The sequence below is a fragment of the Palaemon carinicauda genome, chromosome 20, assembly GCF_036898095.1.
Source record: "Palaemon carinicauda isolate YSFRI2023 chromosome 20, ASM3689809v2, whole genome shotgun sequence".
NCBI lineage: Eukaryota > Metazoa > Arthropoda > Malacostraca > Decapoda > Palaemonidae > Palaemon > Palaemon carinicauda.
In genome coordinates this window covers 18,228,697-18,353,696 of record NC_090744.1, presented here as the reverse complement: position 1 = coordinate 18,353,696, position 125,000 = coordinate 18,228,697, and the positions used below count along the sequence as shown (strand labels likewise).

Below are 125,000 nucleotides of genomic sequence, written 5' to 3'. Positions count from 1 at the left end.
TTGAAAAAACTACTGAACTTGACACTTGAAAATAACTACTCGACATGACACTTTTAAAATAACTACTCGGCTCATCACTTCTAAATTAACTACCCGACACATCCTATTCAAAATAACTTCGACATGACACGTATCATTCAAAATAGCTACCTGTCATGACACTTGAAAATAACTAATCGACACAACACTTAAAATAACTATTCAACATGACGCTTGAAAATAACTACTTGACATGACGCTTGAAAAAAACTACTCTATGCACCCCTTTTTAAAATAACTACTTGACACGACGCTTGAAAATAACTACTTGACACGACACTTGAAAATAACTAACTGACAAGACACATCTCACATGAAAACCTGACATATTAACAGTAAATTCAGAACTGTAAATCTCCGATCAACACCGAGAATGAGTCGTCAATGTTTCCATAAAGACTACGCATGCGTCACTTCTGTTGTTATTGTTCTGCAACATTAGAATCAACAAAGGAAAACTTAGCGGTACGTGCTATATAAGGTTCAAATCGGATGAAAATAATAACAAGACTTATTATAGATGAGAAAATAAACATGTTATCAGCCATGACTTTCACATTGAAGCCAATTTTCAACATCCTATTGAGAATTTATATTTCAATTTCATCATTCAAGGCTGAACTCTATGCTGTTGTCCTTGAAGGTTTAAAGGCTACTCATGAATGGCAGAAGCAAGGGTTAATTCCCCATAGACTGGCCATATATACATATGATAGTAGCCAAAGCTCCCTCTCCACCCAGGCTAGGACCAGGGAGGACCAGGCGATGGCTGCCGATGACCCACAATCCTTAGTTCACAAGAATGTTGAGGTTGCAGACACTAAAGAAATTAACGAGTTTAAGCGTGACTCGAACCCCAGTCCGGCGATCCCCAGGCAAGCTACTCACGAATACTACCCTAGTTGGAAAAAGCAGGCTGATATAAGCCAATGGGTCCCAAACGGGAAAAAAGAGCCCAGTGAGGAAAAGGAATTAAGGAAATTGATAAGCAACAAGGGAAGTAATGAACAATTAAAATAACGTATTTTAACACCAACAACGTTAAAATACAGCTTACACGAAGCTCAGTTCTCTTAAGGATAATTAGCAAACAAAGAAATATCAGAAGTTCAAAAGAAATAGCTTAAGGGAAAGTTACCCAGTGAGGAAAGGAAATAAGGAAATTGATAAGCAACAAGGGAAGTACTGAACAATTAAAATAACAAATTTTAACACCAGCAACAACGTTAAAATACAGCTTACACGAAGAGGTAAGTTCTCTTAAGGATATTTAGCAAACAAAGAAATATCGGAAGTTCAAAAGAAATAGCTTAAGGGAAAGTTATCCAGTGAGGAAAGGAAATAAGGAAACTGATAAGCAACAAGGGAAGTAATTAACAATTAAAATAACATATTTTAACAATAGCAACAAAGTTAAAATACAGCTTACACGCTCAGTTCTCTTAAAGATATTTAGCAAACAGAAATATCAGAAGTTCAAAAGAAATAGCTTAAGGGAAAATTGCCCAGTGAGGAAAGGAAATAAGGAAACTGATAAGCAACAAGGGAAGTAATTAATAATTAAAATAACAAATTTTAACACCAGCAACAACGTTAAAATACAGCTTACACGAAGAGGTAAGTTCTCTTAAGGATATTTAGCAAACAAAGAAATATCGGAAGTTCAAAAGAAATAGCTTAAGGGAAAGTTACTCTGCGCCAATAGCTTCCAGTCCAGTGACCTTTGAGGTCACGGGGGGGAGGGGTTATAGGTGGCATAGCTAGGGGTGGAAGGTTAAGGGGAACTCTTTAAGTGAAAGAGGAGTGGGGAAATAGCTTCAACCAGGTCACAGTTGTTAGATTTGGTCAAGGTTTGTTTTTCCAAAAGTTATGATTCATAAAAAAAGTTCACAGAACATAAACAAAAATTCCGAAAAAGCTTTTTCACTGCGGAAATTACTTATAAAAGACTGAGAGAGAGAGAGAGAGAGAGAGAGAGAGAGAGAGAGAGAGAGAGAGAGAGAGAGAGAGAGAGAGAGAGAGAGAGAGAGAGAGAGAGAGAGAGAGAGAGAGAGAGAGAGAGAGAGAGAGAGAGAGAGAGAGGGAGAGAGAGATATTCTTGCTGCTTTCTAATTACCTTCACATTAAATATATATATATATATATATATATATATATATATATATATATATATATATATATATATACACACACACACACACACACACATATATATATATATATATATATACACATATATGTGTTTGTATGTTAATTAGCTTAACAATGTTTATCAGTCATTACCTAGTCTCCATTTACCATCATAATCATAACTACATATATATGAATACATAATCATATGAAGAGCAAAAGAAGCAGACGATGATGTTGAAATTTCTGTCCATGACTTTCATCCACGATTAAGGTATAAACATGGTCTTGAATATTAAGCAGGTTTTTACTACAACCACAATAGAGACTGGTCATATATACATAGCACCCAGTACCCCTCACTGCCCAAGCTAAGACCAGGGAGGGCCAGGCAATGGCTGCTGATGACTCAGCAGATAGACCTGTAGGCTTCCCTAAAACCCCCATATCTTTAGCTCACAAGGATGGTGAGGTTGCAGACACTGCAAGAAACTATCAAGCTAGGTCGGGACTCGAACCCCAGTACGGTAAATCGACAAGCAAGGACGTTTCTAATTTGTGACAAATAAAAAAATGAAACAAAGAATCTTCTTATACACACAAGTATATATATATATATATATATATATATATATATATATATATATATATATATATATATATAAATTATATATATATATATATATATATATAAATTATATATATATATATATATATATATATATACACACATATGTATATGAATATAAGTATGTATATATATTTATACCTATATACAGTATATATATATATATATATATATATATATATATATATATATACACTGTATATATATATATATACTGTATATATACACATATATATATATATATATATATATATATATATACTGTATATATTAAATATATATATACTATATATGTGTGTATATATATGCATATATATATATATATATATATATATATATATATATATATATATATATATATATATATATATATATATATATATATATATATATATATTTTAAATATAAATATATCTACACCCATTACTCATATATAACTATTTATACCATTCATCCTTCAGCCGGGATCATACCAGAAGGACATATGACTTTCTTAAAAATACCCTTAGAGACATCGTTACTATAAAAAGCCCTTTGGCTTTAGGACTCCTACAAGGACACTTAATAACAAAATCCCATAATTCGTCCCCCAACCAAAACGTGCACAAGGTTCTGTTCGTGTCATTTGCCTACGCGAGATAGATTAAGGTATGCACAAAGTTTAACTAAATATAAAAGAAACTAGAGGGCTGCTCAGTTGAGCGCAGACCTCCGCCGTGGCAGCTTATTTCTCGACCTTTTGATCGACCTTGACCTTTGACCTTAACATGTATTATTTGGCGTGGATTTTCATATAATCAAATATGAACCAAGTTTGAAGTCTCTGTGACAACGATGTCCAAACTTGTGGATTTTCATATAATCAAATACGAACCAAGTTTGAAGTCTCTGTGACAACGATGTCCAAACTTATGGCTGATTACGTGATATTTTGCTTGACCGTGACCTTGACCTTTGATCTTGACCTTCAAAATTTTTATAATTTCCAGCTTTTTACATAACCGTTAATCCCTGCAAGTTTCATTACTCTACGATCAAAATTGTGGCCAGAAAGCTGTTCACAAACAAACACACACACACACAAAAACACAAAGAGGGGCGAAAACATAACCTTTTTCCAACTTCGTTGGCGGAGGTAATAAATAAATTACTCATAAGATACTATAAATGTTTAAATGCCACTCGTGAATGACAGGGACAAAGGACAGTGACATTGCCCTATCAAGCAGGACAATGCTCTAGAGACTGACCATATATACATATGATCAGCACCATAGCCCCCTCTCCACCCAAGCTAGGACCAAGGAGGGCCAGGCAATGCTTACTAATGACTTCAGCAGGTAGACTATAGGCTCCCCCAAACACCCCTATCCTTAGCTCACAAGGATGGTGAGGTTGCAGCGACAAAAGGAACTATCGAGTTTGAGAGGCACTCGAACCCTAGCCTGACGATTCTACAACAGTGTGATAATTCTGTGATTTAGTGAAATTTTAACTGAATTCATACGCGAAGCAATGATAATTTGAAATTATTTTTATTTTTATTTACTGACTTTTTAAGTGAATACGTAGGCGAAGAAATTATGATAATCTTACATGAAAAATCTCTCTCTCTCTCTCTCTCTCTCTCTCTCTCTCTCTCTCTCTCGTTTTTTTATTTACAGTACTGACATTTTAACTGAATACATAGTCATAAGCGAAGCAATAATGATAACTCTACCGGAAATTCTCTCTCTCTCTCTCTCTCTCTCTCTCTCTCTCTCTCGTTTTTTTATTTACAGTACTGACATTTTAACTGAATACATAGTCGTAGGCGAAGCAGTAATGATAACTACCGGAAATTCTCTCTCTCTCTCTCTCTCTCTCTCTCTCTCTCTCTCTCTCTCTCTCTCTCAATCAACATAAAAGCAGGGGACAGTAGCATAATATCAAAGTACTGCATAATTCATAGCAAGAAATGATAGCTTGGGAGCAGTTCTCGTGCCTGAAACGTAAAAAAACAAAACTGGGGCAAAACGATTTTCACAAAAAAAAAAAAAATAAATAAATAAATAAATAAATAAAACTTTAAGGGGTTTGGGCGCCTTACTCCACTCTTTTTGTATTCTCTATATTTGCAGAAATATGAATAAATAAAGAAATAAATAAATAAACATTGTACATTGTATATATGGACACGGACATCAAAGAGTTTAAAGAATTTACATTTCAGGCGACATAGCATTTTGGACATACGACAAGGAAGAATGGGAAAGAGATTTACTATGTTTAAATGATAGTTCGAAATAAGAATTAATGTAGCCAAAGTGAATAAATAAACATTGTACATAGTATATATGGACATTGTCATCAAAGAGTTTAAAGAATTTACATTTCGCGTGGCATAGCATTTTGGATATACGACAAGGAAGAATGGGGAAAGAGGCTTACTATGTTGGAATTATTGTTCAACAGGAAGAGAACTAAGAATGAATGCAGCTAAAGCAGATATATTAACAATCTCTAAAAGAATCAACAGCACAAACAAATATAATGATAATAACAAATCATAACAAATGTTATGATAATGGACACTGCAATAAACGACGCAAACTCGTTCCAGGATGTGTGTTTACAGAAAAGAGTGATAAGAATAAGGTAAAAATAAGTAAAAGAATAATATAATATTATATATACACAAGAACTCTCTATCTAATCATGAGAGATGTATATGTACCTATGGAAGTAAAGGAAGCTATATTAGAGGGATTGTTGACACCATTATTATTATTATTATCATTATTATTATTATCATTACTAGTAGTAGTAGTAGTAGCTAAGCTACAACCCTAGATGGAAAAACAGGATGCTATAAGCCCAAAGGCTCCAACAGGGAAAAAAACCGCACAGTGAGAAAGGGAAATAATGACATAAATAAACTACAAAAGTACTGAACAATTAAAATAAAATATTCTAAGAACAGCAACAACATTAAAACAGATATTTCATATACTATTATTATTATTTGCTAAGCTACAACCCTAGTTGGAAAAGCAAGATGCTATAAGCCCAGGGGCTCCAACAGGGAAAATAGCTCCGCGAGGAAAGGAAAAAAGGAAAAATAAAATATTTTAAGAAGAGCAACAACATTAAAATAAATATCACTTTATAAACTATAAAAAACGTTAACAAAACAAGAGGAAGAGAAAAAGATATAAGATAGAACGGTGTGCCATAGTGTATATAAACTATCAAAGACTTATGTCAGCCTGGTCAACATAATGACACAGGTACAGAGGGCTGGACAATGACAGGAATAGACAGAAGTAGGATCAAATCCTCATAGATGAAAATCCTTAGAATAACATTGCATAAAAAAAGAAAGGATAAATTAAGAAATGAAGAGGTCATAATATGCCTCTTGCTTGAGGGTACACTTAGGCACACTGGTCTATTTCCTATTTCTCTTCCTCTTGTTTTTTTCAAGTTGTTATAGTTTATACATGAAAAATTAGTATTAATATTGTTACTGATCTTAAAATATTTCATTCAAATAGTTCATTGCTCCTCTTGTAGTTTACTGGTTTCCTTAATTTCCTTTCCTCACTGGGTTATTTTCCCTGTTAGAACCCTTGTGCTTAGAGCATTCTACTTTTCCAACTAGGGTTGTAGCTTAGCTAGTAATAATAATAATAATAATAATAATAATAATAATAATAATAACTAATAATAATAATAATAATAATAATAATAACAATAAAATTAATAATAATAATGATATTAATAATAATAATAATAATAATAATAACTATAACAATAACAGTAATAACAATAACTATAACTATAACAATAATAATAATAATAATAACAAAAGCAGTTGGAGTAACCCCTATAATGAGCAAGATTGGGACGGAACACATAAGATGGCTTGGCCTTGTGATGAGAATGGATGAAAAACAGAATAGCAAAGGAAAAGACGGAACTTCGTCTATAGCAGACTGAAAAGCAATACGAGAAACCTTTCCCTAATATATTTTGAGGTTATATGACGAAATGACAATACAATATACATTATTCAAACGTAATACATTAGTCATACATTATACATCATAAGCATAAGCATAAGCATATTCTCTGGAGGTTTTATGAATACCGAGGAAGGATATATAATTTGGTATTGGTACTTGAATACCTTTGTGGTATTCAATATGTATTTACAAGTATTCCCTTGACCTCAGTGCCAATGCACTCTTCAAAGACTTATGAAAGAAAGCAAAATCAGACTTGTTGGGAGACGAGAAGGTTATTATTATTATTATTATTATTATTATTATTATTATTATTATTATTATTATTGTTGTTGTTGTTGTTGTTGTTGTTGTTGTTGTTATTATTATTATAATCATCATTATTATTATTACTATCATTATCATTATTATCAATATTATTATTATTAATATAATTATTATCATTATTATTATTATTATTATTATCACTATTATTATTATTATTGTTGTTGTTATTATTATTATTTGTAGGGTTGTGATGGCCCGTTGTTAGCACCTTTGCCTGGTGATCACCAAACTGTTGTTGTTGTTGTTATTATTATTTGTTGGGTTGTAATGACCTGTTGTTAGCACCCTTGCCTCGTGATCACCAAACAGGGGTTGAGTCTCGCTCAAACTCATTAGTTTCTTTGGTCGCTGCAATCTCACCATCCCTGTGAGCTAAGGATGGGGGGTTTGGGGGGAGCCTATAGTTCTATCTGCTGAGTCATCAGCAACCATTGCCTGGCCCTCCTTGGTTCTGATCATAGTAATATAGTCAGTCTCTAGGGAATTTTCCTGCCTGCTAGGGAAATTTCACTGTTCCTAGCCTCTGCCATTCATGAGCGGCCTTTAAACCTTTAAAGCTAAGATATAACCCTAGTTGGAAAAGCAGGATGCTGTAAGCCCAATGGCTCCAACAGGGAAAATAGCCCAGCGAGGAAAGGATATAAGGAAATAAACTACATACGAATTAATCATTCTATAATTAGGAACACTAAAAAGGAAGAAATATCCTGGGAGGGCCAGACAATGGCTGCTGGTGTCCCATTAGGTAGGTCTAGAGACTTCCCAGGGAAAATAGCCCAGTGAGGAGAGGATATAAGGAAATGAATAAACTAATAAGAAGTAATGAATAATAATATAAAATATTTTAAGATTAATAACATCGTTTACCAACGTATGAGACTACCATCTTATTAAGCCTTAAAATATATATCATAATATAAAATTTAGACTTATCCTAATTCTCAAACTTGGTTCCTTAACTTGGATGCCAAGAAAAGGCCTAATCTGGATTAGGCTTTTATTTAACGAACTTTCATAACTAGAATCTCATGACATCCACATTCATAGCAGGACTTGTAGGAAGCAGGGTACTCGATGCTAATATACCTCACTTTTTTTATAGGTGGCATTTTACCTTTCATAATCTTATTTTGTTTACCAAAATCTCTCCATGCCATGCTTATCCTTCTCTTAATTTCGGTCTCATGTCCTGGAGAAATAATAACTGTCTCTCCTAAGTAAATACTGTATATTAATTACCAACTTCTAGAGGTTCGTCCATAGCCATTATTTGTTGTCTCTCGGCATTTCCATTGAACATTATCTTGGTTTTACTCATATTTATTTTTAGTCCTGATAGATAAATAGATAGACAGATATCAGTGAACATTACAATAGCTTTACTCATATTCAGTTTCAGTCCAGATAGATAGATTGATGAAATCCGGGACAATAGAGATAGATAGATAAACAGCTATCAGTGGACATTACAATAGCTTTACTCATATTCAGTTTCAGTCCAGATAGATAGATTGATGAAATCCGGGACAATAGAGATAGATAGATAAACAGCTATCAGTGGACATTACAATAGCTTTACTCATATTCAGTTTCAGTCAAGATAGATAGATTGATGAAATCAGGGACAATAGATAGATAGATAGACAGATATCATTGGACATTACAATAGCTTTACTCATATTCAGTTTTAGTCCAGATAGATAGATTGATGAAATCTGGGACAATAGAGATAGATAGATAGATAGATAGATGAAATTTGTTGTCTCTCTACATGTTCATTGTACATTATCTTGGCTTTACTCATATTCATTTTCAGTCCAGATCAGTCTAGATAGATAGATAGATAGATAGATGTAAAGATGAAATCTGTGACATAGCCCAAAAACTTATTAATCTGCCTTTTCACTGAACATTATCTTAATTTTACTCATATTCATTTTCAGTCTACATAGAGATAGATAGATATATAGATAGATAGATAGATAAATAGATATAAAGACGAAATCTGGGACATAGCCCAATAATTACTTAATCTTCCTTTTCACTGAACATTATCTTAATTTTACTCATATTCATTTTCAGTCCAGATAAAGAGATAGATAGATATATATATAGATAGATAGATAGATAGACGAAATCTGGGACATAGCCCAAGAACTTATTAATCTGCATTTCACTGAACATTATCTTAATTTTACTCATATTCATTTTCAGTCCAGATCAGTTATAGATAGATAGATAGATAGATAGATAGACGAAATCTGGGATCTAGTCCAAGCGCTGCTTAATAGAAAGAAATACTTGGCATTCTTACTCAACGTCAGACAGCACTGAATGTTGCATCAAGTCGCTTATCAAATTAAATTGATACTGTCTCGCTACTACATTTGGCTCTCTCTCTCTCTCTCGGGAAGGCAGGAGAGGGAGTAGTCATACCCTGGTGAGAGGGGGGGGGGGTCCGTGTATGCATATCAACTTTGACGGGTAGCGTACACTGTATATTTATGTGTGTTAAGCTTTAATGTTACAAAATGTCATAAAAACAACAAAATCAAAATATCAAAACCGAGTTTTTCAAAAAGACCAAAAACCCACAACTGCTAACCACAAAAAAAAAAGTAATAGAAAAAAACAAAGGAACAAAAACAAACAAAAAACCAGGTGATTAAAGTTCCCTAAAGATCATTCCTTCTCTTAAGAGTTATGACAAATCTCATCTCTTTAGCCTTGACGATCCCAATGCAAAAGGGTAAAATGTCAAACACATATAGCTCTACCTTCTCTGTAGACCGATATTATGTAACTCCTACCAAAGTTATTGAAAATATAGATTCTACTGGGATAAATGAGGATATAGATGTTGTTAAATACTCACTAATTGTTGAAATCCTCCCTGATATTAATATTACTAGCCAAGCTACAACCCTAGTTGGAAAAGCAGGATGCTTTAGGGTTAAACACATAGCTCTAGCTTCTCTGTAGACCGATATTATGTAACTCCTACCAAAGTTATTGAAAATATAGATTCTACTGGGATAAATGAGGATATAGATGTTGTTAAATACTCACTAATTGTTGAAATCCTCCCTGATATTAATATTACTAGCCAAGCTACAACCCTAGTTGGAAAAGCAGGATTGGACCCATAGATCTAGCTTCTCTGTAGACCGATATTATGTAACTCCTACCAAAGTTATTGAAAATATAGATTCTACTGGGATAAATGAGGATATAGATGTTGTTAAATACTCACTAATTGTTGAAATCCTCCCTGATATTAATATTACTAGCCAAGCTACAACCCTAGTTGGAAAAGCAGGATGCTTTAGGGTTAAACACATAGCTCTAGCTTCTCTGTAGACCGATATTATGTAACTCCTACCAAAGTTATTGAAAATATAGATTCTACTGGGATAAATGAGGATATAGATGTTGTTAAATACTCACTAATTGTTGAAATCCTCCCTGATATTAATATTACTAGCCAAGCTACAACCCTAGTTGGAAAAGCAGGATTGGACCCATAGATCTAGCTTCTCTGTAGACCGATATTATGTAACTCCTACCAAAGTTATTGAAAATATAGATTCTACTGGGATAAATGAGGATATAGATGTTGTTAAATACTCACTAATTGTTGAAATCCTCCCTGATATTAATATTACTAGCCAAGCTACAACCCTAGTTGGAAAAGCAGGATTGGACCCATAGACCTAGCTTCTCTGAAGACCGATATTGTGTAACTCCTACAATATACTGTAGATTCTAATGGGGTAAATGAGGATATAGATGTTGTTAAATACTCCCTAATTAATAAAATCATCCCTGATATTAATATTACTAGCCAAGCTACAACCCTAGTTGGAAAAGCAGGATTGGACCCATAGATCTAGCTTCTCTGAAGACCGATATTGTGTAACTCCTACAATATACTGTAGATTCTAATGGGGTAAATGAGGATATAGATGTTGTTAAATACTCACTAATTGTTGAAATCCTCCCTGATATTAATATTACTAGCCAAGCTACAACCCTAGTTGGAAAAGCAGGATTGGACCCATAGATCTAGCTTCTCTGTAGACCGATATTGTGCAACTCATACAATATAGATTCTAATGGGGTAAATGAGGATATAGATGTTGTTAAATACCCCCTAGTTATTAAAATCTCCCCTATTAATATTACTAGCCAGGCTACAACCCTAGTTGGAAAAGAAGGATGCTTTAGGGTTAAACCCATAGATCTAGCTTCTCTGTAGACCGATATTATGTAACTCCTACCAAAGTTATTCCAAATATAGACTCTATTGGGGTAAATGAGGAAACAGATGTTGTTAAATACTCCCTAATTATCAAAATCCTCCCTGATATTAATATTACTAGCCAGGCTACAACCCTAGTTGGAAAAGCAGGATTGGACCCATAGATCTAGCTTCTCTGTAGACCGATATTGTGTAACTCCTACAATATACTGTAGATTCTAATGGGGTAAATGAGGATATAGATGTTGTTAAATACTCACTAATTGTTAAAATCATCCCTGATATTAATATTACTAGCCAGGCTACAACCCTAGTTGGAAAAGAAGGATGCTTTAGGGTTAAACCCATAGATCTAGCTTCTCTGTAGACAGATATTATGTAGCTACTATAACGTTACTCAAAATATAGATTCGAATAGATCATGTTAATTGTTTACTGGGGAAAATGAGGAAATAAATGTTGTTAAATATTCCCTGATTGTTAAAATCCCCCCTGTTATTAATATCACAAGCTAAGCTACAACCCTAAACGGAAAAGCAAGATGTTATAAGGTAAATGAAAACGAAATCACTACCCCTGTTAATAATATTACAAGACAAGTTAGAAAAGCAAGATGCTATAAGCCAAGGGGCTCTAACAGGGGAAAACAGTCCAGTGAGGAAAGGAAATAAATAAATGTATCAAACCCATAGATCTAGCTTCTCTATAGACCGATATTGCGTAACTTCTACCAAGTTACTAAATACAATACGTTAGGCTATACTAGATCATATTAATTGTTTACTGGCTAAATGAGAAAATAAATCTTAAATATTCCCTGATTGTTAAAATCACCAAGCTACAACCCTAGTTGGAAAAGACGGATGCTATAAGCCCAAAGGCTCCAACGGGGAAAAATAGCACAGTTGAGGAAAGTAAATAAGGAAATAATTAATAAAAATATTTTAAGCTCAGTAATAATATTAAAATAGATTTGTATATATAAACTATGAAGAGACTCATGTCAGCCTATTCAACATTAAACTATTTGCAGAAACTAAGATTTTGGTTACTTATTGGAGTACAGAAAATTTAAGCTATATTTACATAAGCCGCCAGCAATCTCTATATCTTAAACTCCTGAAATTAGCTACATTAAATCTTCATATGTTTAAAGGTCGCTCATGATTGGCACAGACAAGGAACAGTGACATTGCCCTTAGCAATCAGGACAATGTCCTAAAGACTGACCATATTATATGATCAGCGCCCACCTCTCCACCCAAGCTAGGACCAGGGAGGGCCAGGCAGTGGCTGCTGATGACTCAGCAGATAGGCCTATAGGCTACCCCAAACCCACCAACCTTAGCTCACAAGGATGGTAAGGTTGCAAACACTAATGGCACTAACGAGTCTGAGCGGGACTCGAACCCCCAACTGGCAAACACCAGCCATAGACGTTACCAATCAGGCCACAGCAACCTTAAACATTTATAAGTTCACGAATCACCCAATAAGCGATTTATCATAATCTATGCTTGAACTATCAGACAAAATCAATATATAAACTGCACTAAAAAAGTACATAGGCCTACGTGGTTTATAGTTAATGTGATAATAGGCCTAATATTATTATTACTTACTAAGCTACAACCCTAGTTGGAAAACCAGCTTGCTATAAGCAGAAGGGCTCCAACAGGGAAAATAGCCCAGTAAGGAAAGTAAATAAGGAAATAAATAAACTAAAAGATAAGTAACTAACAATTAAACTAAAATATTTTAAGAACGGTAAAAACATTGCAATAAATCTTTCAATTAAAATCTATAAAAATTACAAAAGAAGAGAAATAAGATAGAATAGCGTGACCGAGTGTACCCTCAAGCAAGAGAACTCTACCCCACGACAGTGGAGGACCATGGTACAGAGGCTATGGCACTACAAAATACGAATTGGTAACACTGCACACTATAGTAAACAAAAAAATTAGCAAAACAGTTACTTGTTTCTATAATATCTGGTCTATGCTGAGTATTTTTCATATAATACATTATATAAAGTTTAAAATAACTACCAAAGCCACATTTCTCATTTCAAACAATCAAACATTACAGTTTGTTCATTAAACACTTCACTTAAATCCCTTAACGGATGCTGAGAGAGAGAGAGAGAGAGAGAGAGAGAGAGAGAGAGAGAGAGAGAGAGAGAGAGAGAGAGAGAGAGGAGGTTTTACTGATGAGTAATGCAAAACTTAACAATGCGTCAGTTGCTTTGGGGTGTAAATATCATGTGTACATATCAACGCCTCTGTACTTCGAGTATTTGAAATATGATATTAATAGTATACATTTATTTGACCCTTTTTTCATTTATTAAGGATACCATAGCCAATTACATACAGTAATTAATTCACAATTGCTTGATAATCAGAATTACCTTATAAATACGTAAAATAATCAGGGATGTTATATCAAATACCATAGCGTAGTCGATAGAATAATTACCTTTCCATAGATTTTTGTATAAATACATAAATGAAAACCTCAAATATGTGTTTAATGTAATTCCTTAAAATATAATAAGCTGAATTAAATAGTTAGTTACTTAATACGATCAGTTTTTTTTATATAAATACACAAATGAAAACCTTAATTATGTGTTTAATATAATTTCCTAAAAATTAAATGAAACAAATAGTTACTTAATACTCAAATGTAACACTTAAAGCTTTAAAGGCCACTCATGAATGGCAGAGACAAGGGACAGTGACAATTCCCTTGAGACTGACTATATATACATATGATCAGCGCCCAAGCTCCCCTCTCCACCCAAGCTAGGACCAAGGAGAGCCAGGCAATGGCTGCTGATGACTCAGCAGATAGGCCATAGGCTCCCCCACACCCCTAAACCTTAGCTCACAAGAATGGTAAGGTTGCAGACGAGGCACTAACGAGACTGAGCGGGACTCGAACCCCCAATACTTCTCTATTCATCATCTACTTCGAGCTTTATAGTCCTCAGCCATGTAGGCCTGTGTCTTCCAATTCTTATAATGCCTTGTGGAGCCCAGTTAAACGTTTTTGGTAATTTTAAAGTAATTTTAAAGTAATTTTCTAGAAATTAAATAAATTAAACAGTTACTTATTCATCATCTACTTCGCGCTTTATAGTCCTCAACCATGTAGGCCTGGGTCTTCCAATTCCAATGCCTTGTGGAGCCCAGTTAAACGTTTGGTCATTTCAAAGTAATTTAAAGTAATTTTCTAATAGGTTAAATAAATAAAAGAGTTACTCACCACTATGTTTGGCAGCTATAGCCCCGGTGTGTCGAAATGTGTAGTCCAGCCCCACATCTAGCTCCTCTCCGTAGAACAGCCTCACCACCACAATCCATCGAGATGTCCTCTTTACAACGGCACTCTTTTCCATCACCGAGCTTCCAACACAATTCACCCAGGGCCTTTCTCTCTCTCTCCTTCTCCCTCTCTTTTATCGGATTATTAACACATTTTTTAATTTAAAATAGGGGTAAGAAGGGGGATATAAACACCTTATACCTTTATAACCTTGAATTATAAAGATGCGAAACGGTAGGGCGTTAATTATAAACAAACACAAGTTTTGATTTCTTCTTTCCAACCTTGATGCTGACCCTTAAACAGGTGTAGATACAAGTGTAGTGGGGACCGTGTAATTTAAAATAGGGGTAAGAAGGGGGATATAAACACCTTATACCTTTATAACCTTGAATTATAAAGATGCGAACCGGTAGGGGCGTTAATTATAAACAAACACAAGTTTTGATTTCCTCTTTTCAACTTTGATGCTGACCCTTAAACAGGTGTAGGTACAAGTGTGGTGGGGACCGTGGCACACTTTTGTAAGTGGCGCCCCCCAAGAGGCACCTGTGCTCTCACAACTCGAATTGCGGTGGGATAAATAGACTGCCAGTAATAAGAAGAGCTAGAGAGTTCGTTTTTACCTCTTCTCGTCTCCGATTCTCCTGCCACACTCTCTTTCTCTCTTGCAAGTTGGCTACTCTCAAACCAGGCACTGTTGCCATACACCACTTGCATTTACAAATATGGCCACATTCAGCTTTTAACAATACGGAATTTTCAAATTCATTCACAATTTCTTCGGGGGGGGGGATAATTTACTCCAAACAGATTTAAATTCACTAAATAGAAAATACTAGACTTTTGCTGTACGCGATTTTAAAGTTATTCCGTGGAGTACGTCCGTGCCAGACGCGCGAAAACTTTGTTTATTATTTTTTGGAAACTGTTGCCAAACACCGCTGATCTTAACAACGATGGCCAAATTCAGCTTTTAACTAAAAGGAAATTCATTCACAATTTCTTCGGGAAGAATTTACAAGTATTTACTAGCAAGACACTCAGATTTAAATTCACGAAAAAAGAAAATGCTACACTAGACGATACGACATTTAAAGCCCTTTCGTGGAGTGCGTCCTTGCCAGACGTACGATACCTTTGTTTATTAGTTTTTGCCGTTCAATCTGGCTATCATCCACCTCGTTCTGACTTCCACACTTTATCATCTTACAAAACTGGATGACGTCATTCTAGATTTCACTAATAACTTCACAGAAGGCACTTTTATTTATTATTTCCGGTATTCATTCAATAATTAATCGTTCTGTAGGCATAAATATGCAAATTAATATAGAGAAAACGTAATAATAATAATAATAATAATAATAATAATAATAATAATAATAAAGTATTTATCTTTAAGCCAATGCTCTCGACACAGGAGAAAATAAAACTGAATTAACGAGGCGTGACGTCATCACACCCAAATTATAGCAGCCGTTTACCATGCTGGGGGTGAGGAGTGGGGGTGATATGAGATAGGAGTGGGGTGATGTGGGCTAGGAGTGGGGTGATAGGGGTGAGGGGTGGGGGTGAGTAGGTACTTAACTCTGGCAGAAAAGCAGGGGACATTTCTATTTTGTTTTTACATTTGGACGGGGAACAATAACACAAGGTTTTCTTGTAAGGATAAAGGTTATTATCTAGATTCTAGAATATAATGATAATAATTTACATGTCTTAATTGGGAGAAACTACACAAAAACAAGAACTGTGTTTCTTAAAATGTCTATTCTAATGTTACTGTTCTTAGAATATTTTAATTGTTCATTACTTCTTACGTAGATAATTTATTTTCTTATTTCCTTTCCTCACTAGGCTATTTTTCCCTGAAGAAGCCTTTTGGGCTTATAGCATCCTGCTTTTACAACTAGGGTTGTAGTTTAGGTAGTAATAATAGAAATAATAATAATAATAATAATAATAATAACACCTAGGCTATTTTCCCGCTTGGAGCCCTTGGGCTTATAGCATCCTGCTTTTCCAACTAGGGTTGAGGCTTAGTTAATAATAATAATAATAATAACACCTAGGCTATTTTCCCGCTTGGAGCCCTTGGGCTTATAGCATCCTGCTTTTCCAACTAGGGTTGAGGCTTAGTTAATAATAATAATAATAATAATAATAATAATAATAATAACACCTAGGCTATTTTCCCGCTTGGAGCCCTTGGGCTTATAGCATCCTGCTTTTCCAACTAGGGCTGCGGCTAAGTTAATAATAATAATAATAATAATAATAATAATAATAACACTTAGGCTATTTTCCCGCTTGGAGCCCTTGGGCTTATAGCATCCAGCTTTTCCGACTAGGGTTATAGCTTAGTTAATAATAATAATAATAATAATAATAATAATAATAATAATAACACTTAGGCTATTTTCCCGCTTGGAGCCCTTGGGCTTATAGCATCCTGCTTTTCCAACTAGGGTTGAGGCTTAGTTAATAATAATAATAATAATAATAATAATAATAATAACACCTAGGCTATTTTCCCGCTTGGAGCCCTTGGGCTTATAGCATCCTGCTTTTCCAACTAGGGCTGCGGCTAAGTTAATAATAATAATAATAATAATAATAATAATAATAATAATAATAATAATAATAATAACACTTAGGCTATTTTCCCGCTTGGAGCCCTTGGGCTTATAGCATCCAGCTTTTCCGACTAGTGTTATAGCTTAGTTAATAATAATAATAATAATAATAATAATAGAGAAATGATTTTCGTTTTCTATTCACAAATAAAACAATAAATAGTTACTCTACTGCTAAAAACAGAACATTGTATTTAAATCTTCAAGGCGTGACTAACTCTCCTCGTCTCGTTTGAAATTAAATGGAGCAGAGACAAGGCGAAAAAAACCGCTTTATACAGACACAGAGGTCTCTCTCTCTCTCTCTCTCTCTCTCTCTCTCTCTCTCTCTCTCTCTCTCTCTCTCTCTCTCTCTCTGAGGTTAAAGCCCTTCCGGTTCCTCATATATGTTACCAGGTAGTTTGGGGGAGTTAAACCGGATGTTGTTTATCTATATGCTCAAGTTAACAGCCTTGATTTGCTGGCAATTCAAAATAACAACAACAGCCATAAATGTGATATATATATATATATATATATATATATATATATATATATATATATATATATATATATATATATATACAGTATATATATATATATATATATATATATATATATATATATATATATATATATATCATACTTGGTTAAAGTAATCGTGAACTGACAAAAATAAGTACTGAAATCTACCAAATTGGATATAAAATTGAGATATAAGAATATCTTCCATATAAGCCTACTTCATCCAAAATCTGTTTCTAGGCTTATTTGTGTTTATTATTGCAACAAACATAAAAAGTATATTGATATATCATATTTGGTTAAAGGATTCGTGAAATGACATACATACGTACTGAAATCTATCAAAGTGTATCTAGGAATATCTTTCATATAGGCCTATTTCCTCCAACTTGTTTTCTAAGCTTATTGGAATATATTACAACAATCATAAGTGATATTGATACATTTTATTTGGTAAAATTAATTCGTTATTTGACAAAGAAAAATACTGAGATCTATAAAATTAGATATCAGAATATCTTTCATATAGGCCTACTTCATCCAAAATCTGTTTCTAGGCATATTTATGTTTATCATTACAAAACCATAAAATTATATTGAATATATACTGATTTGACAAAGAAAAGTACTGAAACCTACCAAATTAGATCTAAGAATACCTTTCAAATAGGCCTACTTCATCCAAACAAAAATGTTTTTAGGCCTATATTATTACAATGATTTTTAAGCACTCCCTGTACAGAATTTCTATAAAAAAATGATGTGACAGTTATCACTGCTAAATTTAAATTTAATTTTATCATATAGAAAAAAAAAAAAACAAATTATATAACACTGGACACATACCAAGAGGGACACGGTCAACATATGGTGCCATCTGTTGGACAAAAATGCTAATACATCTTTTTTTAAGTCATCTGTGTAAATATGACATCCACGTGAACATACAATGAATCTATATTTTTGATGGCGTAGTTCGATTTTTACTGTACAAATATATATAGAAAAAACTTTTCAATTCTCTTAAATTTAATTTCTACAAGTTTTTTTATTACATTCTTTATATTTTTCAGTCCTTCGTTGTTATTTTATTTCATTTTTGGCAGAGGGAGTCTTTTTTTTTTTAATATGTAGATTTATTTTCCAAATAAGTCTTATATACTTTGTTATCTCTCCTATACATTTCGGTTAACTTTTGTTTATCTCTTCTTTCTGAAGTTTCCGTATTTTAACTTTTAATTATTTTTACTTTTTCTTTCGAAATTTTCTTTATTGCTTCATTTATTCCCTTTTACTAATCAATTCCAATTCTTCCTTTACTTTTGGTTCCATCGAAATGTTAAGTTTGATCTTAATTTTGTCATAAATTAACAACAAACGACCTTTTTCTCGACCTTGACCTTGATCTTTAATCTTAACATGTATTAATTGGCGTAGATTTGCATGCACTCAAATATGAAGTCTCTGTGACAACGAGGTCAAAACTCATAGCTGGTAACGTGAATTGTACATTTGGCTTGACCGTGACTTTGACCTTTGACCTTGACCCTCCAAAATTTAATCACTTCCAGCCTTTAACACAACAGTTAATCCTTGCAAGTTTCATTACTCTACGATTAAAATTGTGCCCAGGAAGCTGTTCCCAAACAAACACACACACAAACAGGGGGTTAAACATAACCTCCTTCCAACTTCGTTGGCGGAGGTATTTAGTACCATGCTCAAATCACATGCCGGCCATCACAGTGTATATGATATCCAAGGAAATATGCTTTCGCAAGCACGTGCCATTTGACACTTACGTCAACGCACGTAAGTGTAACCAAAATAAACAAAGTTAACCTGGAGCACGTAAAGCAAGGTGACCCCCAGACCAGGTTTTGAATTGTAAACTTATAATCTCTCACTTATTGCATTTCATACATCTAATTTACCTTCTATTTATTATTCTTCATTGTCTGTTTTATTTACGTCATTAAATCGCAGGACAGATATCGTACATGACAGAGAACAGCTTCCAAACTGAGTGCATGATGTAAGAAAGGTGACCCTAGACCAAGTTTAAGGACAGCTTGAAATTTACGAATTGTAAACCTATAATCTTTCACTTATTGCATTCCATACAGTCTAATTTATCTTTATCTACTTGTTATTCTTCCTTATCTCTTTTATTTACATTATTAAATCACAGGACAGATATCGTACATGACAGAAAATAGCTTCCAATATAAGTGCATGATGCAAGCAAGGGTGACCCTAGACCAAATTTAAGGCCAGCTTGAAAATTACGAATTGTAAACCTATTATCTTTCACTTATTGCATTCCATACAATCAAATTTATCTTTATCTATCTATTATTCTTCCTTATCTGTTTTATTCACGTCATTAAATCACAGGGCAGACATCGTACATGACAGAGAACAGCTTCCAAAATGAGTGCAAGTTTAAGGCCAGCTTGAAATTTACGAATTGTAAACCTATTATCTTTCACTTATTGCATTCCATACAATCAAATTTATCTTTATCTATCTATTATTCTTCCTTATCTCTTTTATTCACGTCATTAAATCACAGGACAGACATCGAACATGACAGAGAACAGCTTCCAAACTGAGTGCATGATGTCATCACCACATTTGAATGCCAACGGACAGTCTCCGTGACTTGGCGGAAAAAAAAAATAGGTTTGACACATATATTCATTTTTATTTTTAACGATGGTCCCTACAAGATCTCTGCCAATGATAATATATAAAAATATAACTCAAAATCGCTATTTTAAGGTTTGTGCAGCCATTTTAAATAATGTAAATAGCGTGACTGGCAGATAAAGAGATGGGTAGAACCACGGTCTGAACATTATACTTCCCTGAGTACAGTTTATACTTATTAAAACGACACATAAATAAGTAATAGTTATGTAAGTACATTCTCTTGCCAAGAAAGTTAAGAGCCAACACATTCGAGCGGATGATGCTCAACATAGGACACACTAGGGTTGAACTATAAACATTGATTTAATTTGGAATGTACACAAAGCATTAAACCATTTGTTGGTTCAAATAATATAAAACAATTTGACGGCCTTGAAAATAACTCGCTTGTTGTTGTTGTTATTATTATTATTATTATTATTATCTAAGCTACAACCCAAGCTGGACTAGCAAGATGCTATAAGACCAAGGACTCCAAAAGGGAAAATAGTCCAGTGAGGAAACGAAATAAGGAAACAAAAAAAAAACTACATAAGTAATAACTTACACTTATATACTTAAGATATCCATCAGCTTCAGACCTTTTTTTACAAAATGAATCACCTTAACAGAAAATCATATGAATGTAGTTAAAAGTTAAAAGGCCGGGCAATTTTTTTTCTATTGAAATCTGTTAAGCTGGCGTTTGATCAGTTCAAGGCTGTTACGTTAATGTCTGTTCAGTTGAATTTATTACTTGCTAAGCTACAACCCTAGTTAGAAAAGCAGGATTCTATATGACCAGGGACCCCAACAGGTAAAATAGCTCAGTAAGGAAAGGAAACAAGGAAAAATTAGATATTTTAAGAACAGTAATGACATTAAAATAAATATTTCCTATACAAACTATAGAAATTTTAACAAAACAAGAAGAGAAATTAGATAGAATAGTGTGTCCGAGTGTACCCTCAAGCAAGGTTTGTTCAGTTGGGGACCTTCTCAACTGAACTGTGTTCAGTTCATATCTGTTCAGTGTAATTCTGTTAACTTAAGGTTTATCAAGTTGAGACTTTTTGAGCTGAAATATGTTAAAGTTGAGGTCTGTTCAGTTTAAGACTGTTAAATTAATGTCTGTTAAGTTGGGGCCTTCTAAATTGAAGTATGTTAAGGTGATATACGTCCAGATAAATCTGTTAACTTTAAGTTTGTTAAGTTGAGACCCTTAGAACAGAAATATGTTAAACGTTGAGGTCTGTTCAGTTTAAGACTGTTAAATTGATGTCTGTTAATTTGGGGATCTTCTAAACTGAAGTAGGCCTAGGTTAAGTTAATATCTGTTCAGTGTGATTCTGTTAACTTAAAATTTGTTAAGTTAAAACTTTAAAAACTGAAATCAGTTAAACTGATGTCTGCTAAGTTGGGGATCTTCTAAACTGAAGTAGGCCTAGGTTAAGTTAATATCTGTTCAGTGTGATTCTGTTAACTTAAAGTTCGTTAAGTTGAAACTTTAAGAACTGAATATTTACCAGAAGTCTGTTAAACTGAGTTTTGAAGACTAACAGTATATTCGAAGCTCGTTTACTATCTCAACCGCATCACACTGCTGTCACAAACTCAATCATAAAAACATCACCAATTTGATAAACTGTAGCGCAAATATATCAGTTATATTTGAGGGTTATTTTCCAATAAAGATACATCAAGGAATTGGATATGAACTTTATACATTACGATGTAGCGTTTTGTTTGTTGCAACTATTTTCAAATATTGTTTATATAAAAAGATTTAGGAGTGAGTAAATTTGCTATGGATGAATGAAATTATAAGCCCAAGGGCTCCAACAGATAAAACAAATAGCCCAGTGAGGAAAGGAGGAAATAAATAAACTACAAGAGAAGTAATGAACAATATAAAATATATTAAGAACAGTAACATTAAAATAGATCTTTTATATATAACTATAAAAACTAAAAGAAAAACAGAGAAAGATATAAATGAGTGTGCCCGAGTGTACCCTCAAGCAAGAGAACTCTACGCATGCTTTCTCCCTTTCTTTATGCCATACTAATAAAATAACAGACAAACAGACTGATAGCATTATAATACAGTTTTATAAACCTCTCTGGTATTCTCTTGGAGGAAGAACAATGAACAAAGAACAAAATTATCCTCACAATTCTGACCACAGTTTAATGTTCACTCGACGCCAATCATCATTCACTGGACTGCTATGAGCTCTCTCTCTCTCTCTCTCTCTCTCTCTCTCTCTCTCTCTCTCTCTCTCTCTCTCTCTCTCTCTCTCTCTCTCTCTCTCATTAGGAAAACTGATTCATACATCACGCTGTGGGGGTCAGGTGTCAGAGGCAAGGTCGAATTACTGTGCGAGGTAAATTGACACACCTGTGTTTAACTCTTGCGTGACTCAGGGGACGCTGGTAATAATAATAATAATAATAATAATAATAATGATAATAATAATTCTAGCAAAGCTGCAGTATATATATATATATATATATATATATATATATATATATATATATATATATATATATATATATATATATATATCCTACGCCTATTAACGCAAAGGGCCTCGGTTAGATTTCACCCGTCGTCTCTATCTTGAGGTTTTAAATCAATACTTCTTCATTCATCATCTCCCACTTCACGCTTCATAGTCCACAGCCATGTAGGTGTGTGTCTTCCAACTCTTCTACTGTATACATATATATGTATATGCACCCATCTATCTGTTATTCTATTATGTTATAGTATTAAAGGAATTAGTTATATTACATTCTCTCTCTCTCTCTCTCTCTCTCTCTCTCTCTCTCTCTCTCTCTCTCTCTCTCTCTCTCTCTCTCTCTCTCTCTTAAGAATGCAATCGCAAAGTATTTATAAAGTTATTGCCATATAATAAATATAATTTATATTTTCTATATATAAAAAGTAATTATGGCAACTCCTTACGAAAAATAACACGACTTCCTCCCCATACCAATAATAATGTCTACCAAATTACATTAAGAGTATCGACTTACATCCCCCAGCTCTCTCTCTCTCCCTCTCCCACTGAGAGAGAGAGAGACTCTCCCTCCCTCATTCATTTAAATACCACACCTTTCCCCTCTCTCTCCTCTCCCTACAGCGTAAACCCTCCCCCCTCCCCTTCAATAGAACAGCTGAATAAATCCGTCATATGAGTCACTTCTTAAATAACATTGCCAGACTGTTCTCCCGAGGTGCTTACACTTATTGTTCTTCTTGAAGAACTGTTCTTCCTCTTTGAGCCATTTATAACTTATTCATTTTTCATTTTCTGCTATTTCATTCATTCTATACAACATTCATTTGACGTTTCGATTTTAAATTCTTGAATCTTCATAAAAGTTAAATTTATCTATTTATTTATTTAAACATATTTTTATTGTTCTTTTATAACTGTTCTTTACCTTTGTGCTATTTATAAATTATTATTATTTTAATTGTTATTTGATTTCCATTAAGTTCTAAATAGAGGCTTTCGTTGTCTTTACAAAAGCACTACAAGAAACAAAGAGAATCATTAAAATAAAAAACTAATGAGATTCATTAAAAAGATGAGAATCATTACAAAAAATGAGAATCATCACAAGAAATCCAATGAGAACATGAGAATCATTACAAGAAAACCAATGAGAATCTGAGAATCATTATAAGAAACTCAATGAGAATCTGAGAATCATTACAAGAAATCAAATGAGAATTTGAGAATCGTTACAAGAAACCCAATGAGAATCTGAGAATCATTACAAGAAACCCAATTAGAATCTGAGAATCATTACAAGAAATCAAATGAGAATCTGAGAATCATTACAAGAAATCAAATGAGAATCTGAGAATCATTACAAGAAACCCAATTAGAATCTGAGAATCATTTCAAGAAAACCAGTGAGATTCTGAGAATCATTATAAGAAATTCAATGAGAATCATTACAAAAAAAAACGATGAGAATCATCTCAAGAAAACTAATAATCAACACATGAAAACCAAAGAGAATCCCTACAAGAAAACAAATAAGAATCATCACAAGAAACCCAGAGAATTCTTACAAGAAAACAAATAAGAATCCCTTACAAGAAAACAACTGAGAATCTTCACACAAAATAAAAACAATGAGAATCATTATAAGAAACAATGAGAATCATTACAAAAAAACAATGAGAACCATTACAAGAAAACCAATGAGAACCATTACAAGAAAACCAAAGAGAATCATCATAAGAAAACCAATAAGAATCATCACAAGAAACCCGATCAGAATCATTATAAGAAACAATGAGAATCATCACAAAAAAAAACCAATGAGAACCATTACAAGAAAAACAATGAGAATCAACAAAAAAAAAGAATCATTACAAGAAACCCAATGAGAACCACTACAAGAAATCCAATAAGAAACGTCACAAGAGAACCCACTTAGTTCGGAAATAGCAGTCGGAGGGGGAGCTTCCCCAAGAGAAGACGGATGGAGGCTATTTAAAGGATTCCCATGTGGCAAGAGAAGAGGGAAAGTGGTTACATAAATCCCCCAATATATCTATGGAGGTTCTTCACAGGCTTTATGTTGTGGATGTTCATGCTTAACAATAAATATATATAAACACTCTTTATCTATGGTCAGCAGCTCTTCCAAGAGAAGGACACTCCAAAATCAAACCATTGTTCTCTAGTCTTGGGTAGTGTCATAGCCTCTGTACCATGGTCTTACACTGTCTTGGGTTAGAGATCTCTTGCTTGAGGGTACACTCGGGCACACTATTCTATCTATTTTCTCTTCCTCTTATTTTGTTGAAGTATTTATAGTTTATTTAGGAAATATTTATTTTAATGTTGTTACTGCTCTTGAAATATTTTATTTTCCTTTGTGTCCTTTCCTCACTGGGCTATTTTCCCTATTGGGGCCCCTGGGCTTATAGCATCCTGCTTTTCCAACTAGGGTTGTAGCTTAGCAATTAATAATAATAATATAACTTGGATGAGATTATGAGGGGTAAATGGAGATGGTTTGGGCATGCTCTTCGCACTCCCCAAGAGAGATCAGTTCATCGAACGTTCAGCTGGGCTCCGCAAGGCACTAGAAGAGTTGGAAGACCCAGACCTACGTGACTGAGGACTATGAAGCGCGAAGCAAGAGATGAGACGGCTGGCGAAATCTAACCGAGACCCTTTGCGTCAATAGGCGTAGGAGATGATGATGAATGGGAGTAAGGGTTTATTCTAAAAACAGGTCTATCTATTCTCGTTTCATGATATCTTCATGTACTTAAAAGATAATGAGAGAACAACTATGGGTACAATGTGCTATGATGAGAGCTTGTGAAATAGCCTTGACGGGTGATAGTGAAAAGAAGTTGCAGAAACTGGTGAAATCATAGGTTATGGAGTGTTTAGAGGTCACTCATGAATGGCAGAGGCAAAGGTCAGTGACAATGCCCTAGAGACAGACCATATATACATATAATTAGCGCCCAGGACCATATCACCAAGCTAGAACCAGGGAGGGCCAGGCAATGGTTGCTGATGACTCAGCAGGTACGCCTTCAGGCTCCCAAAACCACTGGCTCACAAGGATGGTGAAGTTGCAGACGCTGCTAGAAAGTATCGAGCTTGAGTAGGTCTCGAACCCAAGTCCAGCATATTGCTAGGCAAGGACGATTCCAATAGGGAGAGGGGCGAGTCATTATTGTTATTATTGACAAAATAATTCTAATTAATGAAACAGAATGCTACAAGCCAAAATTAGCCTAATACGCAAGAAAACTACCTTGTAAAGGAGAAACTATATTAGAAAAATAACAAAAATCAAAAGTAAATAAATAAAGAATATATAAACCATGAAACAAGACTTTTACTAACAAGATAAAAAAGAAAAAAAACAAACCACATCGACGAACATGAAATCTCGCCACTACAAATGGCAACATCTATACGGACCCAAACGTTGACACGATCTTGCCATAAAGACACTCCCAACTGGCGCTCTAAGAAAGAAAATGAGTCTATAAAATTTCGATACTTCCCTTTCCTCTTTTATATTATCATTATTATTACTAGCTAAGCTGCAACCCTAGTTGGAAAAGCATTATTCTATTAAGTCGAGGGCTGCAACAGGGGAAAAATAGCCCAGTGAGGAAAGGAAATAAGGTAATAGAATAGTGTGTCTGAGAGTACCCTCAAGTAAGAGAACTCTGACCCAAGACAGTGGAAGATCATGCAAGCCGTTGTTTTATATATATATATATATATATATATATATATATATATATATATATATATATATATATTTATATACACCTTTCTGAGTGGGAACACCATAACGTGTTGAAAGGGTTTGTGTATCGCCATGATCAACAAAGCTGTACTCGTCAGGGCCACCCATACTAGGTTGGTTTGCTGTGAGCGATCAGACAAAAGTCTCCCACCATCACCAATCAACAGGAAAACTGACCCAACCTCAAATATGAATATAGACATGTCTGAGGCCTTTATCTTGCAGTGGACTAGAAACGGTAGCATTTGTTGTATATATATATATATATATATATATATATATATATATATATATATATATATATATGTGTGTGTGTGTGTGTGTGTGTGTGTGTGTGTGTGTGTGTGTTTAAAGTGAGAGGGGTTCATATATTGATAATGTACGTTATTTTCATCAGAATAAGGAAATTTATCATTTTTAAATCTTGAAGTCAGTTACGAAGTCAAATATAAAAATGATTAAGTCATCGACGCTGAGAGAGAAAATTCGGTTTCCGTTAAACAACTTTACATTCTATTTCCGGTTTCTTGGTGTGTGTGTTTCCTAAGTTTATTCATGAATTTCCTGTCTGTAAAAAGACTATAACAATCTTATCAATACAAGTATATATATCATCGTTTTTATTCTATCTTTCTAACAACTAAAACTATATTTTTTGCGAGTCATTTTGAACAGAAACATTGCGCTATTATAGTACCATGACATTACACAGTCAGTATATACAAGGCCGGACTTGAAATAATCATAGGGGACTGGTAGGTACTAGCTACCCTGAGGTACTACCTACACAGAGATACTACCTACACAGAGGTACAACCTCCCATGAGGTACGGCCCTCCTTGATTACCTCTAATGGGGTAAATAGCGCAAATCCGGTTAAGCTAGAGTGAAGGTGTCAGTTGCTCAACGTACTCCCATAGGAGCATCCAGCCACTGCACCGGAATTCTACCTTGGGGGAATATATTATTATTATTATTATTAGTAGTAGTAGTAGTAGTAGTAGTAGTAGTAGTAGCAGTAGTAGTAGTAGTAGTAGTTGTATATATTATTATTTTCATTATTATTATTATTACTATTATTACCATTATTGTTATCACTTGCTAAGCTACAGCCCTAGTTGGAAAAGCAGGATGCTATAAGCCCAGGGGGCCCCAACAGGGAAAATAGCCCAGCGAGGAAAGGAAACATGGAAAAATTAAATATTCTAAGAACAGTAACAACATTAAAATGAATATTTCCTATATAAAATATAAAAACTTTAACAAAACAAGAGGATGAGAAATAAGATAGCATAGTGTGTCCGAGTGTACCCTCAAGCAAGAAAACCCAAGACAGTGGAAGACCATGGTACAGAAGCTATGGCACTACCCAAGACTAGAGAACAATGGTTTGATTTTGTAGTGCTTACCATAGCTAAAGAGTCTCTTCTTCCCGTACCAAGAGGAAAGTAGCCACTGAACACTTACAGCGCAGTAGTTAACCTCTTGAGCGAAGAAAAACTGTTTGGTAATCTCAGTGTTGTTAGGTGTAGACGGGGGAGAATATGTAAATAGGCCAGACTATTCGGTGTCCGTGGAGGCAAAGGGAAAAAGGGCGGTAACCAGAGAAGGATACAATGCAGTACTGTCTGGCCAGTCAAAAGACCCAATGACTCTCTAGCAGTAGTATTGTAGTCTCGTTGTTTTCCTGCTGTTCAGAGCACCGGAATTCTACCTGGGGGGGGGGGGAATATATAAGCAATATGCACGCTATGGTATATCTAATCGACTCCTTTCGTGTCTGTTCGTCATTTTATCTTCTAGGGAGATGACATGGTCTGTCTGTCTACTTTGTTTGTGCGTGCGTGTGTGTATATGTGCATGTAGCCACCAACTGAACACTCCCACAGCCTTGCGTTCCACATGGTAGCAGCAGAAGACAATTATTGCATTCGTGATTTACGTAACGGAAACGAAAAGATTCACTTTCGTTTTTAACGAACTCCAAAAGAACACAACGATGCGAGTTTTTATAATATTCATTTGTAACTTATATTGAGGCCCTTTGCGTTAATAGGCGTAGGAGGAGATGATGATGATGATGATGAACGGTTATATTTAATTCACATAATTTACCTGAGAGATTTAATTGTATTTCCTATGTTAATTAAGGTTTCATATTTCATTGACACTATATATATATATACATAATATATATATATATATATATATATATATATATATATATATATATATATATATATATATATAAAGCCCCTTCCAAATTTGAGTGTGGAGACCTTAACGCAGTGAAAGGGTTTGCGTATCGCCATGATCAGCAAAGCTGTACTAGGTTGGTTTGCTGTGAGCGATCAGACTAAAGCTCCCACCATCACCAATCTGCAGTGACCAGCGTGGTCATGAAAACTGGCCAAACCGCAGACATGAATATGGACATGTCTTAGGCCTATTTGTCCTGCAGGGGACTAGAAACGGCTGCATATGATGTTATTTTCATTAATATTAATATTACCAAAACGTATAATTTATAATACTATATATATATATATATATATATATATATATATATATATATATATATATATGTGTGTGTGTGTGTGTAGGCCTATAAATAATAGCAAGTCACTCATAAGTTCACAAACTTTATTTTTTATTATTATTATATTATAAATTGCTAAGCTACAACACTATTTGGAAAAGCAGAAAGCTATAAGCCCAGGGGCTCCATCAGGAAAAATATCCCAGCGAGGAAAGGAAAAAAATAAAAATAAAATATTTTAAGAACAGTAACATTAAAATAAATATGGAAAGGAAATATAAAGTTGAATAATAAGTTAAATAATAAAATTACTCAATATATTTTCCTCTTTCACTGAAGGTAGGACCAGGAAACGCAGGCGGCTTATGTTTAAGCAAAGCCCATTTTCTCTCATTAAGAATAGTCAAGTTTTCTTTTCCTTTTCAAAAAATATCAACTAAAAAAAAACCTTTTTTTATATATTTTATTCAACTTTTCTGTTTTTCATATTATTCTAAATAATTTATTTATACTTTAGTCTTTTCATAAATAATTTCAAATAAAAAAAAATACTTTTTAAGAATAGTAAACGTTTCTTCATTTTATTTAATTTCAATTCGAAAACTCCTTTTATATTTTATATTTCTTTATATTTTTCCTTTCAAGTTATTTATTAATATTAACACTTATAGACCCAAGTCCAGTTCCACACCAAGCCCTGCTGTTTAAAGGTCGCTCATGAATGGCAGAGGCTAGGGACAGTGACCATATATCCATGTAATCAGTGCCCAAATGCCCCCTCCACCTAAGCTAGGACCAGGGAGGGCCAGATAGTGGCTGCTGATGGCTCAGCAGGTAGACCTATAGGCTCTCCACCACCCACCTCCTTAGCTCACAAGGATCGTCAGGCTGGGGTGGTTACAACAGACTACCATATTTTAATTGTAGATTATTAACAAGTTATTAACTTGAAATGCAGTTAATTTAAAGTTATATCTACACAAGAGTATAAACTTGAATGTTAATTCTTTACCATAACTAACAAAACAAATTCTGATATAGGCCTATATGCCTATTCGGCTTTTATAGTTTCCTTGACATTTCCCCTTGAATAAGACCTAGAGTAAATTAGCCTAATATTCTTAACCCTACCTGAGATGAATCACTTTCCCTGCACGACAGTCGTGGATTTCCATACACGATAAAATTCAGTTCCCCTATATGAGTCATAGATTCCCATGCACGATAAAATTGGCTTCCCCTGCACGACAGTCGTGTCTTTCCCATACACGATAATCGTGGACTCGCTTGCACGACAGTCATGGAATCACATATCAAATAAGAACTAGAGTAAATTAGCCTAATATTCTTAGCCCTATCTGAGGTAAATAACTTCCATGCACGACAGTCGTGTCTTTCCCATACACGATAATCGTGGAGTCCTTTGCACGAGTCATAGATTCCCATGCACGATAAAATTGGCTTCCCCTGCACGACAGTCGTGTTTATGCACGACAGCCGTATCTTTCACATACACGATAATCGTGGAGTCCCTTGCACTAAAGTCGTGGATTCACATGCACGATTAAAATCAGTTCCCATATATGATAGTCATAGATTCCCATGCACGATATTGGCTAATTGGCTTCCCCTGCACGACAATCATGCTTTCCCATACACGACAGCCGTGTCTTTCCCATACACGATATTCGTGCGGTCCCTTGCACGACAGTCGATATACGATCAAATTTATACGAGTCTTAATTCGCATGCACGATATAACTGGCTTCCCCTACACGGCAGTCATGCTTTCCCATACACGACAGTCATGGATTCCCACATATGACATTACAAAAGTGGGTTCTCATGCACGACAATCATAGCTTCCTATACACGACCCTGAATAACCTTAAGATCAGCTTTGGGTTATTCACCTTTCCATGAGAACCCTGTAGTTATTCATCTTTACAAGGTAGTAGGTTGGCCAGGGCACCAGCCGCCTGTTGAGATACTACCGCTAGAGAGTTCTGGGGTCCTTCGACTGGCCAGACAGTACAATATAGGACCCTTCTCTCTGGTTACGGTTCTTTCCCTTTGCCTACTCATACACCGAATAGTCTGGCCTATTCTTTACAGATTCTCCTCTGTCCTCATACACCTGACAACACAGAGATTACCAAACAATTCTTCTAGGAGAAGTACGCTCCAAAATCAAACCATTGTTCTCTAGTCTTGGGTAGTGCCATAGCCTCTGTACCGTGGTCTTCCACTGTCTTGGGTTAGAGTTCTCTTGCTCGAGGGTACACTCAGGCACATTGTTCTATCTAGTTTCTCTTCCTCTTGTTTTATTAAAGTTTTTATGGTTTATATGGGAAATATTTATTCTAATATTGTTACTATTCTTAAAATATTTTATTTTTCCTTATTTCCTTTCCTCACTGGGCTATTTTCCCTGTTGGGGCCCCTGGGCTTATAGCATTCTGCTTTTCCAACTAGGGTTGTAGCTGAGCTAATAATAATAATAATAATAATAATAATAATAATAACACGGGATCATTTAGATTTCAAGGTAGTTATTTGTGACTTTACAAAGTGTTCATAGGGATTATTTATACTTGAGAGGTAGTTATTAATTATTATAACTCGTTTTCTTTTGGTGCGAACAAACAATTGCAACTCAGTTAACTGTGATTGAAAACAATACCAGACACACGAGCGCCTAGATTTACAAGTAAATGTGAAATTAATTCTTAGCGATTTACTTAACTGGAGACCCCAAGAGTTAAGGATGTAATTAAGCCCACCAAATTGAAATAAAATACGTTATTCAAGGTTTCATTTACTATCTTTAACTTTGAATTAGTTATTGGTCACGAACCATGTTCCTCTGTTATTTTTAATTCAAATTGATTCCAGTATGTACAAAGAATTGTCTTTTTTTTATTTATGTGGAAAATAGTATAATTTTCGCAAATATAATTACATGGTTTGTCCTTATTCTGGACTTTTTCATGAAGGGTATTGCTATGTACACAAATTTATATACATACACACGCACGCATACATATATAGGCCTATAGGCCTGCCCCTCTCTCTCTCTCTCTCTCTCTCTCTCTCTCTCTCTCTCTCTCTCTCTCTCTCTCTCTAGCTCTCTCTCTCTCTATATATATATATATAATTATTATTATTATTATTACTACTAGCCAAGCTTCAACCCTAGTTGGAAAAGCAAGATGCTATAAGCCCAAGGGCTCCAATAGGGAAAAATAGCTCAGTGAAGAAAGGAAATAAATAAATGGTGAGAACAAATTGACAATAAATCGTTCTAAAAACAGTAACGACGTCAAAACAGATATGTCAAATATAAACAATTACCGTCAAAAACAGATATGTCATATATAAATTATAAAGACTTATATAAATAAATATATATATATATATATATATATATATATATATATATATATATATATATATATATATATATATATATATAAATCGGGGAAGAAACCCCATAAATAAATTGCTTCCACCACATTAATCTCCTATTCCACATAGCCTACATAGAAAGCTCACTAATAGCTCGTCATAGCACTTCAGAAAAGCTGCACTACTCATCTATATTATACTAGTTTTATGTCTGATAAAAGATAGATTGATACGATAGATATATAGATAAATAGATAGATCAGTGCATGTAAGACTGATTCGTAAACCTAATAAGAAAATGTGATATATTTCAGGAAGGGAAAAACTGAAATAAACGATAAATTAAGACAAAACGAACGAAAGGGAGAAATAACGTGACTAATGGGAAATCATGAAACAAAGATTTGGGTCTGCAGGCATCCCAACAAAGATTATCTAATATATCTTTCTTTGATTAATATTCTTCTAACACCATACCTTTTTCAGTAAATGTAACTTCGAAATATCTTGAAACCAGTATCAGTTCATATGAAACCAGCTAATATAGATTAAGGTCTCGAAAAAACGTAAAAAAAGAAATCTATCTGACGGGATGTGTTGGCACATCTGGATGCTTAAACGTTGGCTGTAGTCACGCATGGAAATCCGAACTTTTTTTTCCACAACTTCTTCGATTTTAAGATGATCGATCACTCTTCCTTCTTATCTAAACACAAATTCACGAACACTAATACACACTGTAACATCCACTTGAAATAAACACGAGCTAAAACACTATTTCACCTCGTTATTTCCCGATCAATTTTATCCGCCAACTGCTAAAAGACCGCACTGCGTATACACGCGTCTTACTACATCTCAAGTTCTCAACACATGTGGATGTGCTGAGCTCTGTCCGTTTGAAATCAGGGTTGCCAGGTTTTCTAAATGAGAAAAGGTCAATTTTTAATCAACAGCAGCTTTAAAAGGCCAACCCATTAATAGAAAAAGGTCAAAAATGTAGTATTTAAGGCTCGGCTTTTTTCATATTACTAAAGGCCAACCTATTTAAATACAAAAGGTCAAATTTGAGTTTTTTTTGGGGCCGGAAAAAAGGCCAAACTAGCAACCCTGTTTGAAATGGGGAGGGACTCGGGAGGGAAGGAGAGTTGCTACTTATCATTTATTTTTTTCATATATTTTGCTGCATAAATGTCAAACTGTTCGTTCTCACGAACTGGATATTATAATATCTGTTCTTTTTTGTTAATATTGCCTTATTATCATTCATTTTAGATGTGTAAAGTTATGCTAAACGGGAAGGCAGTCTTCAGATGATGTGGTTATTGACAAAATTGTCTTTTCCAGAAGTGCCGAAACTATGAAATTTTGACTTTTATTGATATTCTTTTATCTATGAAAGCTAAAACTCTTTCATAATCACAGAATGTATTCAAAATTCAAGTACATAGCCATTATATATTCCTTGTAATGAAATTTTTATATTAAAAACAGCTAAATTATGAAAAAAATAAATTATTTTTGGCAACTTACCATCGGCAAAAGACAGTGAGTCACGACATCGGTAATACTTCAAAATCTTTCAGCTTAGCGAGAAGAAAATGTCATTAAGTTTTTGCCTTTCTACAGTTCAACGCTTCTCTACTTTTGGTTCATTTTTAAACATATTAGAATAGAAGCAAGATTCTTTTAGAAGTAATAAGAATTTATTCTCTTATACTCACACTTATTGTACATACACATACATATGTCGGCGTGTGCGTATGTCTGTGTGTGCGCGTATGTGTGTGTGTGTGGGTGGTTGGGCGTTGCAAACAGCAGAGAAAGTAAAGCTTTTTTTAATAACAAATTATCATTACTGTTGTTGTTATTATTGTTATTACAATCCATAATACTATTATTATTATTATTATTATTATTATTATTATTATTAACCATTAATATTTTACCAATACTTAAGTAATCATTAGCTATTATGATGATGATAATAATAATAATAATAATAATAATAATAATAATAATAATAATGATAATAATATTAATAATAATAATAATAATAATTATTATTATTATTATTATTATTATTATTATTATTATTATTTTCGACCATTAATATTTTACCAATACTTAAGTAATCATTAGCTATTATGATGATAATAATAATAATAATAATAATAATAATAATAATAATAATAATTATTATTATTATTATTATTATTATTATTATTATTATTATTATTATTATTATTATTATTATTATTATTATTATTATTATTACAAATTTTCGTGCTTCGTTATTGAAATCTCTCTCTCTCTCTCTCTCTCTCTCTCTCTCTCTCTCTCTCTCTCTCTCTCTCTCTCTCTCAGTTTCCTTGAATCTTCCTTCCCCCTCGTGATTTTCTCTACTTTTTCCATTACTTATTTTTTTTTCTGCACCATCATCTTGATTTGCTGTATCCAAGGCACTGATATGTCCTACATAAATCTTCTCACGTTTCTGATATCAAAAGCTAAAATTACTTTTTAGCTCTGTCACCTTCCTTACGATATTCAATGTTTTGCTTTCCTCTTCATTAAAATCAATAATTATCAGAAAAGTTGAAGTTTATTAAATTGTGTAGTGAGGACATAAAGAATGTCTAGTTTTTCAATGTTTTCTACAATTTATTCAAAATATTTGTCTTTTTCAATTTGCTAAAAATTGAAATTTATTAATTTGTGTTCTGGGGACAGAAGGACAATCTATTTTTTCAATGTTTTCTACAATTTTTTCAAGATATTTATCTTTTTCAATTTGCTAAAAATTGAAATTTATCAAATTGTGTTATGGGGACAAAAAGAGTATCTATTTTTTCAATGTTTTCAACAATTTATTCAAGATATTTGCAGTTTTCAATTTGCTAAAAATTTAAGTTTATTAAATTGTGTTTTGGGGACAAAAAGACTATCCATTTTTTCAATGTTTTCCACAATTTATTCAAGAAATTTGCCGTTTTCAATTTGCTAAAAATTGAAATTTATTAAATTGTGTTCTGGGGACAGAAGGACAATCTATTTTTTCAATGTTTTCCACAATTTATTCAAGAAATTTGCCGTTTTCAATTTGCTAAAAATTGAAATTTATTAAATTGTGTTCTGGGGACAGAAGGACAATCTATTTTTTCAATGTTTTCCACAATTTATTCAAGAAATTTGCCGTTTTCAATTTGCTAAAAATTGAAATTTATTAAATTGTGTTCTGGGGACAGAAGGACAATCTATTTTTTCAATGTTTTCCACAATTTATTCAAGAAATTTGCCGTTTTCAATTTGCTAAAAATTGAAATTTATTAAATTGTGTTCTGGGGACAGAAGGACAATCTATTTTTTCAATGTTTTCCACAATTTATTCAAGAAATTTGCCGTTTTCAATTTGCTAAAAATTGAAATTTATTAAATTGTGTTCTGGGGACAGAAGGACAATCTATTTTTTCAATGTTTTCCACAATTTATTCAAGAAATTTGCCGTTTTCAATTTGCTAAAAATTGAAATTTATTAAATTGTGTTCTGGGGACAGAAGGACAATCTATTTTTTCAATGTTTTCCACAATTTATTCAAGAAATTTGCCGTTTTCAATTTGCTAAAAATTGAAATTTATTAAATTGTGTTCTGGGGACAGAAGGACAATCTATTTTTTCAATGTTTTCCACAATTTATTCAAGAAATTTGCCGTTTTCAATTTGCTAAAAATTGAAATTTATTAAATTGTGTTCTGGGGACAGAAGGACAATCTATTTTTTCAATGTTTTCCACAATTTATTCAAGAAATTTGCCGTTTTCAATTTGCTAAAAATTGAAATTTATTAAATTGTGTTCTGGGGACAGAAGGACAATCTATTTTTTCAATGTTTTCCACAATTTATTCAAGAAATTTGCCGTTTTCAATTTGCTAAAAATTGAAATTTATTAAATTGTGTTCTGGGGACAGAAGGACAATCTATTTTTTCAATGTTTTCCACAATTTATTCAAGAAATTTGCCGTTTTCAATTTGCTAAAAATTGAAATTTATTAAATTGTGTTCTGGGGACAGAAGGACAATCTATTTTTTCAATGTTTTCCACAATTTATTCAAGAAATTTGCCATTTTCAATTTGCTAAAAATTGAAATTTGTTAAATTGTGTTCTGGGGACATAAACCCTATTTATTCTTTATATATTTTTTTCACAATTTATTCAAGATATTCATTGAGTTTTCCATTTGCTGAAACAAGGTCTAGAAAACTTATTTGGCCACTTATTGTTATTATTATTATTATTATTATTATTATTATTAAATGCTAAGCTACAACCCTAGTTGGAAAAGCAGGATGATATAAGCCCCAGGGCCCCAACAGGAAAAATAGCCCAGTGAGGAGAGGAAACAAGGAAAAATAAAATATTTTAAGAAGAGTAAAAACATTAGAATAAATATTTTCTATATAATAGATAAAAACTTTAACAAAACAAGAGGAAGAGAAACTAGATAGAATAGTGTGCCTGAGTGTACCCTCAAGCAAGAGAACTCTAACCCAAGATAGTGGAAGACCATGGTACAGAGGCTATGGCACTACCCAAGATTAGAGAACAATAGTTTGATTTTGGAGTGTCCTTCTAGAAGAGCTGCTTACCATAGCTTCTACCCTTAACAAGAGGAATGTGGCCACTGAACAATTACAGTGCAGTAGTTAACCCCTTGGGTGAAGAAGAATTGTTTGGTAATCTCAGTGTTGTCAGGTGTATGAGGGCAGAGGAGAATCTGTAATGAATAGGCCAGATTTTTCGGTGTCTGTGTGGGCAAAGGGAAAGAACCGTAATCAGAAAGAAGGATACAATGCAGTACTATCTGGCCAGTCAAAGGACCCCATATCTCTCCAGCGGTAGTATCTCAACGAGCGGCTGGTGCCCTGGCCAACCTACTACCTACCAAATAGAATAGAATTAATTTTATCTTAAGAATGTACGACACTGTTTTACTGGAAGGACTGTTTTCCTACGCCCTACTCTACCTACAAAATGTTTGTTGCATACATTCTTTAGGTTAAGCAGTTCTGCTAGGAGAAGGGCAATCCAAAATCAAACCATTGTTCTCTAGTCTTGGGTAGTGCCATAGCCTCTGTACCATAGTCTTCCGCTGTCTTGAGGTAGAGTTCTCTTGCTTGATGGTACACTCGGGCACACTATTATATCTTATATCTCTTCCTCCTGTTTTCTTTTTATTAAGCTTTTCTTGGTTGATATATGAAAGACTTATTTTGATGCTGTTACTGTTCTTACAATGGTTTATTTATTTCCTCATTACCTTTCCTCACTGGGCTATTTTCCCTGTTGGAGCCCTTGGGCTTATAGCATCCTACTTTTCTAACTAGGGTTGTAGCTTAGAAAGTAATGATTAAAAAGATAATAATATTAATAATAATAATAACAATACTACTACTACTACTACTACTAATAATAATAATAATAATTATAATGATGATGATAATAATGATAATAATAATAATAATAATGATAATAATAATAATAATAATAATAATAATAATAATAATAATAATAATAATAATAATAATAATAATAATATAGTACCACACAGGGTATTCCGTGTTGATTGACAAATCCAGATCATAAAAGCACCTAGAAAACAAGAAAGATTTCAGTTTCTTCTTGAAAACCTTAATATATCCAGTCTTTCGGATGTCTAAGAGTATTCATCCAATCTAACCTTTTTACTTAATACCCTAGGACTAATTTTCCTGGGAAACTATTGAAATCTCATTGGAGATGAATATGGCGTTTTTAGTTAAGTTTTCATTGTACTTTTCTTATCATATTTTATAGATTAGAGAACAAAGCCCTCAGAAGAATATTGGAAGTTAAATGGCAGGACAGGATTGGAAATGAAACTATAGGAGAGATTACTCGAGTTCCATATGTGGATGAGATCATGGTGATGGGTAGATGGAGATGGTTTGGGCATACTCTTCGCACTCCCCAAAAGAGATTAGTTCACCAAACTTTCATCTGGGCTCCACAAGGCACTAGAAGAGTTGGAAGACCAAGGCTTACATGGCTGAGGACTAGGAAGCGTGAAATGGGAGATGATGAATGGAGAGGTATTGAATTAAAAGCTCAGTGTAGAGACGACTGGCGAAATCTAACCGAGGCCCTTTGCGTCAATAGGCGTAGGAGGAGATGATGATGATGATGAAGTTGGTGTTTGTTTTGTTTTCATTTTATCATTATACTTAAATTTCACATATGATTCAAGCTGTCTAATTGTTATTAGTTTGATATAAACACATATCTTATTATTATTATTATTATTATTATTATTATTATTATTATTATTATTATTATTATTATTATTATTATTATTATTATTATTAGCTGAATGTTTTTATGATGAACAGGCTGACAGAAGTCTTTTTATTGTTCATATATGACATTTCTGTTTTGACGTTTCTACTGTTTTTAGAATGAATTATTGTTAATTTTTTCTCATCATTTATTTATTTCATTATTTCCTCTCCTCCCTAGGCTATTTTTCCCTGTTGGAGCCCTTGGGCTTATAGCATCTTGCTTTTCCAACTAGGGTTGTTGCTTGGCCAATAATAATAATAATAATAATAATAATAATAATAATAATAATAATAATAATAATAATCGAACTTTTGAAGAAGCTATTATATAGAAAATTTTTGTCCTTTTTCATTCTGAATGAATTTAATATATAAAATTTCATGCTATTTCCTTTTACAGAATTTTTTCTTTCTTGTGAAGTGCCATGGTCTTCCTCTGTCTTGGGTTAGAGTTCCCTAGCTTGAGGGTACACTCGGGCACCCTATTCTATCTAATTTCTCATCCTCTTGTTTTGTTATAGTTTATATTGAAAATATTTATTTTAGTTTTGTTACTGTTAAAATATTTTATTTTTCTTTGTTTCCTTTCCTCACTGGGCTATTTTCCCTGTTGGGGCCCCTTAGACTTGTAGTATCCTGCTTTGCCAACTAGGGTTGTTGCTTAACAACAACAACAACAACAACAATAATAATAATAATAATAATAATAATAATAATAATAATAATAATAATAATAATAATAATAATAATAATAATGATATAAAAAGTATAACCAAAGAAAATCTTACGTTATCTTTTGTGTTCTGCCGGTGTGTTGCTGTTCTGGTCTTCAGAAAGCTAATTATAAACTTTAAATAACATCGTAATTATTCTGAATATAATATAAATAAGTATATAATATAATTTTTATAATTATTAAAGGAATAATCAGAAATTTTGTTGTAGATTTAATTATACAAAAAAGAAATTGTAGAATTCGATGATTCGGACGCAAGTAAACAAAGTCTTAGTTACAAGTCTGAAAAGTTACGTTGTATTTTGTGACCCAGAACCTAGAAGCTTCTCTGGAGGACGTAATATAATATAGATCAAGATTATACTTCAATGTGGTAATTAAGTAAGTTGTACGGCAATTACTGCTGAATTAATTTTGAATTTAAAAGATTTGATTCATGTTAATTTCGTGTGCGAAGAGGAGTCCACTTATACTAACGATAACAAAAGCTTATCTTGAACTGTGTATAAAGTTTTGGGGGGTGTATCTTTTATCTTTTCTTTTACAGGTTTATTTCTCGCCCTCCGTCAGTACAAGAAGGAAATGTATAGAGAAGAAAAGGAGTGATTTACGGTTATATATCGGTTCCCCAGTATGATTTCCCCACCCAAAACCCCGAGTCCCCAAAGGGGGTCCCCCATTATCGGAGGATATAGATGTATATATATTTCTGAAACTATTCATTTGCGACGGGAACGAGTGTTATTTTCGAAGGGAGTGTAATTTTTCCTATAAGAAAAAGTAGTTGGAATCCTTGGTTACATTGCCATGGAATACACTACAATGAAACCTCTCGCCCTCCGTCAGACACTGAAAGTCTGCTCAGGCGGGCATTGGTGTGTGAAAAAATAATTTCTTTCCAGTTAATATTCTGCTCTGTGTCTTATCAGTTATTTCGCTAGCATTTGTATTCAGGCTTAATAGTTTTCAGGTCACTATTATAACACTTTCTAGAAAGATAAGTCTTCAGGTTTTTCTTGAAAGCTGCCACATTTTTGCTATTCTTGACATCGAGTGGAAGGTCGTTGAAGAGTCTCGGTGCAGCATAACTGAACATTCTCCCTCCTATTACATGATTCTCACTAATGCATGTATGATAGCGGCTACCTGTGTGTATCGCTATGTCTAACTTAGAATACGGCAGTGTAAGGGGGGTCGCACGGGGTCCCCAGCCCCCACCGTTAGGCAAGTAGGTAAGGACATGACTTGTAGGTTAGGTTACGGGGGAAAGTTTAAGTAAGTAATGTCCATTTTTAATGAACGCTTGAGGAAGTGGCCGCTGATATACAAAGGCTCCCCATATATTTTTCCTTCTCGCTATCTTGTGTTTTATGCATTCTGACCATGATTATTGGGGCGAATCCCCTGTTCATGAGTTTTTGGACCCCCTTATATAAAGACAATTATGGGGGACCCCAGTGGGAAACCGGAGTTTTTTGGGATGGGGAAATGTCATAAAAGAGTGATTTGCAGCAATAATAATGGGCAGAAATGTAAAATAAGCACAAGATAACCAGTTAGAAAAATTGTATTTTTGTACTGTATTACAGGGCAATATAACCTGGGCAGGAAAAAAATATGGTTCTTGTAAATGGCTCAAAATAGGCCAAAACGTGATTATTTAACTTTTGAGATTTGTAAAAGGGTACAGAACCTAACAAACCCACCTAACCTAACCCAGTAGTTCCCAGGTAACAACCTCTAGCCAGAGGGGCAAGCCCCCCGGACCCCCCTTTCCAGGTCACAGTCCCTAGCGAGGGACCAAGCACCCTGGACCCCCTTTTCCTGGTCACAGTCCCTAGCCGGGGGCCAAGCTCCCCGGATCCCCCTTCCCAGGTTACAAACCTTCCCAGGTCACAACTGCTAGCCGGACGCCCCCTTCCCAGGTCACAATCTAAAAGTAAATCACAGATAAATCCTTAGATGATGAATAAGATCACAAATGAATCCTTACATTATGAAAAATTAAGTCACAACTAATTCCTTACCTTATGATCGACATCATCGCCTTTTTTTTCTTGGCAATCTTTACAAAAGCTTTGCAGTAGGAAATTTGAAGGCCCTCCCTGAAAATTGAGTCAGAATCGGACCCTTGAGGCCTTATTTCGCTGTTATTTTTTAATTTCACGTGAGTAACAATAACTTTACACTGAATGGAGAGCATTTCCATCATAATCAATTGCCAACATAAACAAAATCATGCTAAATTTCGAAATAGATTGATGTGCTTCCCTCAGTTCACTATAGGAAACGTCTTTAGGAGATGGTGGTTAACTTAAAACTAAAGGCGAAGGTGGGAAAAAAATGAGTGCTGTAGAACAACATCCGGGAACTTATGAAGAAGTACTTGTAAGCTATTAATTGGTTTAAAAAAACTCCTGACAAATACGTCATTGTAAATGCACGGAAAGCTCCCCAAACTATGGGAAAAAAACGCATGCGCAATAAGTCCCCTTCGGTCTCTCAGATGTAAACAATGGACTTGGAGTGAAAAACATACTTCACATTTTAATAGACTGATACGTAAGTTATTATGCCCCAGCCCCTATTAAACATATAGAGAAAAATGCCAAACTAGCCAGTATTCGTCCATTTCTTATAGAGAATTCCAGTTTCGCTAGAAATTTGAGTGTCATATATTAACCGTTTATGTTTAAGCTTCTGCGGCCAACACAGCTGAACACACATTTTGGGCGCTGATCATATGTATGGTCAGTCTCCATGGCATTGTCCTGCTTGACAGGGCAATATCACTGTCCCTTGCATCTGCCATTCATGACCGACCTTTAAACTATTCAGAGTGCTAGATTTGGGTTAAGGATACTCGTCTTCAGAATGTGCTACGGTAAACTTAAGCTTGGGCACTGAGACCGAATAGACTTTGCATTTATATAACTTATGGTAATTAGGATCACTTGCCTACAACGGAGAAACTGGACAGGTGAAAATACATCATGAGCAAGTCGTAATGGTATAAATTTACCCGTGCACCGTTCAGAATCGTCGGTGAAATTATAGTTACGGATGGAGCAACATTTTTAATAAAAAAAAAATAGCTTTTCCTTTAGGAAATAATGTGCTTTTACTGAATTTGACCTTCATTTCAACAGCAAATGAACCGAAAACCGGTCAGGCTATCTAAGAACGGGAATATTTTTTTAGAAATCAAATGATTTTTGCTATTTCGTGCGCTCGCTTCGCTTGCGGAAAAAGAAAAACGTCAAGCTCCTATGTACTGGTAAGCGGTACATGCTGAGCTGTGCACGCTAACCTTGTTGATTAGTATTTCTTAGATAATTGAATTTTTATTTTCAGTGAATATAAATGTCATTTTCAAAGTAAATGGACGTTTTTCTGTAGGAAACACCCGTTTTTTTTTTTTAGTAGTAAAGCTTTTTTCGTCCATAATTATATTAAAACCAAGATTTTATGGCCTATCATACCCAAACCCGGGACATATTTAATTCATTGATGTTCGTAATGCCTGATGGATGTGAAGATTGATTACATAATGGACATTAAAGACATTCCAGTGAAAAGTTTTTATTATTTGAATAAATAATGATTGCTATGTTGATATGAAAAAACTTTGCAAATATTATGAAGGAGGGACATATTTCACCAGTGTTGTTAGCAGCATTTGGGGGAGCCTATAGGTCTATCTGTTGAGTCATCAGCAGCCATTGCCTGGCCCTCCCTGGTCCTAGCTTGGGTGGAGAGGAGACTTGGGCGCTGATCATATAATATATGGCCAGTCTCTAGGGCATTGTCCTGATTGCTAGGGCAATGTCATGGTCCCTTGCCTCTGCTATTCATGAGCGACCTTTAAAACCTTTAAGAATAAGCAAATAGTGCAAATAAAGTATTTTTAAAAGGCCCTCTAGTTGCAAACATGTGCTAATTTGTGGCTTACAAAGATTCAGAGATCCATCCATACATATACCAAGGCACTTCCCCCAATTTTGGGGGGTAGCCGACACCAACAATGAAGCAAAACAAAAAGGGGACCTCTACTCTCTATGTTCCTTCAGCCTAATCAGGGACTCAACCGAGTTCAGCTGGTACTGCTAGGGTGCCACAGCCCAACCTCCCACATTTCCACCACAGATGAAGCTTCATAATGCTGACTCCCCTACTGCTGCTACCTCAGAGATTCAGAGATACAAACACAATTCCAACTAAAATCATAAATACCAGACATTGTATTGAAAGTTCATAAAGAAATACTTCAATAAAACAATATATAATCTAATGAAGTAAACAAGATGACATTTTAGGTATGAAATGTGACTGTTTGTTTACTTTTGCAGCTGAAAATCGTAGGCATATGATTTAGGTGAAGCCTACCCTATTAACCCTTTTACCCCCAGGCTATTTGGAAATTTCCAACCCTTAACCCCCAGGGGGTTATTTTTTTCCCAGCACATTTTGCAGTATATTTTTTTTTAATTGCTCTAGCAGCCTTAATTTTTGTCATAGAGAGGTCAGGTTGGTCTCATTCTCTTGGAAAATGCCCGAATTTTCTCAAAAAATTATCAAAAATATGAAAAAAACAATTTTTTATGTCATTTTTTTGCAAGAACGTACCGGTACGTCCATGGGGGTAAAGGGATGGCTTATGTGAAACGTACCAGTACGTCCTTTGGGGGTAAAAGGGTTAAAATTATACATAACTCGACTTACAAACAGCTTCGGGGAATCTATTAAGTTTGTAAGTTAAAGGATTGGGTAATGTCTTCCTACCATCTTTAATTGGTTTCTGCTGAATCTGCTTCAGCATGCGAAGGCAGAAAATTGACATTATTGTTTACTGGCTAAAGGGGCATCTCCTAACCCTTTTACCCCCAATGGATGTACTGGTAAGTTTCACAAAACTCATCCCTTTACCCCCATGGACGTACTGGTACGTCCTTGCTAAAAACTGCTTTGTTCCGTAACCGAAATACAAACCACGCTATTTACAGAGGGTTTACCTTTTAGCGCAGCTGAAATGACGAGCCAATAGTTTTAACAAGGGTTAATTACCCCCGCGCTAGTTAGCGGGGAGTGGGGAAGGGTAGCTTGCTACCCCTCCCCCCTCCACACACCGGTGACTTGCTTCACTTCACTTTTGGCTCGGCGGTGATCAGACGTGTCTGCTCATCGTCCTCGTGACAGCCTTTAAATTTCTGCTTTTTCTTTTCAGCGTGTGTGTTGGTTGGAAGTTGACCCTCATTATTATTTCTTTACAATACGTACATGCCCTGGAGTTGCCGGTCGTCCTTGTGGGACTTTCATGTCGGACGTAAATACGGATCCGCACACCCTCTGCCCTCAATGTCGGGGCCGACGGTGTGACCAGGAGAACATGTGCCGTGAGTGCAGGGAGTGGTCTGCCTCCCAGTGGGAGAGGTTTGGCCGTCGGCGTAAGAAGAAGTCCAAGAGAGACCGTTCTCCTCCGGGGTTAGCCTTGAAGGAGGAAGGTTCTCGGGATTCTTCTTCCGCCGCCCAAACCTCCTCCGAAGCTCCCCCTCGTCCGCCTCCTAAGGAGAGTCGGCCGAGTGGGAGCGCAGGCCCTTGTTCTGTTTCCCGACCTTCGGTGGGGGGAGAGGGCGTCGCCTCCCATAGCGAGGCGGTTCCCCCTCCTCCTCCGGGGGAGGTTATTGATAATGCCTTAACCAATGATGATCTTTTACAGATTTGGTCGTCCCTGGGGCTTAAGGGCTTGCCCTCCAGGGTCGCTCTTATTGACCTTGTCTCGTTGGGGGCCGCTGTTAAGCAGTCGCCGGCGGTAGCAGAGGTAGACCCTCTGTCTATTGTCGACGTCGTGGTGACAGAGGCCTCCGACGTGGCTGGGCAATCCGCCGCAGGTGCTGTTGCGGATGATGGTGCTAAAGGCTCTCCTCCCCCTTCCGTATATCCTTCGAAGGGGGAAGTGAGTCCTTCGGTCTCTGCTGCTGCTCAGCTTCCTACTGAGGGAAGTGCTTTGACGGAGACTCCCCTTCGGAGGACCGATGGTCCCGACGATCTCTCCCGAGGCCGCCTCCGCCGTAAGGCTCACCGTCCGCTACGCCACAAGGGCCTCCCTTCCCCTTACAGGGGGACTAAGAGGCGCCTTTTTGGGTCTTCATCCTCCGGGGGGGACTCTCCTCGTCAGCCTCAACCTACAGCTCCGCCTTCCTTGAACCTCTCTGCAGACCGCTCACCATCTCCTGCCAGATCTTCGCCTTCTGGAGAACTCGTCACCCGACGGGCAACGGTCCCTTCGGGGCTAAGGGATCCTTCCCTTCCTCGAGCAGTGCTAGCGCACAGGCGCTCTCCTGCTCGCCAGCGCTCTCCTGATCTTCAGCGCTCTCCTGCTCGTCGGCGATCTCCTGCTCGTCGGCGATCTCCTGCTCGCCGACGCTCACCTGCTCGTCGGCTCTCTCCTGATGTTCGCCCCCCTCGCCAGCGCTCTCCTGCTCGTCAGCTCTCTTCTGAGCGTCAGCGCTCATTTGAGGACCATCGCCCTGCGGTCTCTGACCACCCTATAGTTCCTGCTGAGCTCCCTGCTCACCATCTGCCTGGTCCTGTGGCTACGCAACATCGTGCTGCGCGTGTGTCAAAGACACATGTTCGCCAACGCGCCAGCGATCTTCCAGTTCCTGCTCGTGAACGCGCCGCGCCACCTGTCCTTTCTCATGACATGCGTCGACCTTCTGCTCGCCAGCGATCTCCAGCTCGCCAGCGATCGCCTACGCGCCAGCGATTATCTCCTCGCCAGTGTTCACATGGTTCGCCAGCTTCTAGCTCGCCATCACGCGATCGCCCTCCTGCGCATGCTGATCACCATCGCACCCCATCACGCGATCGCCCACCTGCGCATGCTGCTCGCCATCGCTCGCCATCACGCGATTGCCCTCCTGCGCATGCTGCTCGCCATCGCTCGCCAATGCACGATCGCCCTCCTGCGCATGCTGATCACCATCGCACCCCATCACGCGGTCATTCACCTGCGCATGCTGCTCGCCATCGCATGCCATTACGCGGTCATTCACCTGCGCATGCTGCTCACCATCGCTCGCCAACGCGTCGACATGCCACATCGCGCCATCGCCAACCTGAGCGACTGCACTCACCAGCTCATCATCGATCGCCTGGGGATCTACATCGCCAGCGGTCTTCCTCACCTACGTGGCAGCGCGTTTCCTCGCCATCGCGCCAACGCTTGCGTTCGTCGCCTCGGACACGCGTTCATTTACCTGGCCACCCTCGCGACCGCTCGCCTGCGAGCCCGCGCGATCATTCGCCTGCGCGCCCGCGCGATCGTTCGCCTGCGCGCCCGCGCGACCGCTCGCCTGTGCGCCCGCGCGATCATCCACCTGTGCGCCCGCGCGATCATCCACCTGCGCGCCCGCGTGATCATCCACCTGCGCGCCCGCGCGATCATCCACCTGCGCGCCCGCGCGATCATCCACCTGCGCGCCCGCGCGACCATTCGCCCTCGCGCGACCATCGTTCGCGGCGAATTCCGCAGCCGGTGATAGCAGCAGGAACGCGTGCTCCTAGACGGCACTCGGGATCACCTCCACCCAAACACAGGTTGGTAGTGCAGGACGAGGAGAGGTTAGTACATCATTCTTCCCCACCTTCTTTTCAGGCAGGTACCGTGGTGTCCACTCCAAAGGATCGCCCGATCCCTTTCCCTTTAGCGAGGATTTTGGACTCTGTGTCCTTGGAGCAACAGACTTGGTTTGGTTCTCTGGCACGGGCATTAGTGAGTGTTATGAAACCAGCACCCGCCGGCCAGGGTAACAAACCAACGGCTGTCTCTCCTACGCTGAAGAGAAAGAGAGGAGTGGACTTCGTGGTAACTTCCCCCAGGGCGAAGTTGGTTCCCAAGAGGTCGGTCGCGAAGGTCCCTTCTCCTGCACGAGTGCTCTCTCCTTCTCCCGTGGACGAGGCCTTTCCGTCCTCAGGTGAGTCCAGTGGGGCGGTAAGTCTTCCCCTCGGCACCAGGGGGGGAGACTTTGCTTCATGCAGGAGAATCGTCTCGTGAGGAAGGGGCCCCTCGAACCTCGTTGTTGGGATCCTGTATCCCTCCCAGGAGGGAATCCAAGGACTCCATGACCGTCCCTAAATCCTCTGCAAGGATTCGTCAGGAACCCACGACTACCCAGGGGAATGTCCACGTGTCACCCCAGGAAGAGATCCCTGGGGCAGGAGACTTAGCTGCCAGCCCGCAGGGAGGAGGACAGCAAGAATCCGAACATGCCTTCTGGCAGGTCCTAAGCCTGATAAGGCAACTTAACGGGCTTATGGATCCAGTCATCGCCCCCCGTGAAGGCAAAGACACGATTTTGGATGAAGTGTTTGACGTTCGGAAGGCCCCTAAGACCAGTGCAGCTCTGCCCTGGTCTCGGGGGCTGAAGAGTGCCAGGGCTAGGGCCAACGCTCAGCTCGCACTTCTTGCCTCCTCCAGTCGTTCCACTGCCGGGAACAAGCTCATCCCTCCTCCTCGTCTTCAGCAGAGGAGGTATTTCGAGATCCTGGGTGAGCACAACCTCGCTCTTCCTCTCCATCACTCTGTGGAGGAGCTGGCGAAGGGAGTTCCCCTTGAGAAACTCTCTGCCCGGCAGGTGTCGTTCTCAACGGCAGAGATCCTTAGCCACAAGAAGGTCGCTAAGTGTGCCATGCAGGCCACTTTGTGGCTGGACTTTTGGCTAGGATCTCTGGGCATCCTATTGCGATCGGAGGACTTGTCCAAGGAGACCAATAGGAAGGCCTTAGAGACCTTCTTGCTCTCGGGCACCCGCTCCATCGAGTTTTTGGCGCACCAGGTTACCACCCTGTGGGCCAACTCGGTGTTGAAGCGTCGCGATGCTGTGTCCGAGAGATTCCATCCGAAGGTCCCCGCCATAGATGTGTGTAGGCTCCGATATGCTTCCCTTTTGGGGGAGAGCCTGTTTGAGCCTCAAGACATGGAGCGAACGGCTGAGAGGTGGAGGAAATTCAGCACGGACTCCCTCCTCCATAGGGCCCTTGCAACTCGGCCCTATAAGCCTCCAGCCCCGCCACAACAGCAGCAACAGCCTCGTAAGGCTCCCAAACAGGCACCGGCAGCTAAGAAGGTGGTGTCTAAGCCCCAGCCCTTTCCAGCCAAGGTCAAGAGGGGCGGTAAGTCCTCCTGGGGAGGCAAGACTCCTAGGGGTGGCGGCCGCAAGCCTTAGGGGTGGCAGTCCCCCTGCATGTCCACCTTTGGGGGGATGCCTTCAGCGTTGCGTCCGCAGGTGGCAGCAACACGGGGCCGATGCTTGGACGGTCTCAATGATCGGCCAAGGCTATCGCGTCCCGTTCACAACATCTCAACCTCCCCTGACAGCGAATCCAGTGTCGTTGAGCTCCTATGCCACGGGATCGGCAAAGGGGCTGGCCCTTCAGGCCGAAGTCGAGACCATGCTCGAGAAGGGTGCTCTCCAGGAGGTCGTGGACGGCTCCCCAGGCTTCTTCAGTCGACTCTTTCTTGTAAAGAAGGCTACTGGAGGCTGGAGACCCGTCATCGATCTCTCAGCTCCGAACAGGTTTGTCAAACAAACCCGGTTCAGCATGGAGACAGCAGACACGGTCAGACTTGCGGTGAGACCACAAGACTTCATGTGCACACTGGATCTAAAGGACGCGTACTTCCAGATCCCAATCCATCCGTCTTCCAGGAAGTACAGTACCTGAGATTTTGCCTAGACAACAAGATCTACCAGTTCAAGGTGCTGTATTTCGGTCTCTCCACAGCTCCTCAGGTGTTCACCAGAGTGTTCACCCTGATTTCATCTTGGGCGCACAGGAACGGCATTCGTCTCCTTCGTTACCAGGACGATTGACTGATCCTAGCAGACTCGGAGTCGACCCTTCTTCGGCACCGAGACAGGCTTCTGGATCTTTGCCAGGATCTGGGGATCATGGTAAACCTCGAGAAGTCCTCTCTGCAGCCGTCCCAACGACTGGTTTATCTAGGCATGCTAATAGACACCAATCTCCACAAAGCCTTTCCATCAGACGACCGGATAGCAAGGCTGAGGAGGGTGGCGGAACCCTTCCTCAGGCGAAAAGAACTCCCCGCCCAATCGTGGTTGCGTCTCTTAGGCCACCTATCCTCCCTGGCCCGTCTGGTTCCAAACAGCCGCCTCAGGATGAGATCCCTTCAATGGCGGCTCAAGTCCCTGTGGAATCAAGGATCCGATTCCCCGGACATTCTGATCCCAATGGGGTCTCTGGAACAGACGGACTTGCGGTGGTGGCTGGCCGACGAGAACCTGCGGAAGGGAGTGAGTCTTCTCGTCCTCCCCCCAGAATTGACTCTGTTTTCGGACGCGTCAAAAGAAGGGTGGGGGGCGCACGTTCTGAACCAGAGGGCCTCAGGCCTTTGGTCAGAATCAGAAAAGTGCCTACACATCAACCTGCTAGAATTGAAGGCCGTCTTTCTGGCTCTTCAGCAGTTCCAACGGTCCCTGGCGGGTCACTCCATGGTGGTGATGAGCGACAACACCACGGTAGTGGCTTATATCAACAAGCAGGGAGGCACTTTTTCGAAACAGCTATCCCATCTTGCAGTAGAGACTCTGAGGTGGACCGAAACCCACTCGATAACACTATCAGCTCGCTTCATTCCTGGCAAGAGGAATGTGCTCGCCGACAGTCTGAGCAGGGCTTCGCAGATAGTGAGTACCGAGTGGTCTTTGGATCCTCAGATAGCCAACAAAGTCCTGACTTTGTGGGGTTCCCCGACTGTGGACTTGTTCGCGACAGCCTTGAACTTCAAGCTGCCCCTGTACTGCTCCCCAGTCCCGGACCCCAAGGCACTCTGGCAAGATGCTTTCCAGCAACGGTGGGACAACATCGACGTGTACGCCTTCCCACCGTTCTGTCTGATGAGAAGGGTGCTCAACAGGACCAGACTATCGGTCAACTGTTCGATGACTCTGGTAGCTCCGCTATGGCATCACGCGGAATGTTTTCCGATGCCATTATTCCAGCAATAGCGGACTTCCTCGTGTATCTGCGAGAAGAAATGCGCCTTTCTGTCTCGGCAGTGAAAGGCTATCGCTCAGCCTTAAGCCTGGCCTTCAGATTGAAGGGCGTGGATATTTCTTCATCGCTAGAACTCTCTTTACTCATGCGTAGCTATGAGCTTACCTGCCCCCAGTTGGAAGTAAGACCCCCTCCTTGGAACGTGGTTCGAGTCCTCAGGTCTCTTAAGAGACCTCCCTTCGAGCCGCTACGCCAGGCCTCCGATCGCCACCTGTCTTGGAAGACGGCCTTCCTACTCGCCTTGGCTTCGGCCAAGCGAGTTAGTGAACTTCATGGTCTCTCGTACGACATCGCCCATTCAAGGGGATGGGGGGAGGTAACGTTCAGGTTCGTCCCTGAGTTTGTTGCCAAGACTCAGAATCCTGGAGTGCCGGATCCTCGGTTCGACTCTTTCAGGAGCGCGAGTCTCCGTTCTGTAACAAGCGACCCAGACCAGCTGCTACTATGTCCAGTGAGGTGTCTGAGGCACTACTTGAAGAGAACGGCTGCAGTCCGTCCTCATGTGCGAGCTTTGTTTGTGAGCACAGGCAGGACTAAGAGGAGGGTCACCAGGAACACCATCTCAGCCTGGATTCGAAGGGTTATCCACCATGCCCTGAATCCTGACCCTCCTCCGTCACGTCGCCCTCGGGCCCACGATGTCAGGGGTATTGCTGCATCCCTGGCCTTCAAGAGAAACTTCTCTGTGACGCAGGTACTTCAAGCTGGGGTCTGGAAGCGTCAAACAACCTTCACAGCCCACTACCTGCAAGACGTGACCCACAGGAGCCTCGATACGTTTTCTATCGGCCCTGTGGTGGCTGCACAACAGCTGGTCTAACCTCAGGCTCCTTTTGGACAAGTAGCAGTAGGTTGAGGGCGTTGTTACCCGGTCTTAGTCTGCGTAAATGAAAGAGTATGTCTGACCCTTACTTCTTTCTTCATTCTCCCCTCTCTTGGGGAAGCAGCATCCTGGTCCTCGCATAGCGACCTCGACCTCTGCAGGTAACCCATGCTTCTTTGTGCTCCTAGTATTAAGCTTAATACTGTTGCGTCTCCCATACCCTGACGAGGTGGTTTGGGGAACGTCCTATCCTAGAATTCCTATCTGAAGGTCTCAAGGTCAACTTCATAGGACGAGTCACACTCTCCTCCTCACACTGCTTATGTAGGCCACTTGTGGAACTTGTGAGGTACAGGGGCTCCCTCTCTCTAGTGCTGCTCACTAAGGGATCGAGCCCCCGGGCAAGCCGAAGTCAGTAAGGCTGGGGACTTTCCACCCTTCCTAAGGGGTAAGTCACCCTCTGTAAATAGCGTGGTTTGTATTTCGGTTACGGAACAAATGACAAATTCGAAGATAATTTGTATTTTTCCTAACCATACAAACCTTAGCTATTTACATATATGTGCCCGCCATCCCTGACCCCCAAGTCAAGTCCTACCTCTAAGTGAAGTGAAGCAAGTCACCGGTGTGTGGAGGGGGGAGGGGTAGCAAGCTACCCTTCCCCACCCCCCGCTAACTAGCGCGGGGGTAATTAACCCTCGTTAAAACTATTGGCTCGTCATTTCAGCTGCGCTAAAAGGTAAACCCTCTGTAAATAGCTAAGGTTTGTATGGTTAGGAAAAATACAAATTATCTTCGAATTTGTCATATTTACATTTTTTTTGCATGTTTTTGATAGCTTTATGAGAAACTTCAGGCATTTTCCAAAAGATTGAGACCAACTTGACCTCTCTATGACGAAAATTAAGGCTGTATGAGCAATTTAAAAAATATATATTGCAAAATGTGCTTAAAAAAAAAAGACGCCTGGGGGTTAAGGGTTGGAAAGTTCCAAATAGCCTGGGGGTAAAAGGGTTAATTTGAGTTGCTTGAGATAGGACTCAAAATATTTTTCACCTTTTATTATTCATTTCTTAGCTCCCACCAGTGTACTAGCAGTGCAACTTCAGTACAGTAGAGTAAATTCTGATTTTGGCTGTCAAGCTGCACAGATTTGTCCTCGACGCTATCCAACCTGCCTGCGTATTTTTATTGTTATGGAATGTGTTATTTTGTTTGGTTTGGAATATAGAAATTTCTAAAATCTTCATTCATCATCATCATCTCCTACACTTATTGATACAAAAGTCCTCTTTTAGATTTTGCCAGTTGTCTCTATCTTGAGCTTTTAAATCAATACTTTTTCATTCATCATCTACTTAATGCTTCATAGTCCTCAGCCATGTAGGGCTGTGTCTTCCAACTCTTCTAGTTCCATGTTGAGCCCAGCTAAACGTTTGGTGAACTAATCTCTTTGGGAGTGCTAAGAGTATCCCCAAACCATCTCCATCTACCCGTCATCATGATCACATCCACATATGGCTTTCGAGTAATCTCTTATACTGTAGTTTCATTTCTAATCCTATCCTGCCATTTAACTCCCAATATTCTTCTGAGGGCTTTGTTCTCAAATGTACTAAATCTATTGGAGATTGTTTCATTGTCATACCGTGACTCGTGTCTCTATAGTAACACCGATCTCACAAAACTGATGTGTAGTCTGATTTCTATATGTAATTTCAGGCAATTTGATTTCCAAATGTTACTTAACCTAGCCATTGTCTGATTTGCTTTTTTCAATCATTCACTAAACTCTAATTCTAAAGACCCTGTATTGGAGATCATAGTTCCTAGATACTTGAAGGATTCTACCTCATTAATCCTTTCTCCTTCCGATGATATTTCATCTCCAATGGATACCAAACGGAATTACAGTATTTGTAACTGATGTTAGAGAAAATTATTTGTTCCGTAACTGACATACAAACCACGCTATTTAATAGGGAGTTATTACTTTCAGCGTAGCTGAAATGACGAGCCATTAGAATTTTAACGAGGTTTACAACCCCACCGCTAGTTAGCGGGGGTAGGGAGGGTAGTTTGCTACCCCCCCCTCACACACACCTGTGCTTGAGCTCACTTTGCTTAGAGGTAGGACTTCAAGGGGGATAGGGCTGGCGGACAAGTTTGATTAAATAGCTAAGGTTTGTATAGTTAGGAAAAATACAAATTATCTACGAATTTGTCATGTTATTACATAGACATTTTGATTGTAATGAGATAGGAGTAATTCTAACACACCATAGATTTTACTGTGAACAGCTTGCTAAACCCACTTAATTTCTTTAATATTTAGTCTTTAGTTCACTGCATTTTAGTAAAAGTGAAAATTAATTTCTTTTTCAGACCCTGTCCTGCAAGTTTGCTTATTGTATACTCCTGCTTCAATATTATAACCAAGTAGATGGTCTCATGCAAGTGGCACAATGTCCAGGACTAAGTTTTGCATCTGCCAGTGTTTCTTCACGAAAAACTTATTCGTAAATCAGTGCAAGCTTCATGTTACTTACCTGAACAAAGCTCAGTTTTTAAAAGAATATTCTAAGGTAAGTAGATTGATTGTTACACGGCATATTAAATGGGATTATTGTATGTTTATTGCTTTTTATGATTGGAACTGTGTGCAATATACTGTAGTAAGTTGTTACGGCATATTAAATGGGATTATTGTATGTTTATTGCTTTTTATGATTGGAACTGTGTGCAATATACTGTAGTAAGTTGTTACTGTACATTTATGAATTATCCATGCGGGTAATTGATGTTTGTTCGTACGCAAATACAAACCTTCGTCACTTATGGGGGTTTACTCCGTTGTTTCTTTTCCATGACCAGAATTTTAAGGGATTAGTTGGATTCCGGCTATCTCACCCGCTCTGGGCAGAAGCGTTCGGGGCTAGTAACTCTTTCTTCATTTTGCTCCAGCTCGCCATGCTAGCCACATGGGCCTGTATAAACTGCTGTTCCATGCTTTGTACTTGTATATTGTGAATATGAGTGCTTTACAAGTATAGGAGCCTGCCCCAGCCTTGAGGATCATGAAGAGTGTGAATCTGTCGCGGTGTTCGCTGATCCGCAAAACACGTCTTTTCTCTTTCACAACTACAGAAAAGCATTCAAAGCAAAATGGATAAAAGTTAGACAGACATTCGTGCACGCCACCTTGACCACACATCACCTATCAGAGTGGCGCGTCGGCAACTAGACCATGAAACTGCCATTACACTGTCATTTTGGGCACACCCAGATGTGTGAAAAGGAATTTTATCGTCCTAATCTAAACCAGTACTGTATGTAACTTCCCAGACACGTCTAGGCAAACTACTGCCACATTAATGTCGCCACTATAATATCTGTCAGAAATAATAGATGCAAGTACCTCGGAGAGCCGTAGGAATAATTTACAAACTAGTTAAGAACAATAATTTATGAAAACATGCCCGCCATTTTCTAGTTTTTTTTTCTCCACAGCATTTCAGAAAACAATCCCCTTATATAAAAAGGTCAGATTCTTGCCAGCATTATTTGGTATCACGATTTTGAGAATCCACAAGGGAAACCCCAAAAACTATTAGATACTCTCAGTTTTTTAGTTGTAAGGCACAATTGGAGGATATTTAACCTTGCATGGTGTATCGGCTCCTCCATGTTGACCAGTTTTTCCGACTTTTTACTATAGTCTATGGGTATCATCAGTCACTTTATTTATAATTCTGTACATATTGTTTTTGTTATAATTCTTGTTAATCTAGTTTTTAAGTATGATGTCTGTTTTTTATTTCTATTAATTCTTATGCTGTCTGGAGGCATTGAGTTTCCGGAACCAATACGTCCTAGATTTCATCAATGTCATCTTCTGTATTGCAATATTCGTGGTCTTCATGCAAATATCCGGGACCTTACAGTTGCGTCCAGACAGTATAATATTCTTTTGTGCTCAGAAACTTTGGTTTCTAATATGAGGCACTCGTCTGAGCTCCTTATAACTGGTTTTAAGAAGCCAATAATGTTGAAACGTGATGCCTTCCCTAGGGCCATGGGAATGGCGGTGTATATTAGGACCGAGTACCCTGCTTCTCATAAGTCCTGCTATCAATGTGGATGTCATGAGATTCGGGTAATAAAAGTTTGCGGCAGGCATAACAAGTTTTATTTGTATTCGATCTACCGGAATCCAGACATGGATGATTCTATCTTCGATTGTCTTCTTACCATTATGGCTAAGATACAAGAAGATGAAAGAAAGGCTTCTTTTGTCTTTGTTGGTGATTTTAATGCTCACCATAGGGAGTGGTCAAGTTCTATCTCTCCTACCGATTACCATGGCTTAAGAGCTTTAGACTTTGCCTCTGAATCAGGCTGTGAGCAAATCATAAATGAACTAACTCACAGGTCTGGTAATTGCTTGGACCTCGTACACATTGACTCCCCTGGCGTTATAACTAGTAAGGTTGGTACTCCAGTCGGGACATCTGATCATGCTTTGATTTCATTAGTAATGAAGAGAGCAGCCTGTCCCTGATATATCATACTCTTGTAAAATTTATATGAAATCCCAAGCAGACTGGAATGGGATTTTGCATGATCTTTTGTGCTTGAATTGGTCACAATTATATAGTAGTGTAGATCCTGTTGTCGCTTTGAATGAGAATCTTGTCAACATAATTGATAGGTGTATCCCTTCTCCTGTGCTAAGGTACCAAGTGAAGGACAAACCGTGGTTCAATGATGATTGTAGACGTGCTTATTTGGAGAAGCAGGAGGCCTATCATCTTTGGAAGGGTAGCAGATCAGATTTGACCTGGAACAACTATACTCAGCTTCGAGCTTTTGCTCAGAGAGTTTATGCCTCAACTGAAAAGGAGTACAATTTAATCATAAAAGAAACCCTTTCTGGTACAACTCAGGAACATAAATGGTGGTCTACCCTTAAATCTGCACTCTTTGGAGTAGATGCAACAGTTCCTCCTTTACTTAAACCAGATGGCTCAGTCACTCACTGTCCAAAGGAAAAGGCAACCCTTTTGGCTGATGTTTTTGACAGTAAACAGAGTAATGAAAAACTTGAACTTCCTCATTCCTGTTTTCCTGAGGCTAAACTAACTAGTTTAGCTTTTCGATCTCGTGAGATTAAAGCTCTGTTGGTGGACCTTGATGCTTATGGAGGTGTAGACCCAAATGGTATTTTTCCTTTGTTATTTATAAAGACAGCAGATTTCTTAGCTCCAAAGTTATCTGTTATTTTGCGCAAGTTAGCAAGAAGAGGAGCTTTTAGCACTAGTTGGAGAATTGGTAATGTTACTCCTCTATGTAAATGTGTTTGTGGTAGCTCAAGTCCCACTGATTACCGCCCAATTTCCATAACTCCCATATTATCTAAAGTTTTTGAACGTCTTCTGGCAAAACGTCTTGATAGGTTTGCTGAAGGTAATCATCTATTCCCTAGTTTGCAGTTTGGTTTTCGTAAAGGCCTTGGAGCATGTGATGCCCTTCTTACAATCTCCAATGCAGTACAGAAATCTCTTGATTGTGGTCAGGAAGTTCGTATGATTGACCTTAATTTTAGTATTGCCTTTGGCCGTGTTAATCATGAGGCCCTTGTTTTCAAACTCAAACAGTTGGGAGTGGGTTGGTCGTTTCTTAGCATTATTATTGATTTTTAAGTAATAGATCTCAAAGAGTTGTGGTTGATGGGCACCATAGTGAGTATAGGAATGATATCCGGTGTTCCACAGGGTAGTGTTCTTGGCCCATTACTTTTCATACTATATACACATGACATGTGGTTTGGCCTAGAAAACAAGCTTGTTGCATATGCAGATGATGCTACTCTCTTTGCATCAATTCCATTCCCTGAATGTAGATCTGGGGTTGGTGAATCCCTCAATAGAGATTTAGCTAGAATTAGTGCATGGTGCAAATTATGGGGTATGAAGTTGAATCCTAACAAAACTCAAAGTATGATTGTAAGTAGGTCAAGGACGGTGGCTCCTCAACATCCGGATCTCAGTATTGATAATGTTTCTTTAAATTTGTATGACTTAAAATTTTAGGTGTGATTCTAGACAGCAAATTTACTTTTGAGAAACACATTAGGTCTGTGTCTTCTTCAATTGCACAAAAAATTGACGTATTGAGGAAGTCTTACAAGATTTTCGGTGATCAATCTATTCTGAACAAGTGTTTTAATTCTTTCATTCTACCTTGTTTTGAGTATTGTTCTCCTGTCTGGTGTTCAGCTGCTGATTCTCATCTTAATTTGTTGGACAGAAACTTACGGTCTATTAAATTTCTCATTCCTGATCTAGATATTAATCTTTGGCACTGTCGTTCAATTAGTTCATTATGCAAGGTGCATAAAATTTTTCATAACTCTGACCATTTACATTCAGATCTCCCTGGACAATTCTTTCCTGTTTGTAATACTAGGCAGGAAGTTAATTCTAATAGCCAGGCCTTCTCCATCATGAGGCTCAATACTACACAGTATCTTAGAAGTTTTATTCCAGCTGTTACCAAGTTGTGGAATGATCTTCCTAATCGGGTAGTTGAATCAGTAGAACTTCAAAAGTTCAAAGCTGGAGCATATGTTTTTATGTTGACCAGGCTGACATGAGTCTTTTTATAGTTTATATGTGACATATCTGTTTTGACGCTGTTACTGTTTTTAGAATGATGTTGTTAATTTATTCTCATCATTTATTTATTTTCTTTCCTCACTGGGCTATTTTTCCCTATTGGAGCCCTTGGGCTTATAGCATCCTGCTTTTCCAACTAGGGTTGTAGCTTGGCTAGTAATAATAACAATCATAATAATAAAACCTTCCCTTCCTTCCCCGTCCTTTTATGAGCATGAATTATCGGCTTGTTACGTCAGGTATTAGGTATCCATCCTCTGTACTCTCATCGCATTCCTTAAAGTGATAAAGAGAGTGGAAGGATATTCCGAAGAAAATAAGAGGCTCGAGATATTTCGCAAAACAAGACCCCATTTCATCAGGGATGACACAAAATCCCACAGATCTGGCTTTACCAGTCATGATCACAAATGGGTACTCGTCAGAGCAAGCAGTAGGAATGGCGGCAGAAGCATCTATATCGTCAACAGGTCCAGGGAAAATTTCCCACTTCCTTAAAGTAATGTGCCTGACAAGGCATTTAGATGGGTTGGGTGAACTGCCAAAAGTGTAGGTTACAGGTGTGGTAAAAATGGTGTGAACATAACTATAACAAAGACTAAATCGCTATTCTTCGTAGGTCCAAATTGGACTTGCTAGCAAATAAATACCATAGTAAAAACCAATAATAAATAATGATAATAAAATTGGTCATAAAACGTAAGTGATATAACCTAGATGACAGAGTACCAGATGGGCAAAATTAACTTGAAAATCTACCGAAGCGAACAACACCCAGAATGGCTGCCGATACCGAGGCAGGCCAACCGCTTCCAAAACTAAAATCCACAATACTGGAAAAGGAACAAATGCCCGGTACTGAAATAAACTGTCAAAACAAACTATGGTACTTAACATTGGTAAAGGTGAAGTAGCAACGTCAGTCATGTTGAATTAACGACAATCACTTCCGAAAATCACTGGGCAAAAACTTATCAACTTTGCGAGCAAGTCCAAAACAGAAGGATGACCTAGAGAGCACGAGTAGTAGGTGTCGGTGGCGTAGCCCAACTGTATTCTCTAGAGCCTGTCACGGCCCTCCCCTTTGATGAAGGGATTATCTAAATGGAAGTCAGCCTGTGAATAGTGGTTTCCACACGCCCTTGATAAATACACGACACCAACAAGGTGTTCGCGCGAGGGTTGTAACCTCTGCATTCCATGCTTTATCTTTCTCTAGTATATTTGGAAGATTTATATTAGAAAAGTGTAAGAAGGACCCTTTTCACCGGCCGTCACAGGTCTCTCCCCAGAAATAGATTTTTCCTTCGTCAAAATCCCTTTATGTTTCCTATAGATGCGGGAGAGAGCATCAGCTGGTAAGTTCTCTGTTCCTGGACGGTATACTATATCATAGTGAAAACATGAGAGTTCAACTCTCCACCTTGCTATTTTGTCATTCTTTATTTTACTGTTTGATTTAGAGTCAAACATAAACTTTACACTACGCTGGTCCGGGATGAGGTTGAAATGGTGTCCAATTAAGTAGTGTCTCCACTTCCTCAATGCCTCCACTATGGCATAAGCTTCCTTTTCCACTGCAGAATGTCGCTGTTCACTGCGAGTGAGAGTGCGGGAGAAGAAAGCCACTGGGCGATTATTCTGTGTGAGAGTAGCTGCTATCGCATGACCTGAGGCGTTCGTTTCCACAGTGAAAAGAGAGGAAGGATCAATGGCCGTTACCACAGCACTAGCAATGTCTTTCTTCAAGTTCCCGAGAGCTTGCAGTGCTTCAGTAGATAAAGGAAAACCATTGGCTTGTGTGAGAGGGCGTATTTTCTCTGAAAAGTTTGGGATCCATCTTGAGTAATATGCAAGCAATCCCATGGTCATGCGAAGAGAAGCTGCATCCTTTGGAGGTGAAAGATTCCACAGTGGTTGCAAGCGTTCTGGGTCGGGTTTGATTTCCCCATGCGTTGCTGAATACCCAAGTAATTTAATGGTTCTGACTTTGAAGCCACACTTGCTGTGGTTTAGAGTCGGGTTGTACTCCTCGACCACCTTCAAAAACCTTCTTAAATTCTGGTCATGCTCCTCCTCTGTCTCGCCACACACAGTAACATTGTCTTCATAAGCAAATGTACCACCTACTTTTTCTTATTTAAGGATTCCATCAAGCACACGTTGAAAAGCTGCTGCTACTCCATTTTTCACTCCAAATGGAATGCGATTGAACTCATAAAGTTTACCCCCAGCTTCAAATGCAGTGTACGGTCTCTCTTCTTCTCTTATTGCAACCTGATGGTATGCACTTTTCAGATCTAAGGTACTGAACACCTTGTACCGTGCAATGTTGTTCACCATCTCGTCGATATTTGGCAAGGGGTAAGCATCAAGCTCAGTGAACCTGTTTATAGTACGAGAGTGATCTACAACCATCCTCCTTTTCTGATTCTCCCCTGATGTCACCAGCACTTGAACTCTTCAAGGAGAATTACTATGCCTTGTTATTCCTTCTGACATCATACGCTCAATCTCGGCTTCAATGAACTTCTTGTCACTCAAGGAGTATAGTCTTGACTTATTAGCCACTGGTCTACAATCTGGTGTCAGGTTCTTGAAAAGGAAAGGAGAAGGACACCTTAACAACACCTAGTGAACATATCTTCAAGGGAGGTTTCTCTCCTCCAAAATCCATTTCCAGACCAGAATGTTTCCTCAGGAAGTCATGCCCTAGAATCACATCACTACATAAGCTTTGTAACACCTTGAGTTCAACACCGTGATAAGTCTTTAACGCAAAGTCCACACTGCACAGACCTAAGATGTTTGAGGACAGGGATTCATCAGCCATGGAGACTTTTCCATGCTCTGGAGACATAGTTAGTTTGTTTAGGTCCACTAAATTATGACGCACAAAGCTGTCCAGACTCCCAGTATCAATAAGGGCACTGACAGGGCTACCATTAAGCTTGAGAGGTGTTATGGATTTTTTAAGACACTTAGGGGAGGCCCCCACTATAGAAGCTAGCATTGCTGCAGAATGTTTTGGGCTAGAAGAGCCACTCGCCTGTTTCACAGAGCGGCACACCTTAGCATAATGTCCTTCCTTCTTACATTTCAAACACACTGCGTCCCTAGCAGGACACTGAGTTCGGGGATGCCGGGTGTTCCCACAAAAAAACATCGAGCACCAGAAGTAGCAGCAGAAACAGACTCGCTGTTATTTTCAGCACTAAACGATTCCTCCTCTTGACTCACTGCTGATACAGCAGCATTAACAGATTCTGCTGAAGAGTAGGAGGCTGAATGCTTCTGGGCCATTTCTAGAGTGCGGGGCTGTTCATAAGCAGTATTTAAGTTCAGTGTCAAATTCTCCAACAGACGCTGGCGTATTGCACCAGAGACCAAACCATTAATGAAGGCATCCCGAACATAACTGTCACACGCTTGCTCCGCATTTACACTTTTGAATTTGTTGTTTGCAGGGTATAACTGCAGTGGAATTGTTGATTGAATGAATTGAAGTAAACCCGGTTTATCCAGAACTTAGGTTTTATTCAGTTAACAATTCCACTGCAGTTATACCCTGCAAACAACAAAACAAACACGTTGTCAGCCACAGACGTAAACATAAATAAACACTTGCGTTAACTAAGAAGGTACATACATCACACTCCTTATGAACGACAGGATAACCAAGAACATACCCTCATCTGGCGAGTACACAGCAGTACTTTTTACAGGTTCTTTCCAGAGCCACAGAACACAAGTCACAAGTTTGATGTCCTCCGTCGAACCAGGCCAGGGACACGCTAGGCTTGTTGAATGAAAAATTTCAGATACTGTACTTAGAATTCCCTAAGATCAAGTATAGGGGCGTGGCTTCCTGCTTGCGTGCACCACCATTCCCTAAGATCAAGTACAGGGGCGTGGCTTCCTGCCTGCGCGCACCACCTGTCGTTAACTACCTTGTTAGTGAACTTGAGGGACATTACATCTTGTGCTGAAATCATCTCCCTATTTAAAGGACTCTGGTTTATATAGCTAGGAAAGATAGAAATTACTTTTGAAATTGGCTGTTTTTGTACTTAAATGAATACTGTATTGTACATATTGTTTAAATTTTTTTTAACCAATTCATTTTCTTCTCAAATGGTTGATATAGATGTTTTGAATTTTAACTTAGGTCCACATAATGATTTTACAGTGAATAGGAGTAATTTCTCCAAGAAACGACTGTCCTCTATTCCATTTTGCATATATATTATGTCTACATTATATCAAAAAACCCAGCTAATATACTTTGAATTTTATTTTTGACAGACTTTGCTGTCTCAAGGATGTACAGACCCTGAAGCTGTAATTCCAGAGGTGGGTCTATGCATTTTTGTTAATCTGTACCTTGAAATGAGAGTTTAACTTTAATAGATCCTGATCAGAAATATATATATTTTCTATTGCCAAATGTTATGATTTATATTTGATGTTTTCTAACAAACCTCTCACTTTTGTTTAACATGATTTATGCATCAGTATAATTCTATATACTTCAGTCCCCGTTAAAAGGAATGGTAGTCATTCTTTGGTACTGCAATCCTGTCTTAACAACAGCCTTGTAGAAAGATTTACTTAAGGCTGGTTTACACGGGGATAGCTTACTGGCGCCTGTTTACTGACATCGACAAACTATCCCCGTGCAAAGGCAAAGTGTCCTTGTGCAAACGCTTACTATCTTAGAAAGTTTACTTGCCGCTAGTTACTGGCGCCAGTGAACTATCCTAGTGTAAAGTGACCTTTAATATCCGGAAGCAACCACTGTACTCTGTCTTTTCTATCACATTCATACCATGCCAATGTGTAGAAGATTGTCTCCTTATCCCCTACAGAACAATGCAATTGTATTATCATTATTACTACTTGCTAAGCTACAACCCTAGTTGGAAAAACAGAATGCTGTAAGCTCAGAGACTCCAACAGGGAAAATAGCCCAATGAGGAAAGGAAACATGGAAAAATAAGGTATCTTAAGAAGAGTAACCACATTAAAATAAATATCATCTTATAAACTATAAAATCTTTAACTAAACAGGAGAAAGATAAATAAGATAGAATAGTGTGCCCGAGTGTATCTGAGAGAACTAAGAACTTTAGAAATTAGTTCCAGACCTTTAGATATACAAAATTTCAAGTTCTTTTACCATTCTAACGACTAAGCATCGCATGCTGCAAGGCCTTTCCGAAAGCCAAGTTGCAAACTTTACAGCTAAAACTGTCATTTCCAGGTTTTAAAAAAGCTAAAATAATGGCCAGTTCCCAAACTGATAGGAAACTATGGTCTCGCCGTATTGGGTCAATAGTGCTGGGAAAATCTACATTTATGTCCACCCTTTGCTCATTTATTAATCCAAAGGGTTTACTTAAAATTTCATGCCCAATATACATGACAGACAGCAAAGTATGACATTTCCAGTGCGAATCCTCAAGTTAGATATCTTTTTCTTCCATTTCTTCTTTCATTCCAGGCTATCCATACACATGATGCACTTTGGTAGGTACCAAACAGTTTGTAAGATAAGGAAGGTGACAAACAGATGGAACTGTTCACTTTAACTTTACTCTAAGGGCTGTTTTTTCTTGTCTCATACATCAAGGGAACCGTACTCTCTACAGGACCTCCACAGTCATTTTATCATGTTCGTTTGAAAGCACTCGACATTTCACACCACATATTTCTCGTTTATTGTCAAATCCACACTATCGAAGCAATCACAGAACAAGAGACTCTTCATTTTCCTCTAGAATGCTTTAATGTCTTCAATCTTTCGGATGTCTAGTGGGACCTTATTGTATCGTCATAACCTAGTATTATTTATATCAATCTCCCCTGATGGTTTATATTGCTTCTTCAGATGCCCGGTTTAATTGACACTTACCCTTAAATTTTAAAGATTTTAAGATTTCCCATTCTTTCTTTACTTCAACAAATACATGCCCTTAACAAAGTAAGTGATTGGAAGTTCAGGTTGCTGCATTGGGAAGTATAGTTTTAAATTATCTCCGTCGACCAGATGCAATCACTGCATGAATTGCACTGGCGCTGAAAGTGCTCTCAGATTGTTTACATCATGCATTCTGAGATGGCTTTCCCTGGTTTAGTTAAATTATTGCCTGGAATGCATTTAGGAATTATTTCTGGGAGATCGTGATCCACATTTCCTTTGCGTATAGTGTCAGGAGTAATTCATAATCATCTCCTCCTACGCCTATTGGCGCAAAGGGCCTCTGTTAGATTTGGCCAGTCGTCTTTATCTTGAGCTTTTAATTCAATACTTCTCCATTCATCAGCTCCTACTTCACGCTTCATAGTCCTCAGCCATGTAGGCCTGGGTGTTCCAACTCTTCTAGTGCCTAGTGAAGCCCAGCTAAACGTTTAGCTGAGCAATTCAGTGATTTGAAATTGTTGTGAAGAGTACGTATCGCTCTAGGTACCCCTCGTGGAAAATACAGTATGTTTCAATGGTCGCCAATCATCTTAACAGTTCTAGCACCAAAGGAAGTTGTTGTTAGTTCAGGGGATAAGCCGGGGAGGACTAGGCTAATTGATTATAATGATATAACGACGATATTGACACGCCTTCGCCTTTAGACATCACAGTTCTGCCTTCTTTCAATAGTGAAAATATTCACAAGCTCTTTACATCACTTGCTCCTTATTGATAAACATCAGAAGTCCAGTGAATTCTCTCTTAGTCTTGGTAATTCTGGTCCTTCTTAACACGTTGCCAAACATAATCCAACTCCCCATAGTCATTCTGATTACAGTAATACTGTTTCATTCAGTAAGGGTTCTGAACATACACTGCATGCCACAGATTCGAAAGCCTCACTCACAGCCTCAAAATCTTGTTATATCTTAGTTTCATCTGTTGTTAAAGCCTTGCAATACTACAATTCCAGTCGCTCTGTAAGCCTAGGTTGTGAGGCAGAATACCAAATAGGTTATCTTGATCGTATATCCTTCCATTCGCTAAAGTAAATCGCTTATCACTAGTCTCATTTCACCAGTCTTATATTTTTTATGTGGATGGCATGGTGTATTCTATGATTCCCTTAAAATTCTGGGAAGTGAACAAAGTTTCAGCTAATTTGGATCGTTTTCATAATGCTTCAGACAACAGTGTTCGCTGTTTACTTGCAAACTTGGCCATTAGCCAGTCTTGTCTTACGTTAACCGAGTTGATATAGGTGCTAGTAGATCCAATTATAACACATATCTAAGCATTTCCAATGCTACCCCCATTTCAGAGGGTTAAAAAAAAAAAGAGAAATCTGCTGATGTTCACTTGGATTCGCCTACAGGATAGGATAATAAAGAGGAAACTCAATCCGAGTCAGATTATGAAAGTGAGGATCACCTTTTCTATCTTTGCGTAACATTGCTGGTATATACCGTAATGATGGCTACAGTAAGTTCAGAAGTATTTTATCCTACCAAAACGGAAAAAGTGGCGACAGTACTTGTAAGGTAGTTTATTAACTCTCCAACTTCGTTACGAATAGACTTAAAGAATTGTTGTCTTGGGTTCAGAAAAATACTGGAGGTTCAGGTGCATGTTTAAGGCTTAAAGACTTAAACACAGATGTGTTAATATATATTAGACTAACCAATTAACTGACCTAATTTTGGTGGGTTATTTAGTAAACAGTCTTGATCCAATCATTGTGCCTCATTAAAGAAAATCTATGAATTCAGGTTATGTTTTGAATAGTTTTCACTTTTATTTAAAATGACTATGTGGTTTAAAATTCCATCAAATGGATTGAAAAGTTTTTATTACACTCGATCGTCTGCATGTATAAGGTTAATCAATTACCTAACTTTGTTATAGAATATAATGTCTTCTTTGAAGTTCAACCCTAGTTGGAAAAGCAGGATGCAGTAAGCCCAAGTGCTCCAACAGGGAAAAATATCCCAGTGAGGAAAGGAAATTAAGAAATAAATAAACTATATATGAGAAGTGATAAATTAAGATTGTTAATGCATTGATCATGCATTAACAATCTAATTTACTCATCCCTCTTTGTGGGTAAGATTATGTGAAGTGTCATTGAAAGAATTTACCGAGCAGTTAATTCTCGTTTTTAAATATTTAACTTAGCCGGTGAATATATGATAGCTGACGTCTCCGGCGGCTCGATAGAAAAACACAAAAACTCGCGAGCGATCGCTATGAAGGTTGCGGGTGTGCCCACCAGCGCCAACTATCGGCCAGATACCGCATATACATGTAAACAGCTCCAGTTCTTCTCTGTCGGTCTGATCGACAAGTTGATTCCATTACTCGCTGTTAACCTGGAGTTTTTCAAGTCTTGGTGAAGTACTTCTTTTTGGTTTGAGCTTTCGCAGTGCAGGTGTTTTATCTTCAATAAACTCTTGAACTCTTTTTTGGATAGATTTAATTGTTGATGACTTTGGATTGTTTTTTGGACTTTCTTTGACTTTTCAAAATGGCTGACCCTTCTCCAATTCCTAAATTTCGTAAATGTAATGCTAGGGATTGTAACAAACGTCTTCCAAAGGCCTCTCTCGACCCACATACTGTGTGTTCTAATTGTCGGGGTAAAACCTGTCAATTAGGAGATCGGTGTGATGAGTGCGTGGTACTTTCGGAATTCGACTGGCTAGAGTTTGATAAGTATTCTCGTAAGCTAGAGAGAGATAGGGTGAGGAGAAGTTCCTCTAGATCGTTAGAATTTTCCTCCTCCCATGCCCCTGAACCTAATCCTTCCCCAATAGTAGTTGTGCCTGAACCCTCTACTAGCACTCATGAACCATCAATGCGGGATATGTTACGTGCCATTCAAGCTTTGGGCGAGAGAGTTGAGTCATTAGCTACGGACCGTAATCAACTCATGGCCGATGTAAAAGAGTTAAAGTGTCAGAGTGCCACATTAGAAAATCGTGGGGAGAAAGTGATTAGTGCGCAAAGTGTTATCAGTGTTGCGACCGAGGGTTCGTCTGTCCGTGCCTGTCGTTCGCCTAGTCCGAGACCTCTTGCAAGCTCCCATGCCCCAGGGAGAAGTAATGTCGTAGGACTTATGGGTTCGAGAGGCTTTAACCAACGAACAGACGTTCCCTCTATGGTTTCAGGCGTGTCTCGTCAAGACCGCCCGTACCATAAGACGAGCGAGACAATTTTCTCCTCGTCATCCGAAGGCTTCTCGCGTAAGAAACCGTGGAGCAAGGTTTCGAGACCCTTAAAGCGAAAGTCAGTCCCTTCAGGACAGGTCCAGCGTCCTGGTTGTAGCCATTGGGACAGCTCTGACCCTGTGCAGTCATCGGAAGACTGCTCGCCGCCTAAACAGAAGCGTAACACAGGCTCCGAGAGTCTTAGTGTAGGCAATGTTTTGCAGTCACAGACGTTACCCTCGTCTCGTACCGCACCCATTCCCGTTGATCCTAAATGGGTTGTACCGCAAGACATGCAGAATAAGCTTGCCTCTCTTATGGAGGACTATACTGCTGAGCAGGTTCACGATGATCCTCGCCGCTTAGCTGATCGAGATCCTGGCCGTCAGCCGCCCAAACGAGCCTTTGCTCGTCCTGTTGACGTTGACGTTACAAAGTCACGTCAGTCACGTGTCGTAGAGCCTCACTCGATGCAGTCCCGTGTTGACTTTCAGCCACTGCCGCATGCTCGTGTTGACGTTCAGGACGTTCGCCAACCAGCGAAGTTGACTTGTTTTGACGTTGAGCGTCAAGCACCGCAGTCAAGAGTTGTTTTGACTGCTCAGTCTAGGCAGTCAAGGCAGTCTCGAGTTGACATCGAGCGCCCTCCCGCTCCTGTTGTTGTTGCTAGTCAGTCTGTTAAGCAGTTACATGATGTAGCGTCCTGGACTGCTACTGATGCTCCTGTGCGTGTGGACTCTGCTTGTCAAGCATTGCCACCAAGGCAGGTCTCTCCCTTGCTTGAGACTCATCAGTTGTCGGACGAGGCTCCTTCAGATGAGGACGTTGCTGATCCTCATCCTGATGATAATCCTTCAGATGTAGATGAACCTAAGGCTGTTCCTCCTTCGATGGATTTTAAGAAGATCATGATGATTTTCAAGGATCTTTTTCCAGATCACTTTGTTGCTGTTGCTCCTCGTTCGCCTCCGTCTGAGTTTGCTCTAGGCTTAGCTGCTACCAAGCCAAGCTTTACTAAGCTAGTGCTTTCTCGCTCTTCTAAGAGAGCTTTACGTCTTCTAGGCGACTGGTTGGATACCAGGAGGAGTTTGGGGAAGACGGCCTTTGCCTTCCCACCTTCTAAGCTTGCTTCTAGATCGAGCGTCTGGTATGACACGGGAGAAGTTCTCGGCTTGGGAGTCCCTGCCTCTGCCCAGGGTGACTTCTCAAGCCTCGTAGACTCTCCCCGTCGCCTGGCCATGAGACGCTCGAAGATTTGTTGGTCCTCCTCGGACCTTGACCATCTACTTAAAGGCGTATACAGGGCCTTTGAAGTTTTTAACTTTCTTGATTGGTCATTAGGAGCATTAAGTAAGAAGATCTCGTCTGCCGACCAAGATGTATCCTTACTTATCATGTCCTGTATGGACAAAGCCATCCGCGATGGCTCCAATGAGCTCGCCTCCACCTTTACGTCGGGAGTCTTGAAGAAGAGAGAAACCCTTTGCTCTTTCCTTTCAGCAGGAGTTACTCCCTGTCAGAGATCGGAACTGCTCTTTGCTCCCTTATCAGCGGCCTTGTTTCCACAACAGCTGGTTAAGGATATAGCTGCTTCGCTTGTGCAGAAGGACACACATGACCTGATGGCGTCCTCTGCTCGCAAAGGGGCTCCTTCTTCATCCTTTGCTGTGAGACCCAGGATCGAGACTCCTGCGTCTAGATTTATCCCGCCCTTTCGTGGCAGAGCTCCCAGCAGGGGAGGCTCTCGTGCCGAGGGAAAGAGAGGTAAGAAGAGAGGAGCCAAGTCCTCCCGTGGCAGAGTCTGACTGCCCACAGCCTCAGACAGCGATAGGGGCCAGATTGAACAGCTTCTGGCAGGCCTGGGAGAAGAGGGGTGCAGACCAAGAGTCTGTTCTGTTGCTCAAAGAGGGGTACAAAATACCGTTTGTACGCAAACCTCCTCTAGTAACAACTCTCATAGACCTCTCTCCCAGGTACCGAGAGGAGTCAAAGAGACAAGCCCTAAATCAAGAAGTGTCTCTGTTGCTAGAGAAGGGAGCGGCGGTGAAAGTCTCGGACCTTCAATCACCGGGGTTTTACAACCGTCTCTTCCTAGTCCCAAAGCATACAGGAGGTTGGAGGCCGGTGCTAGACGTCAGTGCGCTCAACGTTTTTGTTACGAAAACAAAATTCACGATGGAGACCACGAAGTCCGTCTTAGCAGCGGTCAGAGAGGGAGACTGGATGGTCTCTCTCGACCTACGAGATGCGTACTTCCACATTCCTATACACCCGGATTCCCAACCGTTTCTGAGGTTTGTTTACAGGAATGTGGTGTACCAGTTTCGAGCCCTGTGCTTTGGCCTCAGTCCTGCTCCTCTCGTGTTTACGAGGCTCATGAGGAATGTGGCAAAATTCCTCCATCTATCGGGAATCCGAGCCTCCCTGTACTTGGACGACTGGCTTCTCAGAGCATCGTCCAGTCATCGCTGTCTGCAGGATCTACATTGGACGTTGGGTCTGGCCAAGGAGTTGGGACTTTTGGTCAACTTAGAAAAGTCCCAACTGATCCCATCCCAGACTATTCTATATTTGGGGATGGAGATTCGCAGTCCAGTTTTTCGGGCTTTTCCGTCTGCCACCCGAATAGAACAAGCCCTGCTCAAAGTCCAACTAATGCTGAAAAGGGAACGTTGTTCAGTCAGGAGTTGGATGAGTCTCGTAGGGACTCTCTCATCCCTGGAGCAGTTTGTCTCGCTAGGGAGACTACACCTTCGGCCTCTCCAGTTCCATCTAGCCTCTCACTGGAACAAGGGCAAGACTTTAGAGACGGTATCAATCCCAGTCTCCGAACCAGTAAAGGCATGCCTGAACTGGTGGGACAGCAATATCAGTCTGAGAGAGGGACTGTCCCTAGCAGTCAAGAACCCAAACCACGTATTGTTCTCAGACGCGTCGGATTTGGGTTGGGGTGCGACCCTGGACGGTCGGGAATGCTCGGGTCTGTGGACCTCAGTTCAGAAGAGCATGCACATCAACGGCAAGGAGCTATTAGCAGTCCACTTGGCCTTGATGAAATTCGAAAGCATTCTTCGAAACAAAGTGGTAGAGGTCAACTCAGACAACACCACAGCTTTGGCGTACATCTCCAAGCAAGGAGGCACTCGCTCCCACACGCTGTACGTGATCGCAAGGGACCTTCTCATATGGTCAAGAAATCGAGGCATCTCCCTGTTGACGAGATTCATCCAGGGGGACTTGAACGTCTTGGCAGACTGTCACAGTCGGAGGGGTCAGGTGATACCCACGGAATGGACCCTCCACAAGGACGTGTGCAAGAGTCTTTGGGCGACTTGGGGTCAACCCACCATAGACCTCTTTGCCACCTCGTTGACCAAAAGGTTACCGATCTATTGCTCACCAGTCCCAGATCCAGAGGCGATCCACATAGACGCGTTTCTACTGGACTGGTCTCACCTGGACTTATATGCATTTCCACCATTCAAGATAGTCAACAAGGTACTGCAGAAGTTCGCCTCTCACGAAGGGACAAGGTTGACGTTGGTTGCTCCCCTCTGACCCGCGAGAGAGTGGTTCACCGAGGTACTTCAATGGCTGGTAGACATTCCAAGAAGTCTTCCTCTAAGGGTAGATCTCTTACGTCAGCCCCACGTAAAGAATGTTCATCAAAGCCTCCCCGCGCTTCGTCTGACTGCCTTCAGACTATCGAAAGACTCTCAAGAGCTCGAGGCTTTTCGAAGGAGGCAGCCAGTGCGATTGCGAGAGCTAGGAGAGCTTCTACCATCAGAGTATACCAGTCGAAGTGGGAAGTCTTTCGAGACTGGTGCAAGTCAGCATCTGTGTCCTCTTCCAGTACCTCTGTAGCCCAAATCGCAGATTTTCTTTTACATCTGAGAAATGTTCGCTCCCTCTCAGCACCCACTATTAAGGGCTACAGGAGCATGTTGGCTTCGGTCTTTCGACATAGAGGCTTAGATCTTTCCAACAATAAAGATCTCCAAGATCTCCTTAAGTCTTTCGAGACTTCTAAGGAACGTCGTATGGCAACTCCTGGATGGAACTTAGACGTGGTCCTAAGGTTCCTCATGTCAGACAGGTTTGAGCCATTACATTCAGCCTCCCTGAAGGATCTCACCCTCAAGACGCTTTTCCTAGTGTGCTTGGCTTCGGCTAAAAGGGTCAGTGAAATTCATGCCTTCAGTAAGAACATCGGCTTTTCCACAGAGAAAGCCACATGTTCACTTCAACTTGGTTTCCTGGCCAAAATTGAACTGCCTTCTCGTCCTTGGCCTAAGTCTTTTGATATACCTTGCCTGTCAAAGATCGTAGGCAATGAACTTGAAAGAGTACTGTGTCCAGTTAGAGCTCTTAAGTTCTACTTAGCTCGTACTAAGTCCTTACGAGGTGGATCTGAGGCCTTATGGTGCTCAGTTAAGAAACCATCATTACCTATGTCAAAGAATGCTTTGTCATATTTTATCAGATTTTTAATCCGAGAGGCTCATTCTCACTTGAATGAAAAAGACCGATGCTTGCTTAAAGTTAAGACGCACGAAGTAAGAGCTATAGCAACTTCCGTGGCCTTTAAGCAAAATAGATCTCTGCAAAGTATTATGGACGCGACCTTTTGGAGAAGCAAGTTGGTATTCGCGTCATTTTACTTAAAAGATGTCCAGACTCTTTATGAGGACTGCTACACACTGGGTCCATTCGTTGCAGCGAGTGCAGTAGTGGGTGAGGGTTCTACCACTACATTCCCTTAATTCCAATATCCTTTTAATCTGTCTCTTGAAATGTTTTTAATCTTGTTTTTGGGTTGTACGGAAGGCTAAGAAGCCTTTCGCATCCTGGTTGATTTGGCGGGTGGTCAAATGTCATTTCTTGAGAGCGCCCAGATTAGGGGTTTGATGAGGTCCTGTTGTATGGGTTGCCACCCTTGATACTTCAGCCCCTGGGAGTCTTTCAGCATCCTAAGAGGATGGCTGGGCTTCGTGAGGAAGACAGACTAACAAGGCAGAGTAATCGTCTAAGTCAACTTCCTTACCAGGTACCTATATATATTTGGGTTTTGTTATGATATAACTGTCAAAAACTCTAAGCATATACGCTGTAAACTGTATTAATTCTGGTCTCTACCCACCACCATGGGTGTGAATCAGCTATTATATATTCACCGGCTAAGTTAAATATTTAAAAATGATATTTTGATTATAAAATAAATTTTTGAATATACTTACCCGGTGAATATATAAATTAAAGGCCCCCCCTTCCTCCCCGATAGAGACCCAGCGGGATGAGAAGAACTGGAGCTGTTTACATGTATATGCGGTATCTGGCCGATAGTTGGCGCTGGTGGGCACACCCGCAACCTTCATAGCGATCGCTCGCGAGTTTTTGTGTTTTTCTGTCGAGCCGCCGGAGACGTCAGCTATTATATATTCACCGGGTAAGTATATTCAAAAATTTATTTTATAATCAAAATATCATGTTTCAGAATTTTCTTTGAGCAGAGAAGGCTAGGCTCATTGTTTATTGAGTATAGTGATGACAGTCAATTTATTTCTCGCTTATCTATGAGTATGGAGTTGTATTTAGTACTCATTTTGAAGTCGGTCACAATTATCAACTAGATGAAAAGTACCTTTTCTTCCATCAGTCCAAAGTTTCTCCTTGCTACAAGATAACTAGTTTAGTTTTCATTGGTTTGAGATTGATACGTTAGTGATATGTGGTTTATTCCAGTTTCAGATCATTATTATTATTAGTAGCTAAGCTACAATTCCAGTTTGAAAAGCAGGATGCCATAAGCCCAAGGGCTCCAACAGGGAAACAGGCCTGTGAAGAAAATAAGGAAATGATTAAACTACAAGACAAGTAATGAACACATTAGATAAACTATTTTAAGAACAGTTACAACATTATTATATAAACTATAAAAAGAGACTTATGTCAGCCTGTTCAACATAGAGTATTCGCTGCAATTATGAACTTTTGAAGTTCCACTGATTCAGCTGCCTGATTAGGAAGACCATTCCACAACTTAGTCTCTGTTGGAATAAAACTTCTAGAATACTGTGTAGTATTGAGCTTCATGATGGAGAAGGCATTACTATTCGAATTAACTGCATACCTACTATTACGAATAGCATGGTACTGTCTTGGAAGATATGAATGGAAAGAATGGTCAGAATTATGAAAAATATGATACAACATGCATGACGAACTAATTGAACGACGGTACCAGAGATTAATATCTAGATCAGGAATAAGTAGTTTAATAGACGAAAATGACGTGCCTCCACCTTTGAACAACTCAAATTCAGTCGTCCTTTGATAGTGATGAGCTTGACAAGCTCTTGACATCACTGGATTCCTTTGTTAAACTTCAGAAGTCCAGTGAATTCCCCAAACTCAACCTAAGCCCCAAGGTCAGTCTGATATAGTGTCTCATTCAGTAAGGGTATGCTGCACTCTGTAGATTCAAATGCCTCACACACAGCCTTGAAATCTTTACATACCTTAGTTCCTTCTGCTTCTAAACCATGCAATTCTACCATTCTATTATATGTAATTTCAGGCGATTTGATTTCCAAATTTTTCTTAACCTAGCCATTGTCTGATTTGCTTTTTTCAACTTTTCATCAAACCTTAGTTCCAGATGGCTAAAATCACTACCAGATCTTTGCTCATCCATCTTCCATAACATTTACAATGCTTACAGAAGATTCAAATCACTGTCAGTCTTTCCTTACTCTATAAGACAGCTAAATTGTGAGGCAGAAGACCAAGCAGGTGGGTCTGATCTTAATATCACTTCGCTCTCTAAAGTAAGCTTTTCTTGTGAGTCTCATAATTCTGTAATTATGTGGTTGTGGGGGCATATTGTATGATTCCTTTAAACCCCGAGGTGGTTGATGAAGTTTTCACTAAAATGCTACTAGGTTTTATGGTACAGCCCTGTACTGTATTTTCATTTAATAACTACTCATTTGGATAGCTTTCTACATGAAAAATCTCTGGATATTTAGATGTGGTTGGTGAAGTTTTAACTGAAATACTACAAGGTTTTATGGTACTGTATTTTCATTTAATAACTACTCATTTTGATAACTTTCTACATGGAGAATCTCTGGATTTTTAAATATCTTTTGTGAGTACACTCTATCATGGTTCCTATTAGCAATTACTGTATGTTTCAAGTTAGTTTTTGTGGAACTGGAGAGTAAACACTGCGCAGCGGTAAAGCCTATACGTTGTTAATGCAATGGCTGTCTTTCGAGGCTTATAACAGCCAAGCAAAGTATTTTAATGAAGGGAATTACAGAGAAAGAAGGCAAGGTTAATTTTCCCATCAGAATCTCTTTTGTTAGACGCAAGTTACTATGTATCTCAGAAGCCGGGGTTCTTACTCTTATTTATTCTCTTGGTGATACCAAGCAGATAATTCTGGTCTCATTGGCTAACTTGAATCTTGTAGGAAGATAGAAAGAATGCTTCCTTAATTGTTGTTCTTGTTAAATACCATGCACAAAAGGTTTGTTGTGAAAGAAATAGGATTTTCGTAAAAAGAAAAAAAATACAGTATATTGGGAGGAGAGTAATGGAAATGGAGGTACAGGGAACGAGAAGGAGAGGGAGACCAAAGCGAAGGTGGATGGACTGTATCAAGGATGACCTTCGATCAAAGGGATTAACTGGTGATGAGGTGTGGGACAGAGGTAGAGGGAGAAAGCTGTCCAGAAACATCGACCCCACATAGAAGTGGGAAAAGATGTAGACAAAGAAGAAAAAAGAAGTTAAAAAAAAAAAAAGAAATACAAAAAATTTTCAAAGCTAATGTCTCCCTTATATGATAAGTGCTCTTTTCCATAGCTACCCTTTTCCATAGCTACATTCTCACAGCTTTGGATCACAGTAAATAATGATTTTGTTGGTTGGGTGGGACTTCAGTGTCTACACATTTTGGCATCACAACAAAATGATTACCATTTCTACATTGGGTGACTTAATATTTTATGAATCCATTTTCAATTCAAGGGAAGAACTAGATATAAGTGATGGGCTTAGAATGAAGAATAAGATTTTTTTTACGATTATACAATTCAAGAAAAAGTTCTTTTAACTACTCAAACTGTTGTTTGGTGAATTTATATGAATGAATTTGAATAATTGTTTATACAGCATTTGATTTTCAGCGACTAAATATGAATGTTTTGTAAAAAAATATTTAGTTGTTTTTATATTTATTGATATTACCACTTGCAGATAGAATCTGAGGTTACGAGGAGGAAGAACTTTCACAAAGAAAGTTGGGATCGTCGGCTTCAGATAGCCAAGGAGTACAAGCCATTGCATCCACATTTATTTACACTTCAGGTTAGAAATCTATTGGTACTGGACTTTCTGAGATATGCAGTTTTTGTAATCAATTAGTTGAGGTATTTATATTAGTAACCCAATAATAATTACTGAATGATGAAATAAGAATGGCAGGTGTAGTGAAGATTACCAAGATGATAAGAGGAATTTACCTTGAGTCTCTTTGTGATCTTCTGTGAGGGTGGGAAGCCATTTTGTTATTACCTCTGCCAACAAAGTTGGGAGGAGGTTATGTCTTACCTCCTATTTATGTGTTTGTTTGTAATTTGTATTTTTGTTTGTGTGTGTGTTTGTCTGTTTGTGAACAGCTTTCTGGCCACAATTTTAATCGTAGAGTAATGAAACTTGTAGGGATTAACTTTTATGTAAGAATATGGAAAAGATTTTATTTTGGAAGGTCAAGGTCTCAGTCAAGTAAAATGTCTACTTCAGGTAATCAGCCATAAGTTTGGACATTGTTGTCACAGAGACTTCAAACTTGGTTCATATTTGAGTGTATGAAAATCCACGCTAATTAATATATGTTGAGATCAAAGGTCAAGGTCAAGTAAAAGATCGGGAAATAAGCTGCTGCAGTGGAGGTCTGCACTCTACTGAGTGCCCCTCTAGTTACTGTCTTTTATCCACATAACTCCCTTTCTAAAATATGATAGCGCATTTGATGAAAAATATGAACCATTTTTCATATTGGCATTTCTTCAACATAAACTTGCCATGATGTTTAATTAAAGCACTATTCTCAAAATGCATTGTTTCCTGCTAGACCTGACTTAAACAACTTTGTAAGATGTTTTTAGGTGAAATTCTCTGTTTTTATATTGTCTTTGATTTTTTTTTTGGAAATTTTGCAGTATATTTTTTTTAAATTGCTCTAACAGCCTTAATTTTTGTCATAGAGAGGTCAGGTTGGTCTCATTCTCTTGGAAAATGCCTGAATTTTCTCAAAAAATTATCAAAAATATGAAATTTTTTTTTTTATAGCAGTTTTTTGCAAGGACGTACCGGTACGTCCATGGGGGTAAAGGGATGGCTTTTGTGAAACGTACCAGTACGTCCTTTGGGGGTAAAAGGGTTAACTGTGATTTACAATGAGGCATAGGCGGAGATCTTGTAAAACAACTAAATTGTCACGAGTTTTGAGAAATCTAAGGGTTTTATTTCATACTGAATAAAAGATTGAGAATGTAAGGGCCTTACTAGACTTAACGATCTTCCACGTTTAATGGTAAGGGTATCATTACTAAATACTGTGGTGGATGATGTGGTAACGTCCCTGACTGGTGAACGCCAGACTGGGGTTCGAGTCCCGCTCAAACTCATTGGTTCCTTTGGTCACTGCAACCTCACCATCCTTGTGAGCTATGGATGGGGGGTTTGTGGGAGCCTATAGGTCTATCTGCAGAGTTATCAGCAGCCATTGCTTGGCCCTCCTAGGTCCTAGCTTGGATGGAGAGGGTACTTGGATGCTGATCACATATATACAGTATACAGTATGGTTAGCCTCTAGGCCATTGTCCTTCTTGATAGGGCAGTGTCACTGTCCCTAGCCTCTGCCATTCATGAGCGGTCTTTAAACCTTTAAATATAAACTTCAAACTAGTAAGTCATGCTATGGAAGACAACTTTGTATTTATGGAAAAAAAATTGTGAAAGAAAATGTTTCACTCAAGATAGTCCTGTACAAATTCATGGATACAGTATTTTATTTCTATAGAATAATTCATGGGTCGAGTTCATGTCAGTGTATTCAATTTCTTGGAACTGTTAATGAAAGTTCTTTATATGGAAAGTTAATTGAAATGTAGATGACACACTAAGAGCATGAAATTTTAAAAGGCGAATTGTTTTAATTGATAATCTGTTAAGATAACATTACCAAACTAGAGGGCACTCAGTAGAGCGCAGGCCTCTGCCACGACAGCTTTTTTCTCAACGTTTTGATTGACCTTGACCTTTGACCTTAACATATATTAATTTACGTGGATTTCCATACTCTCAAATATGAACCAAGTTTGAAGTCTGTGACGACAATGTTCAAACTTATGGCTGATTACTGTACAGTGATGCCTCAGCATATGAAAGTAATCCGTTCAGGATACGGTTTCGTATGCTGATTTTTTCGTATACTGAGTCGCGTTTTATATGTAAATAGCCTAATCCGTTTCAAGCCTTACGAAAAGACACCTTTTCTTTCATAAACACGCTAAACTGTAGTAATAACATGCAATGCAGCCATTTCTATCATTCAATAATTAACCCAACCGTTAAAAACAGCCTAATCCATTCCAGAAACCACCATGAGATTATTCAATAGTGTAGTTATAGCCTAGTTATCCCCTCCAAGCCCTAAGAAAATGGTCTGTTTTCTTTACTTCTGTATAAAAGTTACGGTACTGTATGTAAAGCATTTGGATCAGTGAAGGTGTGTTGTTACTTGTACACCTAAATTAAGGGTTGATACCCTGAAAAAAAAGATACAGTTAATTAACAAGCGAAAGCTCACGAAGTCAATGTTAACGATACCGCAGTCGGAACGAAAAGAGAGAGAGAGATGAACGCCCGTGCGTAAGCAAGGTGTGATAGTTGCCGACAAATAGGAAAGCAGGATCTTATGGCGGCAGCTAGCATCTGAGTAGGAGATAACCAATGGGTGAGTGGGAGGCTGTAAGCGAGTTTACCCAAGTTCAAAGTCTGGCGGCACATGAATTTTTAAATTACTCTCGGCGACGAGTTGGGATCTCGTAAGCTTTTCGTATCCTGAAAATTTATTCGTATACTGGGGCATAAAAATCTTCGTATCGCTTTTCGTACCCTGAATTTTTCGTAAGCAGAAACTTTCGTATCCAGAGGTATCACTGTACATGAATTGAACATTTTGCTTTACCGGGCCCTTGACCTTCCAAAATTTAATCATTTCTAGCTTTTCACATAACGGTTAATCCCTGCAAATTTCATTACTCTACCATTAAAATTGTGGCCAGGAAGCTGTTCACAAACAAACATACAAACAGGGGCAAAAAAAAAGGTAACAAGTAGGTAATAAGTAAGGTCTTTATTTCTTTTCGACGAAGAAACAGTCCCAGTACAGTATGTTTATTTGCAGAAGTCTTTTCTGGATCCCAAATTCATCAAGTTGGTAGATCTTGCAAAGTCACCCGGCACAACTATAGACGAACTTACCAAGGCTGTCAAACACCATCAGCAACGAATGTATTCTTTCCCCGTTTTCACGCCGGAGTTTTGTCGGACATTTCTGAGCGAGTTGAAGAATTTTGAAGAGTCTCCTCTGCCAAAGGGCCGTCCGAATACGATGAATCGTTATGGGGTGAGTTGGTCTATAAAGATGTGTTTGGTTAAATTAATGAATCTTAATGTTAAAAACATCAGAATTAGGTGTAGGTAGAAAATTTTACTTTAAAAGAAAGTTTGGAGGATTAAATGTGCTAGAGTAAACAGCATTTCAATTGCTGTACTGAGAAGTCAGCTGTACTTCATTTTTCCCATTTGAGGATACAGTACTGTTACAGTACTTTACTCTTATTGGTCATTCTCAGCCTTGTTTATACAGAAGATCCTCATATTACAAACTTGATTGGTTTTATTTGTAAGTCAATTTTTGTTAAATTTTGGCATAGGTTAAGCTATATCTGAATCAAATTTTGGTCTAGGTTAAGCTAAATCTGAATCAAATTTTGGCATAGGTTAAGCCATATCTGAATAAAATTTTGGTCTAGGTTAAGCTACATCTGAATCAAATTTTGGCATAGGTTAAGCCATATCCGAATCCCATACCTATGATTTTTAGCCACAAAAGTTAATAAATAGTTGTTTCATATGAAATGAATATAGAGTTATTACAATTATTGTTTTGATTATTGATAAATTTTTTTATTACAGTATTTTTGTATCATATTTTAGTTATTTTCAGTTAATCGTAGAGTAATCAGCTATAAGTTTGGACATCGTTGTCTCAGAGACTTCAAACTGGATTCACATTTGTGTATGAAAATCCACACCAATTAATACATGTTAAGGTCAAAGGTCAAAATCAAGGTTGAGCAAAAGGTTGAGAAATAAGCTGCTGCGGCAGAGGTCTGCGCTCTACTGAGTGCCTCTCTAGTTCCTAATGTATATACAGTACTGTATGTTTTTGTTGAATAAAACCAAATGAAAGAACATAATGTTGTAATTATTGAAAAAAAAATTATTTTGCAGATTCACTTAGGAGAGCTCGGCTTTGACAAGTTCATCACTACTTTGAGGAATGACTTTATCACTCCCTTGACAAGAATTCTCTACCCTGATTGGGGCGGTGATTCCTTAGACTCCCACAAAGCCTTTATTGTGAAGTATGAGGTGGGCAAGGATGTTGATTTGAATTATCATTTTGATAATGCAGAGGTGAGATTTAATCTTTTAATGTTATGTACATGTATTTCTGTAAAGTGCCAAACATAGAATTATCATCGGAGCATTCCTTTTAACCCTTTTACCCCCAAAGGACGTACTGGTACGTTTCACAAAACTCATCCCTTTCCCCCTATGGACATACTGGTACGTCCTTGCAAAAAACTGCTACAGTATTTACATTTTTTTTTGCATATTTTTGTTAACTTTTTGAGTAACTTCAGGCATTTTCCAAAAGAATGAGACCAACCTGACCTCTCAATGACAAATATTAAGGCTGTTAGACCAATTTAAAAGATATATAGCAAAATGTGCTTGAATAAAAAAAAACCCTGGGGGTTAAGGGTTGGAAAGTTCCAAATACCCTGGGGGTAAAAGGGTTAAGATTTCATTGTTTATAGTGTTGTATACATGTATTTCTATAAAGTGCAAACCATTGCATTCTTCTTCTTTCTCTCGGTTATCCCTACATTAAGGGGTTGATTTTCTAATGCTATGGCATTAAGTATGGTTTATAATTTGGTAGAGAGTTTTTAAGATTGTATCCCCTTGCAGTCATCAATTGGTTAGTGGCAGTGATCCTTGCCTTTGACTTTATAGTTCAACTGCTAGGCAGCAGTTTCCTCATGTATTGGCAGTGGGCCTAGTCGTATGCTAAAGAGCAAGACTACATTATAATTTGGTAGAGGGTTTTTACGATCGTAGGCTCTTGCAGTCATCAACTACATTTGTTGGTGGGGGGCTTAGCCTTTGATTTAATAGTACAACTGCAAGGCAACGGTTTCCACAGTTATTGATAGTGGATCTAGCGTAAGTCTAAAATGCAAGACTGCAAGACAGCTGCTGTCCTTTTTAGTCGCTATTTATGGCACGCAGGACGTATGATGGTTATATTCTTTACACCCCTACCACAGGGCATACAAAACATATTACAATTGAAGCTTATCACTCCAGTGCAGTACATTATTGTAACCAGTTAAGAATTTAGCTAAAGATTTTGTTTTGTTTTTGTTTTAAGGCATTTTTTGAATGAGACAAATTCTACAAACTATTTTCCCTCTTTTTCTGTTTAAATTTATCAAACCCTTCTTCCCCATGTAATAGTATGAGGCTGATTACTGTCTTGTAAATCTTATCTTGAGCCATAATGGTATTTACTGGTCCATGACTACTCCAGTTACTTCTCTCCATTTTTGTCATGCTTCTTTCACTCTTGTCTCACTCCTTTCTCAGTGCCTCCCTTCTCTGTTATTTTTTTATCCCAAGTAGTTGAAATCATTGTTCTGTTTTAGCACTTTTCCCTCTTCTATTTTAATGATTACTTCATGTCCTTCTCTATTACTAATTATTAGCTCTTTCTTGGAGAAACATTTTCAGTATATTAAATTCCTTATTCCTAATCTGGATATTAATCTCTGGCCCCATTGTTTAGTTAGTTCTTTGTGCCTATTGCATAAGATTTTTCATAATGCTAGCCTTCCTTGGCATTCAGATTGTCCCAGATTGTACCCTTAAGTACATAATACTAGGTATGCAGTAGATTTTAAGTCTTGCCTTCTCCATCATAAGGCTCAATATCTTGCAATATTGTTGAAGTTTATTCCAGCTGTGACCAAATTGTGGAATAATCTTCCTAGTTTGGTGGTTGAATCAGCAGAACTTCATCTGAAAAGCATTTGCAACAAGTTTGAAATTCTGAACAGGTTGACATGAGTTTTCTTAGTTTATAAATGACATATCTATTTTAATGTTGTTGCTGATCCTTAATTACCTTTTATTTCTTATTTTTCTTCATTAGTACTTCTCTTAAGTAGTTTCTGTTTCCTTTCTACGCTGGGTTACTTTTCATGGTGGAGCCCTTGTGATTGTAGAATTCTGATTTTCCAATTAGTGTTGTAGTTTGGCTAGTAATAATAATGATATTAATAATGGGATTTCACAGGCCATATAATTCAGCTATAGTATAAGTAATGGTTCTACAGTATAGTATATATAAAAAGATAAGTTTTGAATGTATTTAAATTCTAAATGCTGTATCATGATTTACTTCTAAATTTTAAGTTTTAAGTCTTGGGAACTTTGGTTACAAGTAATTATGAACCCGTAGTTATTTACAGATTACTCTGAATGTGCCTCTCAATGATGACTACTTTGATGGCGAGATTTATTTTGGATCTATGAGGACAGAAGAGTCTTCTAAAGTTACGGGCATTGCTCATCAGATCGGCGTTGGGTTGCTACACCGTGCTCAGCAGATGCATGGGGCCTTGCCTATTTCCGAAGGCGTAAGGTAAGAGTTCTTTTTATCGCTGATTATTATGAGTTTCTTATATTTTCCAAGTCAAATGCAATATGCCAAAGTTATAGGATTCACATTAAATGTCTATACTACATTTTTCAATATTTAACTTAGCCGGTGATTATATAGCTGCAACTCTGTTGCCCGACAGACAACTCTAAGGTAAAAACTCGCCAGCGATCGCTACACAGGTTGCGGGTGTGCCCAACAGCGCCATCTGTCGTCCAGATACCCAGTACTCAATGTAAACAAAGACTCAATTTTCTCTCTGTCGTGCTATCGACAAGACGTACTTACTCGCTGTTGCTAAACTGGAGTTTTTTCACAACTAATTGGTGAAGTACTTTATTCTAGTTTTGAGCTTTCGCTGTGCAGGGTTTCTCTTCACACAAATCCTTGAACTCTTTTTGATAACGGATTCTTTGTTGATGACTTTTTGATAGTTTTTTGAATTTCCCTTTGACCAATTCAAAATGGCTGACCCTTCACAAGTCCCAAAATTTAGGAAGTGCAATGCTAGGGACTGTTCAAGGCGTCTTCCGAAGGCTTCTATCGACCCTCACACTGTTTGTTCCAATTGTCGGGATAAAACCTGTCAATTGGAAGATCGGTGTGAGGAGTGCGTTGGGCTTTCGGAATTCGATTTTATCGAATTCCAAAAGTATACACGTAGGCTAGAGAGAGATAGAGTTAGGAGAAGTTCTTCTCGTTCTATTGATATATCCTCTCCTCATGCCCCACAACCTATTCCTTCCCCTGTAGTGGTTGCTCCTAACCCCCCTCCTGGCACTCAGGAACCTTCGATGGCTGATATGATGCGTGCCATCCAGGCTCTGGGTGAGAGAGTTGAGTCCCTTGCTAGCGACCGTAATCAGCTCATGGCGGATGTGAAGGAGCTTAAGTGCAAAAGTGCAGTGGGAAGTGCTAAAGTGCCGAGTGATAGTGTTGTGGATAGTGTTGCGCTTGAGGGTTCGTCTGTTCGTGCCTGTCGTCCTCCTAGTCCGGGACCTCTTGCAAGCTCCCAAGTCCAGGGGAGAAGCAATGTCGTACAACAAATGGGTTCGAGAGGCTTTAATCAGCGAACAGACGTTCCCTCCGTGGTATCGGGCGTATCTACCCAAGATCGCCCCTGCCTAACTAAGACGAGAGAGCCCATTTATACCTCGTCTTCGGAAGGTGTTTCTCGCAAGAAACCCTGGACCAAGGTCTCACGACCGTTAAAACGCAAGTCGGTCCCTTCCGCGCAAGTCCAACGGCCCAGTTGTAGCCACTGGGTCAGTTCGGACTCGCTGCCGTCATCCGATGACTGCTCACCGCCTAAGAGAGGCAAAGCGGTACCGCTTCAGACAGTAACACCGTCTGTCGCCGCACCTGCTCCCGTAGACCCTAAGTGGTCTCTTCTGCAAGACATGCAGTCTAAACTGACGTCTCTAATGCAGGACTTTCGTGCGGAGAAGGTTGCTACCGCACCAGCTAGTGCAGTACCTAGCCCACAACCTTCCACACGATCGGTTGTGCGTCCTGTGGACGCTGAGGTAACCTTCTCACGCACACCAGTTGAGAGAGTTCCGCCACCCATGCGTTCCAGTGTGATCTGCCAGCCGCATGTTGACGTTAAGCGACGCACGGAGGTCTCCGTTGACGTTCGAGAGGTTCAACAACCGTCAGAGTTGTTTTGTTTTGACGCGGTGCGTCAACCTCCGCAACCCAGTGTGGTTGCCACTGCACACCCACATCAGTCCAGACAGTCTGGAGTAGACGCTGTGCGTCCCCGCGCTGCTATGGTTGTTGCCAGCTCACAGACTGGGCAGCAGTTCCATGACGTTGCGTCCGGCTCAGTCACGCATGCACCCGTGCGACCGGACTCAGCGAACCAGCCGTTACCCACTCCGTTGTCGTTTCCTCATCAGTTATCGGATGAGGGACTTTCTGATGATGATGTTGCTGCACACATAGATGAACCACAATCAGAATTGGACGAGCCTAAGTCTACGCAACCCTCTTTGGACTTTAGGAAAGTTTTGGCCATTTTCAAAGAGATGTTTCCGGACCAGTTTGTTTCTGTGGCTCCTCGTTCTCCTCCGTCAGAGTTTGTGTTAGGCATGCCGTCTACCACTCCTGCCTTTACCAGACTCGTCCTCGCACGCTTGTCCAAGAGAGCTTTGCGGGTGATAGGAGAATGGTTGCAGTCCAAAAAGAGTTTAGGGAAGACAGCGTTTACGTTTCCCCCTGCTAGACTCTCTTCTAGATCGAGCGTCTGGTATGCCACGGGAGAAGTTCTCGGCTTGGGAGTTCCTGCCTCTGCCCAGGGCGACTTCTCAAGCCTCGTAGACTCTCCCCGCCGCCTTGCCATGAGACGCTCAAAGATATGTTGGTCATCTTCGGACCTGGACCACCTTTTGAAAGGTATCTTTAGGGCCTTCGAAGTTTTTAACTTCTTAGACTGGTGTCTAGGAGCCCTAAGCAGAAAGATCTCTCCAACAGAGAAAGAGACTTCCTTGCTCATTATGTCCTGCATGGACAAGGCCATACGTGATGGGTCTAATGAGCTTGCTGCATCTTTTGTGTCCGGAGTCCTTAAAAAGCGTGAAAACCTATGCTCATTCCTTTCAGCTGGAGTTACACCGTGCCAGAGATCCGAGCTTCTTTTTGCTCCTCTCTCCAAGTGCCTTTTTCCAGAAGACCTGATTAAGGAAATAGCCGCTTCATTGATACAGAAGGACACTCACGATCTTGTTGCGTCCTCCGCTCGCAAAGCTACCCCTTTACCTACCTTGTCAGCTAGACCAAGGATGGACACCAGCGTCCCGTTTTATTCCGCCCTTTCGTGGCAGAACCTCCAGCAGAGGAGGTGCTCGTGCCGAAGGGAAACGAGGAAAGAAGAAAGGAACCAAGTCCTTTAAGGGCAGAGTCTGACTGCCAGCTTCTTCAGACAGCAGTGGGAGCCAGACTCAAGAACTTCTGGCAGACCTGGGAAAAGAGAGGCGCAGATGCACAATCTGTGAAGTTGCTCAGAGAGGGGTACAAGATCCCGTTTGTACGGAAACCCCCTCTAGCAACGTCTCCCATCGATCTCTCTCCCAGGTACAGAGAGGAAGACAAGAGACGAGCCTTGAAACAGGAAGTGTCTCTTTTACTAGAGAAGGGAGCGGTGGTCAAAGTCTCGGACCATCAAACCCCGGGATTCTACAACCGACTCTTCTTGGTGTCAAAGAAGACAGGAGGGTGAAGGCCGGTGCTAGACGTCAGTGCTCTGAATGTCTTTGTCACAAAGCAGACGTTCTCCATGGAGACCACAAAGTCGGTTCTAGCAGCGGTCAGAAGGGAAGACTGGATGGTCTCTTTAGACCTAAGGGACGCCTACTTCCACGTCCCCATCCACCCGGACTCCCAACCTTTTCTGAGATTCGTTTTCGAAAAGGTTGTCTACCAGTTTCAAGCCCTGTGCTTTGGCCTAAGCACAGCTCCTCTTGTGTTTACGAGGCTGATGAGGAATGTAGCCAAATTCCTTCATTTAGCGGACATCCGAGCCTCCCTCTATTTGGACGACTGGCTTCTCAGAGCTTCTTCCAGTCGTCGCTGTCTGAAGGATCTAAAGTGGACTCTAGATCTGACCAAGGAATTGGGTCTCCTTGTCAATATGGAAAAGTCACAAGTGGTCCCATCCCAAACTATTGTGTATTTAGGGATGGAGATTCACAGTCTAGCTTTTCGGGCTTTTCCGTCGGCCCCCAGAACAAGCCAAGCCCAGTTATGCATCCAGAACATGCTGAAGAAGGAACGATGTTCAGTCAGGAAGTGGATGAGCCTGATAGGGACGCTATCATCCCTGGAACAGTTTGTGTCATTAGGAAGACTACACCTCCGTCCTCTTCAATATCACCTAGCATTTCACTGGAAAAAGGACAAGACGCTAGAAGCGGTCTCGATCCCCATTTCCGAGAAGATGAAGTCTTGCCTGACTTGGTGGAAGGACAGTATCAGCCTAAGAGAGGGTCTTCCCCTGGCTGTTCAGACTCCCAACCACGTTCTCTTCTCGGACGCATCGGACGTAGGCTGGGGCGCGACATTAGACGGTCGGGAATGTTCGGGACTATGGAACTCGAGTCAAAGGATAATGCATATCAACTGCAAGGAGCTACTGGCAGTACATCTGGCCTTGAAAAGCTTCAGGTCTCTCCTTCAAGGCAAAGTGGTAGAAGTGAACTCGGACAACACCACTGCCTTGGCGTACATCTCCAAGCAAGGAGGAACCCACTCACTGACGTTGTACGAGATCGCAAGGGACCTGCTCATCTGGTCAAAAGGTCAAAACATATCACTAGTTACGAGGTTCATCCAAGGCAACTTGAATGTCATGGCAGATTGTCTCAGTCGGAAGGGACAAGTAATTCCAACAGAATGGACCCTCCACAAGGATGTATGCAAGAGACTTTGGGCCACTTGGGGCCAACCAACCATAGATCTCTTTGCAACCTCGATGACCAAGAGGCTCCCAATATATTGCTCACCAATCCCGGACCCAGCAGCAATTCATATAGATGCCTTTCTCCTAGATTGGTCGCATCTAGATCTATACGCATTCCCACTGTTCAAGATTGTCAACAAGGTACTGCAGAAGTTCGCCTCTCACGAAGGGACAAGGTTGACGCTAGTTGCTCCCCTCTGGCCCGCGAGAGAATGGTTCACCGAGGTACTTCGATGGCTAGTAGACGTTCCCAGAAGTATTCCTCTAAGGGTGGACCTTCTACGTCAGCCACACGTAAAGAAGGTACACCAAAGCCTCCACGCTCTTCGTCTGACTGCCTTCAGACTATCGAAAGACTCTCGAGAGCTAGAGGCTTTTCGAAGGAGGCAGCCAGTGCGATTGCTAGAGCAAGGAGAACATCCACCCTTAGAGTCTACCAATCGAAGTGGGAAGTCTTCCGAAACTGGTGCAAGTCAGTATCTGTATCCTCGACCAGTACCTCTGTAGCTCAAATAGCTGACTTTCTCTTATACCTGAGAAAAGAACGATCTCTTTCAGCTTCCACTATCAAGGGCTACAGAAGCATGTTGGCATCGGTCTTCCGGCATAGAGGCTTGGATCTTTCCAACAATAAAGATCTACAGGACCTCCTTAAGTCTTTTGAGACCACGAAGGAGCGTCGTTTGGTTACACCTGGTTGGAATTTAGACGTGGTACTAAGATTCCTCATGTCAGACAGGTTTGAGCCGCTACAATCAGCCTCCCTGAAAGATCTCACCTTAAAGACACTTTTCCTGGTATGCTTAGCCACAGCTAAAAGAGTCATTGAGATTCATGCCTTCAGCAAGAACATCGGATTTTTGTCAGAAAAAGCTACATGTTCACTACAACTTGGTTTTCTAGCCAAAAATGAGCTACCTTCTCGACCTTGGCTGAAATCGTTCGATATTCCCAGCTTATCGAATATGGTAGGCAATGAACTAGAAAGAGTCTTATGCCCTGTGAGAGCTCTTAAGTTCTATTTAAAACGAACTAAACCTTTACGAGGCCTATCTGAAGCTTTATGGTGTTCAGTTAAGAAACCATCTTTGCCTATGTCAAAGAATGCTTTATCCTATTTTATCAGACTGTTAATACGAGAAGCTCATTCCCATCTGAGTGAGGAAGACCAAGCATTGCTGAAGGTAAGGACACACGAAGTTAGAGCTGTCGCAACTTCCGTGGCCTTTAAGCAAAATAGATCTCTGCGAAGTATAATGGACGCAACCTATTGGAGAAGCAAGTCAGTGTTTGCGTCTTTTTATCTAAAGGATGTCCAGTCTCTTTACGAGGACTGCTACACACTGGGACCATTCGTAGCAGCGAGTGCAGTAGTGGGTGAGGGCTCAACCACTACAATTCCCTAATTCCATACCCTTTTAATCTTTCTCTTGAAATGTTTTTATGGTTGTTTTTTTGGGTTGTCCGGAAGGCTAAGAAGCCTTTCGCATCCTGGTTGATTTGGCGGGTGGTCAAAGTCATTTCTTGAGAGCGCCTAGATTAGGGGTTTTGATGAGGTCCTGTTGTATGGGTAGCAACCCTTGATACTTCAGATCCTAGGGGTCGATCAGCATCCTAAGAGGATCGCGAGGCTCCGTAAGGAAGACGTACTTAAAAGGCAGAGTAATTGTTCAAGTCGACTTCCTTACCAGGTACCTATTTATTTTGTTTTTGTTATTTTGATAACTTCTAAAATGAAATAAAAACTCTTAGCTCATAAAAATGTAAACATATATTGCTGGTCTCTACCCACCCCCCTGGGTGTGAATCAGCTATATAATCACCGGCTAAGTTAAATATTGAAAAATGTTATTTTGATAATAAAATAAATTTTTGAATATACTTACCCGGTGATTATAAATTAAAGGACCCTCCCTTCCTCCCCAATAGAGACGCAGTGGAACGAGGAGAAAATTGAGTCTTTGTTTTCATTGAGTACTGGGTATCTGGACGACAGATGGCGCTGTTGGGCACACCCGCAACCTGTGTAGCGATCGCTGGCGAGTTTTTACCTTAGAGTTGTCTGTCGGGCAACAGAGTTGCAGCTATATAATCACCGGGTAAGTATATTCAAAAATTTATTTTATTATCAAAATAACATTTTTTTTGTATGGAAATCACATAAAAAAGGATTATGTTGCAAGTTTATATGGAAATACAAACAACTGTTGTACAGATAACCAAAATTTCTAGCTTTTTAATAATTCTTCATGTGCAAATTGGCTTGTCAGCGGGGTCAACTCTTGCCTTTGGAAATTCTTTAGCCATCTTGCAATGAATTAATGTACACACAAGAAATTATAGAATCTCCAAAGTAATATAATGAGGAACCATGATGCAGCCATGTACGAGCAGCAACATGTAAGAGTAAATAATATCAAATAATAATTGACAATTACGTAGCCCACAGAAACCTCCCCGCACCCACAGGGACCTTCCCACACCCACAGGGACCTCCCCAGTCCCTCAGAGATTTCCTCATGCCAACAGGGACCTCCCCACACCCACAGGGATCTTACCACACCCATAGGGACTTCCCGAGTTCCTCAAAGACTTCCCCGTGCCCTCAGGGACCTCCCTACTTCCACAGATACCTTCCCACACCCTCAGGGACCTCCCACACCCATAGGGACCTTCCCATCTCCTCAGGGACCTCCCCAGTCCCTCAAAGACTTCTCATATCCACAGGACTTCTACTCCTACACCCTCTTAACGAGAGAATGCCTTTATGAATCATTGTGCTTCAACAGGGAATATCGTTTCCATGTTAAAGCATTATGACAGGCAAGAGGGCTCTCAAACTTGGAGGAAATTGCTCCCCTAGTTCGAAACTAAATTTCTCACTTCTCATCTATTTCTGCTTCTCAGTATTACTTCTACCTCCTAACACTATAAGTAATATTTTCCTTACTGTATCTTTATGTATACTTTTTGTTTATGTTTATTAATTTATTTTTATGTTTAATATCTGCCTGCTTAGATGAATGAGAGAACAGGTCACGGTTGGGAGGTATGTGCATTCAAAGCTATATTTTAGAGTATTGGATGACCTCAGCCATCCCAAAAATGGGTTGGAGCTTTTTTTTTTGGCGCACCTATCCTCAAGGGTTGGGTCATCGGAATTCCTGGAGAGCCGATCCTTGAGGAAGGTCTCGGATTTTGGCTGGAAGCCCATCATTGCAGATATGGGGAGGATGATTCCATATTTTCTTGGTCTCACTTCTAACAGGTTGGTTTAGCTTACACCTGTGCCTCTATATCTGTTTTGGTGTTATCCCATGGGTAGGGTATGGAGTGGAACCATCTGGGAAGTATACTCTTGCTGTGCCAAACGTGGAGAATGCAAATTTCCTTTCCAACGTATGATACCTTCTTGATATTTTCAAGCAGGTGTCCATTAACAGTGTGAAAAGTAAATAATTGTCCTTGGGACGTCAATGATTATCCTTACTTTCCAGGATACTGATGTACCTTTACACAATATTATTGAAAAGGAAAGGATAAAAGTTTGACCTTTCAAACAGAAACCACTGCAATGTTTCATTTTTTTTTAATTTTGTAAGAACAAAAGAATGTGTAGAATTTGCTCAAGGTGTTTGAACTGCAACTCAAATCATAAATCTACCAATAGGAGCTGCAAGCTATATAAGTTTGAAGAAGCTGCCCTCAAACAATCCAGTGTGGGACATGCCAAAAGACTGCTGAATAAACCAAACAGCTATGCAAGGGCATTAAAATCAAGAGGAAATTTACCCTTGAAGATATCAAACCCACCTAGTACTGCCTGTAAGTGTAGGAAAAGAAATAAATTCATCTAATGATAAAGTACTGCATGACAAGGTAAGCATATTGCCTTATGAGACTTTGCCAAGGTGTATTAATACTGGATCATTTCTCATCTCTGTACAACCTTCGTCTCCCATTACAAAGAATAGTACAAGCCTCTTTTAGGCTATGTCCTTGCCTGATTTGATGGAGGTTCCACTTGAAACCAACTTACTTGGTTTACCTGTAGTAAGGAAGTTGCAAAAACTTAGTAGCTCACCACCTATTAATAAAAAAAGAGAGACCTTCATCTCTCTCTCCCCCTTCCATAAGAAAAATTAAAGTTTGGACTTCAAATAAGTATTATGTTTGTTGATGTGTTTCTGATCAACCAGGAGACAACAGAAATTTAAGTTGAGGTCCACCATCCCCCACTATCTTCTATACAGATGAGTCCTTTTCCTCCTCCACTTTGTGGTATGTAGAGCCTGTCAATGATTGCTCTTGGGTGCAGTGCTTGGTACAAGTTCTTTACCTTTCTAATTTTCCTATCTTATGTTGCATACCCCTGACTTCTTCCAATCCACAATTCCAGCAATGTACCCTAATAACTGGCACTGCCCAGGTGTTTTATAGCCTTTATCATATTTCCAGAGCTAAACTTTGACTTCATTATACCTTTGATAAATTGCATGTATTCTCTTGATCTTTTCCTTCATCTCTTGGTATTTTATTGCCTCTCCTTCTATTACTCTAAGGTATTAGTAGCCTGCTTCCTCTATGTCTTGGATGAAATATGCAATGGCAGCTTTATCCCTTCAATCTTTGTTACTCCTCCTTTCTCTGTTAACTAGGGTACATTTTTCTATTCCAAACTCCATCTTGGTGTCTCCTGATACAATTAGATCTGGATTAGCATGTCTTTTTCCATAGTATCTTTCCCAAACAGCTTCATGTCATTCATGAACATCAGGGTTTATTCTGCTGCCTCTTTCTTCAGTTGGTACCCAACTCTGATCTTTTCCAGAACTCTTGTCTTGGGGATCATAGACACTTCTTTTTCTTCTTCTTCGTCTGCATCTTTTCCCACTTTTATGTGGGGTCGATGTTTCTGGCCAGCGTTCTCCATCTACCTCTGTCCCACACTTCATCACCGGTTAATCACTTTGATTGAAGGTCAACCTTGATACGGTATATCCACCTTCGCTTTGGTCTCCCTCTCCTTCTCGTTCCCTGTACCTCCATTTCTATCACTCTCCTCCCAATATACTGTTCATGTCTTCTCATGACATGACCATACCACCTCAGTCTACTTTCTTGGATCTTATCTGATAGTTTTCTAACTCCTGTGGTACCCCTAATTATCTCATTCTGTATCTTATCTCTTCTTGTCACCCTACACATCCATCTCAACATTCTCATCTCTACCACATCCAGCGTCTTCTCTTCTGTCTTCTTTATTGCCCACGTCTCCGCTCCATACATCATTGCCGGTCTCACAACTGTCCTGTGCACTTTACCTTTCAACTTAACCCCTATTTTCCTGTCGCATAGTACTCCACACACTTTTTTTTTTTCCAATTCTTCCATCCTGCTTGTATTTTGTGGTTTATTTCTGCCCCCAGATCACCATCCTCTGCAACTGTTGATCCTAAATACTTGAAATTTTCAACTCTTTTCAATCTCTCTCCTTGTAAACTAACTTCCCCATTCTCCCCATTTTTCAATCTCAAATACTCTGTCTTTTTCCTGCTGATCTTCAATCCTCTATTTTCCATTTCTCTTCTCCACTCCTCCAGATTCTCTTCTACTACCTCTCGCCTAGTGCTACACAGTATAACATCATCAGCAAAATACATACACCAAAGAGACTGATCTCTAATACCTTGTGTTACTACATCCATGACCAGATCAAATAGGTAAGGGCTCAATGCAGATCCCTGATGTAGTCCCACATTTACTGGGAAACTTTCGGTTATGCCTATACTGCTCTTAACATTTTCTTCTACCCTCTCATACATATCTTGGGTGATTCTTACGTATTTCTCAGGGACTCCCTTTTCTCTTGTACATTTCCACAGCTCCTGACGTGGTACTTGATTGTATGCCTTCTCCAGGTCAATAAAGACCATATGTAATCCTTTCTGTTTCTCCCGATGTTTTTCTATCATCTGCCTCAAAGCAAATATTGCATCTACAGTCCCTCTTCCAGGCATGAATCCAAATTGTTTCTCACCAATTGTTGTTTCATCTCCAAGTCTCTTCTCAATGATCTCCCATATCTTCATAGTATGGCTTATCAACTTTATGCCTCTATAGTTGCCACATACCTGGATGTCTCCCTTCCCCTTATAGATGGGAATGATTAGGCTTCCTCTCCATTCCACTGGCATCTTTTCCTGATTGAAGATCTTTTGCATCAGGTCTCACAAGATATCTATGCCTTCCTCTCCAAGACTCTTCCATAACTCTACTGGTATATTATCCGGTCTTGCAGCTTTACTATTTTTCATCTTCTTTACTGCTTGTTCTACTTCTCTTCTAGTCACTCCTAAGGTAACTGCCTTGTTTGAGAGTCCATCTTCAAATACTGTTCTTAGGTTCTCCTCATTCAATAGTCCTTCAAAATAAGTTTCCCACCTTCTTTTAATTTCATTCTCTTCTGCTAGAACTATATCACTGCTATCTTTTATTTGCCTTATCTGCATCAGGTCTTTAGATGCAGCATCTCGGACCTTAGCAATTCGTAATGTTTTCTTCTCTCCTTCGGGTGTTTCCATCTCTGCATAGACTTCATTTAATGTCTCTGCCTTCGCCTTTGTTACTGCTCTTCTTGCTTCTTTCTTTGCCTGCTTATATTTTTCTTTATCCTGCTCTTGTCCTGATAGATCTGCCTTCTTCTTGGCTTCTTTCTTGGTTTTTACCCGTTCTTGCACCTCATCATTCCACCACCACGATTCTTTATCATTTGGGGGTCTTCTTCCTGATGACTTTCCAAGTACTTCCCCACCGATCCTTAGAATCACTTTACTATTCTCGGTCCACCATTCTTGTACATCCTCATGTAGCCTTACTGCTTCCAGCACTCTTTCCGTAAACAAGACTCTCAGTTCTGCCTCTTTCAATTTCCACCACGTAATCTTTGGGTCCAGTCTCGTCTTTTTACTTCTCCTACAATTCCTTAGTCTGCAATCAATTACCACTACCTGTGTTGCGCTGCTACACTCTGCTCATTTATCACCTTGCAATTTCTAACCACCGTGAGATGGTCTCTCTTACACAGCTGCAAATCTATCTGGCTCTCCCTGCCACCGCTACTGTAAGTAATCAGTCTGTTAATCTTTTTCTCAAAGAAGGTGTTGATCATTGCTAGGTCAAAAGCCACTGCAAAATCAATTACTCTTTCTCCTCCATCATTTCTCTTGCCCACACCCCAACCTCCATGCACTCTCTCTATCCCTTCCCTACTAATTCCGAAGTGGCCATTCAGATCTCCTATAATTACCCTTTCCCTTGCAGGAATTATTCTAAGCTCCTGGTCCATCTCGTCCCAGAATGTATCCTTCTCCTCCTCTGTACATCCAGTTTGCAGGGCATAGGCACACACCACATTGACTATTGTTGCTGCCAGTCCCAGCTTTAAACTCATAATTCTGTCATTTTTCCTATTCACTCCAATCAAGCTTTCCTTCAAATCTTTCGATAATATTCCTACACCATTTCTTCCTTCCATATTTGCTCCACTGTAATAAAATTTACAACCTTTGCCTAGTTCTCTTGCCTTATTTCTCTTCCACCTGGTCTCCTGCACACACAGCACTCCAATCTTCCTTCTCTCCATGAGGTCAACCAGCTCTCGCCCTTTTCCAGTCATTGTCCCCACATTCAGAGTTGCTACTCTCATCCTCTCCTCAGATATTTTCCTCTGAGCTTGCCTCTTTAACCCAGACCGCCCATGCTGGCTAGCCCTTGCCGATTTTTCGGAGGGATCAGGCGAGGTCCCAACGCGTCGCTTAAGGGGAACGCCTTAGCATTAATTCTAATCTCACAATCTCCACTGGCCATATTGGTTTTGGCTAATTTTTCATGGCCGGATGCCTTTCCTGCCACCAATCCTCCCCATTTACCCGGGCTTGGGACCAGCACCAAGTTGAGGCTGGCTTATCCCCCCCCCCCCCCCTCAGTGGCTGGGTTGATCATAGCCACTATATTATTATTATTATTGTTGTCGTTCGTCATCTGTCGTTGTCGTTGTCGTTGTCGTCGTTATTATTATTATTATTATTATTATTATTATTATTATTATTATTATTATTATTATTATTACTGGCAAAGCAGGATGCCGTAAGCCCAAGAACTCCAACAGGGAAAAGTAGCCCAATAAGGAAAGAAATATGGAAATGAATAAACTATATGAAAATTATTGAATAAAGAACATAAAATATGTATCTTGAGATCAATAACAACGTTTAAATAAGTTTCATATATAAACTAAAGTCTTATGTCAGCCTGTCCAACATACTAAACATTTGCTGCAAGTGTGAACTTTTGAAGTTCCAAAGACTAATTTCTTTATCCTCCTGGAAACCTGGAAAGATGTTTTAATTGAAAGTAAACTGATTAGAAAATTATGATAAGGTAATTGTTACAATACACTGTTTTTGTACAAGGTGTATTTATTTTTAAGGCATTTTTCATGTGTGTTTATTGCCTGTCTTTGTAGTTTATAATGTAGGAGTTATTTGTTGGTATGGAAAGATATATAGATAAAGAGTATCTCAAATAAACACTGATTTACTTTTACAAGGTACTGTATATAAATGTATATCATATTATACAGAACATGTATTGTACTATTATGTACTTACGCTATTTAACGACTTTCAGATACAATCTCATCCTGTGGATGAGGTCATCGGCCATCAGGAACGAACTCTGCCCGATGTGTAACGAGAAACCGACGCTCATTCCTGTTGAAAACGGGTTTGGGGATGGCTTTGTAATCAATGAAGTGGATATTTGTTGTGCTAGTTAGAAATATAAGTGTAAATACTTTGTGTATATACAGGGGACCTCCCTTGCTGTTGAGAGTAATTATAAAAAGATTCTAAAAAATGACAGATGCAGTCACGGAGACTGGAAGGATCTTCCCTTTCCGTCGAGAGTAATCGTAGCAAGTACCTTGATTCTTAGAAATGAGAGATGCATTCACGGTGAGTGGAGGCGTCCTCCCTTGATGTTGTAACACTTTCCACTGTTTGGTTTACACCGTTACTTTTTCGGGGTTAAAGTGCCGTGTGGTCTCGAAAGGCTAGAACAGGGGATCCTTTATGACAATCCTTTATTATTATGATCAAAGAGTAAGAAGTCAATAGGAATTTACTATACAAGAAACAAAATGAAAAGAAATGGTAAAAAAACAATGAACTGTAGATTCAACTTGAAAAGTGAGAAAATTGTGATATCAAGTGTTTGAGATATACTGAAGCTATAAATAGAAACAGAAATCAAAATGGGAGAGAAATGAAAAGATATAAAAGTCTGGCCGTGGCCTCAGAATTTAGGAAAAGCCTGTAAGGGTATATTTACATTGGAATACGGTATTTACATTGAGCATATAATCAATGTAGGTACTGTATCCGTGTATTATAAGGTGGATATCAAAATGGATGATAATGTCTTGTCCATGTTATTGAGGGACAATTGGCTTCAGTTTCATTATTCAGTAAGTATTGATGTAACCTCCAAAGATATTTTAAAGGGTGCCAAACCCCTTAGAAAGATAAGGCCTGCTTCATAAAGATAAATACGTGGATTATTTACTCTCCTTAGATTCCTTTTTGTAATTCTGAGCAATTTTGAGGGTCATGAATAAGGGATTTTGACGTAGGAAAAATCTATTTCTGGGCGAGGGACCTGTGCCGCCCAGTGAATAAGCTCCATTTAAGCACTTATTCTTAGGTAATTTACTGCTAAATATACCAGAGAAAAAATGTAAAGGAGTGCTAGGTTAACTAGCTCGCTCACCTATTGGTGTCGGTATAAAATTGGGCGTATATTCCAGAGGTCCCGCACTATTTAGATTAATCCACGACAGAGAACCCCAATAGAGGAGAGCCGTTCAACCTCACTCGGTACTACTACAATGCATCCGCTCAGAACCCAACTCCTTAGCACCCAAAATTTGGGGACTCCAAGGGAGAGGAGCTGGGAGGGTTCACTGGGCGGCACAGGTCCCTCGCCCAGAAATAGATTTTTCCTACGTCAAAATCCCTTTTCTGGGCTCGAACCTGTGCCGCCCAGTGAATCTATACAAGAGAAAAATGTCACCAAACTTGAAAAATAAAGGAAAAAACATAAGCGTGAGAGAAATACAGGATGCTTTAATCAGAGATGAGTACCAAAAAACAATTATAAGGGTATCTTAAATATGAACATAAATCCAATAAGGTAGGTATAATAATGCCGTGAGTGATAATATATACAGATACTCAGGAGCATAAAATTTACAAATATAATAACAGTATTCAGGTGCGAGACCAACGAATACAATAGGGTATAAATGAGGCAGGTAAGAGGGAGAGATAAAGAGTCAAGGCATTAACCTGTGAGTTACTCGGGAGTAACTACGCTCCCTGCGGCTACTGTAGAAAATTTTAGGGCTTCCAAATGTTTAAGGTAGTGTTTCTTGAACACTGACGGTGATTTCCACCCTGTATACCTGGAAAGGTCTGTAAAATTCATGTGGTGAAAGAAGTTCACCGAGGTGGCAACCGCCCTGATATCATGTGCAAGAGGAAAGAGTCAGGGTTAGCTTGTTTAATAAAATACAAAATTTGTTGCCTGATCCCTTTAATAGTAATGGTACCGCCTTGTTCTCTAACGAATAGAGGCCCCGAGGAGTTAGAGGAGGTCCGGGATAGATAAGACCTAAGAGTAGTGACAGGGCACAGCGACGGATCTTGCGTGAGGGGAACAATTTTCCAGGAGGTCCATCTGTTTTGAGGGTCTTCATTCTTAGCCAAAAAGAATTTGTTAGGAGAAAGAAGGACCTCTCCTGAAGGCAGAAAGTCAATATGACCCGGGTCTCTCGACAAGGCTGCCAATTCAGAAATTCTTGCCCCGGAAGCCAAGCTCACTAGAAAAAGTGTTTTCCTGAGAAGGGGCATGTAATCACAAGAACTGTTAATGGTATCAGAAGCCAATTTGAGTACGTCATTAAGGAACCAGGTCACCGGGGTAGGACGAGTAACCGGTTTCAGTCTGGCACAAGCTTTCGGAATTGAAGCTAACAAAGAGTCGGTTAAGTCTATGTTAAAACCCACTAGGAAGATCTTTTTCAGAGCCGATTTAATAGTGGTGATAGTATTGGCTGCCAGACCTGATTCTAATAAAGATCTAAAGAAAGTGACTGTAAGGTTCAAGTTCATACAGTTCACGTCTGAGTCTATTAAAAATTTTGCCAACTTTTTAACTGCAGAGTCATACTGACGGATGGTGGAATCCCGTTTATCTGATTCTAGGAACAAGGTGTTTTGAGGATCAATATTGGCACCATGCATAGCCGCAAACTTCATAAAGTCCATAAAGTTAGGGCGCTCTGAATGTTTGAGAAAGCGTACACAACGCGTGTTTGTACTATCTGAGACAGAACCGGATTGGGTATCGGGTGAGGGTATAGTCTCAACTCCCGCAGGAGAGGATACCAGTTGCTCTTGGGCCAGTTGGGTGCGACCAAGGCTACTTGTCCCTTGAAGGATCTCAGTTTGTCTAGAACTTTCAGCAAAAGATTCACCGGGGGAAAGAGATAAATCTTTTCCCAGTTGTCCCAATTCTGTGACATGGCGTCTGTGGCGTAAGCCTGAGGGTCTAGATTGGGAGCCACATATACTCTCAATTTGTGGTTGGATTCCGTGGCGAAGAGGTCCACTTGGAGACCGGGAACCTGAGAGAGAATCCACCGAAATGACTTTAGATCGAGTGACCATTCCGATTCTAGAGGGGAGGTCCGGGACAGGGCGTCTGCCACTACATTCCGGACTCCCGCCAGGTGGACAGCTGAAAGATGCCAACGGTTCGAGGCTGCTAGGGAGAATATGGCTACTAGAACATGGTTCAGAGGCCCTGACTTTGACCCGCCTCTGTTGAGGCAGCGGACCACCACTTCGCTGTCGAGGACCAGACGAAGGTGTTGTTTCTTGGGAAGAGCGAGACGTTTCAGGGTTAGAAGAACTGCCATGGCCTCTAGCACATTGATGTGAAAATGGCGGAACAAGGGAGTCCAAAGACCTTGAACTTTCTTGAGCTGAGAATAGCCGCCCCAACCTGATAGGGATGCGTCTGTGTGAATGATTAATTCCGGGGGCGGAAATCGAAGGGGAACTGACTTTGACAGACTGTTTGCTCTTGTCCAAGGAAGAAGTCTTTCCCGTAGAATGGGAGGAAGGCGGACTTTCCTGTCCCGGAGCTTCCGGTTCGCCCTCGAACGCCAGACACGATTGATATCTTTCAATTTTGCCTTCAGAAGAAGATCCGTCACTGAGGCAAACTGAAGGGACCCCAGAATCTTCTCTTGAAGCCGTCTGGAACTTACTTTGTCTTTGAGAAAGCGTTTGGTGTTTCTTGCAATCTCTAACCTCTTGGGTCTGGGAAGACACAGAGTATGAGATATAAGATCCCATTGCAGGCCGAGCCATTGGAACTTCGATTTTGGAAGAAGACGGGACTTCTTGAAGTTGATCTGGAAGCCTAGAGATTGAAGATAATGGATGACTTTGTGAGTGGCTTTTAGGCAATTTTGGGAGGTGTCTGACCAAATGAGCCAGTCGTCCAGATAGGCTACTACTTGAATCCCTTGATTCCTGAGTTCCTGAACAGCGACTTCTGCTAGCTTTGTGAAGATCCTTGGGGCAATGTTGAGCCCGAAAGGCATCACCTTGAAGGAGTAACTTTTGTCCCCTAAGCGAAAGCCTAGGTACGGACGGAAGTGTCTCGCTATCGGGACGTGATAGTAGGCGTCTGTAAGATCGATAGAGGTGGTGACGGCCCCACGGGGAAGTAAGGTCCGCACCTGCGAGACGGTAAGCATTCGAAACTTGTCGCATTGAATGGACAAGTTGAGAAGGGATAGATCTAGAATCACTCTTCTCTTGTCTGAATCCTTCTTCGGGACACTGAACAGCCGACCTTGAAACTTCAGATGTTTCGTTTCTTGTATGGCATTCTTTTGTAAAAGTTCCTGGACAAATTCGACCAGGTCCGGAGTGGAATGTTGACGAAATTTGTTCGGAGGAGGAGGTCCTTGAATCCAACTCCACCCTAGTCCCTTGGAGATGATACTGAACGCCCAGGGACTGAACCTCCATTTGTTGCGGAAGGCATAGAGCCTCCCCCCTACCTGCTGCACCTCAGTATTGGTTTGAGGAGTTGCCTCCACGTCCGCCTTGGAAGTTCTTTCCTCTGCGAAAGGCTCTTCCCCTGCCTTTGTTCTGGTTAGAGCCACGGTGGTAGCCTCTACCTCTACCATAACTCTGGGAAGAGCTATGAGCCTCGTAGGACTGGTTAAAGGCAGGGGAAGTGGCGGAGGCACCAGAAAGCTGGCTCTTAGGTAGCAGAACGGTGACATAGTCATCCGAAGGAGCCCGAGAGGTGGAAGGAGCCATAATTCACTAGAAAATATCCAAAAATCGAGAGCACTTGAAAAATGCGGGTTACTGCACAAGTCGTGCTAAACGGAGTTTGGTTCTGAGCGGATGCATTGTAGTAGTACCGAGTGAGGTTGAACGGCTCTCCTCTATTGGGGTTCTCTGTCGTGGATTAATCTAAATAGTGCGGGACCTCTGGAATATACGCCCAATTTTATACCGACACCAATAGGTGAGCGAGCTAGTTAACCTAGCACTCCTTTACATTTTTTCTCTGGTATATTTAGCAGTAAATTACCTAAGAATAAGTGCTTAAATGGAGCTTATTCACTGGGCGGCACAGGTTCGAGCCCAGAAATTATTTTTTACAATTTTCTTTTCATTGCAGTTGACGTTACACTATGTTGACTTATTTGTCGAAGTAATTTTTATAATTGGGCATTATTAATTTTTTTACGATATTCTTTTCATTGTAGTTGACATTATACTATGTTGACTTGGTTTTCATAGTAATTTTTATAATTGGGCTTTATTAATTTTTTTGCAATTTTCTTTTCCTTGTAGTTGACATTATGTTGACTTGGTTTTCATAATAACTTCTATAATTGGGCTTAGATTCCCATAGGGCCAGTATAGAGGACTTTTTCTCAAATATAAGCTGAACATCTATGTGGTAAAATACTACATGGAACAGATAAAATGTAAAAGCTGGAAGGCATTGTATACAGTATGTCCCTGTTGGTGGAAATTTTCTATAGAATTCATGAGTTCTTATATGCTTATATGGTTGATCGGGTAAAATTCCTATGGAACTGTTTGTTTGTCCTGCGTTTCTATGATTATCTTCTTGAATGCGATTTGTTTCCTGCCTATATCTTTGAATTGTCTTTATTTTTTCTGCTATGTTACATTTTGTGACTTTCTTATGTACAAAAGTCTTGGTATGTTATTTTGACTTTGTCAGTGGTTTTGCTGAACTACATAATAATGGTATTGTAATAATTTTGGGCTGTAAAAATCCTCAGGCATATATCTTTGCATATTTAAAAAAACACAGGAGCTTTTGCTCTTATTTCAAAATGCCTTTTCAGCTGAAGAATAGAATATTTTACAGTTGTTCAAAGGTAAAGTAAAGACATACGCAGGACTTGCTATTTGTAAAACAGCCCCACACCACCAAGATGATTGGAAAGAATCTGGAATAGACAGCAAAGTATTTAGTAACTTGGCTGTAATATTAGTCTTTTGGAAGCATTGTAAACATTATAGATGCATTCTGAGCAATGATCTGACTGTAATATTAGTCTTCTGGAAGCTTTTGAAGCATATTTTCTTACCCTTCAATAAACACGTGCCCTTAGTAAAGGGAGGTACAGTACATTCTAGCGGTAAGTGGTAACTTATACATCAGTCCCTTTGTCTGCCAGATCATTGCTCTAAATGCATATTTAATGTTTAAAAACGCTTCCAGAAGACTAAAATTATCAACAGATCATTTCTCTAAATGTATCTTTAACTCTTACTTTCATTATATTACCTGCCCATGTACATTTCCTTTTCTTACGAGTTGTTAGAGTATCTCAACTTTAGTTTGCTTCTAGCTATCTTAACATCAAGACTGTTTATTGTTGGCACCAGCCATGTCATGGATAGTCTCTTGAGTCTTGAGCTGTCACTGATGGGGTAACCAAGTTCTTCAGGTCTTCAGGCAGGGTATCAGGTCAAATACAAATGTGGGATGCTCTTTTGAGGGATGTTCGATCTATCTATCATCGAAGATATGGTGGGCTATCGTTGATCAATTTGGAGGCTGATGGTCCGTGCTACCACGAAGAGTCGAGGTACACAACTGGTCAAACGCCAGGTCATCTTCCGCCTGACATGCATTAACCTTACCTTTATGTTTGGATTCCCAATGAGATTGCAGTCCTCCTGAATCCTTGCTCTGGGTGCAGAATTTGGACGAGCTGTCTCTACGTCCCCACTTATTGCAGGTTGAACGTTTGCTATATGATGAAGAGTCATCTTTTTTAATGGAGGACTTAGCTCATGTTGATGAGCATGCTGAGTATCGTTTAGCTCTAGTGTTCCTTTCATTGCTCTGACCATGACTTGCTCCACTGCATGCCCAACACTTAACAGTCAAGTAGTTTGGTTGTTTGGACCTATTTGTGAGAGAATGTGCACAGTCTCCAACAGCATTTTTTGTGGCTTACCCTGCTCCCTCTGAGCTATGAATGATACAATGTCGTCAAGGGTGCCATCAGTTTTGGGGTCCCCGAGGTCTGAAAGGATTTCTGGGTCGGCAATTCCACGGACGAGATTATCCTTGATGATCTCACCCTGAAAACCTGGTTGTGAATTGACAGCGAGAGCTGACCCCGTAAGGTTGCAAGGAAGGTTCTGATTCCTGTTCCTGGTGGTTTTACCATTTTGCTGAGTATGATCCTGAGCACCAGGATGCTTTCCTCTTTCACTGCGAGACGTTTGATGTCAGCTAGGAGATTGGTAACTGGTGGTACAGTTGTGGACTCTGGTGAGGATGGACCCAATGGAGTGTTGATTGGTGATTGGTCCCTCTCAGAGCTAGGTCATGTTATTCAACAGCCTCATGTAGAGTGCTGTAGGCATTATTTAAGGGTCTTTACAGCGTTCCTTCGACCCCTAGCAGCACTTACTTTATATCCTACTTTATCTGTGTTCGCTTTTCTTTCTTCCTTTTTAGTGTTCAACATCTATCAGCTCTTACTTTGTTGTACAATGGCAGGGTTTCCTTTCAGTTGCTCTTCCTTCTCACAGCGAAGGCATTCTTAATTAACATTCGTGGCAAAGAAGACTGGATCTCCATTGATCGCCTAGAACCTGCGTATCTTTTGAAAGATGACCTTCCTACAGTGCGCCTCTCAAATGCAGGCTGCCCTATTTCACAGGTATGTCTTCTTTAGGGTGGGTGAGTCATGTACCATATGTGTTTCATACACATTCGTAAACTGTAACGTTAATGTTTTTTTTTTTTATTTCTCGATCTCTGTTGTGAATGGCAAGGCTCCAACTCTGAGCTATACAGCGCAAATTTATAAATACAGCTATCCCTTATCCACTAGTTGTGTACAGTTAAGCTACTGTACAACTTAATTTTTTTTTAAATTCACCATAATTGTGTCAGTTTCTTAGCAGGATGACTGGAAGGGGCATTTGATAATTTGATATGTGCAGCCGAATTTTCATGGATGTTACTTGAAGGTCCATCCATCCGTATACCAAGGCACTTCCCCCAATTTTGGGGGGTAGCCGACATCAACAAATGAAACAAAAATAGAAAAATAAAAGGAGACCTCTCCTCTCTATGTTCCTCCCAGCCTGACAAGGGACTCAACCGAGTTCAGCTGGTACTGCTAGGGTGCCACACCCCACCCTCCCCCGTTATCGACCACAGATGAAGCTTCATAACGCTGAATCCCCTACTGCTGCTACCTCCGCGGTCATCTAAGGCACCGGAGGAAGCAGCAGCAGGGCCTACTCACAGGTATGTAAGGTAAACCCGTTTAATTTGAGTGAGTACTGTATGTGGCTTAGGGAATTATCTTGTAATTACTTGCTGTACCTTTTCCTGTATCCTTTTGAAGTAGTAATACTATCATTTTGTAGTACGATATTATGCTCTTATGATAGATATGTGACTGTGATATCACATTTTATTAAAAATTAATTGCATTGTTCTAAGAAGTCAGTACTGCATATGGTATGAATTATTATGGGATTACAGTACTCCAAGTAAGGCTGTGGATCTATGAATTATTAAGGGACTACACAATTAAGACAATAGATCTAGATCAAATACCAATTAGTTATCTCCTGTCTGATGATCATAACGGAGGAAGACTTTGGGATCCAGTCACTTCTGTGCTAAGTAGTATTCGACTTGAGCTAGCACACTGCCCGACCCCGGGTCGCCTCAGGGCATGTACCTCACTGCCAGAGGTTGACCCCGTAGAAAACGGGAAGAGGGGGGTAAACTATACAAAAAGCTGGTCGATTAGGTAGAGTTAACCAGTAACTCCTAAGAAGGTAGTTCTAGGTAAGTATGTTAGGAAAAATACAAATTGCTTAAAAATTTGTGATTTTGTCCTGTTGAAAAGGAAGAGGGTTTTTTATTTCAGTAGCACATCCAAAATTGAAAAATATTTTTTTTAAAGCATTTATCTGAAGTAGCTGTTAAGATTTCTGCCTCTCCACTGTGATTACCTTTTGTGGTGTAAGTAAAGTTAGAGGTTTTCTTTTGTATCTATAGTAGATAGAATGTTGTATTGTTTTGGTAATACGGTTTGATTTATGTAGTATTTTTCAGTGTTAGGGAAGTAATGAATTGTTAAGTTTGAAATTGGTAACACAATGATAAAAGGCAGAGATGCTTCTGCGTAATATATGTAAAAATGCCAATGTCACTATGATTAGAAATTAATCATATATAATGCACTGTGATTACCCCTGTGATACGTAATATAAAAAGTGTATTTTTCTTCAATAAATGTTACAAATGATGAATTTGTTTCATTTATTTTGGTGATTGTTCACTTAGTTTAGTTCTTTTTGTAGTGAATATCTTAGTAATGGAATTATTGGGCTTAGACTTAACACTGATCTTGATATTAATCATTGACACTGTCATTTAATTAGCTCAGTGTGGAAGCTGCATAAGATTTTTCATAATGTTACCTTCCTTTGTATTTATGTCTTAACAGATTATACCTTCCATCGCCTATTATTAGATATACAGTTCTATACTGTTATTTATAACAGTTTTACATTTTTGAGGATCAATACTGCATAGCATTCTGGAAGTTATATTCTGGCTGTTACCAAAGGATCAGTGCAGCACAGCATTCTAGTAGTTTTATTCCTGGTTTGACTGAAAAGGTTTTTGATTTACTTAATCATATACAGTACTCTAAAGTAGTTGAATTTGGTGGAACTTCAGAGGTTTCAACTTATCACTAAAGGCCTGTTTACACAGTAATAGTTTACTGGCGTCGGCAAACTATCCTCGGTAAACTGGCGTGAGCAAACTATCCCCGTGCAACGGCAAAGTGTCCTCGTGCAAACTCTTACTATCCTGGAAAGTTTACTTGCCGCTAATTACTGACGTCTGTGAACTATCCCTGTGTAAACCGGCCTTAATGGTTGGTTTTATTGAATAGTTGTACATGATGCTCATTTTCCTGTTTTAGCTGCTACAAGTAGCCTAAATATACAGTTGGACACAGGAATGCCCGGTGCAATTCGCTCTGAGAAAATGCATCCTGTCACACCCTCTCTGCATGGCAAGTTCTTGTGTTTAGTCCTGCCCACTATCTCTGCCATCTCTCTCTACACTAGCTGTTTGGTTACTTGCCACGAAGCAAGGATGCGACAGGGTACACTTTCTCATAGCTTGGTGTTGAAGTTCCTGTTTCTAACTGTACATATTTATTCTACTTTGTTCTTTATCTTAATTTATTCATCTTAATTAAATATAATGTTATTTTTATTTTAGATTTTTTTCTGTACATTTCTCATTATTTCTGTTCTCAACTGCTTTCTCTATTGGGCCCATAGAGCTTGTAGTATTCTGTAACTTGGCTTGTAATGATAATCATGATGATGGTAATACAGTAGTATTAAGTATAATTGAAATTTTAGGATTTGATACATACAGGAGAATTCCTGCTGGTCGCTGCTACCTCTATTCTTTTTACATCTGAATTAGAAAAAAATTTCAGTGACCTATTGTAAATTCTTTCCACGTAATGGACCCGTATGTAAAAAGTGATTCATGTTTTTGATTTAATTATCAACTTTTACCACTTTTGTGTATTTCCAAATTTTTCACCTTACCAATTCCTCGTGTAGTATACAGTACATGTATATGTACACCATCATCATAGGTAATGTGGAGGTTCTTCGGGATGTATGCTGTTGAATTTTAAATAGTTGACATCAATCTTCTTCTTCTTCTTCTTTGTCTACATCTTTTCCCACCTTTATGTGGGGTCGATGTTTCTGGCCAGCGTTCTCCATCTACCTCTGTCCCACACTTCATCACCAGTTAATCCCTTTGATCGAAGGTCATCTTTGAAACAGTCCATCCACCTTCGCTTTGGTCTCCCTTTCCTTCTCGTTCCCTGTACCTCCATTTCCCTCACTCTCCTCCCAATATACTGTTCATGTCTTCTCATGACATGACCATACCACCTCAGTCTACTTTCTTGTATCTTATCTGATAGTTTTCTAACTCCTGTGGTACCTCTAATTACCTCATGCCCTATCTTATCTCTTCTTGTCACCCCACACATCCATCTCAACATTCTCATCTCTGCCACATCGATCTTCTTCTCTTCTGTCTTCTTTATTGCCCACGTCTCCGCTCCATACATCATTGCCGGTCTCGCAACTGTCCTGTGTACTTTACCTTTCAACTTAACCCAAGCCCGGGTAAATGGGGAGAGTTGGTGGCAGGAAAGGCATCCGGCCATGAAAAATTATCCAAAACAAATATGGCCTGTGAAAACTGTGAAAATAGTTGACATTAATATATACTACAAAAACCAGTTAATTTTCCAGGTTCAATTGTCTTAATACATTTTGCATTCGACATCTATACTTAATTCTGTGAAGATTTGGCTTAACTAAGTATGTTCAACTATTATACCTTCATACATTCCCATCATTCCTTCCTTAGACAAATCAAGTCTCCTACTAATGCACTGGAAATGATTTTGTTTTCCTGTTTTACATATTCTGCCATTCACTTTTTCTCTCACCTTACCATTATCCATTTTATTTATCTCCAAATGTTTACTCAAGTTAACTACTTACATTCACCTAACATTCATCTTTGCAGGACTTGTTTATCCTCTACAATATTCCTATTTGCATTTACTCTTAACTTCCTTCTCTTACAAATACTCATTTTTTTTCAGTTTCTCTTCACTTTCCCCAAACGGTATAGAGACACCTGTAAACTTTAATTTTCCTACACTTGATTCTTGATTAATATTCTTATCCCACAACTTGGCGCCCACAGTAACTAATCTTTTTTGGACTTGCTGCATTTCTTCATTCTTAATGAGTTCGAGAAGCAGGGGAGACAACACACATTGTCTCAGTCACTTTTACACCTAATCAGTCACTTTCTTGCTTGTCTCTGAGTCACTTTTACACCTTGTCTCTTATTCATATTTGGACCTAACATTTCACTCTTTTGCTTGTCTTAGAGTTATTTTCATAGCTAACCAGTCACTCTATTGTTTGTCTCAGAGTCACTTTTGTACATAATCATTCACTCTTGCTTGTCTCAATGTCATTTTCACATTTAACTAGTCACTCCATTGCTTGTCTCTGAGTCACTTTTGTACCTAGCCTTTCACTCTTACTTGTTTCAATGTCAGTTACTCTTGCTTGTCTTAATGTCATTTTCGTACCTAACCATTCACTCTCTTGCTTGTTTCTTGAGTCACTTTTCTACCTAACCATTCACTCTTGCTTGTCTCAATGTCACTCTTACATATAACCAGTCACTCTCTTGCTTGTCTCAAAGTCACTCTTGTACCTAACCATTCACTCTCTTACCTATATTTCCTTAAATACTTTCCATCCATGCTAATAACTTTTAATCACTCGTAGCAACTTTATTTTACCATGCATGTTCAACACCTTTCACATTGCCTCCCTAGATTCTATCTTCAGCTTTTTGTAGTTTCTTTTATATGTTCATACAACTTTTTCCCTTTTCTATATCCTCACTCCTTACATTACTGATTTCTACCAAACACTTTAAAAATTACACTGTTCTTCCCCTGTCGATCTCTGTGTAATTTATTTTCTGTTTCATTCAGATTCCTATCATACGCCTTCATTGGTGTTCTAAGATATATTATCCCTTTGTGATTTTGCTATCACTTCTAATACCTTTACTAAAACTTAAACTGGAATAATTCTTTTTATCAGACCTTTCTCTCATTCATTTATACTGTGGTGGCTGTTGGTAATGTCCATGCGTGGTGATTGCCAGAATGGGATTCAAGTCCTGATCAAACTCGTTAGTTCCTTGTGAGCTAAGGGTGAGGAGTTTGGGGGAGCCAATAGGTCTACCTGCTGAGTCATCAGCAGCCATTGCTTGGCCCTCCTTGTCCTAGCTTGGGTGGAGAGGGGCTTGGGCACTGATGTTATGTATATATGGTCAGTCTCTAGGGCATTGTCTTGCTTACTAGGACAATGTCACTGTCCCTTGCCTCTGCCATTCATGAATGGCCTTTAAACCTACAAATGCTGATAATCTACTCAACCATGCTACTTTTCACTTCATCACAGTAGCCTATAGGAAACGTCCCTGCCAGACAATTCGCCGGACTGGTGTTATATAGATATATATTATATATATGTATATTTTGAAAGTTTACTGAATGTTGAGGATAATAGTGAAGCAGATATAATTGCTGTTGCAGGTGTTGAGGTGCCGGTGATGGGAGATGATAATGAGAGAGAGATTACAATAGATGAAGTGAGGAGAGCACTAGATGAAAGGAGAGTAGGAAAAACATTTGTCATGGATGGTGTGAGAGCTGAGATGTTGAAGGAAGGGGGTGTGACTGTACTTGAATGGTTGGTGAGATTGTTTAATATGTTTTTTGTGTTGTCAATGGTACCAGTAGATTGGGTTTGTGCGTGTATTGTACCACTATATAAGGGTAAGGGAGATGTGCATGAGTGTTGTAATTCAAGGGGTATTAGTTTGTTGAGTGTGGTGGGAAAAGTGTATGTAGAGTACTGATTAATAGGATTAAGGATAAAACAGAGAATGCAATCTTAGAAGTACAGGGTGGTTTTAGAAGAGGTAGGGGTTGTATGAATCAGAATTTTACAGTTAGGCAGATATGCGAGAAATATTTAGCAAAAGGTAAGGAGGTGTATGTTGCATTTATGGATCTGGAGAAAGCGTATGATAGAGTTGATAGGGAAGTAATGTGAAATGTGATGAGGTTATATGGAGTTGGTGGAAAGTTGTTGCAAGCAGTGAAAAGTTTCTATAAAGGTAGGAAATGAAGTGAACGATTGGTTTCCGGTGAGAGTGGGGCTGAGACAGGGATGTGTGATGTCGCCGTGGTTGTTTAATTTGTATGTTGATCGAGTGGTGAGAGTGGTGAATGCTCGAGTGCTTGGACGAGGATTAAAACTGGTAAACGAGAATGACCATGAATGAGAGGTAAATCAGTTGTTATTTGCGGATGATACTGTACTGGTTGCAGGCGTGGAAGAGAAGCTTGGCCGATTAGTGACAGAATTTGGAAGGGTGTGTAAGAGAAGGAAGTTGAGAGTTGATGTGGGTAAGAGTAAGGTTATGAGATGTACGAGAAGGGAGGGTGGTGCGAGGTTGAATGTCATGATGAATGGAGAGTTACCTGAGGAGGTGGATCAGTTTAAGTACTTGGGGTCTGTTGTTGCAGCAAATGGTGGAGAGGAAGCAGATGTACGTCAGAGAGTGAATGAAGGATGCAAAGTGATGGGGGCAGTTAAGGGAGTAATAGAAAATAGAGGGTTGGGCATGAATGTAAAGAGAGTTCTGTATGAGAAAGTGATTGTACCAACTGTGATGTATGGATTGGAGTTGTGGGGAATGAAAGTGACGGAGAGAGAAATTGAATGTGTTTGAGATTAAATGTCTAAGGAGTATGGGTGGTGTATCTTGAGTAGATAGGGTTAGGAACAAAGTAGTGAGGGTGAGAACGGTTGTAAGAAATGAGTGAGCAGCTAGAGTGGATATGAATGTGTTGAGGTGGTTTGGCCATGTTGAGAGAATGGAAAATGGCTGTCTGCTAAAGAAGTGATGAATGCAAGAGTTGATGGGAGAAGTACAAGAGGAAGGCCAAGGTTTGGGTGGTTGGATGGAGTGAAGGAAGCTCTGGGTGATAGGAGGATAGATGTGAGAGAGGCAAGAGAGCGTGCTAGAAATAGGAATGAATGGCGAGCGATTGTGACGCAGTTCCGGTAGGCTCTGCTGCTTCCTCCGGTGCCTTGGAAGACTGCGGAGGTAGCAGCAGTAGGGGATTCAGCGTTATGAAGCTTAATCTGTCGTGGATAACGGGGGAGGGTGGGCTGTGGCACCCTAGCAGTACCAGCCAAACTCGGTTGAGTGCATTGTCAGGCTGGGAGGAACGTAGAGAGGAGAGGTCCCCTTTTCTGTTTCATTTGTTTGATGTTGGTTACCCCCCAAAATTCGGGGAAGTTCCTTGGTATATGTATGTATATATATGTATTATATATACATATATATATTTATATTTATATATATATATATATATATATATATATATATATATATATATATATATATATATATATATATATATATATATATATATCACTACATTATATGATATCACTTTTTACTTGAAGGGAGCGGATAATTAGAATCACGGTGGATGTTGAATGTTGGTCTCTAGAGGACGATGCTTACAACTTCATCTTATTATAACTCGGATTGTTCACAAGGAGAACAACTATGGTAGGCTTGTAATAGCTGAAGCTTTAAGCATTGCCCTCTAGGGGCCTGCATTGAACATCCAGTGGGATTTTACAGTAAATATACACTCCCCTCAAGCAAAAAACTATATGGATAATCTCTCTAGTGGCGTAGGTGCGAGTGTGCACCTAAGCGTGTGCGCTTGTATGTATGTACGTATATATATGTAGAAATATATTGCAAATATATTTTTGCGGTCACGCTCTTATAGACTACCCATCTCGGGTAGGGGAGAGAGGGAGTATTCATACGCTGGTGAAAGGATGTACCACGAGAGATACACTCTGAAACCACATTCTCTCTTAACTTGCCGAAACTGCAGTATTGAAGCTATTTAGGAAAAATGGGGGGTGGGTGGGTGGGACCTACATGAATCTGTCTGTGCATATATATTGAAGTATTTAGCTATCATATTTGATGGATTGCGTAAACTATCATAGAATATTAATCTTTTTTCCATAAATGGAATTTCACTATCTAAGATTAGCATTAGACTGATAAGAACCAGGAACTATTGAACTATTGTATTCTCATTCTGTAATTATTTCAAAAATGTAAATTTTGATAAGATTCTTGAAAATCGACACTAAACACTCGACTTCCGGTTGAGGTAATCAATTATTTTCAATGGTATTTCCTAAGAAGATCCGGTTTCTGTCCAGCTCTTATCATTATTTGGGAAATAATATATATACAATATCATTCGTCTAGGGGCTAGACTTGGTACTGTATTTGATTTTCCGGTAATAATTATTGATAATATGCAAATATTGTACATTGAGAAATTTTATAAGTATTTGTAAGATTTGTAAATAAATCTTCTTGTTCTAAGTTTGGTACCTTTCGAGAGCTGATTTTACATACAAGTTCAAAGTATGAAACCAAATTTAGTTATATTTTGCATTATATCAAACTTAGAAATAATTCATCTTAAAGAAAGGAGAGCATGTACAGAGGTATATATCATCTCAAGTACTACTACTAGTTGTTGTTGTTGTTGGAGTATTATAACCAACAACAACAGCAACTAGTAGTAGTACTCGAGATGATATATACCTCTGTACATGCTCTCCTTTACTACTAGTCTCCCATCTCGCTTGTATGCACCAAGCCAGGTTGCCAGGTTTTTTAAGTGAGAAAAGGCCAACTCCTAATCAACAGAAGCTCTAAAAGGCCAACCCTTTAGTAGAAGAAGGCCAAATATACAATATTAAAGGCCATCCTTTTTTTCATATTACTGAAGGCCAACCTGTTCTAAAAAGGCCAAATTTCAGTTTTTTTTTTTTCAAATTTTTGGATTTTTGGCCTGAAAAAGGCCAAACTGGCAACTCTTGCACCAAGGCGTTAAAAAAAGTGACCGAATTCTGTAAATATCAGAGAATCGTAAAAAGGGACGAACATTTTTCATTTCTTTTTTAAATAATAAAAAATAGTGCTGTAATTGTTCATGATTTTTTTTTTGGAAAATATTTGAAATACGAGAGAGAGTTTTTCCAATTGTCACTAATTCTGGTGGAAGTTTATTCTTCCATTACCGTCGAGGACTTTTTATTTCTATATAGGCCTTTTGAGAAGATGGTTGGTAAAGTATGTATGTATATATATATATATATATATATATATATATATATATATATATATATATATATATATATATATATATATATATATATATATATATATATATATATATATATATATATATATATAGTGTATGCATATATATATATATATATATATATATATATATATATATATATATATATATATATATATATATATATATATATAGTGTGTGTGTGTGTGTGTGTGTATTTATACAGTATATAGATTCGTACAACAGGACATCACCAAAGACCTTAATTTCAATATATATTTTTTTTCGTATCGGGGAAAACCATTGACCACTTACCGGTCATGGATTTAACTTAATAATATATTTTTTCGTATTAGGGAAGACCATTGACCACTTAACTGTCATGGATTTAACTTAATAATGTTAGTATAGTCTCGTGCTTAGATTATTAAAAAAAAAAAAACGGTTAGGAAGTTTAAATTTGCTAAAGAAGGCTCCTGTGTGAGGCTAGTACGAGTCTCCCACAAGATCTGAAGAGATCGAAGTTGAAATACATTAATATATTCTTGTTAGCATTTCTAATCGAGTTATTACGCCTAAGAAAACTTTTAAAAGATTGGAAACTTTGTACGTATATAGAAGTTTTCTCATTCTAAGGGAAGTCTTTGTGTAGGTGTATAGAAAGTGTGGAACTAAGTCATATTCTTGATAAGCTTATCAGTCTGTTATCAGCCATTTTGATCTGATAAAGTTTAATTACGTATATTTCAGAATCTCTGATATCATATGTATATCTTAAACAATGAGTAAACTAAGTTTTTTCTCTTTTTCTTTTTTTTTTTTGTCTTGGGTGATCTTAATTTTTTTTTAAGGTTCAGGAGAGATGATAAAATTGTATGATTAATTTATTTGTAAAAAGTTCTCCACGAACAAAATGATAAGATAAGCCAGTTTTGTGAGAGGTTTCATATATCTTCGTCACTTGCTACAAGAATTTATATCTGGTCAGTTTATATCATATTTTTATCTTGATAGAGCAAATGCTATTAATACTATTAAGAATCTGCCTGACTAAGTTGAGTTAGTACTATCATATTTATGAATGTCAATAGCCTAAAATGATGTGTCACTGGCATTCTATTTTTCCAATAGCTAGTTTCATAAAGAACAATAATTCAGGAGGAAAGATTACCATAATGCAGATAAGAGATAACATGATTAGTACAACGCACTGTTCCACTGGCTAACTACAGCACTAAGTTGGAGTAAACGACAGTGGCACGACGGTCTGCAATATCTGCTTTTAAGACTTTTATATAATTTCTAGGTGTATTTATCGTGACTAAAGGACGTTCAGACTTATCAAGAACAACGGGGCATCTATAAACCATTTCTTCCTCTTGGAAGACATATCTTATTCAGAAGTTTTGGATATTATCAGTTAGCAGTGTTACCAATTGTTCGTGTAGCTGGGGACCCCAACCGGTGCCTAGCAAGGTGTCATTAGACAGACATTCTACGTTCTTTTTAGGCGCTGGACAACTGGCTCCTTGCCACTAGGGAGCTTTTCTCCACGGGAAAATGAGGCTGGGTGTTAGCCTAGCCCTTGCCCTCCTTCTGGTAGGGGCAGTGGCTTGGGCAGACCAAGAAGCGGGGAAACCTGAAGAGGCGAACAGGAACTTGAGTCAAGAGAGCAACAGTTCAGAGGAAGATGTTAAAGGTAAGGTCATATAAACTACTTCGTTTATCTTCTTCAGTTGTCAAGTTTTAGTTTATTAAATACGCTCCAAGTCAAACTATTGTTCTCTAGACTTGAGCAGTGCCGTAGCCACTGTACCATGGTCTTCCTCTGTCCTGGTTTAGAGTTCCCTTGCCTGAGGGTACGTTCAGGCACGCTAGTCTCTGATTCCTTATTTCTTTTTCTCACTGGGCTGTTTTCCCTGTTGGGGAACTTGCATGTGAAGCTTCTTGCTTTTACAACTAGAAGCTTAACTACAAACCCACTTCATTTATCTAGATTTTAGAGAATAGCCCACGAGTCACTAGGCCTACTTTTCGAACTAACTCATTTTCCAACACACCAGTAGAGTAGCACTTTATAAAATATTACGTTCATTTTGTCTTTTATATGTTACTGAATTTTGCGATAGAGACAGCAAGTAGAGGAATGCAGTTAAGTAACTTTAGAGTATAAAAAAGAAAAAAAAAATATTGGGCCATTCTGTAAGTTCTAAGATGTTAACATATGTAAAGGAATTTAGGATAAATAAGGAATTTAGGATAATATTTAGAGAGAGAGAGAGAGAGAGAGAGAGAGAGAGAGAGAGAGAGAGAGAGAGAGAGAGAGAGAGAGAGACGTTTTAACGAGACAATTTTTTGTTTACATTTTACCACATCTTCTGCAAAGTGAACAGTCAGATATCTCGGCTTCAGTATCTATGTTTCAGTAACGATGTTTGAATTCTGTCTTTCTATCCTAGTCAGTGAATCCGTTTAAATCATCCTTAAATTTAGAATAAAACTAACAGGTAATTTACACGTACGTAATCTCATTACACACGCGCATGCACGTCAATACAACCCTCACGCATCCCCGTTCGTACTCTGTTGTTGATGCAAAAATCCATTAGCTTTCAATTCAATTACTCTCCGGTAATTATCTGAAGAATCCATTAACCTAAATACAGTTACTACTTCCTTATTTTCGTTTAATTCTTAATTACGCATTGGTAGTAGGTTGGTCGGGGCACCAGCCACCCATTGAGATACTACCTTCTCCATCATGAGATTCAATACTACACAGTATTCTAGAAGTTGTATTCCAGCTGTGACAAAGTTGTGGAATGATCTTCCTAATCGGGTGGTTGAATCAGTAGATCTTCAAAAGTTCAAAGTTGGAGCAAATGTTTTTATGTTGACCAGGCTGACATGAGCCTTTTTATAGTTTATATATGACATATCTGTTTTTGACGTTGTTAATAGTTTATATAGGACATATCTGTTTTGACGCTGTTACTTTCTTTAGAATGATATGTTGTTAATTTATTGTCATCATTTATTTATTTCCTTATTTCCTTTCCTCACTGTGCTATTTTTCCCCGTTGGAGCCCTTGGGCTTATAGCATCTTGCTTTTCCAACTAGGGTTGTAGCTTGGCTAGCAATAATAATAATAATAATAATAATAATAATACCGCTAGAAAGTTATGTGGTCCCTTGACTGGCCAGACAGTATTGCATTGGATCCTTCTCTTTGGTTACGGTTCATTTTCCCTTTGCCTACACGTATTCTTTACATCTTCTCTTCTGTCCTCATACACTTGACAACACTGAGATTACCAAACAATTCTTCTTTGGCCAAGGGGTTAGCTGCTGCAGTGTAATTGTTCAGTGGCCACTTTCCTCTTGGTAAGGATAGAAGAGACTCTTTGGCTATAGTAAGCAGCTCTTCTAGGAGAGGGGCACTCTAAAATCAAACCATTGTTCTCTAGTCTTGGGTGGTGTCATAGCCTCTGTACCATGGTCTTCCACTGTGTTGGGTTAGAGTTCTCTTGCTTGAGGGTACACTTGGGCACACTATTCTATCTTATTTCTCTTCCTCTTGTATTGTTAAAGATTTATAATTTATATGTTACTGTAGAAATATTTTATTTTTCCTCTTTTCCTTTTCTCACTGGGCTATTTTCCCTGTTGGATCCCCTGGGCTCATAGCATTCTGCATTCCAACTATGGCTGTAGCTTAGCAAATAATAATAATAATAATAATAATAATAATAATAATAATAATGATGACGTCACTTGGCTTATTATCATCATCGTGGGAAGAGACGCAGGAGTCCATGTAACTCCGTATCGGCGTTATCGCCAGCGCTGTTAACAATCTGGCGATAAGCTCATGGAACGTTGAGTCAAGCCTGAGGTTCGCGATTTACTTTTAGATATGACGAATCTCTACTGAATATGTAAAGCTAATGACTTTGCTGTTCAAATATTTGATCGATAAATATGCAGTTTTGTATGAATTATCGGTCTTTGAAATTGCTTGTTAAAGTTGAACAATGGTTTAGTTTTAAGGTTTAAGGGTCACTCATGAACAGCAGAGGCAAGGGACAGATACAATGCCCTAGAGACTTGCCATAATGTATACTGTACATAGCTTCAGCAGTTTAAAGGTTTAAAGGCCACTCATGAACGGCAATGGCAAGGGACAGGTACAATGCCCTAGAGACCTGCCATAATGTATACTGTACATAGCTTCAGCAGTTTAAAGATTTAAAGGCCACTCATGAACGGCAAGGGGCAAATACAATGCTTTAACTGGACAATGCCCTAGAGACTTGCCATAATGTATACTGTACATAGCTTCAGCAGTTTAAAGATTTAAAGGCCACTCATGAACGGCAAGGGGCAAATACAATGCTTTAACTGGACAATGCCCTAGAGACTTGCCATAATGTATACTGTACATAGCTTCAGCAGTTTAAAGATTTAAAGGCCACTCATGAACGGCAAGGGGCAAATACAATGGGGTACATACCTTAAGAATACAAAAAAAAAAAAAAAAAAAAAAAAAAAGATACTGGAGGCGTTTGACAGAACTTAGTAGTGAAAGAATCAAAATAGTAAATGAGTTCTCTGGCTTGAGGGTACATTCGGGCACACTATTCTATCTCATTTCTCTTCCTCGTGTTTTGATAAAGTTTTCATAGTTTATATAGTAAATATTTATTTTGATGTTACTGTTCTTAAAATATTTTATTTTAGTTGTTAATTACTTCTTTTATTTCCTTGTTGCCTTTCCTCACTGGGCTAATTTCCCCGTTGTAGCCCTTGGGCTTGTAAGCATCCTGCTTTTTCAACTAGGGTTGTAGTTTAGCAAGTAATAATAATAATAATAATAATAATAATATTATTATTATAATAATAATAATAATAATAATAATAATAATAGTAATAATAATATAAAGAGCTTATGAAAATTAGGATTTTTTTTATAGATTCTCTAACGAGAAAAAACTTATGACTTGCAAATTTATGACATGAGGCAAGTTAAGCCGAGTAAAATAGATAACTTACAAGTTGCTAATGATGTTCATAATAACCATTAACTTGAATTTAATTATCTATAACAGTTAACGTAGTAAATTAAACCTTATGGCATTTTGAAGTATTATAATTTATAAGGTTATGGCGGCCTGGTGGTAGCGTCCTTGCCTGGTGATTGCCAGAGTGGGGTTCGAGTCCCGCTCAAACTCGTTAGTTCCTTTGGTCGCTGCAACCTCACCACCCTTGTGAGCTAAGAATGGGGGATTTGGGGGAGCCTATAGGTCTACCTGTTGAGACATCTGCAGCCATTGCCTGGGCCTCCTTAGTCCTAGCTTGGGTGGAGAGGGGGCTTGGGCACTGATCGTATGTATATATGGTCAGTCTCAAGGGCATTGTCCTGCTTGATAGGGCAATGTCACTGTCCCTTGTCTCTGCCATTCATTAGCGGCCTTTAAACCTTTAAGCACATGAAAAATTAGGATATTTTTTAAAACTGATTCTATGAAATGAGCACTAAGTAATGAAATAGAAATTTATAACATGAAAAAAGTGAAACAATTTAGCATTTATTTCGTTATTCCCTTTCCTCACTGGGCTATTTTTCCCTGTTGGAGCCCCTGGGCTCATAGCATCCTGCTTTTCCAACTAGGGTTGTAGATTAGCTAACAACAATAATAATAATAATAATAATAATAATAATAATAATAGTATATGAAATATGATGATGGGTTTCATAACATGCTAATCATGCTCATAATCATCATAAACTAACAATAAATTATTTATAAGAGTTATTAAAATGACTTAATTCACGAGAAACATACAAGTTACATTTACAAGAAAAACTATAGTCGATACGCTGATAACGACATCTCGTTCTCCTACCTGGCATTCATATCTTTGTCAGCTTAAGTGAAGCCGATAATGTGTCAGAGAAAAAGACAGATTTCTGGCGATAAAACTCCAAGTGGAGATCGAGCTGAGATTTGATTTGGTGACATTGCTGGAGATTTGGAAATAAACGCGTTAAAATGACTTTTTGATTTCGGCTTTTAATGTGATGATCAAGTTTTGGTGTGACATTAAAGGTTTAAAGGCCACTCATGAATGGCAGACGGACCATATATACATATGATCAGCGCCCAAGCCCCCTCTCCAACCAAGCTAGGACCAAGAAGGCCTAGGCAGTGGCTGTTGATGACTCAACAGATAGACCTATAGGCTTCCCCAAACCCCCCCCCCCATCCTCAGCTCACATGGATAGTGAGGTTGCAGCGACCAAAGAAACTAACGAGTTTGAGCGGGACCTCCAACCAAGCTAAGACAAAGAAGGGCCAGGCAATGGCTGCTGATGACTCAGCAGATAGACCTATGGGCTTCCACAAACCCCCCATCCTCAGCTCACAAGGATAGTGAGGTTGCAGCGATCAAAGAAACAAACGAGTTTGAGCGGGACTCTAACCCCAGGCAACGACGCTACCAACAGGCCACCACAACCGTATTTAAAGGGTTTGGTTGAATATACACGCATGCATTGATCTAGCTATGTGTGTGCATATGTTAGCGTGTGTATACACGCTTCTATGTATCTATAGGAATGCATAGATTATTTAATACATTCTGCAATTACGGCCTGCAGAATTGCAAGAGCCTGTACTTGGCCTGCAGGATCAGGCAATCTAAAACAACCTTCTCCAAACTTTTCGAACAGATGATGTAGGCCTATAACTTCTCAAAACCTTTCGAGAAAATTATATAGGCTTATAACTTCTTCCTGTTTGCCCTCCTTGTTAACATCATAAACATTATCATCATTTTCGAAATCCTTGTTTAAATTTGATACATTTTTAAAACATCATCATTTGAATTCCCTTATCAGATTATCATAAGCAGAGCGAGTCGTGTCATCCATCACTCAGCAGTTTTTATCTCCGATAAACATTTCTCTCGAGAGACACTGATTAGGAAAAGACCGATTTCGTGTGCCCTACAAAACAATATCTCTGCTGTAGGCTAGGGACCTGGCTCCCATAATAAACGGCATCAAGGGCTGAAGAATAATTGAAATTATTCGAGGAATTTAACAGATTAGCTTTGAATTGGATTCAGTTGAGAGTTGATACATTAGCCAAATGCTGTAGAATAGTTGAAATCATCCAAGTAATTTCACAGATTACCTTTGAATTTGATTCAGTTAGAGTTACTGCAGTAGTCAAAGGCTGTAGAATAGTTGAAATCATCTGAGTAATTACAGAGTAGCTTTGAATTTGATTCAGTTAGAGTTTCTGCAGTAGTCAAAGGCTGAATAATAGTTGAAATTATCCGAGCATTTCCTCAGATTAGTTTTGAATTTGATTCAGTTAGTTACTGTATAGTCAAAGGCTGTAGAATAGTTGAAATCATCCAAGTAATTTCACAGATTACCTTTGAATTTGATTCAGTTAGAGTTACTGTAGTAGTCAAAGGCTGTAGAATAGATTAAATAATTCGAGTAATTCCACAGATTAGCCTTGAATGTGATTCAGTTTGAGTTAATGCAGTAGTCAAAGGCCGAAGAATAGTTGAAATTATCCAAGTAATTTAACAGATTAGCTTTGAATTTGATTCAGTTAGAGTTACTGCAGTAGTCAAAGGCTGTAGAATAGTTGAAATCATTCAAGTAATTCCACAGGTTAGCTTGAATTTGATTCAGTTAGAATTACTGGAGTAGTTAAAGGTGTAGAATAGTTGAAATCATCTGAGTAATTACAGAGTAGCTTTGAAATTGTTTCAGGTAGAGTTACTGGAGTAGTCAAAGGTGTAGAGTAGTTGAAATCATCTGAGTAATTCCACAGATTAGCTATGAATTTGATTCAGTTATAGTTACTGATGTAGTCAAAGGCTGTAGAATAGTTGAAATTATCCAAGTAATTTAACAGATTAGCTTTGAATTTGATTCAGGTAGTATTACTGCAAGAGTCAAATGCTGAAGAATAGTTGATATTATCCGAGTATTTCCACAGGGTAGTTTTGAATTTGATTCAGTTAGAGTTACTGCAGTAGTCAAAGGCTGTAGAATAGTAGAAATTATTCGAGGAATTTAACAGACTAGCTTTGAATGTGATTCAGTTTGAGTTACTGCAGTATTCAAAGGCTGAAAAATAGTAGATATTATCCGAGTAATTCTACAGATTAGCGTTGAATTTCATTCAGTTAGAGTTACTGCAGTAGTCAAAGGCTGTAGAATAGTTGAAATTATCCGAGTAATTTAACAGATTAGTGTTGACTTTGATTCAGTTAAAGTTACTGCAGTAGTCAAAGGCAGAAGAATGGTTGAAATTATCCAAGATATTCCACAGATTAACTTTGAATTTGATTCAGTTTGAGTTAATGAAGTAGTGAAAGGCTGTAGAATAGTTGAAATTATCCGAGTAATTCAACAGATCAATTTTGAATTTGATTCAGTTATAGTTACTTGAGTAGTTAAAGATTGTAGAATAATAGAAATTATCCGAGCAAGTCTACAGATAAGCGTTGAATTTGATTCAGTTAGAGTTAATACTGTAGCCAAAGGCTGCAGAATCTTTGAAATTATCCGAGAATTTCCACGGATTAGTTTTGAATTTGATCCAGTTAGAGTTAATACAGTATCCAAAGGCTGTAGAATCGTTGAAATCATTTGAGTAATTACAGATTAGCGTTGAATTTGATTCAGTTAGAATTAATGCAGTAGTCAAAGGCTGAAGAATAATTGAAATTATCATACTGATTCCACAGATTAACCTTTAATTTGGTTCGGTTAGAGCTAATGCAGTATTCAAAGGCTGTGGAATCGTTGAAATTATCCGAGTAATTCCACAGATTAGCGTTGAATTTGATTCGGTTAGAATTAATGCAGTAGTTAAAGGCTGTAGAATAGTTGAAATTATCCGAGGAATTTAACAGATTATCTTTGAATTTGATACAGTTAGAGTTACTGCAGTAGTCAAAGGCTGAAGAATAGTTGAAATTATCCGAGTACTTCCTCAGAATAGTTTTGAATTTGATTCATTTAGAGTTAATGCAGTAGTCAAAGGCTGTAGAATAGTTGAAATTATCCGAGTAATTCCATAGATTAGTTTTGAATCTGATTCAGTTAAAGTTAATACTGTAGTCGAAGGCTGAAGAATAGTTGAAATTATCCGAGGAATTTAACAGCTTAGCTTTGAATTTGATTCAGTTAGAGTTAATGCAGTATCTAAAGGCTGAAGAATAGCTGAAATCATCCGAGGAATTCAACAGATTAGCTTTGAATTTGATTCAGTTAGAATTACTGTAGTAATTTCATCAGCTCAATCACCTCGTTGACATTTGATCATGTTTGTCTCACTAAATACTTTAACGAATTACATGGGAAATTCCGAATTTAATCTCTGAAAAAGGCATAGGAACAAATATAACTTTCTATGGAGAGAGTGATCTCACTAGATTACTTATTCTGAAGTTATGGGAAATACCGAATTTAATCAATGCAAAAAAAGTAGAGTAACAAAGATAGAGAGTTCTTTGGGGAATTTGACTTACAAGATTATTTTCTTTAGAGCATTGGCAAATTCCGAATTTCATTATTGCCCCCCCCCAAAAAAAAAAAAGAGTAGAGGAACAAAAGCAGTTTTTAGTTACCGTATTTTTTTTTTTTAATTATTTTTAGGATTCTACGAAACTTAAATTCACAATCATAAATACATAACAGTTGTTGTCATTGGATTAAGTTAGTGTTGTGCTAGCAAGGGCTCTTATGAAGCGCTCCTGTTTGTCAACAGCATGTCAATCTTTTTCATATAATGCACCATCCACTTCCACCTTCCAGCATACTCTCTAGGTTCCCTAAATATTAGAGAACTTCGTTTTACTTTCTGATAAGTCAGCGCTTTCATCGTCTCCATCTCCCTACTCAAGTCCTCTGTCCCTTCTAGCAATATTTCTGAATTGCAACTCCTACCCAGCACATCCTCAACATTCTCACAACGTGAACGAACCAGCTCAACTTTTTACCATTAATTATATCAGTTGCATCGTCTCCTATTCTCTTAACATGAACGAACCAGCTCTTTTTACCTATACTTCTACCAGTTGCAACCTCTCCCATTCTTTCCACATGAATGAACCAGCTCATCTTTTTGCCTATACTTCCATCAGTTGCATCCTCTCCCAGTCTCACAACATGAACGACCCAGCTGATTATTTTACCATTACTTCTACTAGTTGCCTCGTCTTCCATTCTCTCAACATGAACGAACCAGCTCCTCGTCTTACCTATACTTCTTCCCGTTGCACCTTTTCCCATTCTCTCAACATGAATGGACCAGCTGATCGTTTTACCTATACTTCTTCCGTTGCACCCTCTCCCATTCTCTCAACATGAACAAACCAGCTCACCTTTGACCTACACTTCTACCAGTTACTTGTAGGCTTATTTATCTGGTGTCAGCTCGTCCTAAGGGCTCCATTTAAGACCAGAACGTTTATTTGTCATATTCATAAAAAATCAGAGACATTCGAAGGAACAGTTGGCGTATGCCAAATTACTCTGGAGAAATATTATCTTTTACTTCCATATTATTCAAATGTCTTTTCAGAATTGGTTATTACAGTTCTAGTTATATATAAATTTCATGTACATTACAAATAATTCTCTGTAGTAGATTAAGTGAGCCAACATACTTCTCTTAAGGGAGACATTCCAGTTGAGATTCTTTCTTCATTAAGTTAGGTTAGGTTAGGTTATGTTAAGTTTCGTTGTGTTAGGTTAGGTTAGATAAGATTAGGTTAGATTAGATTAGGTTAGATTAGATTAGGTTAGGTTAGGTTAGGTTAGGTTAGATTAGGTTAGGTTAGGTTAGATTAGGTTAGGTTAGGTTAGTTTGGGTTAACAAAATAGGATTTTTACCAGCAATACGATTCATAAATATGAGAATTAAAATCAACAGTTTTGTTGAATAAAACCTATTAACACAGGATGGTAAACAATTTTGCAGTAATAAAATAAAAGCAAGAGTGCGACTTGACAATAGTTATTAGTTTTGGTTAATTAAACCCAATTTTTCCCCATTCTATAAAACTAATTAACTCCAGCCATTTCGTACTTCTTTTTCGGAATTAATCAGTCAGGAAAAAAACAAAAATAAATAATATGCTTGAAAGAAATAGCTGGAATTATTAAAGGGGTTTGTTATTAACTAGATGCAAGTGAGCAAAGCTGATGAATTAGATATTACTTATTATGGAGGCTTATCTTTAAGCAGGAATTAATGGCATTTACGCGCGTGCACGCACATATTCATCTCCATATTTGCATATGCAAGCATAATCAAACACGTGCATGCAATTATTTTCAACGGAAACGAGTGCTTGCAGTTGTATACCTAATGGTGATACAGAGAATTGCATCTAATTGCCTTTGCCAAAATCGAAGGTTTTGCGAAGGGTATATATTCACAACTGTCTGTTTATTTGCTTGTTTGTGAGCAGTTTTACACAAAAACTACTGTACCGATTTGGACCAAACTTGGTAGCCATGTTGGATATGTCCCAAGGATGAATCTATAACATTTAGGTTAGAGTACATCAAAGTACGAGTACGTAGCAGTACTTTGAAACTAATCGCAATGTTAAGGAAATGGCAAATATTTTGTTAGTGGATTTTTTTGTTTGTGAGCATCTTTTCACAGAAACTGATGTACCGATTTTGACCAAATTTCGTAGTCATGTTGGATATGAACCAAGGATGAATCTAAGATTTTGGATAAAGTACATCAAAGTACGAGTGCGTAGCAGTACTTTGAAACTTATCGCAATGCTAAGTAAATGGCAAATATTCAGTCAGTTGATTTTTTGTTTGGGAGCAATTTTACGCAAAAACCGCTGTACCGATTTAGCCCAAAATTGGTAGTCATGTTGGGTATGAACCGATGATGAATCTGTAACATTTAGGATAAAGTACATCAAAGTACGAGTACGCAGCAGTACTTTGAAACTAATTGCAATGTTAAGTAAATGGCAAATATTTTGGTAGTTTAATTTTTGTTTGTGAGTAACTTTACGCAAAAACTACTGTACCGATTTTAACCAAACTTGGTAGTCATGTTGGATATGAACCAAGGATGAATCAAA

General features: G+C 38.9%; 2 protein-coding genes across 3 annotated transcripts in view; both read left to right on the top strand.

Annotated features, from left to right (window-relative positions):
• The first annotated feature begins 40,210 nt into the window (after window positions 1-40,210).
• Window positions 40,211-96,915, top strand: LOC137660168 (2-oxoglutarate and iron-dependent oxygenase domain-containing protein 2-like). The gene is made up of 8 exons (XM_068394858.1): window positions 40,211-40,318; window positions 54,228-54,427; window positions 62,825-62,872; window positions 75,956-76,066; window positions 79,173-79,394; window positions 80,285-80,470; window positions 82,594-82,766; window positions 95,935-96,915. Exons 2-8 carry the CDS (start codon window positions 54,308-54,310, stop codon window positions 96,080-96,082), a joined length of 1,008 nt encoding a protein of 335 aa, XP_068250959.1. The 5' UTR covers window positions 40,211-40,318; window positions 54,228-54,307; the 3' UTR covers window positions 96,083-96,915.
• A 17,155-nt stretch (window positions 96,916-114,070) lies between these two features.
• mesh (sushi domain containing 2 mesh) overlaps window positions 114,071-125,000 on the top strand; it is an 87,465-nt gene continuing 76,535 nt past the window's right edge. For both annotated transcript variants that reach the window (XM_068394857.1, XM_068394856.1), the window contains exon 1: window positions 114,071-114,545. In XM_068394857.1, coding sequence (XP_068250958.1) covers window positions 114,407-114,545 — 139 coding nt within the window. In that variant the 5' untranslated portion in view covers window positions 114,071-114,406. The remainder of the gene's footprint in view (window positions 114,546-125,000) is intronic.

Bases quoted from the DNA above. Each gene is read 5' to 3' on its own strand.
- LOC137660168 (XM_068394858.1), top strand. From the start codon at position 54,308: ATGTCCAGGACTAAGTTTTGCATCTGCCAGTGTTTCTTCACGAAAAAC. The intron at 54,428-62,824 runs GTAAGTAGATTG...TATTTTTGACAG, and splicing joins TTTTAAAAGAATATTCTAAG to ACTTTGCTGTCTCAAGGATG. The intron at 76,067-79,172 runs GTTAGAAATCTA...GTTTATTTGCAG, and splicing joins CACATTTATTTACACTTCAG to AAGTCTTTTCTGGATCCCAA.